Source organism: Chelmon rostratus, chromosome 11, assembly GCF_017976325.1.
Source record: "Chelmon rostratus isolate fCheRos1 chromosome 11, fCheRos1.pri, whole genome shotgun sequence".
NCBI lineage: Eukaryota > Metazoa > Chordata > Actinopteri > Chaetodontiformes > Chaetodontidae > Chelmon > Chelmon rostratus.
In genome coordinates, this window is record NC_055668.1 from 4,333,300 (window position 1) to 4,467,736 (window position 134,437).

Below are 134,437 nucleotides of genomic sequence, written 5' to 3' on the forward strand. Positions count from 1 at the left end.
GCCGGGTTCAGGTGCTAAGCTAAGCTACGCTAACCACAACCCAACTCCAGCTCTGTATTTAATGCACATGAAATTGGCATTTTTCTCAAATCACTTTCAGACAGAAGGCAAGTAAGTACATTTCCCCAGATAGTGAAAATATTTGTACTTGCAACAACTGTTGACACCTCTCACTTTGACCAAATGAAAATGTTGGAAGGGAATTTTTTGCTTCAGTTGCTCATTGTTTTTATCATCTGCCAAAAGTTTTGGGCTTGTTTGTTGTGGAAGAACAGCAGCTTCGTAACATCTTCATGGTGGCTCGTAACTGTGAAATGCCAGCGGCCGACACAAGCAGCTAGATTTCCCAGCTCTGCTCCTCTTCGTTTAAATGGATCACATTAATGTCTCAGAGTCGACGCGGTAATGATTCAAACGCTACGTAATTCTCCGTTATCATCACCCTGAACTGGTGATGTGCGATGACCTGGAACGACCTTTGCCTCATTCCCTGTGTGCGTGAAATAAGCGATCAGGTTTGGAAACGGCCCACGTGAAGAAACAAGTAACATCTCTCCTGACAGGCTGCCATCAGTAATGCAGTCTGTGGGCTGACAACAAAGAAAACTGGCCTCACGAGTAAACACACCTGCCAGCGGAGGAGTAAAAAGGAAGGACTGGAGTAGATACAAGCAGCACATCAGACGGGCCGCCGTGTCACCGCTCAGATGAGACAGTGTATGTTAATGATGCGTCGCCCTGATCGCTGACGTTCAGGGAGGACAGTGTTGGTGTATGATGTAAACGCAAGAAAGTAAAAACAGGATTCAATCCAGGACTCAACAGCCTTTATTTCAAATGACCCTCTTGTAAAACCTGGAACAGAAAAAAGGAGCAAACAAATTTGCGAAAAGATAAAACAGTAATTTTACAGTTTTGAGAGTCATTGGACAGAGATGGACACAGAAAACTTCATGTAGATTTTTTTTTATGCACGGAAACCACTTTTTTTTTTTCTCTGTACTAGGCACCAGAAAATGTAAACACATTGGAAATAAACCTGGAGGACATTAGATTTATTGAATATGTTTATGTGTGTGTGTAGAGAGAGTGCTTCAGTTATTGCATGGCAGAGGGACCCTGTGTGTACAGACATGAATCTCTGCATCAGCACCCGGCAGTGTGTTGTAACTGTGTGTGTGTTCGGTGTGTGTGTCCATATCTATGCTCATTTCTACCCCTGCTCCTCCGGTCTTACTCCCAAAAAACGAGGACTGGACAGTGGCGACGGGACCCATCCAGCACTTTCATACAGGTCCCCTTTTTGCTAGCACTGTCCAATCCAGTTCCACTTCCTGCCAGTCTAGCCCTCTGATTGGTCATCCAGGTTTATTTGCTTCAGACTAACTGTGCTTCTCTTGTACTGCACACATCAAAACACCACAATAAAGATGGCGGGTGACAGAACATACGGTTATAGTATCATATATGAAGGGAGCAACATTTGGGGCGTTCCAGTTTTAAAAAAGAAACCTGCAGCTGGAAGTGGATCGACGGTTCACTCATCTCTGCTGCTCCCTGACAACGATCTGCGAGACAAACTACAACACAGCGAGGGATACAGTACCTTTCTGCTATTTAAAGTGCAGCACAGACAGACCGCTGTGATACCAGTAGTGCTCTCATTTGCCTCGGGGAACACTGGGGAAAAGGACAATTTCACCAACATGGAATGTGTTAACTGGGTCGGAGCCCAGTTTCCAGTGAACCCAGCTGGTTTAAAAACACCACAGCACAGCTACCAAAGACGCCCAGGGGACGCCCAGCAGTTACTGGGACTTAAAGGGAATCCTTGACATTTGGAGTTTTGGGTTGTCTTTAACCAGAGAGCCATGTGAGAAACAAGGCTGGACCGCTCTGTTCATCTGCTGATAGAGGCATCGACGCAGACGCTGATGTCCCAGCCAGTGTAGACTCAGGAGCAGAGGAATGTCTATTTACGACTAGGGCTGGACAACAATGACAGCATGACAGCTAGCAGGCTTCTTTAGTGTCTTGAGTTGTGTCAGTCCTTCAAACTGTGACATGAATACTGCACTCTTCAGGACTGTTGGGACTAGCTAGCTCTAGTCATCTAGTTTCCAATCCAGCAATCCCATCTAGAAGAGGACTCTACACTCTGATCTGTGCGTTTGGTTAATGTTTGATGATGAGGAGCTGTCCGTGCTGCTAGAGATGAAGCTACAGGAGTGAAGAGTGTGTGATTATCACTTTGTTTAGTCTGCACCGGAACTGATCACTGCGCTGAATTCACTTGACATTTGAAATGATCAGCGCCACTCTCCTGCCTGTGAGCTAAAGTCAGGAGGTGATTAGCTTAGCTTATTTGGAAAATCTGGTCCAACAGTCCTTACTTGTATGGGCTAACCTGTGTATACTGTTTTTAAAATGCATGCTCCGCAGGTGGTGCAGTTATTTTCTTTTGAGTTTTGCTCAACTGTTTTGTGCATGTGGGCCTTAAAATACAGTCACGTTTTAGTCACTTTGCATTTGAGAAAAGTCATGAAATTAAAAGATTTTACTTTTCGACTGTATTGCTCAGCCCTACTTAAGTCTGAACTGAAGCGAATCGGGAGGCGATCAAAGAGTGATGTCCCCTTTAAGAAAGCAAAGATTTTGAAAATTATTATTATTTCCAATCATCTTGCAGTCCCTCGTGTGTGTGCTGCGACCCCAGTCCGAGGTTAGGAACCGCGGGTGTACAAGAGGGAGAAAATCCACGGGGTTGGAATGATTTCTTACTCAGAATGCTTCAGTATTCTTTGTGGGAAAATGGTCAAATTACAACAATGAATCAGTGCAAAGTAACATCGACTGTATAAGCAGCTTCAAAGTAATTCTAAACTGGAGAAACTGAACTCCAGATCATTTCCCTCCACAGAGTGTCACATGATGACTAAACACAGTCAACCTCTCTTCTATGGCTCTGAAAGAGTGGAGGGTTTACGTCTTATTCACATAAATACAGTACTGTTCAGACGATTATCTGCTACGAGGCTCTGCTCACCCTACGGGGTGGGGGTAGGATATACACTGCAGAGGGAGGGGTGAGGACAGGGTAGCATAGACCAACCACAAGATAGCCATATCTACTGCAGGTATTGAAAGACTATTGACTAACTATCCATTTTGGTAAGGATATAACATCACTAGAACAGACACTCGGAGTTATTGGTCCAGCAGCGTTCCTGTTTGTCGTTTCTGCTGTTTTTGTCTCTTTCTTCAGACAACAACTAAAGGAAATCAAAAAGGAAGCGGGAAGATGACTAGAGACTGAAAATGACCACTGCCAGTCTTTCTTTTTTTTTTCCACTCCATCCAGTGAGATGTCATCATGTTTTTTTAAAGGAACCATGATGAAGGTGTGTGGGGTGTGGGAGGGGCGTTAAGGCCCCCCCGCTGTGCGTTCTTTATTCAGAGCTGTGAGGTGACGGGCGAGTCAGGGGCAAATTTGACCATTTTGTTGCCATGTGACCATTTCCCCCCACTCATCCACCGGACCCCCTGCTCATCACTTCCACAGCTGAGTGCTGAGGGTCTGGCCGGAAGCTGCCGGTGGAGCCGTGGGCCAACCGGCTGCGGGGGCCCCTGATTGGTTGAAAGTGGCCGGTGTGGGCCCTCCGCCACTCATGGCCATGCCTGACATCTGCTGGGTCATCTGAACGAGAAAGGAAAATAAGGGGGGGGGGGGGGGGGGGGCGGAGAGAGAGGAGGGAAGTCAGTGGTAAAAATAGACAGCCATTCCCTCATTCTGTAAGCGGGGACCGCTCTCCAACCTTTAGCCCCACTCCCAGGCCTCCATCTCTCTCTTTTTACCTTCAACTCTACTCTTAAAGGCTTTCGACTCCCCCTGCTGTCTCCCCCTCCCACCACGCCTCACATCCCTGTTCACTTCCCAACTCTTCACCCCCTGCCCCCCATCTACCTTTTCAGTTCCCCTGCTCGTCCTCCACCTTCCATCCCATCTTATCTTTTATTAATGTGCTTTGGTGTGGTGCTACTAGCTTATCTGGTCATCTGAGAGCTGTGTGTGTGTGTGTGTGTGTGTGTGTCCATTCTCTCAGCTGATGGAGGCCCACAGTGTCATCACTGTGACATCACCGCCGACCCATTTCACAACACATAATGAGAAGGTGGCCAGGGTGTCGCTACGGGGTCTAAATCTAAACCTACGACTAGTCCTGGAAAACAAGAAAACGAAGCGGAGGGGGGGGGGATCTCTCTTAGAACTGCCCTTCCTGAGGTTTCACCCAATTCTGGCTCACTGGGAGTTTTTCCTTGTCTTCAGAGAGAGCTTGGGCTGGTAGGAAACCACTGTTGATGAGGGCCCGTCCTCGCCAGGACGTTGACCCTGCTACAAAACACTGCTGCTACAAACAAGTTAAATAAATCAGGCAAAATAAACAAACTCTGTTACTTTCTCTGCATTTTAGCCAATAGTAACAAGTTGCATGTTGAAACAGTTGTGCTAAATTTTAACGTGCCAAGCATAAACGATCCACAGCTCAGGGTCTGTGTCGTGGGAAAACTCTGGTTCAGGTTTGTCTTTCAGGACGGAATAAACAGGAGACGACAGAAGATGTTGCACAGGCAGAACATGAGACTTGACAAACGATGATGAAGGTCGAGGGGAAACTTCATAATAAAATTCTGATGTCGGATCTAAGAGTGCAGGTACTAGAGGTCTGGTGCGGATCTGAGATCAGCGGGCTCTGGATCTCTTCATCTGCTGCTCATGTGAACCGAAGCTCCTCGCACACGACCCGCTCTACCCACATCGAAGGTGTGGATTTCCATTTCAAACTGATTTGTTTGGCTGCTGAGCCACCAGGTGTCACGTCACCTCTCTGGATGAAGGAGGTCTGTGATGATTCTCAGATTCTGGATTTTAATCACACACTCAGTTTGTTTTTTATTCGGCACCAGATGGTTGAAAATGTGGATTGTTTGAAAATCTCATTGCAGCCGCAAATACTGAGCATCTGAAGAGAAAACTGCGGGTGTGTGTGTGTGTGTGTGTGGTGTGTGGTCATGTAGAGATTGCATGACTTCCCCCTGCACAATACACACACACACCTCATCATGCCCCTCCCACTTTGACCATTCAAAGGCAGTGACGTGTGTGTGTGTGTGTTTCAGTGGTGATTTATGATATCAACCACACACTCACATGCTGTATGATAAGGACTGGGTATAAGTAAGAGGTGTGTGTATTCTCACATGAAGAGAAGAGATGTGTGCATGGTTTAGGATCTGACTTCAGTCCTGCCTTGTCATTGGCTGCACACTACTTAAATATCCAGTTAGCTTTAACTTAACTCAGCGGATGTTTTTATTAACAGTGTCACGGTTGCACTTGGGCTTGATAATTAACGTCTTGTTTAATTAAATCCCTAATTGGCAGTACTGCTTCACTTTAAGCCCTCTGAGATTTTGCGCTACATAAATAAAACCTGCCTTCACTGGACTTTGGAAGCTTACTCTGTAAGTATTAGTGAGTTTGGTTCATTAACTGGGACGAATTGAAAGTTGAAAGTTAAAAGACCCATTTTCCACCTGGTCTTGACGTGTGATCTGCGTATCCATATTTTATCTGAAAAAGGAAAAATGATGATGATGCAGATGGAAATACAAGCACAACACATTGCAATCAGAACGTGTGTGTGAGCAGTGGACTCCAACACGAACACAAACAACAGTTTGGTTATTTCACATGAGGTTTCTGTATTTGTATTTGTCTGAGCTCTTCTCACTGCCTTGAAATGATCCAGGTCCCTGCTGGAACAGGTGATGTCACATGCTTCCATACACCAATCAGAATTTAGCAACATTTCATGTCTGCTTATGCTGCAGAGCCACAGCTTTTGACTGTTAATAACACCTTAATGATGTTTTTCTTCCAAAACGTTAACATGATTGTGTCCTGATTTTTTGTTATTGAGAACAACATAAGTATCAAAAACCATCTAAACTGTTTGTCAGCTAACTTTGCTTCTTCCTGTACGGACGTTCCTCAGTAAACACGATACAAATACAACAGAAACAGATCTCACACAGCAGCTCTTGTCCTGGAGATGCCACACTTTGCATATTGTGATTCAGTCAGTGTGTAGGTAGAATCAATAATTAGACCTATGATCACATCAAAACCCAAATACTGATACAGGCCTTATTGCTTATACCAGTTCATAAACAGAACACGGGCAGAGCAGATTGACCTGCTGACAGAGCTGTTGTAAGCAGAACACAGCTTGTTTGCTGTGTAAATCCACTCGGCAAGTACTGTCTGTTACTGCATCTGCTTGTTGCTGCCGAGAGTCCGACAAGGAGGAACTGCTGTGGAGACGATAGAGCTCTTTGTTTCAGATCAATCAAGCACATCACATCTGTCATATCAGAGCTGGGAAACACGGAGTAGGGCAGATTGGATTGTAACTAGAGGACCAGTATCGGCTGCATAATGTATATTGGTCCAATCCTGCTGACAATAGTCAAATGTTTTAACAGCCGCTATAAAACACAATTAGGAATAATGATTCACTTAATGACATGTTGAATGAAAATGACAGAAAAGAACTGGCTTTATTTTATCATACTATATACATATTCTACATTTCACTCCACCAAATTATGTGCCACTCCCAGCTGGTTGTATGTTTTTAGATGACTTTGTCACCACTCCACCTCCATCAAAGAATCCCACCAAATGTGGCTGAATTCATCACGTTCTCTGGGATAATTTCATGGTACCAGGCTGGAATTAGGGACACAGGGACAAGAAAATGACTTGCTAGACTTTGAGAAAAAATCCATCATACTACAGTATTTTACAATAACCTTGGCTATAAAAATGATTGAACAGTTGATTAAAGCTGCTCTTTGGGGCTTTTAGAGAGGCTGAGGGGTGATGTCATTACTGCACAGGGCTTTGAGAGCAGAACGTTCTGTAAAACCATATATTAACTTTTAGAACCAGGATAATAAAATCCTTCACAGGTGCTGTGTCACAGGATTTATGACATTCTTATTTAAGTGACTAGAAATAAATATGTAAGGATGCTTCTTAAAGGATTCATGTGCAGAGAAACTGGAGTGAATCCCGTTCAAATGCTTTAATCACCATAAAATGAGTTAAGCACCAACGTTCTGAGTGAGTTTTAGATGGAACATATATTTGTGTCGGTCCTGAGTGTTACCTGGCTCATATTCCACTGTCCTTGCTGCTGTCCTTGCTGCATACTGTACACGTTCTGCCCTTGGTTGACCGGCATGGCGCCCTGCTGCTGCTGCATGCCCATGTAGCCGCCGTTGGACAGGGCCACGCCGGACATCATGGCCCCCCCGCCCATCATGGTGGTGGGTGGGACGGCGCCGCCCATCCCTGGGGAGAAACCCTGCGGAGCGAACTGCATCTGAGGCTGGCCCATGTACATCCCTGCTGTGGCGAAGAACAACACACACACACACACACACACACACACACACACACACACACGCACACACACACGCACACACACGCACGCACGCACACACACACACGCACACACACACACACACACACAGAGTTAGATTTATGTAACTGTGCTCTACAGACTTCATGTTAATTTTCCTACTACTGAGCACATTTTCAACTAAACATAAGAGAGAACAGAGCTGTGTTGAAGTAAATAAACAGTTTTCCTCACAAACTGCAATGAATCCAGTTTTGCTTTGATTTACTAAAAGACATGTGGAAAGTAAATGTTGCTTTAAAAACAAGAAATCTTATGGATGTCAAACCTCCACGTAACCCAGCTACAATGTTCAAAACACTTTAAAACCCTTTGTATGACCACTACAGCCACTGTTTTGTTCTTGTAATTTATGAAGAATTTCATTTTATCACAATCCAGTTCTGATACTATGTACTCATGGGAAGATTTGTTCTGCAGCAGCCATTCAATGTATCTACGTAGCAGTTATCATTGTTCATGGTGGAGTCGGCCATTCCTGCCAGATTCAAATTTGGGGATTCATAGGAAACAATGCAGCATGTACTGTAGCGCAAAGTGAATGTTCACAGTTCATAATAGTTCATAAAAGTCTGTTTGCTCTTCACTTTCCGATCAAACAGAACATTCTGTATTGCTCTCTCACATTAAACGCATCCAACTGGCACAACACGGGGTGGATTTTACTGTGCAGCAGCCACGCGTGAAGTGAAATGTGAAGCTGAAAGCACGAGACGAAGCAGACTAGAGGTTTACATGGCAGTGCCAATTTCAACACATCAAAAAGCAAAAACACTTTTATCACCGCGTCTAAAGTTGAATCTGAAGCTGCAAAGTATAATACATCCACAAAAAAAATAGCAACCATCAGTCCAGTTGCCCATCAACGCTGCATGAGCCCACTGTGGGAATGTGGTAAGTGGCAAAATAAAACATGAATTGAGCAGTATTCTCACTGAGTGGAAAGCTTTAGTGACTGCATGTACGAAGTGTTCCAGACTTAAACCTGACACTGAAAGGTATGTTTTAGCACAAATCCTTTCATGTCTCAAAGTATTCGAATCCTCTACTGGTATGGATTCAAAGTGGAAATCAATAAAGGATCAATGGAGGATCAGTGAAGGATCCAGTGATTCAAGGTCTGATGGTTACATACTGTGACTTCAGTGTATTCTGACACTTTGATCGTTTTGTTATTAGCTGCACTTGGAGCCACATCCAGCCTGGTACATTATAGAGAGGCAGCCATGGTCTCGCTCTCTCTATCGCTCTCTCTTTCACACACACACACACACACACACACAGGAGGGAAGTCAGTGATTTGAGGCATTAGCCTGGCGAGGTTCTCGTGGCTTTGATCTTCATCATCATTTATTTGGATTCAGCGAGGACAATAAGGCTGCAGAAAGCCCCTCATCCAGATTTCCATTCCTAATCCTCTATACATCAGCCTAATCATGCAGCACGATAATCAACATGCACATGGGCCTGCTGCACAAATCTGCTGCCTCCTATCCTCCGTCATTCAGAAAAAGTGTATCGCTAATGCTTTCCCACACGCTCCAAACATGCTCAGGTTGACGTACGTGTGTGCGTGAACATCTGCCTACACGCATGCATACACACACACATTATCACTCTTGGCACTTCAGTCTTTACACATAATAACTGTGAGATGAGTGTGAATCTGCAGACACTTCTCTATTTTTACTGCAGCAGTGGGACTCCAGTAAATGCAGCGTGGAGTGGACCTGTCTGCTTTTCAGCACACTGACCTTTCATCTGCCTTCACTCTCCTCCATTTTTATGATGCATCTTTCCTCTGATGTGCAGTAGGTGTGAAAGTGTGTAGGTTTGTGTCTCTGTTTGTGTACAAACACCTACTTACTGTGTGCTCTGGTGCTTATATTGCTGTATGTTTTTTCTCGCTTATGAGACACTATATGTGTAGAGTGCTTGTTTACGTTCTACATGCACAACACATTTCAGCAGTTTGACCGGGCAGTCCATGGCTTCAAATAAATGGTAGCTGTGGAGCAACAGCTATCATGTATTTGCCCATGAGCAAGACTTCTAACAGCAACATACAATCTTTTCACATGGCAATGACAAAAAATAGGATGTTTTAGCTGTATCAACCCACATCTGGCTCCCACCCTGGGGGTGAGCACACCCCAGGAGTCACATGGTAAATGTGAGGGTCATAAGATGATTTCAGAGATGGGGAAAAAAGAAAACCTACTGCTTATCTGCTATACAAAACTTCCTCATTTTTCTTTGGTTTTTCATAAAAAGCGTAGACTATCCAGGTTAATCATAATCATACAGTTAATCACAATGTCTTAATACCAAGACTCTCTAAAGTTAACTTCTTATGTAGATTACTGGCATGGATGTCTTCATATTCTTCTAATAAGATGCAATGTGCTAAAGTTTGTCACGCACTATCCGCTAACATTAAGTGTACAATAGGTGTTCCACAGGGGTCAGTTTTAGGTCCCCTATTATTCAGCCTATGTATTAATGATCTCCCTCAGCGGTGTCACGATGTAGTACCGCAAATGTACGCAGATGACACTACTAACTGTGCTGGAAAGGATCACACATTAGTTTGATCAATTGTGTCTAAGTCGAAAGGTAAACCAGACAAAAGGTTTGTTTTTCCTCCATTTATGGTACAACCTCCTATATTATTCTCATCAAAGGTGAAAGGTGTGACAACCAATGATTTGAAATATCTCAGTGTGTTACTGGATCCAAATGGAAACTCTACATGTTTAAAAAAATCTGGTTTATAAATTCAGAATTTACTTTTTAATTATAAAAATGTGTTTACATTACCATACCATTTCTCTGCACTGCAATTGGGCAGCTTTCTGTGTAACAGCCACTAATCAATGGAACACCCTGCCTGTCCATGTGAGGAGCTGCAGCTCTATTGGCACTTTCAAAGCCAACTTAAAAAGTCTGTTAAAAGCTGCTCAGCTCTGCACTCACTTATTTTGATATTCTATCTTATGGTCTTCGTGGCTTGCTTTTATTAGACAAGCAAACATTTGTGATGTGTGTTTGCGTGTATTATTGTATCGACTGTCCTGCGTTCCTGTTTTAACTTTGTGTGTTTTCACTCTGCACTGTTTGTCATTGTGCTGTTTCTTTGCTCCGACTAAGGGACTACAGAAGCTATAATCTGGCATGGTGCATCAACAGCAATAAGACAGAACTTCTTCTAATTGGCACAAAATCCACATTAAACAAAGTCTGTAACTTCTCTATTCCCATCGATAACTCGTCCATCTCCCCCTCCCCTCAGGTAAAGAGTCTGGGTGTCGTCCTCCACAGCACCCTCTCCTTCACCTCCCATATTAACCATGTCACCCGTTCCGCCTACTTCCACTTACGTAATATTAACCTACTCTGTCCGTCCCTCACTCCCCGCTCTACTGCCATTCTTGTTCATAGCCTTTAGACTATTACAACTCTCTTCTGTTTGGCCTCCCACACCAAACCCTTCATAAATTACAACTGGTTCAAAATTCAGCCGCCCGTATCATCACATGCACCTCCTCCATCCACCACATCACACCCATTCTACAACAGCTCCACTGGCTCCCCATCATCCATCCATCCATCTCCCTGTCCCCCTGCTCGCCTTGTTACCATGGGGAGCAGAGAATTCAGCCGTTCTGCTCCCCAGCTCCGGAACTCTCTCCCACCTGACCTTCATAATACTGACTCACCCTCACATTTTAAATCCAAACTCAAAACTCTGTTCAGAGTAGCGTACTCTGTCTGACCACCAACATGGTCCAATTTTCTCTCTTTATTTTTAAACCTTATTAAATTGTATTTTATTGCTTTTCTTATTTGTTTCTTAAACTCTGTGTTTGTTTTTATGATGTAAGGTGACCTTGAGTGTCCAGAAAGGCGCCTATAAATAAAATGCATTATTATCATTATTATTATTAACTGGTGACATTTACGTTTGAGCTGTACACCGTCACTTATAAATGAATTAAATAAGTAAACTGTGTGTCTGCTGTGTGGTGCTGGGCAGTGATGTATAGTAGGTTTATCGTGCTTTTTTTTGCTGAAAACAGCTACCTGCTGCTGGAAACAAGTTCAATGGGAGCGGTGAGACTGAACCACAACAGTAAAGCTGCCAGTCATTAAACTGAAAGAATGATCTGAAAGATGCCAAAATGCACTGTAAAGTGGGATGGTAACTCTTTGACGGTTGATTAGTGCAGCTCAAACATTTGTCACACATTTAGTCTGAACAAACCTCAACACTGGGTTCATGCATGTATGTTTGCTGTGTGTTGGCTTTTGCATGATATTAGGCTAATTTGATTTGATGATAGATCATTGGTGTGAACATCAGCATGCTCACTAAGGCCCTCAATATAAGGCCAGTGGCCGTAATAGGTAAATTACAGCAGCAACTGTTGCATTGTGGATGCAGTAAAGGCAAAACTAAGAGAAGATCAACCTTGTTGTGGCCACTTGGAGTAGAAAAGAAATATATATAACGCTAGATAGATAAGATGCTACTGGGTGATTGGTTGGGGTTTGCTTCACATTAGGTTGACCAGTTGAGATGCCAGACAGCAGAGGTATAAAAGGTTATTTTTGTAACAATGTACCCATAAGTCTTTGCATGCTAGGGTTATTTCCTGCAGCTGATGAGAATCTGGTTCAACTAGAATGTATATTAACTGCTGTGAAATAGTTTGGTGTGAACACATTTTAGCTCATCAGTTTGCATAAATACAGTATGTACAGTAGATGTTGGATGAGATGATCAAGCTTTACTGACTCAATATGGATGAGAGAGGGTTAATACAATGCTGTGTGTGTGTGTGTGTGTGTGTGTGTGTGTGTGTGTGTGTGTGTGTGCTACCTTGTCCTGGAGCAGGCTGTTGCTGGCTCTGCGGCTGACTGCCCACTGAGCTGCTGGCATACAGAGACAGGATGGAGTCTTTAGATAAAAGCTTCTTCTGCTCCGCCTTCGTGGTGGTAGTGGTAGAGGTAGAGGAGGAGGCAGAGGAGGAGGTGGAGGGGTCTGCCTGTGGAGGTGCTGTACTGGAAGCAGACTGTCAGGGACACAGAGGGGGGAGGGGATTAAGAGAAATGTCATGAAATATGTATAGTTTATGTACCTACTCTTGGCCACCTCAAACATGCATATAGTGCATGTGGAGAGCGGGATGTACCAAAGGCAGAGCTGGGTACATTTCTATGCTGGTGCCGATAAGATGCATTAGTTTAGGCACTTCAGAGTAATGTTCATTTCTAACTCACTAAGGCTGACATGACACCTGTTCTGAACATGAAAGAGTCTTTATGAATGTGATGCGTGAAGCGTCAGTTATGTCATTTTTAATGCTGACACTGTCTGAGATGTCTTGTTATAATAACTTGACATTAACCATTAGCATAACCTGTCATGAACATCCACCTGATTATCAAACGTATGTGTTAACATCACATTAAACCGTCATGTGGTTGGTTTGACAAGAGACTGTCATCAATCACTTCCTTTACTTCAGCTACAGTGGTTCAATTTGGCCACTTTGACGGCAGGGAAGACATTAACTTTACTGCATTTTTTACTAACAAAAGCATCACAACATCTCAAAAATGTTGCTTAAACACAAGCTGTACAAGAACTTTGACCTAATGAAACAGTTTAAAGTCGGCTATCCCACCAAAGAACAAGCAAACATGAGGACAGTTCTGACCAGATACTCAATGCTAACTTAAAGCCATCCTAGACCTCTCCTTACAGGACGTCATGTTGTTTAACATTTCAATCTTGAAGGTTTTCTCTAGGACTGCTCAGTAAGAGTTTCACAAACATTCAATCACTAAATTTGACTGTTTTTTTGATTAAATTGGTCTTGCAGTTGTGCAGGTAACAAAAATGCTTGCACACAGAACGTATATTCACCGATACATACTGCATATATCAGGGTGGGAAAAGATGAAACAAGACAGGCAAGCAGGAGAGAGGCCAAAGGAAGACACAAGATAAAAATAAAGTGGGGAACAGCAAGAGCTGAATAAAGGACAGGAAAGGAGAGAAAAGATCGGAGGAGACAACAGCGTAGAAGTATTGTCACTGCAAGTGAGACAGATGACATTAATTAGGCCGCTGCAAAGACAGGTAGACATGAACTGTTTCAGACAGGACACACACACAGACACACACACACAGACACACACACACGCACGCACCTTTTCATTTTTTAAAACCTTTCAGGCACACACCCATTATATTTAATGGATGGAGCTGACAAAAAAGTAACACCTGCTAAAGAGCTCTATACAGGTGTCTGTGTGTGTGTGTGTGTGTGCGAGTGTGTGAGTGAGTGAGAGAGAGCTAAGGAGGGAGAGAGAGAGAGAGAGAGAGAGAGAGAGAGAGAGAGAGAGGGAGAGAATGGAGAGAACTAGGGGGAGGCTATAGTCAGCTGGACTTCATGAATAAGATAAGGCGGGACAGTGTGATAAACAGTGCAACACACACACACACACACACACACACACACACACACACACACACAGGAGGCTCTGGTGAACAAACACTTGTCATGAGAACACTTCATCCACAAACAGACACACACATTATTCATTCTCTCAGTCACACACAAACACAAACTTAATACTTGAGTGTGCATGCCCAAGCCCAGCACACACACACACACACACGCACACACGCACACCAAGAGCTTTGTGAGTGTGTTGTGTTCGGCTGCTTAGCAGGCAGTGCTGCTCCCCTCTGTCTCTCTCTGCTGACTTCCTCTGACTGGAGGAGGGAGGATGGAGGGGGGGGCAAAGAAAGAGACAGCGGCTGGAGGATGGAGGGAGGAGAAAAAGAGGATGGAAGAATGTAAAGCAAAAGGAGGGCTAAAGGAAATAGAGGAAACAAGTCAAGGAAAAGCAAGAAGATGGGAGAAAAGAGGTAAAGGAAAAGGGTAAGGAGGTGGCAAGGATGCCAAAGGAAGTGGAGAAGAGGAAGGCAGGGAGGAGAGAACAAAAGAGAGCGAGAAGTGAGGACAGGAGCAGATGAAGGAATAAACAGAGCTAAAGAGAAGATGGATAGCTAATGATGCCAAAGTACACACACACACACACACACACACACACACACACACACACACACACACACACACACACACACACACGGTCCATTTTCTCTCTCTTTCTCTCGAGTGAAGCCAGTGAAGGTGAGTCAGGTGTTGACAGAGGCAGCATGGAGCTTCCTTCCTATTAATAGCTACAGCACATTAGCGTGATACCTGCTCCTGAGTAGAGGAGGGAATAGAAGGTGAGAACAGGCAGCAAACTGCCCTCACCTGATCCGTCTGATGACAGCGAGCCATACAACATGACTCAATCACGAAGCTAAACCTATTTGCTAAGCTTGCTCGCAAAGTTGAAAACACACTTAACCGACTTCAAATCCCCCAAACTGCAGTAATCGCAGGCCATTCAGCTTCCTTCTGCGAGACATATTTGTAGAATGGACAGCGTGACTCAGGCAGAGTCTCCCGGCTCTGAGCTTATGTGATAAGAACGTCATCCAGAATGATAAAGGGAGGGAATGGAACAGCAACATGTGGAATGGTAACCAATGAAAACTGCTGTTAATTACTGTCATAATCAACAATGTAAGAAGACATGATCTCTAACCTTTCACTGTGGAGTTGTAGATGTATGGCTCTGTTAACCCTCAGAGGCGTATTGTCCGACCCCCCCACTGAGCTTTAGTGTCGTTCAGTTCATTGTTTTGGCTGCAGGTTCAGTCACCTCACTCATTAGTGTTGAAGCTGAAACTGAGTCGACCCTTTTCACAGCAGACACAACTCTAAATGTAACGAGTAACACTGTAAATTGCTGTACTGCGCTGCATTAATTGCTGGAGTTAAGCCTTCGTCGATGCCATTAGTTCGAGCAGCTCTTTCTCCTGCTATGACAAGTCAAAATATCTGTTGTGCAAAAGGTCAGTGAATCGGATTTATTCGGGGAGAATAAAGAAACAGCAGTGTACTCATGCTAGCAAGGTGTTTTTGGCTTCCAAAGGGGGCATGAGGGGGCATGTGTAGGACTCACTGGGACGGGGTATTTCCAGAGACAACCAGTACACGATTACATTCCTTTGGCACACACAACCAAAGCTAATGACAGTGTGTTGTTCAAGGACACATGCATCAAACCAGCAACCCTAATAGGCCAGCCTGCCCTGCCTGAGCCTGAGCCTAACCAGTTTAAGAACCAGAGCTAATTTGGTGGTAAAATAGGCCTCATTCCCCTGTCTGTGACTGCCAGACACTCCAGGAGCATTAGCTCCATTTGCACTGAATGAAGAGTGAAGCCATCCAGCAGATTTCTTGCCAAAACTAAACTGGTGGCGCACGACGTAAAATGAAATGACAGGTCAGTCTAACCTCACTTCTGAAGGAAAAGAAATTTTAAGCAGACTATGTCACATATACATCTGTCTTTTTTTTTGTCTTTCTCAGTCACACTGAGACAGACAAAGACACACACACACACACACACACAATCCACATAGTGGGTGATGTGTTGCGAGGCTCCTAGCAGCACATTGTGTAATAGAAAGCCTCTTCAACAAGGCTCCATTCTTCTCAGCCAATGTTGGTGTTGATGGGTGCAGCCAGAGCTCTGAATTACCACTCTGACAGCCTTTTCCTCACTGTCGCTATTCATAGACCTCTGCACACGCACACGGGCGCACACACACACACACACACACACACACTAGACTATCTTTCTCCCTACGGTTTTCCATCACTGCTTGAAAAACTCATACACTCCCCTCTGATAGACCATCTGTGGCTTTAAAACCACACTAGGCCCGGTATGTGTGCTGAAGGATGTGTGCTAATTTACTGAAAACAAAGGCAAAGCTCGCTTTGGAAATCTGAATTCGAGGGAGAGAGTGCCAGGAAGGACAGGACGGAAAAGAGGAATGAAAGAAAATGAAATAAGGAGGAAATCAATTGTTCATCAGTTTATTACCTCATCCCTCTTTACCATCCTCTGCTTTTTCTTCTGCGTAACAAACTTAAGTGAACTCTCTTTCATCCCCCCTCATATCTTCTTCAGCAATCAATTCTCCCTCTATCCCTTCACTCCTTTCTCCTGTCCTCCTTCCTTCTTACGCTCTCTCATTCCCTTCTTTCATCCTCTTCTCTTCCCTTTCCCCGTCATTTCTTTTTCCCTTTTCCCCCCTCTCTCTTTAATCCTGCTTAGTCCGCAAACACAAACACTTGCACAAAAGCTTCTAGTTAAAAACAATGGTGTATTTTTTCACGCAACATGTAAATTTCACAGAAATACAAGTCGCCATTCGTGGCAGAAAGTTTGGCTGCGCTGAAAGCCATGCTGGCTAGAACACCTTGTCCTTCATTAAACCTCTAAATATTCCTGCAAGATAAGAATAATACTCCTGCTCAGAACTTTAAAGCTACTCATCAATATCTGTCTGGCTAACAATGGATTCAATGACTGTGTTGAACGTGAAAGCAGCCCCTCAGTTCTACTCAGCATCAGAACTTCTTGTCCCATCTTCAGCAGTGATGTTTTAACAGTTGGTTTGCTTAATGATTAGACATGCTTTGTTTGTAGTGGTCTGAAAATCGGCTCTGTATGTTGGATGTAGACAGCTTCCCTTCCTCTCCTGGTCCTGTAATGGTGTGCTGACACCATGTCTGATGGTCTCACTCTGATGAAAATGAAACCTGCAGTTGTTGCACTGTCCGCACAGGAAGTCTGAATTCAGCTGCAATTTGGCACTGGGATGGTTTTTCAGCACTTGAGAACAATTTGGTCGTCACCTGCTTCTTTAAGGCAACATCATTCTGAACAACCGAGAGAAAGAAGCTCTAGTAGTGGGACAGTTATGGCTACAGGATCTTACTGATCCTGAGTACTAGTTATTGTGACCAAAAACTACTGAAACATGAATGTGACCTTGATTCCACAACATTTACTTTGGCCATGGCTCTAATTCACCTCAGAATATTACTCATACAGTTAGAATAAACAAATGAAAACAAATGACAGACACACAAAATATTCACACCGCAACCAGAGACAGAGAGAGAGAGAGAGAGAGAGACCTAGAGACAGAGACTGAGGGGGGGGGGCAGAGAGACAGGGAAAACATTTATTTGTCTTTTTGTTCACTGTGTAAATTCATTATTCATGACATTAACACAAACAGACTAATTGTCAGGTGTTGCAGTTACATGTCCAAAGTGTAATAGTACCTCTGCTAGAGAGCAGAGCACCCCCTCATAAAAGGGAGAGAAAGAGAGAGAGAGACAGAGAGAGACAGAGAGAGAGAGATTAGCAGCTCCAGCAGAGTGGAGCAGGTGGAGGTGGAGATGGTGTTGTTATGTTAATACTGAGGTTAATGCGGCCAGACACACGTAAACAGCGGAAATTTGTTCAAGGAAAATTTGGACATTAAGTATTTGCTGACCTCCTGTCAGTACAGGACTAAACTGTAACAACGATGTAAATGAAAAAAAATTCAGTAGTCTTCTCAAAGCGTTGGCTCTTTTCCTTTTCAAACTGAACATTTATCTGCAAGTGCAAATTCTCGCTGCCTCCACGCTTCTTTGTCATTGGATGATTTTTTTTCCTGCTTGGTGCACATCCACAGTGATTAGCTTGGCTTGCTCTGTTAACATACTGTTAAATTAAACAGCCGAGCTTATGGTAAACATCTCCTCCCTCTAAAAGATCATTTCTGATTTCTTATGACTCATAAACAGACACAAACTCATTCTGTGAACATTTAACATAATTGAGCATTCATTTTAGCTCCATGTAAATAAAACACATAATGCTCGTCTGCCTTAAAGAACGCAGTTTACACGTTTTTATAACTGCTGATCTTCCAAATCAGAGTTTTACTGAGTGAAACATAAAGGCCTCTGTAATATATAAAAGTCTATTTTGTCAGGTATTACACATACTGCATGACACACTGCTACTATCTATGGTTAGAAGAAGTACAGTATGTCAGTCACACAGTCTCACCATAAATGACACAGTTCAAGGTAAGTGTACTTTTCATTTGAATTTTCACAACCAGGAGAAATATCCTTCAGCAAAATCCTTTACAGTGTCATGAAACTCTGTGAGAAAATTAGGATATTGGAATAAAACTAAAACTGACTTCCACTGAATAAACCCTGATTAAAACAAAACACAACAAAAAGACTGAAGTGTGACTGCAATTTTCAGCAGGCGACAGGCTAAAACTGAACTTTGCTTTACCTCTATGCATTTGCATTACAGTACTCAGATACTATGTCCTTTACTAACAGCCTAATTACTTTTGTTTTTCTCACACCAACCTTTAGCTATATACGAGCCCAATTCACATTTATTTTCATTACCACAATCGGCCTTGTGGCTCTTGTAAATCCCATTTGCATGCTCATGCCAGCCTGTTCTCGCCAGAAACAACCGTGCAGGTCATCTTTGCTAGTAGGTAATTACAACCCATACTTATGTTTGATGTTAGGCTGCAATGTCTAGTGGCTGCAGTAATTCTGACAGGAGCAAAGGAGGAAATCAGGTGACGTAGTATAAACAGCAAGAAAGTCTGCAGATGGAGGAAGGTGGAGTGGATGGATGGGTCAAACAAACACAGGACTTTCACCACTGCGTCTCATGAATGCGCTGTTCATGTCCTGTGTGAAATCGAAAGTCGACTGCAAACTGTTTCACGACATTAACCACAGCGAAGGGCCGGTGCCCCTGTTGCTGCCACTCTCCATCAGTCATACATGTCGTTTTGGGAATCAATGGCAATCGACCTATTTAGTCATTTAGATATAAGGACGTGTTGGTTTAGAGAGAAATTCCCCATAAAACTGACAGCTGCAAACAGCGTGACCTCAACCTCTGCAAACATGTCTCCTCTTATTATTTGAACAATCCTCCCTTAAAGTGGAGACAGACAACTTCTCAAGCCGCCTAGCGTTTCCAAGTGGTGTTACTGTAGGTGGCCCTGTTGCAAAGACAAGCAGAGCACAGCAACTACTATTAAGATCAACACCACCACTGAAGGAGTAATAACACAGTTTTACTATTGCTTTGCACAAACAAGCAACTACAGCAGGGGCTGGCACGGGTGTGGAGGAGGGAGTAGAAGAAAACATGAGGAGTTCATTCATTCATTCAGTCTATAATGGAGACATGAAAGCAGATAGAAATGGTGCCAGCCTGACAATCACCAGTCAGCCTTCATTTTCAGATCGTACCTGGTGGCAGACGAAATTGCACAGTGAAAGCGAGGCTCATAGTGAACCAATCTAAACGCTGATGGTGTCATTATTCTATAGCCATTACATGGTGCAATCAACATTTTCTCCATAATGACAAGCGAAAGCAAAAAACTTTAAATGCGTATGCAATGAAGAGCCAGACGCACCTCGCAGACACAAACGACACGAAACCTCTGACTCTGGCCTGCGGTGCCAGTTTGATAAATGCAGCATGTGTGTTTGGGGCAGAATGCATCTCATCATAACAGCCTTCGTAAATCTGGCCCAGGATCTGTTATTGATTACCCACAAACTGGGTGACCTGGCTGAACCCAGCGGCTTTAGGAAAAAAAAAAAAAAAATCAGAAATAGGACTGGCGTTATGATTCAAGCCAGTGCCTCTGGCGTGTCTGCACCATCGCACTCTTCCTCTTAGGGCTGGTGGGACTTCATGCTCCGCATCTTGTGTGTCCCTGCCCCTTACCCTCCACCTTCCTTTATTTGTTCATTCCTCTCCTAACCTGCCCTCCGCCCATGCATCCCTCTTTCCATCCATCTATTTTTCCCCCAACTTCTTCTTCTGCACTTTGTCTCATCTGTCAATCTTTCTCCCTCCTTCCAGCCTTTTTTCCCTCCCCGCCACGTAATGTTAATCGTTATTGTATTCTCAGTGCCTTTTTTAAACATTCTTTTAAGTTTTCTTAGTAAAAGCAATTTAATAACTACATTAATAACATTCTCCTCATTCAGCGTCGGGTGAATGAGAGACAGAGGACAGAGCAAAAACCTGTGTGTGTGTGTGTGTGTGAGAGAGTGAAAGAGAGAGAGTGAAGGGGAAAAGCTGGGGATAACACAAATCCTCCCCCTCCTACAAGGCTGTAATCGTATTTTTGTAATTGACGTATTCGCAGATAGGCGAGCGCTCCCCGATGCCAGTTAATAGCTGCACGAATCAGCATGCTGCCAGCTTCCTCTTTCTTCACACACCCAGCTAATCACAGCTGTAAAGCAATATCCGCCTGCTGAATCCCAAATTCAGCCCTCTGTATGCGTGTGTGTGTAAGGTTAGGAGGATGTGTACTGACTGTCAAAACTGTGTGCTTGCGTGTGTGCCGCTTGTATGTATAGGAGAGGGATGTTATCTGAAAACGGAAAGGTTGACGGCGCACTGGCGGCATGAAGTTTTGTGAGTGACTGACGAAGGAATCAGGAGACACAGCAATGGGTTTCTTCCTCTGGGAAGCAGAAACATGCACAGGCCATTAGTTTGTCAGACTTGATTACAGACAAACAAATATAAGGAGGCAATCACAGGCTAACCTTCACGCCGAGGCAGAGGCAATTATAATCCACATACTGTGAGGTAAGTGCCTTTGCTTTATATGCTGCAGGAAACGGCAGTGGAAGTCTCTACGTTCCACTGGATGTGACTCAGGCAAAGGCAAGCAACATCCCTCCTGTTGAGTTTGAAGGCAACATGTAAGAGATGTCTTTGGACCTTGTTGGTGTATTAATACACAGAGAATAAAAAAGTCCTGGCTGTGAGAGCTGCAGTAAACTCCATATTTTGAATAGAGGACTGTGGCGGCAGCAGAATGTCCTGCTTGACATTCAAATAACAGAGTCTCCAAGACAGACAGCGTCGCCACGGGCGGAGGCCCATGTGAGAGCGGCCTGTCTGACATCAAACAGCGACTGTGGCGCAATCACTCGAAGTGTAACAGTCGAAGGCCTTAACAGGCTGCAGTGACAGCCATTCTTTAACTAATGACTACAACCCTACAAAGGACTGTTCATGCATCACATGAGCATGTTATCATTATTTAATCGGACAAACAGTGGTGGAGAGCAACAAAGTACTGCAAATGCTATTTTTTATGTATATTCCAGTACAATACAAAGGGAATACACACACACACACGCACACACACACACACACACACACACACACACATATATATATACATACATACGACAGTGCAAGGACATTCTACTGTTGTAGTTGCTCCAGATGACTTGTGATATAGGTGTGGTGTGTGTGTAGGTGAGGCTGGGGGTTGGGTTTTGTGTGTGCTCTCTCTGACAGTATCGGTGTGGCTTGCGGGTTGGAGGAGGAGCTGGCTGCACACACCTGTGCCTGATCTTCATCAGGAGCTTACATAAGGCGGGCCCGCCTGTGTTCTCGCTGCCAGATTGTCACCGCTTTGTGGTAGATCGTATGCTAGTGCCTCAGAGAATTTTCGATTGCGATTTCCCATACTTACCTGTGTTTTCTATGTTCAGGATCCAGCTCGTTACCCTCAAGCCACCCAGCACCTGTACCAGTCAGCCCGAGCCACCGCTGTGCCACACGGCCTACTTCCCTCGCCGCCTGCTTGCTTGCCTCCCCAGTCTTCCCTGTGTCTGGAGACACCACCTCTACCTACGCTTCCCCCCTCACCGCTGCCTCAATAAACTTTCGCCTAGTCACCTTTCCAACGTCTGTTTGTTTGCATTTGGGTCCAGCTCCCTAGCCACATCACAATAGGTGATATGTGGTTGATAGTTTAGTCCTTTAGACCAGGAGTTTCCAACTGACGTGAATGCATTGGTACTTTCACTGTTTTCACTACCCTCCTCCAGCCCTGCTTTGAATAATGGTGCACTTACAGTAATAAGAACTTGGAAACAGCGTAGACATTTTTTCCTCAACAGCCTGCTGTGCAGCACTGTACTGGAGGAAAACCATTTGCATCGCTGAGCCCCTGAAATTATAGTTCAAAGACCAGCAGGCGTTACGCAGCTCATGGTGGGTGTGAAATTCCCTTCCTGTCTCTTTCTCCACTGCTGGGAAAAGGTGGAGTCAGAAATCAAACGTCCACTGACTTTTCCATCACAATTTTTACACAGTCCTGCTTTTGCTTTTTACTGATCCTAAACCTATATAACCTGAACTGCAACTGAAGGACTAACGTGTAAAAGGCGTGAAAATCTGACTTTTCAACTGATTATATTTCATAGTGGATAGGCTATAGGCATGATTCTAATTGTTTTCATGCTATTGTTGTCTCAGTTGTTGTATGCTTGTACATTCCCGTAAAATCTACTCCAAAAAAGCCTATTCAATAATTATTTGATTCACTTTTTTTACTGGTCTTTAAAGAAAGCATTAATCCTTTGTGTACCTCTTGTTGTTGTGCACCAGCGTGGTCTTGGTTCCATTTGAATTCGTGCACACTTAGGCATAAGTCCAAGTTCATAAATGATACTCAGAAATGCTTGTACAGTATGTCTGAAGTGTGCATATATTTGCACATACGTAAGATTGATTAATGAGGCCCCAGCTAAGACCAGATATAAGACAGAGAGTAAAGGACATAAAGGGAAGGAGACAAGGAGTGTAAAAGAGAGGATCAAGAGGACATGTGAAGGACGAGGAGGAGAAAAAGAGAAGCAGCCCTATGTTAGCAGCTTCAACGGAAAATATCCTTCTGACAGAATGAATGGTGAGTGACAGTGCAATGGAAGAAAATGAAGGACAGGGGAGAGGGAAGACATACAGAGGGAATAATTGAGCATAAAAGCGGTAAGAAACAGAAATGGTCTAAGGTGTAGGCAGAGATAACAAATCACAAATCAAAAACTGGTAATTGTGGTACAACCCAGATTCCAAAAAATGTTGTGTTAAACATAAACAAAACAGAATGGGATAATTTGCTGATGATTTTTGACATATACTGAATTGAAATAACAATATATTTAATGGTCCACCTCATCAGCTTCACTGATTTTTGTAAATATCTGCTTATTCTGAATTTGATGCAGCAACACATTTCAAACAAGTTGGGACAGGAGCAACTAAAGACTGGGAAAGTTGTGGAACGCTCCAAAAATACCTGTTTGGAACATTCCACAGGTAAACAGGTTGATTGGTAACAGGTGATAGTATCTGGATTGGGCATGAAAGGAGCATCCTGGAAAGGCTCAGTCGTTCACAAGCAAGGATGGAGTGAGGGTCACCACGTGAACACATGATTGGATAAAGGATGTTACTACATGGGCTCAGGAACATTCACATTTGCAAATGATTGCATTTGGTTTTATTTACGTCTTACACGGTGTGCCAACTCTTTTTCCATCATGGTTGTAATCACCATATGGCATGAATGCTGCATAACCCTAGAGAAAATGAATGGAAGATCTCTGACATTCATGACTGGCCGAAGGAGGGACTGAATGTGCAGTGTTGCCTCGCATGCTTCATAGAGAAGAAAAAGAGGAGAGGATGAGAATCAGGGATTAATGGATATATGGAGATGAGCAGACACAGAGCTGCAGTAGATGTCGGTGAGGAGGTGAGCACGGAGGGGAGATTAGAAGGTAAGTGGGAGGCCAACAGTGGCAGAGGGGGAGCTTGCAGTTACAGCGGCCCATAATTGTTCTTCATGCCTGGGTCCCCAGCGAGCCACTACCTGGTCTGGTCCCAGGAGGCTCAGAAATGTGTGTGTGCGCGTGTGTGTGCGTGTGTGTGTGTGTGTGTGTGTGTGTGTATGTGTGTGTAACAGAGTGAGATTTACAATTAGAAATTCAGGAATAGGTCAAAGAATACATTTTCAACCCAGGAATGGGTCAGTGTGAATTTAAGATAAGGTAATACTCTTTACGGCAGCAAAGAGGTTAGTGTAACAGTAAGAAGCATAAGTTAAAAAAATAAAACAAAAAACATATGATAAATAAGTGAACGATATAATACTGTGCATGAAAACAGTGGTTGAGTTCACATGATTGCAGATAGTGAATGAGTGTGAATTGTCAGACTGTGTGTGTGGTCTACTGGGAGCAGTGCTGACTGGAAAGTCTGACAGCAGCAGGAAGGAAGCACCTGCAGAATCTCTCCTTCACACACCGCAGGTGAAGCAGCCTGTCACTGAAGGAGCCGCCACCTGTTAGTTATCTGAATGTGTATTTATACCACGACTACAAGTGCGCAACTGTGCGTATGCATCTTCTGAGTGTGTGTACGAGTTTACATGTGTGGCCCCATGAATGTGTGTCCTCAGGGAGGCCACAACGGCATTCCAAAGTCAATGCTCACATGATCTGGAATGGAGGTTGTATTTATTAAAAACAGCTGTCCCCTTCTGGGAATAAAAAACTTCTGGTGAGTGACATCTGACAATGTAGTTAGCTAAAAATAAATTAGTAAGATATGTTTCATATTAGGCCTAATTATTATAGATTATATTAGGCTAAAGCAACAGTAATTATTTGGTTTACACGGTCTACCTAATCAAGGAAAGTCACATAATGAATCAGACATCCTGTACTGAAAGGCTGAGGATGAGAATACACAGACTGTCACACCCATAAATACTGCTGACAGCTCTGCACACTAGCTTCTGCACTAACGTTAGCTTCCCAGGGAGATAAGACAAGCTGCTTTACAGCACAGGGCTTTGTGTCAGAGCTACAGTATGAAAATAATTAGCTTGAAGGACCAGTGCGGAAGATTTAGGGGGCTCTATTGGCAGGATATGTCAGAAATGTAATAGAGAAGTCAGAGTTATGTTTTCATTTATGTATAATCACCTGAAAATAAGAATGGCTGTGCTTTCATTCCCTCAGAATGAGCTCTTTATATGTACAGAGGGAGTCCCACACGTTGTACCACCGTGTTTCTACAGCAGCCCAGAGTAGACAAACCAAACACTGGCTCTGCAGAGCACCTTTTTTGTTTTTCATGCGTTTCAATGCCGCTGTAGGCTCTCCTTCTCGGTTCTAAAGGGAGGGGGGAGGCGAGGGTTATTCAGTTGGTTGCAGTCTGCAGCCTTGGCACTAGTTGCCACCAAATCCTACGCACTGGTCCTTTAAAAACACCTGTTCTTAACACAGTAGCTCAAAGATTCTGAGCAGTGTTCACTGTCCGCCACTAGCCATTTACAAGCCCTTTCTGATAAGTTAAAGCTGAGTCACTTGTCTGGAAATGATGCAAGGGGACCAGCTTGATAGTTTACGCAGAGAAAAAAATCACCAGCGTTTCATTCTCACACCCACTCTCCTCCATTTGTCCTCCTTTTTCAATTAAAAAAAAAAACTTTCTCTTCATCTCTCCTTGTTTGACTTATTCATTCTCAATCCTCCCTCCTCTCATCTCGCTGTCATTCTGCAGGGCTGTGACAAAAAGCATGACAGTATTTTGTGCGAGTAATCTTTCCCCATGTTTCCCATCACAGCTTGCTGTGTTATTTGGTCAGCTGCGTTCGGTTTAAACAACACGTAGACAGCAGGTAGCAAAAAGAGCTGCTCTCTTCATTGTAGCAGTCCATCATTATTCCTCTGTCTGTCAGTCAAACACTCTCTCTATGAAGGACAGTGGTCAAATTAATTCAATAACGGGAAGCCAGTGACAGCTTGCTTTGATATGATCCTCAGAGAGTGTGTGCCAGCACGTATGAGGGAGATGGCGTGTTTGCGAATATGCCTGTGTGTGTTTTTATCATGGGATTCTCCACAGACTGCCTGTGTTGCTGTCTGCCTGTGGTGATAAGCAGATGATGAAAGCCTGAGACTCTGTGTGTGTGTGTGTGTGTGTTACCTGAGCCTGCTGTGTGTTGTTGGATGAGGGGAGAGGGTTGGAGACCATTGGCCCAAAGATGTCCAGTTCATCGCCAATTGGTGCAGCACTGCCTGAGCCCTTCCCACCACCCTCTGGAGCATCTGAGAGAGAGAGAAAGAGGGAGGGAGAGAGGGGGAGAGAGGGAGAGAGAGTATACATGACTGAATCAAAGCCATGCAAACAAGTCAGATGAACTGATAAAGCTACAAATACTGTATATTTTCGACACCTAATACCTAATATAATACCTGATGTACCTTTTTGTAATTGGCAGCTGATCAGTCATGTGATCTTAAAGTTTACAATGAAACACTGTAGATTCTGTCAGTACACAGTATGAGATGTGTACACTTTACATGAAGTCTATGTATATTCAGATATGCTTCGGCAACACCGTGCAGTGTGTGACTCATGACCATTATCAGATTCAACGATGATCACCAAATAATAAAAACCTCATGGTACAGATTTGTCTCTGCACTGACAATTAAGAATATATGTCTGAAAACTCTGAAACTGTGTTTTATGATTCCTGTTGGAAATCACATGATCAAAAGTGGTTATCCCAAGATGTATTTAACCACGTTTAGGACACTTTCATTGCATTACATGTCTTATATGAAAAAAATAAACATAAGGCTTCAAATGACGCAGCCGTCATGATTTAAAAAGAGCAAGAATTAATGAACAGACATAAAGACAGGTTAATAAGGACAGAAAAAACATTAAAACTGAAGGCACTGACACCAACAGGCATTATTCAATAGGACAAGGGTATTTCTAAGATTTATGCATTCACACACTTTTCAAAAATACCCCACACAACTCACTTTACAATTATCATGCTTGTTAATTGGAACGTCCTCAGCAGTAGTACTCTCCTTCAGCAGTCAGCTTTGCCCTGAAAATGACTGTGTTCATGCTTCTCCTTTTGCACTTGGAAAAATAAATACTTACTAAGTAATTGTGCATAATTGCAAACACATTTGACATTGTGGTTAGGGTTGAATTAACACGAGTCTAAAACTGCACGTCCAGTCTTCAAATACAAAAAGAAGAGTTTCAGAAATATGAAGCAGGAAACGGACATTACTTTCCACGATATGGATATTGCTTTTCCAGATGGTTCAAAAGTCATTCATTGATTTTTTTGTGGGGTACAATAAATACACCTTTTTCTCAGTAGCAGAAAGGGCAGGTGTAAGTAATACCATGATGATGGCTGCATTCCATTTAGGTGTGGCAGTTCCAGGGTCCTGGTATTTCACGTGTTGGCTCTCTGGGATGGCCTACTGGTGCATGTATATGGAACAGAGCCATCATTATTGTTAGTGGTTCAACCAGTGCGTTTCCTGCTCTGACAAGCCCAGACAGCTGCTGTGAAAGGCTCTATTGTGCCATGCTGGCTCACTGACATGGTTTATTAAGACACAAAAATGGAACAAAGCCAGAATTGATGTAATTAGTAACAACTGTGCTTTTGTTTCTTTGCTGTGACAAGTCAAAATGTCTGCTGTGAAAAAAGCAGATGCTAAAAGATCCAAAAAGCATATTGGATTGCTCAAATGAATGGCTGGGAACCAGTGATGTAGTGTAGGTGAACCAAACTTAACCCACAATATGCCACTGCTTGATGATCATTTACTGTACTGTATTTTTTAAACTCAGCTTAATTTTTGACTAAGCAACTGTGTCAAACTGTTGCTCACTTTAGTCCAAGTCTACCTTATGATGTCCACCACCTGTGAGCCATTATCTGCTCTCTTAACAGGACTGAGATGAAAAGACAATGAAAAGAACATCAATCTCATGTCTGTGTGTGAGGTACAAACTTACTAAAAGTAAGCCCTGAAAAATTAAAGTGTGAAATACACAAAAAGAAAGCCTGTTTGAATTTTGGACAGAGCCATGCTAGCTGTTTCCCCCTGCTTCTAGTCTTTATGCTAAGCTACGCTAACCACTACCTGACTCCAGCTCTATAGTGAACGCAGAGACATCAGATCGATCGACATAAAAGCAAAGAAGCCATTCAGAGCACTGAACTGTAGCAGTTACCCAAATGCTGACCCTCCTGTTACTTAACAGCAGAGAGATTTATTTGATGGTTACTTCCAAATTTAGTCAAATCAAGCTCAAAAACACATTAGCTCAATGAAAACATGACTGATATTTAAGCTAACTAAAGTATCATTAAGGAAGAATTGCATCTAGAGAGAGACCCCAAAGCTGAAGAAAACACTCCCAGACCACAGTCGCATGAGAGAGAGGGGATAGTGATGGAGAGGCAGAAAGGGGGAGTGGAGGGAGTGTGTGAAAGGCGAGAGTGAACTGTGTGTGTGTGTGTGTAAGAGCGTGTGAGCAGCGGAGGTCATTTATATAACCACAGTGATGAAACATCCATAATTTAGCCCTTTACAGTGTGAACAAGACGGAGCTCCTTTAGCCAGACAGCCGAGTACAAGGAAAACCATTTACTGTGAGAAAGGCCTCTTATTAAAACTCACAGCTCAAACTCGAGAATTACTTTGATGGTCACGTCTTCCAGCCTAATATTTAAACTGCTGGTTATTGCCCGAAATCCATCTTGTGACGCCTGCGTGTCGTTTATGAGCTTGGCTCTTATTTTGGTAGTTAAATCATCTTGCAAATTGCTGCAAAAAGTGCCTGAAGAATAAAGCCTATTATGGCTACGATTAGTGCTTTAGGAGCTGGCAAGAGTGACAGGTGTTAGTCGCATTGTTACACACTGAAACAGAACAGAGAAAAATAGCATTTCATGTCCATCAATTACCCTCCTATCACTCTAATCCCCCCCCCCCACTCTTACCAAAAACTCATTCAGCTATTGCCATGGAAATGAGCCGCTGCTGGGAGAAAAGGGCCCATCATCACCATCATCACTGCCATGTCGGGCAATGCGCCCACCATCTTTTATCATGGGATGGAGCTGCTTCTTGAGAGCACTCTCGACTTCACCATGGAAACAGACCAATAGTTCAGGCTGGGGGTGCGTTTTATAATCACCCTGAACCCCTTTGCCCTGAGTACATTCTCTCTCTCTCTCTCTCTCTCACACACACACACACACACACACACACACACACATACACACATACACACACACACACAGAGCTTCCCAGTATCTTCAATGAATACAGCGACCTCATTCAGCAGTAGGGGGATGTCACATTAAGGACTTGGCCACCACCACGAGGACTAAAATGTCTGACTTGATTAAGTCCTGCACTGAATCTAATGCAATGTTCTGATTAGATTCCTCACAAACACATGTGATGATTATGCTCTCCCAGTGGTCAAAATGCTTTTCCATCCCGTCAATAATAAAACTCACTGGGTCTCTAAAGCACTGGTGCAGCTGTAAACCCAGTAGCATGTTAATTTAACATACTTTTCACAACTAGGGCACAAAACGAAGCTTGCTTGACTCTGGGAGCGAGTGACTCCAGAAGAGGAAGATGAGCCCCTTTGGTGATCGTGGTCATTAGCTGCCGGTAGACAGAGTGATTATTGTGAGGGAAGTGTAGAAAATGGGCACAAAATGACCGGCTACTGGTACAGTGTGCTCGTCTACAGGTGATAAAGGAAGCAGTGCAGTGTCCCTGAATGTGCAGACACATCTAACGGCGAACGGACAGTGTAACAGTTTATGTTGTGATGCTGGTGTTTTGATGAAACACATTATTAATGGACTTTTGATGGAAGCCTATGCTGCAGAAAAAAAAAAACAGCCTGCAGTTCCCCAGTTTTGAGAACTGAACAATTATGTAACCAGAGTGAGTTCCATGCAGACACCAGCCAACAGACAGAAATGCAGGACATTTGCTTCATTTACATAGTTTAAGTTTGTCGACACAAAGCTGAGTAACGGCAAAACCTTTTGGCAGTAGTCGCTTTACAATCAGGGCTGCACAAAATGAGGAACTGCTCCAGTGGCCCGGACCACAACTGAGCCCAAAATCACAGGATCACTACATATCAACTGTCAATATCTAGTATTAAAAACTTTCTATTAGTTCATGCTGTCTTCAAATTGCATGCTTATACCTTAATAAAGTTGTAATAAATAAAATAAAGTTGTGTTTCTTCAAATTACGATATATAACCATGCTCTGCTGGTTCTGGGTCTGCTGAGCCTCAGCCTCAGTCTCCACCTGCTCTCCTCTCACCTGCACTGTGTTCTAATACAGACAAACTCTGTTGGTAGACAACTGAATTCATATCAAACTGGGACTTGACTGCGGTTCATAAAGACTATCGGAGAGCAATGTTTCCACGAGGGGGCCTGTTTTGCTTGTATTGTGCCCATACACAAGGATGGATATGGAACAAAGACAGGAAGAAGACTGAAATAGATTAGCTAGCTAGAATAGATCGATGTAAAGTTAAGTGAATCGAAGCAAAAACTGAGCAAGAATTTCGCTCCATCCCTGGCATTACCACAACAATAAAAACAGTTTTTCTCCCAATTAAGAATATTGACAACAGTAACCTTAAGCATTTACACAAACTCTGTTCCTAGAATGTCTCTCTGTGACAGCATTAATCCTAATGGGACACAAAGGCTCTCCAGCAAAACCTGAAATAAATATAAACAACAAGTTTTAATATCGTTGCAGTCAAAAAGAGGCCCTCTTTAATGACATTAAAAGCATAAAAAGTCTCTGGCAAACCAAGGAGAAGAACCGAGGATGGAAAGAGATTTGTGTAAAAATGCTTATCTGAACGGTCGCACAATATTGCTTATACTTTCAGTGCAGCACGGCCTGCTAAACTGATTTAAACTGACACACAGACACACACACACACACACACACACACACACTAGCGCGCACGCACACACGCACACACGCACACAGACGCTAAGGCAGAAAGTGGCTCTACGACAGCTGCAGAGTAAAGTAACTGGAGACAAGGAGGGACGGATGGAGTAGCAGGGGGATGCGCTGAAGGCATACTGCCACGTATTTGACTTATTGATTATGTGTGAAATCTCATCCACTCGACATGGCTGCAAGGTTTGTAGCATTGGTTATTTATAGCAGGGCGTCCACTCTCACTCTTCCATGCTGTGGTCGGGAATGTTTGATCAATGCTGTATCTTCTGGCTCTTTCTTCTGTCAGCGCAGCTTAGCCTCAGCTAAATCTAATACAAGACAGTGCTGTTTAGGGAAAGGCGGGACGATTGCGTGTTACACATTTATGGTGAGAACCCTGAACCAGTCGTGACTTTTTCTGCTGTGTTTATAATGTTCCGGTCAACGGGCATGGAGCACAATCTCCAGGCGGCTAACGGGCCAAGACGCATAGTGTGCTCTCAAAATGTCACAGGTTTGAATCCAGCTTGTGACCTTTGTTGAATGTCATATCCTCGGTGCATTCAATCTTTCCAGCTATTCTGCTGTTGTGCTCTTCATTTAGGCAATTAAAATGCATGCACAGAGGAGGTAAGAGCATGTGATCAGTTCAGCCTCACCAAACTCCATGGATTGATAACAATCATAGAGGTGGCAGTCGGCTGTCCTGCCCCAACAGGTGCAACAAAACTAAAAGGAGCGATGCACAAATGTCAATCAGCCACAGTTGTTTAACACACCAGCCTGATGGTGCGTATTTGAAGTCCAGGATATGCTTGAAATAAACTTGTTTGAAGTAAATACTTGAAAGCGGGGCAAAACGCCTGCAGGGCAAGAAGTGATCATCGCACAAATGTGGATAGCAGCACACACATTCGGACAGTCTCTCCTCATAGGCATTGATGGTGTAGCACTCGTTTTTCCACGCAACAAGTCATGGATGCAGCTGCGTCAAGAATAAATCAACATGCTTATTAGATTGTTGGTTTTAGAAAACTGTCGGATGCAGCCCCTCAAACGTCGGAAAGGCTCGGGGGTTTCATTCGCCATTCGACAAAGCGACGAGATCACCGTCTGACGCATACTGATGCCTTTGCTTGCGTGCTGGGGTGAAAAGTAGCAGCACCAGAAACTCAAAAAAACACAGTGTTGTGATAAGAAATGGCATTTCACTGCTCGACTGGCTAGCAGGCTAAAAACAGCTTTCAGCAGCGTCAAATTATACAGCTTCTCATCTAACACTCGAGTGTCATTACCCTCCGTCCTGCCACGCAGGCAGCAACCCTCCCTCTCGACTGCATGTGTCATTTTATAGTGCAGGTATTTATCCTGAATACGAGGTCAATCCCACACCCTCTCTCAAATTGGATGGACATCACAGAACATTACGATTTCAGCGGTCAAAGGTAAAATGGACTGAACTTTGAGAAAGCCGAAGGAGAGATTACGTCTCGCTCTGTCCTTCACTGAAATGAATGGCGAGCAAAATTTGGTTTTACTTCTTATTTCTCTCATGTCTTTTTCCTCTTATGCTCTAAATTGTAAAAGCCACAACAATGCATTGAAGATAATTGTTTCCATAAACCAACTTTTAGCTCCTGACATTTCTTTCTTCAGTATCTGATTTATTGATGTTTTAATAAGACATTTCAACTATTTTGTTCCAATTAAATTAAGGACTAAACCAGCGCAAAATGATCCTGTAAAACTTTACTGGAATTCAGTTCAGAATTTCCACTTAATCACAGCATAATTTTTCAAAAGGCAATAAGTCTATTATCAACCCAAGTCAGTGGTACAGGACGTAAAATATAATGCTCTAGCAAAGTGTTTCAGTACAAAATTAACTGTTACTCTCCGGTTTCTTCAAAGAACAGAATTCCTTACTTCCCCTTTTTGGAAAACACATGAAACATAACAACACAGTCCAGTACATGACTGCTGGGTGGATATAGTATGCACACAGTGTCAGACATGGTGGTCAGTGATGTCTTAACAGCCTGACAGCACAATAAGGTCTCTGAATGCATTAAACCTTTCTCCTTATACTGCCACACATTACTGAACCTGCAATTTTTACAATACCAATCTAAAAATGTTACATCATCCGGCATAATTGGCTTACTTTACATATCTGACACATTAGGCAGACATGTGAATACAGCTTGACGAGCTATTGTATTGTCCAATAGGTATTACACTGTAGGTTGGTAGAAGGCTGGTCATGTCTTACCCAGGCCCAGCAGGTCCACAGCCGGCTCTGTGCTGTCCTTGGGGCTGGCTCTGCACTCCGACTGCTGAGAAAGACAAATAGACAGGTTAAAAAAAGGCATGTAAGCTATGTGTTCTCAGTTGTACATTATTATACACACTGTAATCATGTGCAATGATTTGACCTGTCTATTTAAGTTTTGATACAGAAGCCCAATACTGACCTTCACTAAAAAAGAGTATATTAGATAGTCAATGTCACCCACTGGCCATATGATGAAGGTTCCTGCATTAGCATAGCTACAGACTATAAACCCATTTCCTCTGCAGATTTCATTCATCATGATTACATTTTATAAATGACTGCATTTTGCATGCCCTGCAATTTTGGGTATATCATGCCTGAAGTCTGGGGTCACTCTGCTTCTTCTAAAGAAAGAAAAGGAAACAAAATCTATTATATTGGATTTATAATAGAGAGTTTTCTTGTTCAAAGGGGCCCTGTTGAGTTTTTGATCACTAGTGACACTCTGCAGTATCGTTTTGGATCTTGCGCATCATGCACAAATCCACACAGGTAATATAACATGCGTGCTGATAGTTTCAAGCTGACAGTTGGTGGCGGATATGCACCAAGAAGCTTAACAATACACAAGCAAAAGGAAGGGGGAACTGAGGACTTCTAGCTGATATTGTTTCTGTCGGAGCACCATTAATTAATACTTTTTTTGGGGCCACTTGGGGTCTGAGAAACAGCTGTAAGAACATTGACAATTATCACCTTCTAAAGTTGATACAGTAAACATATGAGGAAACAGTCACAGACAGATATGAAGCAACATAGGCATTCTTTGGAGTAATGTCTTTCCCCCTCGATGAATCTAAGTCCAACATTCATACTCCTTTAAACTCTGTTTTGTTCTCCACCGACTCCTGAGTAAAATATCTGACTCTTTAGCTGCTAAATTCTGAATTGAGAGTTCACCGGCTAGCTGCTAGCTCGGTCTGCCTGCTGTGGGCGGGTAGCATACGGCAAGTTTATCACAGACTTTTATTTCAACAGCAGCGTGCTGCTAGAAGAGAGGTTGATGAGCACTGTCGACATGAACCAAAGCAGTAAAGCTGTGGGCTGCAAAACCAAAACGATGAGCTAAAAGAAGCTAAAAGGCTCAGCAGACCTGGGGGAAGATAATCTAAAGGTAAAATAATGTACAGAGTACTCCTTCTAACTGCTTTCTTAGAGTAAATCAATTAACAGACCAACAAAAAAATCAGTCAGCAGCAATACTAATAATTAACTAATCGTTTAAGCCATATATCAAGAAAAAATGGCAATTATTTGCTGGGCAATTCTTGTCAATGGTATGCTGCCTTGGCAATGCTGTTTCTCAAAAAACTCAATCATGCTGATTGAGTTTTTAAATTGAAAGCTAATTTGTGAAGTAGAAATGGGAAAAAGAAGAGTGGGGAGGAAGAGGAGGGAGAAAAAAGAAGCGTAACACAGATTGAGTGAAGGTGAAAGAAGGAGACGCTAAAAGTCAAGGGGTAGGAGAATGAGGTACGATAATGAGGAAGGGAGGATGGGGCAAGATAGAGTTAGAGTGGCACAGGAGGGAAAAACGGCGAGGGAGAAAGAATATAAAAGGCTAACACGTGGCCATGAGAGATCTACAACGCTGGTAACAAACCCAATTTCCCCCCAACAAAAGATCGATGGACCACATTAAATTCAATGTCGTTCCAATCCAAGGCAATGAAAACAATTACCGTGTCCACGCCTAATCAAGAATGCATTGGCTGCGAATTGATGTGTGTTGGGACTGCAGAAAAGCTTGAACAGCGGCGGTGTGAATCGTAGCAGGAAGGTCGTTAGTGTACAGCAGCAAGAGGTCGGTTTGTGCTGTGCGTTCATATTGACCAACAGTGACGTGCAGCTGTACAGGAGCCTGAGGTTACAGGTATCACCAGCAAAACATTTACAAGCTGTTTAGGGTTAGGGGGGAAACTGGCGACAAATTGTGGCTTTCAACACCATCCCCTAACAAAAAGTTCACTTTGCATATCTAATCCTTTTCATTGATTGATTGATCATTTATAGAAAACTGTTAAAGTAAAATTTGCCAAAAAAATGTTTATGATTTGAGGCAACACTCGAAGGATCAGAGAATTCTGTTGGTTTGCTAATGCACGACATGAGATCTTAGTAAAGTCAATGATACAAAGAATATTCTGAATTTGAATATATAATAGTAGTGTAAAAAAAACAGACATTTGATTGTGAAAATTAGTATTTATTTGAGGAAGAAAAGGCAGCACTACTACTGCGGCTCCTCTCTCATGGGCTGAATTTCTGTTATCTGTTAATAACCTTTTTGTCTTTTTTTTTAACCAGGAAAATCTGGTAAAGTCAGACAAACGTAAATCTCCCTGATCATAATGTCCGTTGAGAATAATTCCTCAGTTCGATGTAACTCTCTAAACACCGATTTCGCTGCTCTGATGTTCGCTCTCTCTCTCGCTGCTCTACCGATTCAGTGAATTAAAGGTTTACTTTGACCAAACCAGAGAAGGTGGCGATTGCTGGACCAGTGAAAAAACGAACCAATGACTTTTATTTTGACAGCACTAATGAACACAGCTGGATGTTACGAGTCATCTGATGAACCAGCAGCTGATCAATGCAGCAAGAATGGTGCAGCTTATACCGGTCAGCTAATGCCAGTGTGATGCCAGTTCTCTGTTTGACCTAACGCGATGCTCCACTTCAGCATTTGTTCATTTAAAAGGCAACATCACAGGTTGTTAAACCTACAAATTCTTTGGTGCTGCATTTCAGATCAGTGGATCTCTTGGAATATTTTTTATTTTACGTAATGAAAGGCTACAGATAGCTGTGGCACTAAAACTTGACACCGCGGCTGAATGAATGGAACTGAGGAAACAGTAAATATTACAATAAAGTGAGAAACACAGTATCAGATCATCAAGTCTGGCAGATACCCATTGTGCTTTATCAGACCAGTATTGGCACCTTAACCCTAACCCAAAGATCTAAAAATCATAATAGCACAACATTTGTACTATCAATAGAAGCACAATGCTCAAGCAAAAACATATACCAGTCATTATCAGCCGAACTCATATTGATCAAAAGACAAAACAAAATTCTCCTGAGAAAAGCCCTCACCTCCATTAAGAGTACTTGCAGCAAAAGAACAACAAGAAGAACGTTTTATGGCATGCCTGTCCATTTGATTTCAGACATCTCAGACCATGCAGTGTTACAAAAATGAGATTACATAGCCCTTCAATGCTACAACCCACACAGCTGCTGTGAGACAGAGAAGAAAGAAATATGAACATTCGAAATGTCACTCTGCATAAAAAGCTTAAATTCCCCGCTGTGTGTTCACAAGGATTTGTATAGACATGCTGCCAATATTCTTCTCGGAACGCTGGCGGACAAGTTGGGTTTTCCCGTAGTTATCCGGGATGACACCGAGTGATGCAGCTGACAGACGGCTAGCGAGGGGGGGGGGGGGGCAAAGTCTGCTGTAGGTTTGTCCCTGATGCACTCAGTGGCTTCGGCTGAAGCCAAGACAAGACGGGCGAGGTGCTGCTGAGTTCCTGCTGTCTTCTTTTACCACACGTGGTCCACAGCAGTCATTCCATTAGTATGATGAGTTAAACATTCATTACAGTTGCTGCTACTCTGACATCGCGTTCAGCCACTGTCAATGAAACTCAACACTTTCTGCCAATGTTCACATTAAAAGCCGCCAGTAAAAGGAGCGATTTTTGATTTGAGCCGCTGGAAGGCTTTTCATGTGAAACATTTCTGCGGGAAATGTTGAGTTTACTGACAGCGGCTTAGCATCGAACAAAAAGACGGTGAATAAAAAAATAAGCTCCAGCCAAGGTCTGCTTTGACGGAAACAGGTCACAGCACTGAAGGGGAAGAGGTCGCATATTCGCTCACACTCATCTGCTGATGAAATCCGTGAGATGTGGCAGGAGCTCGGAAAACCACAATAGGTGGACTTTTAGCTGAGATGATTTTGTCACACTACTCTTGTTTGCTGATTAATTTCAATCACTTCTGCTTCACTTTTTTTTTGTTCAGTGTTAAGCTACTGTCACGCGCATAGAGACGAACCGAGGGGGCTGCGGCTCAGTGGTTAGAGTGGGTGTCCAAGTGCTGAAGTGCCCTTGAGCAAGACACTGGACCACGTGTGGCTCACGATGCGCAGGCTTGAGCCTTGTGTGTGTGTGTGTGTGGGTGTGTCTGTTAAGGTAGAGCAGCACTTCACAAATGCCGTCCATTTAGCATTTACATAACCTGCACACACGTTTTACATTAAAAACCTCCCAGCTGCTCAAAGTGCACGATTCCAAGGTTAAGGATGAACTTCTATATTCAAAGTGAGAGCTGTACTTCTGTTAAAAAGGGAAACTAAGCAATAGAGTGGTGAGTATGACCTGACTAAACTGTTGCACTGATGCTGTGGAAATGTACATTACACTGAATTTACCATGTGTAGCATTGTTTGAGACTGAGTGGCTACATGAATACCCTCTTCTATTTACAGGGGTTGTTAGCGACAGTGAGGTATTATTGAGCCCCATAGATCTTTTTTCAATCATACAAGATTATGAGGATGCTTTCCAACATTTCAAGATGAAGTAATATCACAACCAGCATGGAAAGAAATGTCAAGGGACTCACGAGGCAAAGAATTAATCAAGATAGGGAATCGAGCTGCCAGATATGATAATACTGTGTATAAATATTCATTAGATACATGAAACTGGACCTAAGATCCCTAAGGTACCTGTGGCATACTAATTACATCAAAGAACGAGATAATGTCATTATAAGAAGTGCTTGATGAGACGATAAGCAGCAGTTTGAAAGCAGGCAGCAGCTTGTGTATCTGCCATTTATGCCTCTGCATGCAGCTACATTAAGTGGACAGCAGAGACTGACATCTCGAAAAGAAAACAGCAGAATGAACAGGCACACAGAGGAATGACATTTAGGTTTTTGTAGATCTCTACCGCCTTCAACACCTGCCCAACATGTCAAACAATGTGGAAGGAGGGAAAAAAACAGGAGCTGCTGTCAAGGCAGTTGAATGACAATGCGATAATGAGCAAAAAACGTGGTTTTCACTGTGAAATTTAAAGGGCAGAGAGGAACTACCCTGACCTCAGCCCGGAACTAAGGATGACTTTCAGTGGATATCTTCCATGACTATGGCATAAAAAAGAAACAGTCCTTAAAAGGTCTGTTAGTTGAATCATTACAAACACAGTGCTTCCATTTTGAAATAGATAGTGAAGCATACACAAATATACTGACAGGGATTTAGGCTTCCACAGGTCTGCACTTTGTTGATCCAATCTGGGCTTTGACAACTAGGACAACAAGAAGCTATTCAGCTGTGTTTTAAAACCAAACCACTTCTGTCAGCCACTGACTTAGAGAAAGATTTTTATGCTTCCATTTCATCTCTTCATTATTGTAACTCCCCACATTTAGCACTTAGTACAAGCAAAACAAATCTACTGGAGCCTGCAATTGATGATCCAAAACGAATCTGCAATGCTTTTTCACTCTAAGAGAGTACATCACCCTTTGCTTTTATTGACTTTCAATTGATTCAACAATTTCACTTAAAGGTCTACATATCACTTATAACACATGACATGGATTGCTCCAGACTAAACCTGCTAAACCTTCAAGGATACACATCTAGGTCATCAGGAGAAGGCACTTCTCACGATACCTAAGTCTAGATTTACTTACGGGTGAGCATTTGCTGCTGAGTGAAATGAATTACTGTTTCCATCTGCACCACTAATGCTGTATATTCTTTTAAACATAAGATGAAAAACACTTTTAACAGAGTTACGTGATTTAATATCTCCTGGATTGTATTGTACTATTCTATTTATTCTACTCTGTGTGGTTTTACTTTTTACTGTATAATTAAACAAACATAAAATATAAGTCTCACATATTCTTTGTTTTAGTGCTTTGCATATCTCTACATACATACATTATGTTAAAAGTTCAAGCAAGTGCACTACTTGAATGTGACAATTACTGTACTTCAAATTATACACACACACACACACACACAAAAAAAACAAAAAAACAATACGTAGTGGGGTATCAAAGTGGCCCAGTGGTCTAGAGGAACCCATACATGATGCAATAAGGATCTTGCAGATTCTTTGCAAGTGCCAGGTGGGTCTAATGAAGTACTGGTCGTAAACTGCAAAATATACATTTTGAGACATGTGGAACGCCTGCTGAATCATAGAATTACCATGTCGCTAAAAACAAAAACATGCAAGTAGAGAGATGATCCACCTGCAGTATCCATTTGCCCCTCTCCTACTGGGCAGTGTATTCTGCATCAGTCCATGCTATATACTAATTGGTTTGTTTGTATGATTGTTTGGTGGCAGCAGTCACATTGTGAGAATTTAATCTTCAATTTCGACACAGAATTTTTGCATTGGCTGTCTTTTGTGGCAAAAGCTGTAAATCAGCCCTCAGTGGACCGGTCGCACTGTACGATCTAGGAAACCAGATTTAACCACATTTCTCCCAAAGCTGTCAATTCTCATTTAAAACAGCCAAAACTTTCACAGTGTAGGGACCTTCAGATGTGTACTGTCTTATATCCCCACTGTAACATTTCATGTATACCATCAGCTAAAGGCAAAATGCCTCAAATACTCTTAAAACAACTTCAACAGTGACTGAGGCACAAAACACCAGCTATCAACTTCAGTCCAAAAATATTTGTATTGGCTTTCCAAAACCAATATAATTCGAACTCTGGGGAGCACTGCATCGCCGACTACCACTGCACAAATGATGAAACCTGGCACCCACAAAACTTAAACACACACACATACACAAAAACACACCTGCAGCACCGTCCATCTCAGAGAGGCTGGCAACCCACTGAGACTGTGCTCAACAGCCTTATACAACACAACAATCCAATGTCCTCCTTCACACATTCGAGAGGCAGATGAAACAAACGACTTATCCTCTGAAGAGAAGCAGAGTGAGGTGATGGAACAAACAAAGCAAAAAACACTAAAAGTGAGAGAGGAAATACAAATAGTGTGGAAGGAGACAAGTGGGAGATGAGGGCTGCAAATTGGCTAGAAGTGAGAGAGAAATACAGAGGACAAATACAAGGGGAACAGGAAACAGAGGACGAATAGGAGAATGAGGAAGAATAAACAAGAGGATGATTTAGCAGGACAAGACAGACAGCAGCAGACAGGGCAGCTAACAAGCAAGTGTGCAAGAGCAGCAAAGGTTGCACACCAGTGCAACGAGCACTACTGCAACAGCAGCGTTAGTCAAACCGGAAAATTTGAATGCATCTGAAGAGAGGACCAGGCCTTTATTCGGGATGAATGGTATCCTCGAGATGTTACACATCCACAGTGATCAGTTTGCTGCAAAAAGTGTTCATGCATTAAGCTACTGCTGATCATTATCACTTTCTGCATGCGCTTTAAAATGAATGCATTCTAATGTCAAGGCAATAGTAGATCTTTATTGTGAAACCATAGTGTCATTGACGGTTAGCTGACATTACCAGCACTAGACTCATGGCTGTCCCCACCATTGAGTTCATCAAGCTCTAGACATCCGTTTTTGTTTTTTTTTTTGTTTTTTCTTGAGGAGTATATAACAAAAGTCATGAAATAATTGCCAAAAAATAACTTTTCTTTGGTGCAGCAAAGATATTGTACAAACACAGCGACTCGCTGACATTGCTTATGTGTGACTGGGTGGTAAAGTGGATGATCTTGTCACGAAGTGTGATAAAGATAACTGGAGAATTTTACTAGTGGACTGCTGGCAGTTCAATGGCATTCATCCATCCATCATAGCTCCTGCATGGTTGTGCTAACGTTAACCAGTGGCCAGTCAATTTCACTTGAGTTAATTAGGGAGTTAGTTAGCCAATTAATGTTAATATAATGCTAATATTATGCTAATATTATAACACTAATGTATTTCCATCCATCCAATGGTAGACTGATACGGACTGACTGATAAATATCAATTTACCCTGTGTTGACTTTCTTGGCTCTGCCAATCACAGCTCAACTTTGGGAGGAGAAGAGGTACGGGACAAGATGAGGAAAGTGAGAGAAAAATGCAAAAGAGACGTTGACGGAGAGGGGGGAGGAAGAGCAGGTACTAGCAACTGGGAAGAATAGGATTAGCATTGCGTCCCCGTGCTGTTCAAAAAAACAAAAACTGACCTGATCAAACTAAAACAATGTAATTACCACAGAGATATACATCCTTCCTTGTTCCTAGGTAATTACAGTGGAACCTATAGACTCCATCCAACAAAAACAAAAAACAACGTAATTATGGTGGTATGATCATTGTATGACACACATTTTTCTTCAATATGTACTGCATAACACATTTCTATAAGATTTCACTCACACACAAAGATAAAATATGGAAGGTGTATATAATTTTACTGTATTATTTTTAATACAAACCAACAGGAGAGACAAGCGAGGAGTCGCAGAGAGCGGGACAGGCACTGACTACAGAGGGTGAGAAAAAACACAGAGTAGAGGATGGAGAGAGAAACGAACATGAAACACTGAAGGTAGAGAGACAAGAGGACATGAGTGAGAGGGAACATGTTATGGAAAGCAGAGAGAGAGAAGGAGGGCGAGAAAAAAACAGTTACAGCAGGAAAAGAAAGAGAGAGAGAGAAAATGCACATATTTAGATCAGGGCACGCCCCTGAACCCCCATAATAAGCTCAGTTTTTGAACCTTGGTATTTCTAAAACCCTGCATATGGCCCTGATTAGCCTTAACATAGCCAAACCTGTCTTGGTGTTTTCTATAGTTTTATATAAAAGTTTTACGTATTTTTTGCACTTTTTATCAGGTTGTTTAACAATATTGCATGGGCAGTCAAGCCAAGGACCAAAGTTATGTTTGTTTTGCAGGTTATATAAGATAGATGAAGAGCTGCAGAAGCAGAACTGAAGCTGAATGATCCTTTACTTGTCATGTGGACTGGACGGAGAGCACAGCATCAGATATGACTCCAATAATCCTGCAGCACAAACAGTGTACCTGACATGTACTATAAAGTCACAAAAACTGTGTGCGACAATATGCACAAGCCGAAAAAGAAGCTATGTGTTACAGTTAAGCATTAGGTCACATGCATAAAAATGATTCAGTGAGGTGCCACTACACAGATTTTAAACATAGTTGTTTGTCTGCTGTTGTTGCTGTTATTGCGCCTCCTGTTATGATTGTATCGTTAAATGGCGTGCATCAATCTATAACAGCAAAATCTAAGCTTTCAAACAGTGTATAGTATGAGTATAAACGTGAATGTAGCATTTGTGTCAATAGACGGGAAGACAAAAAAACTACGTGAAATATTCCAATGGCCCATGGGAGGGCCATTGGAATGTTATATATATTTACATATACATATTATGGGGCTGCTGAAGGGCTTCTAATATGTAATATCTGTGCGGGAAGCGTTCCATTGACAGTGGTTTGACATTAAAAAAAATAGTAGCAAAGTAGAAGTGATTAGATATTATTTGACAAAATAACTTTAACTAAGAATGATTTTGGAAAGCTCAGAAAAGCTAGTGGGATTTGAGTATTGAGGTCACACTATACTTAGTGTGCTAATTAATCAATCAATCATCACTTTTGCCCTGCCCTGTTTTCATCCTGTGTTTAGCTACATCCTGCGCAGATGTTTCACATCAAAAGTTTTCTGGCTGCTCCAAGTGCATAATTATAAATTAACGTCCATGCTCAAATGAGAAAAGTATTACTATTAAACACAGAAACTAATGGTAACAAAATGGTGAGTATGCCAGGATTCTAGTAGTGCAGTGTTACCAGTAGCAGCAGTAGCAGCAGCACTGTAGTACATTAGTAGTTATAGAGGCACTGCAGAGAGTGGATTGTCTTCTTGTGGCTGACAGCTGCCTTATTAACACTACCACAGAGAATAATAAAACTGCCACTGGCTAGATGAGGAGAGGAGAAAGAGAGAGAAGGAGAACCAGAGTTCACAGCGGAGAAAGGGGAGGATACGGAGGTCACTTTGGGGGAAGAGGAGAGGAAAAAAGGAATGCATGAAGACAGAGGAGAGCAGTGGCCATTAAAGGTGAGGATGTAGACCTAGGCAGATGCAAAGATAAAAAGGAATGTAAGCAGGGAAGGTGGAGAGGAAGAGCAGGTGGACAATGATGAGGAGGACAACCAAAAAAGACAAGGGAAGACAAATGACAGGAGGAGAGGATGACAAAGGGAAGAACTGGCATGATGACTCATGATGAAGACAGAAATGGAAGATGAGAAACAAAGGATGAACTGAGGAGATGACAAGAGTAGAAAGATGAGGAGACATAGCGAGGAGAGGAGGACAAAGTGGGCAGGAGGCCAGATATGCGTGTGTGTGGCCTGTTTATGTGCTTGAAGAGTATGTGTCTGTGTGTGTGTGTGTGTTTGTTTGTGTATGTGCATGGAGTGAGAAGTGTGTTGAAAATGCATTATCAATACAGACTGAGATATCCATATCATAAAGTCGGCAGCACCCAAGCTCTACCCAAAAGCACAGAACAAAGTCTGTGTGTGTGTGCGTGCGTGCGTGCGTGCGTGCGTGCGTGCGTGCGTGCGTGCGTGCGTGGCACCGCAGTAAGTCAGAGGCTGTTAAGTGTGCCGGGCTGCTGCAGTTCTGCACCATTCAACACGATCTGTCACTCAGCCGGTGGCACTGACACAGACACACACACACACACACACGCACACACGCACACACGCTCACGCACACACGCACACACGCACACACACACACACACACACACACACACACACAATCTAAAAGGTTTTGTCACAGAGAGGAGATCCCAAGCTGCCACACGCAAGCATCTCTTCCACCCAGTTACATTCATCTGACGGTCATGGAGAGAACCTATTGCATTTAAACACACACACACACACACACAGAGAGAGAGATAGAGAGCGAGAGGGAGCGAGCGAGAGAGAAACATCAAGACATAAACACAAGCAGGTAAAAAGATACATACCCATACAAATATAGAGGTGACAATAAACACAAATTCAAGTATTGCGATCATACATGCACAAACATCCACAACACAAACTCTCACGCATCGGTACCAAACTCACACACTCTACAAATATTTGCATCCACAGAGAAAAAACAACACACACACACACACACTTGGGTGTTTGGGGAAGGTCACGGTGTGGTCTGATGGCTGATGCGTGACGGTGCTGTTCAGGAAAAGAATACCAAATCAAATCAAAACACTGGCAACTATCACACACACACACACACACACACACTAACAGACCAATTTAAACAGGGTATTTTAAGGTGTTTTTTCGGAAGTGAAATTTCATTTGTCACTAAACAGGAGAGCTTTCAGAGCATCGAGAATCTTGTTAGGCTGTGTTTTGGAGAAAGTGTCAGCCAGCTTCAGGTTAGAATTTGTTTGCCGGATTTGGGGAACACACACAAATACATAACAGCTGGTTCGATTCAGGGAACACACACACACACAATGCCCAACTTGTCTTGAGGAACACGAACTGGATTGGATGTACGTGCACACTCGGGCACGGACTGTCACACACATGGATTTAGGGAGCACACACAGTTGGATTTAGGAAAGGCGTGCGCAACAAGCTGGATTAGCACGCTGGTGCTAACACAAAACACTGAGCTAGCGATCTACAGGGGACACAAAGCATATTCATTCAGCTTTTAGTGTTTTAAACCTTTAGAGATCAAAGGTATATCAATGTTTGTGTGTTTGTGAGGGTTCTTTGTAGTTCAGTCATGCAGTATTTTTTTGTTATCTCTCCCCACAAAGATTCTGATGTCCCTTTCCAACAGTGAAGAAGCAGGATTGGATGAGATGTTGTCAGTGTGAAACCCACCTCCACCACTTTGCATAAAGTAATTGGATTTATGGTGTTTTACATATGTTGTCCTGAATCAACTGTGCCTTCAACAACAAACACAAAAGTGTGTGCGTGTGTGTGTCCATTTGAAGACTGTGGCAGTACTGATATATTTAGGTATATTTTGCATAACTCTCTATGCTTATCACCTGCATATTTTGGCCAGTGAATGAACTGTTTCAAACTATGTGTTGCTAATAGCTGCCATTAGCTTGTTAGCTGTGCAGCTAGTGGTGCTATCAGCCGACTGAGACCAGACCTGGCCAGGCCGGGAGCTCAGAGCACCAGGGAAGCGTTGATGTCTACACAGCGGGAGGCAGAACCAGGCTCAGCAGCCTCCGAGCTAACGCGTAACGGGGCCAGACACAGCCTCCAAAGCTGATGGACGCAAGGGATTACAGTACCAAGGTGATTTACAGCAGCTCTGACCAGGACGTTGACTGATGATGAAGGCGTGGAGCGACAGCAGCGTGTAGAGCCAAAGAATTAGGGGTTTATTTCGACCAAACCAGCGTTGGTGATTGTTGTAACAGTGGAAAGACGAACCAACACAGGTTTGGAAAGTGTGATTTTGTTTTTTGTCAAGCTCTAATTAAGTGTGTTTTCCAATGAATTACACAAGGCAATTAATCTTCTCTCAGTTCAATTAAAGAAACTTGAATTCAGAACATGTACAGTCATATTTTTCTGTTTAACACAGAAATTTGGTATATTTTTCTTGAGTTCATTTTGTTTATTTATTAGACAAAAAAACTAAGAGGGCTTGTGGTACATAGTAAACTGGCCGCTTAGCTGAAACTAAAGGGTGAAAAAAAAAAAAAAGTTGTAGTAGTTCTCGTTTTCGAACAGAACGAACAGCTCTCATCAGAGACGTGGACAGAATTAACACCGGTTATCAGCCACACTTAAGTACGTCAGGCAGGTCTGACTGGTCAGGGAGGGTCTTGCTGTCCCGCTGCTGTGGGATTCAGGTGTGTGTGCTGATACGTCCACACAGAAATTGATCCGAGGGCACTCATTATCTGCCCTCACCATGTGCTGAGTCATAATCTTTAAAAGACAAAAATGTGTTTTTGAGCAGACAGAGTGAACTTCGAGGAGCAGGAAATGTGACGCGTACTGGTGCTCTTTGGATCAGATCTATTTGTTCTTAAGTATATTTGGATTGAGTCTGCCTGTCTATGTGTCCATTCAGATCTGGTCCAAACCAAACTTTTGGATCCCTAAAGACCTCTACTGTACAGCGATTTAGCCAAAGTCAAATTAGACTCCCCTGCTTCTACTAATCAATCATTTGATTGATGGCTTACTATAGTCGATAGTACCTAAGCAATGCAATTTGCAATTTAAGGTCATAATATTATCTGATCAAAACATTGCAATGCATTAAAATCAGGTTAATGTTAAGGCATCACCCTTTCTATGAGAAACATTAACTTGACAATCTGCATCATATCTTGCATCCATACTCTATGTTAGCCATCATTTTAGTGATGATAACATATAATGATTTTAAACACCATTTTTGGCTCTAATGGTGGTGTAACTCCAAGCTTTCTATTTAAGTCTTTTTTTTGAGCAAATGCTCTGAATAAACCAGGTCTGAAAACTCTGCAGTTACCAGTCAGCAGCCACTTTTCTCAGATGTCCTGAATAGCATTTCAAAACTGACAGCGTCTTTGTCTGGCTTTGTTTGACTCTTTGTCTTCTTGTCTCCTTTTACACCCTTCTTGAAAATACGGGTAATCTGCCCTGTTGCTTTATGGCTCAATGTTCACAATAACAACACAACACATGTGAAGTGATGATGGTTGAATTTGTTGAAGACATCAGCCTGGTTCCAGACCTCTGAATCACCGCCCACATGTCTGATGTTTTCAGTGACTCATGCAGGTCCCGGGTTTTGCTTTTTGATAAACACAATGTCAAATGTCAGGGTGAATAATGAAGAAAGAGAGAGAGAGAGAGAAGGAAAATGAAGGCCATTCAGAGCGATTATCAGGCTACTGAAATATAGAGTAATAACAATAATATTGATGCTCACAGTAAAACAGTTGCATGATGCACCTACAATATGAGACAAAGCTTCTCAACTAGTCATTTGTTCTCGGCCATTGTTCCTGATTCGCTCAAAATAGGTTATGGATCATTCCCTTCACACACATCAGCAGGGCCTTGACACAAATCTATGGTTGACAATAAATCTGTTGTATAATTCACGAAGCCCTGAGCTCTGTAAATGCCAGCTAGCTGAGTGGACATGGCCTACTCTGTTCGGGGTGGTAAGCTGGGATGTAACGTCTCAGTGCCGTAAAGGCTCTGCTGCATCACAGTGGGGGGGGGGGGGGGGTGGGTGTTTTTGTTTAAAGCGTGGGAGGAGCATGTTGGTGTGTGTACTTGTGCATGTGTGCATTTAAATTTGGGAGGTCGGATGTGTGGGTTTATGATTGCACCTGTCTTGTGCGTGTGTGCTTCTTGGGAAACATGCTTGATTCTCTTCCACCAGCAGTGCAAATCCAGCTTATTGATTAGCTTCCTTGTGGCTAAGATATCGATCCTTTCACTGCTAAACCTCAGAGAGCAGTGTTTCTATGTGTGTGCGTGTGTGTGTGTGTGTGTGTGTGTGTGCGTCACGTTATTAGTCACAGAATGCTGCTCCTTTGGCTGCCCTTCACACCATCCACTAAAACTAACTCCAATCGACCACAGATATGCTTTAGCTCCTGCAACTGCTGCTCTGTGTGTGTGTGTGTGTGTGAATGCGTGTGTGTGTCACATCCAATCATGGGAACCTTTGAGAGCCTAACTCAGTCCAGATGTACAGAGCACCTAGTGATAACACACTCCCCAAATCCCTGCACTGAATGAACAAAAAATACACAAAACGCATCTACACACACACACACACACACACACACACACACACTCACACACACTCACACACACACACGCACACACAAAGGCAAGCGCCAGTGTTTTCCATGAAGGAAAGCAGCCTCTTGTTCTCTTTGATAATTTATTCATGGGCTGAAAGAAAAAGACAACATACGCCAGCAGTCCAATGGGACGACAGTGATTTAGTGTTTGTAGAGAGAGCGATAGACACACGGAGAGCTAGAAAGAGAGAGGAGGAGAGAGACGGCGGGAGGGACAAATGAAGGAGAGACGGAGATGAATGGAGGTGAGGAGAGGCTGAAAACAGCTATGGAGATAATGGAGTCACGTCCTGCCTAAAAAGCACAGTGTTTTTGTAGCACGAGTGGAAAGTACACGCTGTCCTTTTACTTCGCTTTCTGATACGCACTTGTCCATCTCTTCATACTTGCTAATCTTAAAACCTGCCATGTGGAAGGCATTATCTGACGAAAGTCCTTTGCCACCAACAGTCGTTAACTGCTTTTTAAATTTTAGGAAGAAAATGTGAACAATAAGTTGGAAACGGTAGTCTGGTCTATATACAGGGTTTCATTAATTTGGAAGAATGGATAAAAGACCAGCCTGCTAAACTAGAGACCCCCCTGCTGTGTCACTTCATGCATCTTGGGTGGATCTGATGGACCCAATATCAGCCAAAGTGTCAATGTCCCATTTCCCATGTCCCAAAAGTACTCATTCTCATTCTACGGTCAAGTTAGCAGTAATAAATATGCCACGCCAGTTAGACTTTCAAAATAAAGCTTGCTGAGAAACATTTCAGGTCAAGGTCTCAGTTTGGTTATGGTTTAGGAACTGCTTGGTTTTGGTTAAAATACGTCTGTAAATCACGAAAGTTAAGAAACTCACGGAAGCTAAGTTACGCTACCTATGTGACATAAACTACATACGCCACATGCGTGACATAAGTAATGTTGAGTAGGTGACACATGAAACATGAACAGTTGTCTCCTAGGTGGAAGTCCTGTGTTTGGCAGATCAACCCCAACCTCCTCCCTATGTGGATGTAGTCGCTCTTTATATGAAGATAACTGACTTCCCCCTGCTGGTACTGTTCCTTCATACATACATGCATTTTTCACTTTTCAGTGACAGATGTGGACTGAACTGATTTCTAACACGATTTTGAAAAGGTGTGAATTCATCTATATCTCCGAGATGCATGCAAATAATCTTTACTCCTGCCATAGTGTTACTATGTTAGGAAGCAGTCTGTGGAAGCATTGACTCACTGACTGGATGTTTTAATACCTCCATGGTGTGTCTGCTCTCTTCTTGTGATAACAGCAGCTACAATTACACTAAAATGAGACTGAAATTAGCTGTTGCTCTCTGTCTCATTAAAGCAACAAGGAAAAACAACTCCAATAATTTCCACATGCAAGATTAGATACAAGGAGCACTGAGCTGATGTAATGCCGTAGTGTTTATCTGATCCCTGATCAGTTAAACCACTGAATAATCCGCATGGGTGAGGGAGCTGCATGAGCTAGAGCCCGTGAAGAAGATAAAACTTTTGTCTCGCTCGGACTTTATGAATACAATTCATTCATGTGTCTGTGTTTGTTTATGGGTAGCAGTTAGCTGGAGGAGGCTGACAATATAAGTCGTCCAAACTAAAGAACAAGAACAACAAAAATGTTGACGTTGAAGAGGTCTCTGTCTTCCAGAGACCACTGCAAAAAATGATTCATGTGATGGTTAAGGTTTAGATCTAGGCACAAAAAGTATTTAGTGATGGTTAGTGACAGACTGTGCTGATGATTCAAAGAAACATGTAGGCAAGCATCCATCAAAACCTCCACCCAAAGATGTTTTGCAGCACTCCAACAAGGTCACACTAATAAAAGGGTAATTTTTGCCATCTGATTATTTTGTTGGACCAGTCAATTAATTTTGACAGACGTGCGATTCGTGATGAAACATGTCTACTAGTGATGCATGGGTCAGGGTTTTTTACTACCCACACCATGTGACCCGTTCTGAGAGCAAATCCGCACCGCCCAACTTGTAAAAATCTGCATTAATCAAACACTCAAACTGCCAACTTTATGCATTATAGTAACACAGCTGTCATGACTGAGTGCCACGGCGCTCTCCGAGGTGCTGATCCTGCTGCTGGCAGCAGTGAGGGAGCTGTCCGGAGTGCTCTTTCTCCACCCCCCCGCCACAGCAGAGGGGGAAATCTAGGCGAAATAAACAAAGTGTCCAAACACACACTCAATCACAACTCACAATACTGTCTTTCTCAGCCTAGTGTTTGGCTGCACTGTGAGACAAAGAGCAGATTCCACAGCTGCAGGATTGAACTTTTGAGCACACGACTGCACTCACTGGATGTGCTGGAATGAACAGCTCCACTCTAGCTGACATGGAGAGGAGAGGGTACGTGCAGCGGTGACAAGGACATCCTCCTGGCACTCGTCGCAAGTCAGACTGCAGATGACGCTCTATTTCTTGTGGTATATCCTGTGTTTGTGTGTGTGTGTGTTTGAGAGAGAGAGAGAGTGATAGAGGGGAAGATAAAGCAGAAAGTGGACTATTGCACTCTGTTTCTGTAGGTAATGACTTCCTCAGAACGCTGCTTTGTCATTTATTGACCGGCCTGCCTGAACCTGTGATATTTTCTAGTCAGTTCGACCTGCGGGGCACCCCGTGGCTCCAACTCGCGCATCACTAACGTCTACAAGCCCAACCTTTGCCCTTACCGCCACCTACACGTAATCCTAATCCTTAATCTTAACGTTTAACCACAAGAAAGTGAGGTGCAGCCGAATGAGGATTTCCTCGGCTTTCTATCTCTGTGAGGACACAAGTACAAAACACACACACACACACACACACATTCAGATGCCAGCTTCTGATCTGTTCTGCTGTGGTCTAATTAGTGCTTACAGACCTTGGACAGTAAGTGTGGAGAAGGAGACAAAGTAGAGCTGAGTAACACCAAACGAGCTCCGTAAAAATGTTTCATTTGAATACACAGAGAAAAAACTACTTAATATTCTCGGTTGTCCGTCAGGCTAAATGCCTGTGCATGACTGTCTGCTTTCGTATCAACACCTGTTATCAGTTCATCCATATTACCTATAGGTTTACCTGAGGTATCCCTCTATATATTTCATTTCAAAATCAGACTATCACCTCTAGTATGGAGATTTCACGACTGTTGATGGGGAATATGTTATTACCATTTAATTTAAGACGTCTGAGCAGAAAAGCCAATGCACCTAGTTAATTTTTCATTTAAATGCCCAACATATCCCACAGTTCCTCCTGTCAGTTAATAGGTACATCACCCTGCCTGCCCTTGAGCTGAAAACACAAAAAGAATTTATTTAGTAAGTGAGAAAAGAATTTGAGTGGATTTTGAAGGTCGAAATACTGAAGAGGCTTTCCTGACAAGCAAAAACAGCAGGGCATGAACGAGGGCACATGTGGGAATAATGAGTATTGGCACAAAACATGACTAACCTGGTACAAAACCGTAAGTGTCAGCCATCAAAAAGATACTCTCACATCTATCATCACTCTCCAGTGAACAGAAGACTATCACACATCAGTCAGAGGCCATATGTTTAATGGCACTCAGCATCTTCTGCAATGCCACAAACGCTGACGATATTACATTGGACATGCTTGCATGCTGCAACTGAGAAACTGCTACAAGATGTAAAATGTATAAGCACCACTACGACTCAGCACTTTCACAACCCATGGATGAGCTACGAAGCAAAGCTCATCAGTCTTCATTCAACGCCTCATCGTGGGCCATGAGCTTTTTACTTGGCGACCAAAGTAACTGTGGACACCAAGTAAAAAGCTCAAGTAAACTGTTTCACTACATGCATCTGAAAAGGTCACAACATGGTCATACTCAATGTATCTGCCAAACATTCACCACAGTGTTTTTCATTTGATGTCCCTACGATACCTGCTCATACCAGCTACAGCATGATTTACCGTTCTTATTGGTTGTGTTTAGGCAAAGGAAAGCACTTGGTTAAGGGTAGCAAAAGATCGAGGTCTTGGTAAAACGCTGAAAACGTCAATGAAGACTTGAAGCATGAGACAGGGTATGTTTGCTTTTTCAGTATTTGACCGAAACTAGAAGCTTTCCCAAACCTTAACCAGAGGTTAGCCTGAACCGTCCCACACAAGGGAGGCAGGCTGCTGGCCCTGCGTCAACGTCCTGCACTTTGTACACCCATTATCGCCCACGACTTCAGTGCCGTACAAGAACGTAACACTTCCTAGACTGGAAGGAAGTGACTGTAATCCCGGCAGCCACTGCGTTTCCTTCCTAGTGTTTCTGGCAAAAGCATTTAGAAACATATCGGGGTGATGGCACAGAGGGTGTCGGAATTAGACTACTTTATTTTTTTGTCTTTGACGATGGTCGCTGTGTCAGATCTAACGATCACAGCGCCATAAACTCCTGCCGTGTCTTGGTTGGGTGACTGGCAAGACTACACGTATGACTCCGACGAATCACAGCACGTCTTATTTCACGTTCACGCACCAGTTCAGATGCTAGCGGGGAGGCGGCTGAAGCAACTGTCAGTCAAACTGACAGAAGCGTTGTGTGCGAGCGCACATATAGTAATTTCATTTCCATAGTTATTTATTCTACAAGGAGCAGGCTCACTGCGTTGGCTGCATCAAACAGGCTTCTTTAACGTTTGATCAGGAACTCCTGCAGTTATGACCGGGGATAATGTTATGACAGCACAGTCAGCTACTCGCCTGGATGATGAAGTGCTTCCGCTATTTCTCGCCAACATTTGTCTTCTTTTGACACGTCATGGTTCTCCCTCGAGGAAACGTCAAATAGGCAGTGGTACTGTTGCCACAGCTCAGCGAACTTTTCCTCTCTTTCGCTGTCCCACCTGACAGCAGCAACCTCAGCATTCCTCCTCCTCCTTCTCACCATGGTTACCTGACTGCGCTCTGAAGAGAGCACCTGATTGGTAAATGCTCAGGAACACGTCGTGGGAGATGTCACAGTAGTGTCAAGACAGAAAAAGTTGCGTATAGATGCATGATTATCGTTCACGATCGGCCACGTCGCTGGTAATTGGTCATCTCAAAATCGGGCTAGATTCGTGTAGTCTGATCCAGGCATTAGTTATGTGACGTCTGTAGCACATATTAAAAAATGATAGCAGACAGAAGATGCATTGTGAAGCTACAGTACACAGGACAATCCTGCAGAAGCCTGCATATCGTTAGTGCCATTGTCTTCGCATTCTTGTTTTCTGCAAAACCTGGCAAACATGGCAATTATGGTATGGTTATGGTTCGGGAAAGGTTAAGTTGTGGCATACAAACTATGGTTAAGGTATGGATAGGGGTTGTTGGGCAAATGGCTAATAAAAAGGCAATCGTTAACTGCAGGTCTATGACAGGATGCATACTTGGGCCTCCTGCATGGATCAACCATCCACACCTTTCCTTTCTGGACACACTACTTCCTGCACTGACACTGACCACTGGCACTGGACACAAACCGTAGCATGCACATTTGTTTCAAGATTTCTCTGATCGAAAGACACATCTACTACATTTAAACCCCATTATGGCCAAGAATAAATCACATGCATGTGACACAGGCAATAGACTCATGTGAACAGCCAGCTTTTTAAGATTCATGAACAAGTGAAGCTCCTGTTTGGGTACTGATATGCTGAGGTAAGGTAAAGCTTGCAAGTTTCAATCATTATAACACTGGACTGATGTACCGTTAAGGGACAATGCTGTCTAACATCTGTCTGAACATCTGTGTTATGGTACACTAGGGAAAAAATATACACTTACGTAAGCTTGATTAAAGAAGTAAAAAAAAGACAGCACCTTATAAAATCAACATGTTTCAGCAAATATAGCCTTCCTAAGAGCAATGTGCCATGCAGTTCTGAAATTTGCTGATCAATGTAGCTGTCACATGGCCTCAATAGCAACACTTCCTGTGATGAATGTTTTAGATTCAGTAAATCCAAGAGGTCAGCATCCAAAACAGCATCTAGGTTTTGTTTACTTCATTCAGTTTATCTCATCAATGCTGAAGCCAGCTGTATGGACATCATGAGGTATGCAAATTGAATTCTTAGTGAATAACGCCATGATTCACTGTAAAGTGAACGGTACTTTTGCATGAGTGAAGGGATTTAATGTTAAGCAAACTCAGATTAAGAGGCAGATCTTTATGTTTTCAGAGTGGAAGCATTTAGCTGTTACTCTAATCCAGAGCAAAAACATCCATGAATGTGTGAACAGTGAAGGGTTCAGGATCAGGTTCATGAATTTCTCGAGAGACATGGCAGGGAATGAACACATGCAGACTGACCCTGTGACCTTTTGGCAACACAACTGTCTTACTTTCCTCTAAGCAACCCTTTCACCTGAAGTCCAGGTCTCTAATGTTGCCTCCATCAGCACTAATAGTGAGTTTGACTGACATGATTTTAACATCAGTACTCCAATCACAACACCTCTGCGATTTATTCCTGACCTCAAATGACACACAATCGTACACACCCAAATTTTACAACTTGAAAATGCAAACACAAGCTGCGCCGAAGCTGAAATTAAAATGTAATCAAAACAGAAATGGTTGGGCAATCAAAACCCAAATAACCCCCTACCAATACTGATGCAAAAAACTGCAGGGGAATAATGAATCCTTCAATCATTTTCTGAATTAAAAGTCTTAGAGGCAGAGCCTACTGAGTCTGACAGCAACAGCAGCAACAAGCATTTTTAAATGATTTCATGAGGCAAATCATTCATTCATCATTTGTTTCCTTTTGTGACTTCTCTGACTCAAGTCTCTTATGGTCTCGGTACATTTTGTTGTCACTGTTATTCAACAATTATCTAGCTTCCCATTTCCCATCATTTTTATTATTGATTAATCAGCAGATTATTCTCTCCATTAACTGATAAATCGTTTTGTCGATAAAGTGTAAGAACAGAAAGTCTTCAAACGTGCTGTTTGTCTGACTGACCAAAACATGACATCTGACACTTAAAATAATCTCTTGGTTCAAACCAAGAAAATCAAATTAACTCTCATATATGATGAACGAACAGCAGCAAATCCTCCCCAAATATCCAGTGATTTGATAAATGGTTAATCAATAAACAAAATAGTTACCAATTAATTTCCTGTTGATCAGATAAATACTTAAGTGACAAATCATTTCAGGTCTAAAAATGATCCAGTGTAGTCTAATATAATCTAATCCACAATGAGGAAATGAAGGGGGAAAAGAGTGGGGTGGAGGAGTGGAGGTGGAAGGCAAAACATATCGATAACTGATTAAGCTCAGAGCAACACTTCAGGCTGAAGTGAACTGTGGCTAAATGGGAAACGTGTAGCGTCCTGTTTGGCTCTGGAGAAGCTTTGTCATGCTTGAAAAAGTAAACCAGATGATGACGTCAGCGTTATCTCAGATTGGAAATGTGATATCACAGCCGACGAGGCTTGATAGACAATAATATAATCAGTAAATTAAGATACTGTAGATGATTATCAATACTGTCTGTGTGCAGGAATCCCCAAACCTGAACTGAATCTAATCATCAGTTTTTGAGACAAACACAATGAATGCATCCGTATCTTTAATCATCATAATCTCAGCTTTCCACTGGACTGTTGAATGCTTACCCATCCCCCCTCCCTCATCTGTTAAATCAGTTCAGCAGCATTCAGTTTTCTACACTCAGTTTTTGTTTGAGTTTTAATAAAAGACGAAACAAAGGAAAGCCAAAGTGCTGCTTGTCTAAACCTCTCCGTAGAAGAAAGGAAATGAAGTGAAAGGAGATGAAATATTTCTGCTGATTAAAACTTGTGAGATGTAGTGTGTGTGTGTGTGTGTGTGCGTGTCCTCTACAGATATGTACAGTGCATTGTTTGCATGGAAAGATAAAAGCGCTGCAGTTGCATGGCAGGGTTATGTCATGACGGTACAGAATGTCTTCGTTTGAGAGAGAGAGGGAACAGGCAGGCACACAAGAGACTGATGGGTGAAAGCAGGAGGAGAGAGAGTGACACGCGGAGAAAGTGAGCGAGAGACGAGGGGAGAGAGAGAGAGAAGAAAGAGAGAAAGACAGAGAAACATGGCTGTCAGCATGTTTCCTGCTATACTGGAGATTAAACAGCTTTCAGCTCGTCAGCATACACTAACAAGTCTCTCTCTCTCCAATATACGCACACGCACACACACACACAAACACACACACACGCATGCACGCTCACACACACTCTCAAACACATGTACACACACCAGAAATGTCCTCAAATATCTCCTTGACACTGGGGCTCATTGACAGCAGGAGCTCAGCTGATAAGGAGGAAGAAAAGGATATGAGAGATCTCTGCCAGCACACACACACACACACACACACACACACACACATAGATCAGTGTGTAACATATCTGCGGGTCAACTGGGAGGCTGCAACCTCCTGATTTCTGATTGAAGGGAAAGTCTTTCTTCCTCTTCCTCTCGCTCACACAGGAACTGGCAGAGAAGCCTGTGTGTGTGTGTGTTCGCTGCTCTGACACTGAATGGTCACTACAGTCCCCAGATAACACACTCAACAAACACATACATGCAGCTCTTTTGCTTTCACTGTCATTTTTATGAGGTGAAGTAAACGATCTAAGACTTTTTCTACACACACAAAAGGTTTCTTTCTCTCACATTTTGAGCACAGATTTGCTAAAATCTGTGTTATTCAGCACGTCTCTATTGCCAAGATAATCCATCCATCTAACAGCTGTGGCATATCAAGATTCTGATTGAACAGCATGATTGTTGCACAGTAGGACTGCAGCAGTATACCAGTTTCGTGGCATACTGTGGTATTAAAATTGACGGTTATCACAGCATGCACATTTGTTTATCTGTGGTATTGAAATGCACCATATTAGTGTTATAAAGAAATATATATTTCAAGATTATATTGAGCTTCATGTCAGTCAGGACAATTTTTGTGAAATATGATAACACTAAACAAATATAATATTGCATAGTTCGACCAAAAAAAACCTGCTGTCACCTCACAGCAGAAAGATCAAAGTGTTCAGGTAGCGTTTTCTCCTTTTCAAATGTGACAAACGTCAGTCGGGGGAAAAAAACTTGATTGGTATATCCGTATGTGTGACAGTAAATCCAATGTGATGCATTAAAAACCTTACTTTACAGCCTTGTTATTTGTGCAATCCTCCATCGAAGGTGGAAGGCAAGATTAGTACAAAAATAAGTCAGGACAGAAATGCTTCAATAGAAGACAAATGTAAGCATGTATTTTAACAGGTAATGAAAGGCTGCAGAGCAGATGGAGGTGGAGTATGCAATGTTAATGGCACAGAGTACATTTCTCTCTCTGTGGGTACAGTTGCCCATAGTACTCATTCCATTTCCCTGTAGAGGGAACACACACACGCACGCAGGCACGCAGGCACGCACACACAAACACAGCAGTATCCACATCACTGAGACGTACATTATTTCCTCACCGCTTCGCAGGCCATGGAAACACTAACCATGACCCAGAAACACACACACTCACTCCTTCAGAGCTGCCCCCTCTCTTTCACAAATGCAAGCACACACACTATAGATATGCATGAACACATACCAAAGCCTTTGCATGCATAACCAATACACTCAGTTAAACGGGGCCAATACACAGCGACTCTCTCCCACACACACACACACACACACACACACACACACACACACACACACACACACACACACACACACACACACACACACACACACACACACACAGTCTCACTGACCTCTGTTCCAGACGTCAGTAATTGCAGCTCATTCTAACGTCAGACTGGGCTACAAATACATTATAGACGAAACAGTTAAATATAGCAGTCATTTTGTCTTTCACTCATCTTTCCATCAATTTGCAGCTTTTATTTTGGATGACAATGTTACGAAAGTCATCTTTCACGACGTTTGGGCATCTTTCTCTGGTGCAGTGAGTGTTAACAGCCTATCTACATTTTAAAAGAGCTAAATTTAGCTAAATCTGCCAGCAGCAAGGGCTTCACTTATTGCACCGAGTGACATAACACATTTTTTTCATTTTTTTGAAAGACAAGAAGAGGAGTGAGCTATTACAGATAGCTCATGTTGGAAATGGCTAACTTGTTTGATGCAGCTGAGATTCAAGGTTCAAGTAACAGCATCCAGCATATTTACATATGTAGACACACGCACGCACGCACACATGCACACACACACAGCCTTTGTTGCTTTTTTTGTACATTTTTCCTGCAAAGGGCTTCTAGTTCTGTCAGACTCTTCATTAGTCCACAGTACAAAATGCATCAGGCCTGTTTCGATGTTCCTTTGCAAACTTCTGACACTGAATTTTATGGTGAAGATGGAGGAAAGGTCTTCTGATGACTCTTCCATGAAGGTCATATTTGTGCAGGTGTAGAACAGTGCACCACCACTCCAGAGTCCGCTTAATCTTCCTGAAGGTCTTTTGCAGTTAACCGGGGAGTTGATTTGCCTTTCTAGTAATCCTACAAGCAGCTCTCTCAACATTTCTAAAACTGTGAATTTTGCATCAGCTTTTCCTAACTAGCCATAGCCCTAACGAGCGCACCACGTCTGAGACCTTGGTAAAAGTTGTCTTGTTGAGGTCAACTCCCTTGGAGCATCCAAACTTTTGTATGGTGCTCCTTTCATTTTTTTCATTCAAACAAACACAATACACTAATCTTGCTTAAAGTGTTGAAGAGAATGTTTCACCTTCACCTTTGTGCCTTTTGGAGATCACTTAATCTTCTGCTCGCTTAAAGACACCCTCCAAGAAAAATCAGGTTTTTAACCTTGTAATGTGTCCATGTGAGTGAAATAAGCAGTCAGTGCAATAGCAGAGCATTTCTGCCTTGGAACTACAGTGGACCAATGTCAGGGTTTTAGGCGTAACACATCAAGGCCAGGTGTAGATACGAATCAGTATTTTGCAAGCTAAGTTTCACTTTTTTCAAAATGATGGCAGAGGTGTGTTCTTTGGCTGCAAAATTGGTGAGCCTCATGTATTACTGAAGGATCTGAAAGTCTGAGAGCCAAACTGTAGCCTGAGCACTGTTTTGCCACACAACTTCTACCTTCCTTCCATTTATCCTGGGGACACAGCGAGTACCAGGTTGGCACGTTTGTTTTTCTTGTGGTTTATCCATTGACTGTGCGTCACACACACCCACACACCCACAGTCCTTAAAAATATGGTTCACATGTTTACGCTCCTGTGCATAAATGAGAAATGATCCATACTGATGCATGGAGCAAAACTAAAGCATCTGTGAACAACATGAATGTTTATGAGGAGTTTCCCTGGAGGATTCCGTTGCTGCACCACAGAGGTGGAGCGCCTGCACAGACTCTCGCCCTCTCTGTTGTCACACATCATGCATTCATAACACCACACTGACACACACAAAGAAAGCAGCACATGTCCTCATTCTGGCCCTCATGATGCTTAAACAGCGCTGTACATAAAGCATGATCAATGTCACGGGCTGCGTTCTCGTTCTTTTTCTTATTTATTTCTCCTACTGTTATTGTAGGTCGCATACATAAAGGCCAGTTTTCATGACAACACTAATTGAAGCCAAGACCCTCTTTATATTTGGTCGAGTAGTGATGTACACGTCAGTTTGTGATCAGTAGACAAAGGCAGTTGGGACTAAGCTACAGTTTCTTTGGTTAATATCAGTTTAACCAAAACAAACTACATGTAATCTTTTCCCCATGAACACCATTTGTACCTTTGTGTTGTTGTGTCGCTCCACTTTATCAGCATCCTTCTCTTTCTTCTTCTCCTCTTTTTTCTTCTCACGCTCCTTCTGTGAAGACAAAAGAAAGGATGGAGTAAGGCAGTGGCAGACAGTCACAGCATCTACTAAAAAACCACATACACACACTGAGGTTAGGCCAGTATGGCTTATACTGATAACAGTATGATGCATATTCATATGCAATTAATCTGAATACAATGTCTAGTAATTAATACTGCATTTATGTATTTAGTCTCAGCAGTATCGGTGGAGTAAATCAATTCTGCAACATATATAACAGATGTGTTTCTGTCCATAATTGTACCATAATTAGCATAACATACTGCTCAAGCATGCAGAAATAAGGCACTCTCCTCCATTAAATCATCACTTGACAGCCATTATTAAATATTCTGTAGGAGGAAACATGAGGCCTAATGGTAAAGATTTCGCTGCACCTCATGGCAGGTGGAAAACAATTATCATATCTTTCCTTAATGTGATTTTAATGCACTCACAATGCAGTTTTAATGTGCAGACATTATTAGCGTATATACGGAGACTTGATGTACTGTTTTCAGGTTAATGGCTCTCTCTCGCTTTGTTTTATGCAAATGAGCCAGCGCTGATGCCAGCCACCAACAGGCTTTAGCTAATGACTGTCAGGATGCCAAAGAGAAAAGCTTTAGCTTAGCGGGTGAAGCCTACAATCTAGCCATTATGGTAAAAACAACAGTCTGTCTCTTTCTCTGTCTCGATGCTCAACGCAATTACTTTACTGGCTGTTTATGTATTTACAGTTATTTATGCTGAGATGGTTATTTGTCTTGAGAACATAACGAACAATACAGCACTATCATCAATATTTACAATGATGCAAATCAGAATGAAAATCAAGTGCATTTACCATTATTCTAGAGTCACTATCATTTCTGCTCTTCTGTGAGCATGCATTAGTCAGTGGTTTTTGACTTCAGACTAATGGAATGAAATATTAAACAAACACAGTGCATTATAAAAACTATCACACACAGAAAGCCTGGGTCGATGTCAATGCTTGCCGTGGGGAAAAAAAAAATTTGCTTAAATTTGAATTGCTGAAGATTTTTTTACAAACTTCATAGAATAGGAATGGAAACAACATTGGCTGCTGTTTACATAAGAACAATATGTTAATGATATATAATATATAATAATGATATTCTTGGTTGTTAAACTACATTACAGTACATAGGCTATATTTTGGCTGCATTTTTGTTGATATATCCATCAGCGAGTTTGAGTTTATTATCTTTGAGCCTCGGGCACCAAGTCTCTGACTCTATTAACTATGAGCTAATGAGGCTAGCATTGGCCAATTTGCTCCAGAAGCATTAGCAGGCTATTATACTCCCATCTGATCCTCACTCATAAAACACAGCAAATTACAGCTGGAATCCTCCTCCACATATCATGCTGGCTGTGTTTCCAACTTTATTAAATCAGTTCATGTCCGCATGGGCAGCGTGACTCAACGGAGCACTGACTCTATGCACGGGAGCAAAGGATTATGAAAAATAAAACTACAGTTGTGCCACAGTCTGCCCGTCAGTGATGATACCAAACGATGATGTTTATTTGCTGCTCACTGTAGAGTGAACTATCAAGTGCCTACTAGTGAACAGAGAATCAGTGAGCAAATGGCAACAAATTTAACAAGCATCTCCTCCTGCTGCTGTTAGCTTATCTAAAAGGGAACACAGTGTGTATGTAAATACAGCAGAGGATAGAGTTAACCGCGGCACATTTATAATTTGACCTTGTTTGACCCAGATAGCAACAGGAGAAGCACACAAAACACGAGCGGATAATCCAAAAACACAAAAACAACTCAAAAGCATTACAGGATTAAAGTGTGGCAAGCAAAAAAAAAAACAAAAAAAACAAGGGAGTGCAATTTTATTTAGGTTGTATTGAGGATGGTGTTGTGTTTTGATAGAAGTTACTACGGCGATCAGTCTCAATTCTTTTAGCAAACAGTAATGTACAAAACATTCAGGTGGTACGTTTCTCATCATCAGCCAGCACTGACGGCCATTTCTGCCAGTTAACATGAACATTACTGTCGGCTTTAGATAACTACAGTATATCCGTGAGAGCTAAAACTTTCACTAGTTCATTTTCGCTCTGCAGGCTGATCTGTGCACAGCCAAAGATTGCTTGTGAGGGAGAAGAAACACCACTCCTCAACTGTGAGTGGACTTTTTGTAGTTCAACATGACCAACAGAGTGTCGGGTCCCCTCTGGAGAACTCATCTAGCTGATAGTGCCTGTGTGGCATCGTTGAGTTTATTAATATTTTAAGCTTATCAGCGCTTCAATTATTTAAAGGAAGGAGCTCATGACAAATAAGGCTTGTAAAAGTCAGTAGGCTACACCTGTTAATTCAGTTTGTGACAATACATTCAATCATTTATGCTGCTCGGCTCATTTTCATGTTGTAGCAGGTTGTGAACATTAATCAAGCTGACAGTTAAAACTGCAGTGTTTCCTCCTTCTCATCCAACAGAAGCTGATTACAGATTCAGAGCTTTAGTCATGTATAACTTCAGTGACTCGCATGTGTTAAAAGCTAAATCAAATTAGATGGAATAAGGGATCTTCAGATTATATTAGGGTTGAAGACACAAGAAAAAAATTACCTCTATGCTTTTGCAACATAACAAAGAAAGCATTCGTGTTGCACTGTGTAAGACTGAATGTTTAGTAAGATTAAGTGGAAGTAATTTCAAACATTGACATTACATTACATCTGAATAAAGTCTTCAAACGAGGAGTATCGCTCTGGCCCAGTGACTGGCAGGGACCTCCAATGCTGTCAAAGAAAAGTCTGCCATAGCTTTATACGGTTAAATAATCTATGAAGCTAAAATTAAAGACTGACAGGCACCAACCCAAATTATCTTGGCTAATTTAGACTGTAAATTCATAATAATTTATATAGTAAATCAGCCAATATGAGTATCAGAGGGAAAAAATCTTGACTGACTAACGGAGTGTTCTGACCTTTCACTTGCCCCAACAAAAAAAAAAAAAAAACAGTGACAACACCACGACATAACAACAAGACAACAAGGCAACACCACACCACACCACCCCAGCCCAGAACACAGGGAAGACCTGCACCTCCTGTCTGCTCCTGTCAGCCTGCGAGGAGGGTGAGGTGGAGGGAGGAACGGCCTCAGATGACTTCTGCTGCAAGACAGAGAATTTCAGATGGTTAGGAGGGCTAGACAGAGAGACAGAGACACGGGAGGAATAAGAGGAGAAAGAATGAAGATGGACAGCGAGGAGGAGGAGAACAGAGGAAGAGGACAGAGCATCAGAGGGGAGGAAGGAGAAGCAGAGGGAGAGCAGAGTTAATTAGAGGGAATGAAGGAGGATTTCTCGGCTACAGCAGGGCGCCCTTCGCCTCAGTAGATGCTGCGAGCCAAGGTTACATTCAGGCCCACGGCAGCACTGAACGGTGTCAGAATAGGCTCTCAGACCCGCAAACACTCACACACACAGTTACAGTGCAGGGATGACCTCTATTAACCTGCCGCTGACCTGCGAGACAGGCTAAGAGCGGGCTTGAATTGAATTTGACCAGCGGTCGACCAGCAACAGTGGCTGTTTGTTTTCACCAGCCGTTTTTTATTGTGTGCGGGGAGTAGGAAATGGTGATCATGCAGGGTGACAGCAACCGTGTCTTCCTCCGCCCATACAGGAAGAAGGCTGGAGAAAAAAAATCAGAAAGGTAAAAAAACACAAAAAAACAAACCACACATACTTAAATTGTGGGGAGAACAGCTAAATAATGATGTGAAACTCTCTCCGTTGAGATAACTACCTGTAGGTTCATCTCTACAACCACCTTCCTTCACATTATCACATTTTTTTCACACTATCATTCGATACAGTGTTGTAAAAATACTGATTATCGACGCTTTAAAGTTTAAAAAAAAAGTTTTCGTGCATTTTAAAGCTGCATTCATTGATGTATTTTTCTGTTTGACACCTGGAGGCTGCACAGCGAGCTGTAAAGAAAACACTCACATCAGCCTACAAAGTTATTCTGAGTGATTATAAGTTAGCGAACAGTTGCCTGTTTACACATCCCGCGAGCTTCAGCATTAGCACTTAAGCTTAGCTTAAAGAAGAAGGAACAGCTAGCCTTGCTCTTTAAGGCCAATATTCACTCACTTTTTAGCTTGTTCTGATCTCCAGCAGCTCCTGAGAATAATACGGCTCTTTGCCTGCGATATGCTCCGTTGCTAACATTGTTTGTTTTGTTGAGGGGAGCTGGTGTACAGCAGCTTTATCACAGCACCTTCACTGTAAAAGCTTTGATAAAGCCCTCGCTGTCAATGGGGGTGGAAGACAAAAGCAAAGATAAAAAAGGGCTAAAAAACTTCATAAAGCTGCAGAATTCAGCGATAAAACGGCACTGCGGGCGATTCTGTTCACATAATTTGATCAATTACTAGGAAAGAAAAATCATTACTGCAGCTTTAAAAGTTTGTGAAGTGCACAGACGTTCCTTGCATCAGATGTAAGGCAGCAAAGCTCAATATGCATTCCTCCAGTGACAGAGATTATCACAGCGCCAGATGGACAGAAAAACAAAACGGAAGGAGACAGGGGGGAGAAACTGAGAGGAGAAAGTCAAGAAAAGATTATTCCCAATACTACATTTGCATGCATATTACTACTTTCATGTTCCGGAGCCTCAAGAGAATTCAAACAAAGTAAGGATTTGTTGGGTTTTTTTTAAGATGGTGAAAAGCCGGGCTTTGGCATGCACACAAAATCTATCATGAAAGCAAGCCATTACCAAGAAAAGAACACACACTGTCTTCAATAATTACTGCCATTTTCAATCCGGCTTCAAAATCAATACCAATCCAATGTGACAACACCACAGACGCTCTTACATCTCCGCTGCTTGTAATAAGACATGTCAGTTAACAGATTGAACCAAACACTTCTGATGCTACCTTGGCCTTGTCTTTAGCGCTTCCTTGTTTATTCTTCGCCATCTGGCAGTTTGCTGCCTTTCTGCATGCACCGCAGCTTCAGCTACCTCCCTCAAGATTTGTGCCTTGTCTCCACTTACTGCCTCTCCACACAACAGCTGAACAGATTGATTAGACCAAAAACAAACAGCATAAGCAATCAGGCCACTAAAAAACTGAAAACCGTTTTAGAATATTATTTTCATATTACACACACACACACACACACACACGCACACACACGCACACACACGCACACACACATTTAACATATTTTTATGCAGACTATTATTAGAGTGTTAATTGTATGGACATACAGTACATTTTAGGGTTGTTAATTAATTAGTTAATCAATTAACACTGTAAATTACACTGTGAAAGTGGGCAATGCTCAATATAAACCTCGCCTTAATATACAGTTCCAGCATGTCACCTGAAAAGTTAACTCCCTAGGTGAATGCCTATGAACGTGGTGGACAGTGAGGGATTTCATAAGCTTCTCAACTAGATGGAACCAGGCGATCGCATCCCCTCAAGAGGTAAAATGACTAGCCACTTTGAGAGGCGCTACATTCAAAAAGAAAGACGAGCTTAATGCAGAGTTGCTTTCCGCCCGACAATTTAGCGATAATGACTGACTGCAGCACTGCAAACTGCAGAGAGTTACATCACAGGCACATGCCGCTGCATCAACAAAGACTGCGCTGCTGCTGACCAAAGCCAAGCCGGTCACACAGACAGCAGACAACCCAGCAGACGCCCATTATGTATCTTAACACTTCTTCACAATTAATCGACTATTGATTGTGTTCGACAGCCGGAGGAAAATGCATGAAATGTGCAACCTTTTTACATTTAAAAATACTGAGCCATGTTACGCCATGCCGTGCTACAGTGGAGTTTATTACAGTATGAAGGAAAGTGCTCCAAAAATAACTCCACGGTCTGAATCACACTTTCAAGCCGAAAGAAAAATCCATTCACTGGTGGAAAATGGAAAATTCAACTATGCAGGCTAATGATTCTTACCAAAAACCTGCAGTCCCAGTTCCATCAATTACAAAGCTACAGAACTTTGGCAAATTGCTTCACTTTGTTGAGAAGAGGCTTTTTTTGATGTTGATATACTTCAAAATGGACACAGATGCAGACAGCAGGGCGGAAAGTGATTTTGGTTCCTTTAGTATACCCACATGGCAACGCTGACACAGAATGTATCTTTGATCTTAAAGGAAAACTGCAGTTTAGTCACTTATCAAAATATTTTCGGACTCCTCAGAGACATCGTTACAAATAGTGCCTAAAGGTTATGAGCGAGCTGAGAGTTTTGCTGATAAGCTATCGTTTTTATTTCGAGGTAAAACTGAAAAAGGTGGGCTGTTGGCTGTGGTGGAGAAAAGGAAGTGAAACTGCAATTACAAGCCAAACAGGTTGGCAGGTTACTTTTCTCATCCAAACAGGTTTGCCAAACTTGTGGGTTTATTTCAAACCTGTCAGATTGTATAAACCCCCGTACTTGTTGTCTCATTTAACTCATTTTTAGCCACATCGCTGCAGTTCCAGATGTCAGAATTTACTTTGATCAGTAAAATGTAATCATACCTGATAGACCAGAAGACCACAGATACACAAACAAAACCCAGGACTCCTCAGAGAGTGTAAGGACACTTCTTTGTAAAATAAAGTATAAGAATGAAAGAGCTCGTCTCCGATAGCTCAGATAGCTCCATGAATGGTTCAAGTTATTTACTATGTGAGTTGAGGCTTGAAGGTTATTTTACTTTTTTAGTTATTTTTTTGGAAATCCCTGATGACATAACTCACCACTTGAGCCACCATGTCTCAAATCATACCAGCGAACATCTGAACAATGAATTTAATTCTTCATGGAGACCCGATCTACTGTAAGTGTGGTTCATCTGCATCGTAGCTAAAATGCTGTGGTCCTTACCTGATTATCACACTGAATTTTGGTTTCACTTCACTATTCATTAGAGATGTTGCAATCACTAACAAACAGGTTGGGGGCGTTGATTCAGGGGTCTGGAACGAGGCTACAGAGTTCTAGCAGAAGAGTGTGTGGGGTCGTTGCGCACAAGCTGCTGCATTTGTTTTTGTCAGAGGCTTAAATGCGGTTCAGGAAATGCAGATCTGTAATGAGACTGCACGAGAGCCCCATGTTGGACCAATGATAAAGCCCTGCTTCGTATCTAACTGTTAAAAAGCTGCCATAGAAAAATAAATCCACAGAAAGAGGTGACATCATTAACAACAACCCACCTCCTTTCCTTCCTCACTGCCCCCCCCCCCCCCCCACTTTGCTCTCTAAACCACCTCAGGGTGGAAACTAACACTGAATGTGTCTTTCTGAGGGCAGAACAGAAGAATGTTTTCTCCATTTTTCATCTTTCTCCATTTCCATCCTACTCCCTCCCTCCTCAGCTGTTAAGGCATCAAACGACTGCTTGCTCTTGTTGCCTGTGGTGGTGAAAGGAGCGCAGCAGAGATGTGAATTCAGAGCATTTTCCATCCCCTACTTATTCTGTTGATGTCTTTCAGGTTTTTTTTTTCCTCTCAAAACTTACTCCCCTTCCGACTTTGATGCTGCCGGAGATGTCGACACAGCACTAAACAGGCGCAGATGGGCTGATGATGAAGATAAAGAGGAAAGAGACTGGAGGGTAAGAGGGAGGAGTGAAAGGAATACAGAGGAGGGGGGGCAGAATGATAAAGCGTGGATAGATAACAAGAGGAGTGGTGTGGGCTGGGTGAAAGAGGATGAACAGAGGTTGAATAGATATTAGGACTTGGAGATAGCAGTGCCTGGCTATCTGCTGTGGCGACTCCTGATAGTGAGACAGAAAGATGGTTAACATCTTAACTGAAACTTGTCCGCTGGGTAAACCTGTTACAGCTTCATTTGTGCTGCGACAGAGGACACTCGCTGAAGGAAAGTGGAACAGTTACACAGAGACTAATAAAACAAGAATTATGGGAGGCTGAGGGATGAGGAGGGTTTTTAGATGTGTTAAGCTGCAATATAACTCCACAGTGTTCTGAAAGAATACTGAGTCATGGTCAGCTGAATGACCTTGAGCTACGTTTTGTGGCGTGGTTGTGGTGGGTGCCATAAATCTCACATGCATCCATTATAGAGAACTTTGTACATCAAGCAGCTCTGTGAGGCTGTGCTGAGGCACAACAGTGTTATACACTAAATACTACTGTTAACAAGCTGACATGCTGACAAGTTTGGCGAGCAAAATGTTTACCATGTTCATTATTTTAGCTTAGCATATTAGCATGCTGGTGTTTGCTAATTAGCATTGAGACAAAAAGCATCTGAGGCTGATGGGAATGTCATTAGTTTTGCAGATATTTGGTCATGTATCAAAGTAGCGGACAAATTAAAAATTTGACCTGACGGTGGCGCTAAATGAAGAGTCAGGTGGTTACATTTTATCCCAAGGGGGACATGAACAGGTGTGCCACATTTCAAGGTAATCCCATCCAATAGCTGTCGAGCATTTAACTCAAAGGATCACTAAAGTTAATATCATCTGCAAAAAATGTGTGCCAATTCATCCAGTAGATGTTATAGATAGTTCATACTTGATACTGTTCTGAGGTCAGGAAATCACTGAGGTCAGTAGGATTTATCCTCTGAATTTTTTTTTACAAATTGTTAGTATTTTAGAAAGTATTTTTAGTTTTAGTTTTCTAATAGTTATTGAGATATTTCAGTCTGCATCAAAGCAGTGGACTGACTGGCCGACCAAAACTTCCATTGATAGTCAGTAAGTCACGAAATAAGAGTTAAAATATATCAAAATATATCAGTTAAAGAAACTTTCAGAGGTTTTTGTCCCGCTAGTGACCTAATTGCTATATCTTATCTTAAGTCAGTTAGCTAGATTGGCAGCTATGGCTGGGCAGTGCTAGCATGTTACCAGCTGGTTAGCATGTTACCATCGTCAGCCACGTGTAGTCTCCACGTCATCAGGCCTTCGCCTGGTGTGACCAGGCATGAATGCTGAAACTCCTAACAGTAGTGTTATTAAAAATGAAAGTATTTATTTTGTCAAATTCAAAGCTGTGCTGCTCCATTTATCCCAATTTCACCATTAACTTCAGTGCCGTTAAAATTGGCTGAGAAAGCTGCTCTCCTGTTGGAGAGTGACCTCAGCCAAACTCTGCCTGTAGCTCCTCTGCCGTTCACTGACATCAGACTGCAACATGTCAGTGGGAGGCAGAAGTTAAGTAGGCTGCCACCGCTGGCTGCAGGAACACGCAGAACATCGCCGGCTACTGTGGACGCAGCAGACAGGACGTCCCCGTGACTAACACAGGCAAATAAGGTTGAAAATCAGCAAAGTCTTGCTGCGGGGTGACTGGGCTGCTCTCTTGTGACATTTTTAGGCCAATCACTGGGCTCATCACAGAGGGTTTGCAAGATGAACTCTGATGTCTTGTTGATTCCAGCAACATTGAAATAATGTGTGGTCCATATACTGACACACACACACACACACTTACAAATTCATTCATGGCAGAACAATGAGCTCATGCTGCATTGGCAATGGAAATGGAGTGGATGCACTCATATACTCCACTGTGAACAAAGTAGTGCAAGCTGTCCATTACAAAAGAACACTGTTCTCTTGGTCACACAAACACAAAACCAAATCAGAATCCAACACTTCAAAGACTTAGAGTTTACAGTCCATCTCTGCTTTTTGAATGTCATTTGGTTTAAAGATACAAACAAATTTTTCTGCAGAACTGTTTCAGAATTGAAACGCTAAAATGTCCAAACACAGGATCTTTCTCACGGGAAATCATCATGTAAAGCTTTTCCATAACAGTGCCGATAAAACATCTGAGTTTGAGTATGAGTACCAAAATCCTTTTTCAAAATCAAACTGGCGAGTATAAACAGGTCCAACAAAATTGGAATTTGTTCATGAAAAATTTAATTGACAAGCAATAATACACACCCTTGCTCAGTTCAATGCACTGCAAGGTTTTACTGTTACCACCTTACATGAGCTGGTATGGACAGTAGCTGCGTTAGTAGTGGCTAGCGTTAGCATTTTTGCAGTGCTAACTGCTCTGCAGTTCATCTCAGAACATTTTAGCATCTTTTAGCTTGTTGCTCTGGTTCAGTTTGGTTCAGTTTCACTGCTGTCGTTAACCTTTATTCCACCAGCAGCAGTTTTCAGCTACAAAGCTTTGATTAACTCGCTGTTCATTTCCTGCTCAGCACCAAACAACAGGCAGCAGAGTTAGCAACCAGCTAGTGAACGTAGCAGAGCATTTAGCATCTAAAGAGCCAGACGTTTTTCTCAAGATTTGGTGGAGACTAAAAACAGAGGTAAAAACCCAGGTGTGAATGACAATACTTTGTATGTGCTCCATGTGTAAATGACATGTCAGATGTACTGCCACCTTTATAAGGTGATAATACGTCATTATCTTTTGTTTACAGCTTGTTGTTCTGCCCCAGGTGGCCAAAAAAAGCACAGACTCGGGAATCTTAACATGACACGCAGTGCATGAAAATCACTGTGCTGTGGATTGTAAACTGTGGCCTGGCAGGGGCCATCATCTGGCATTTATCCATATTCAATGGTCAACTGGCTGAAAGTGCTTGTTACTGAGCCCGACACCAAAACCCACAATGACAGCAAATGTGGTGAAACGTGTGGAATGTAGTTAAGATGTCTCATTAGCATCAAGTCTGGACAAAAAAAAATTTCTTGGACAACCAGAACAGGATGCTTATGCTACATATTGGATGCATTTAATCCAACAGCATCCACCAGATTACAGGATTAACTCTGATCATATCCTGTTTTCAACTAACTGCCAACATCATCCAAACATACTGCAAAGCAAATGCAGTACAGTATGATGATGTAACGACAGAAAACAGGCGCGCTGTTTCTTTTCTGCAAGTGCTCAACAAACCAAGTCAAACCAACAAATTCCTCACTCTCATTTCAACACACACACAAACACACACACAAACACACACACGCACACACACATAAACTACAGCTCAGGGTTACTGCTGCCCGCCCTCTCCTCTTCTTTCTCCATCTGCACGAAACTGCTTAAAGTGATAATGAGTTGTTTTTAATAATTAATTTGCATATAAAAGCTTAGCCGTCTGTGTGGGTGGCAGAAACAGATCCTAGATCACAGTCTGGCTGCTGGCAGCGCTTCAGAGAAAGCCAGAGAAAACAGAGCGAGGCAGGAGGCGAGAGGAAAAAAAGAAAAAGACAAACTGAGAAACAGAACGAGAAGAAGAAGAGAATGGGGGAAGCAAAAAGAGAGAGACAAGGAGAGGAAGGAACAGAGAGATGAAATAAAGATGTGCAAGAGGAAGACTGCTGCGAACAAGACATTTTGCATTAATGTAACACATTTGGTGTTTATGTTTGAGAGTGCTTTCATTTCCCTTTTTCCCACATTTTTTGAAATGCTGTTTAGTTTTTTGTGGTTGTGTGTACCTTCCTCTCAGTTTTTTTGAATAGAGTATGTGCCTGTAAGGATAGAAATGCCCCTTCCTTACATTGCACTGTTCACCTCAGTCAAAATCGCAATTTGAAAGAGAATAGCAGCTATTATCAGCGAACACACCACACCTTTTGAATGCAGTAATTATATTTGAAAGTCATGTCAATAGCTTCCTAAATGTACGCTAATTCGTCAGCTAATCTCTTAAATGTTACCCGTCACAGAAAAGTTAACTTCCAACTTGTCTTTTCTGTGACTGGTTTGAAAATAAGAACCTTAGGAGGACATCAACAGCAGACATTTTGACTCGTGATGGTAGCACAGGCGTTACTAATTCCATTAATGATGACTCCATTCTATTCAAGTGTCCCAGTAAGCCATGCCAGTCTGACAGTGAGCCAGCATGAACAATACAGGTCCCTGAAACTGAAGCAGCTAAAGGGACTTCAGCCATCATTCATGTTCTTATTAAACACCAGTGCTTTTTCTACTCTAACATGTCAAAATGTCCATCATGGAAGAGACCTACAACAAGCAACAGCAAGTAACTGTTTGGTTTTTTTCATGTAAGATACCATTGATCTGTAGGTAGACATCCAAGTGTAAGTCCAAACATACGTAGCTTTATTTAAACACGAGTAACTAACTCACATCTAACCTGCTTTTACTAAATTAAACATCCTGGCAGAAAATGTAAAAAGACGAGCGAGACCAATGATAGAGAAGAATTGTCTTGGGTGATTTTAGGATGATTCACACCAGAAGTGCACTGCTCATATCAGACTCGATTCCAATGATGACCAAATGAAATCGCTATGAGTTGCACAAGCTGTGAAGATTTGTGAAGAGAAGAAACACTGAAACACATTATTGAAGAGGGACGTGAAATCATTTATGCTGAAATGACATTAATGGCAAAGCTAATGTTAGTATATTGCCACCTGTTGTTAGTGATGCTCCATTGTGAAAGTATTGTTATTTGGAATATACAAGGGCAGAACACTGATTTTTATGAAGTATTGCAACAGTCGACTGACTGTAGCAGAAATGTGTTAATGTCTTGCCTTCTGCATTATTTTTAATGATAAGTGTTATTTGACAGACAAACAAAGCATTTCACACACACCTACGTCACACATGACTGGACACAACCGTTATTTTCTAAATACAACAGTAACTTATCTACTGATCATCCCTAGTAGCGTCTTTATATCCCATATTATCCAAACACCAGATAAAATTTGTCAATGTCATTAATATTATTGCTGAAAAATTACATCATTCTTCAGCTTTACCTTGTATACAGTACAGCCAGGACCACTGAGTTAAACTGCTAGGGAGTGTTAATACTGGATCACAGATGGTTATAGGTGAACGCACATGCACGCACGCACGCATGCATGCACACGCGCACACACACACGCTGCCTTGCATAACTCGCAGCATAGGAGCAACCCACTCACTGATACACTCAAAAAACACACACCTCACACAGTTAATCTCTCCGGAAACAAGACAAGGAGCTGTGGACCCACCCGCCCACATACACACCTACACAATCCCATCCTTTCTCTCCCATCATCCACAAAAAAGAAGGTTCAGTCTTGACAATGACTCACACAAACACATACACAGACATCTCTACTTACTGATAAAGACCTGTAGCAGAAGATAACAGTGTTTTTGAAAGGTTATTCTCTTGCTGTGTGCACCAACTCTTGGTATCAGATCCAATGAGACTGTGTTGTTTGGGCTGAAATCAGGGTTGAAAGGGATTTCACTGACTTTAGACACATTTAAGCATAGAAAACATCACCAGCGTGATAGAGAAAGTGCAGATAAGGTTAGCGACTGTAAAAATATGAACTTTACAGGCTTGATGACTGATACTGCAAGCCAACCATGATGCCTTGGCACGGGCAGGTCAGTGCTGGAACTCATTCAAATGTCTTATATAAGGGAAAAAATGCCAAATATGATAAGTAGCACAATTTAACTTTAACACAACAGCAGCCAAAACCATGCACGCAATCTTTGACATAGTTTCTGGCCTTTTAGCATTCACTTTCAGTTTCTCGCCAAAAGGCAAAAGATGGGAAATCATTCATCTTTGATCATTAATATGAAGTCTACTAAACTAAAAGCCTGCATGTGCAGGTTTTGCTAAGCACTTGGTAGCCTTTCAACAAAAAAAGAAAACGTAAGTAAGCTAAAGGGACAGAAAAGCTGTCAGTTTGCATTTAACTTGGTTTCTGTCCTAAGCAGATACTGGCATCAAACAGCCTTACATCAAGCATATGCAACAAACAGCAACTGATGGACACATGCATGAAACGGCCTCCAACCATGGCAGCTCTGTGCACGGCGCTGACACTGACATGGACGGACAGGCCAAAAATCAAAATGTGAAAAAAACAAGACATTGACATTGGTACTCACTGGAGCTGTAGCCAGTGCCTCCTTGTCGTAGTACTTTTTCCTCTCGTACTTGTCCCGGATGAACACTTCCACTGCTCTGAAGGTAAGAATTAAGGATTGAAATACAACACAAAAATATCCAAACATCCATTAAACACACATGCAGTACTTACGGTAAAATTACTAACATACTGTAATTCTCAGGGATACTGGAAGAGAATTTTGCTCCCAACCTTTGCTTTCCCGATTATAGTGTGAGGCAACTCAAACATTAGAAAAAGAAGTGATTAGGAGGTTGCCAATTTCGGTTTCTGGATGAGCCTTAACCTTAACTGTGGCAGCAGAAGATGAGGAACAGGTCATATGTATCTTTAGGCGCATACAGTATAATAACATAATGTCCCAAGTTCGATTCCAGCTACCTCAACATCAAACAAAGGCAAATGGCCAACAAAATGTACAATTGTGAAAAATGTGCAAAACCTAATTAGAAGTTATTATTATTATTTATATATGGATTATGAATCAAATTGCATGATGTTCTTTCTACAAGGCTTCTCCAAAAATGTCATGATCAGTGGAAACTCTGACGAAAGAAGGTCCAGACATGGATTGTATCTCCTTGCCTCAGGGCATCAATGGCATTACTAATATTCAGTCAGAGTAATGGATCAGCAAACTTTGGCGGGTGAATCAGTGAAAATTCGCATTCAGCCTCACACCCACAAACTCCAACCGACACACTCCCAAACACACGCCACCACTACGCCCAGGCACTACATCGACGCTAATCCCAACTCTCTTATCTCCCTATTTCAGCAGAGATGCTTCTGTCACGTCGAGTAATAGGCTTCAAAAGATTGAAAAATGATGACCCCCCACGCGAGTCGAGCTACGAGATGGGCTGGAAGAGGCAGACTGCTAGAGCTGCTTCTCTAACACAGTGCTTATTTATTACTGTCAACTAGAAACATCAGACCAGATAGGGTGCACTACAAAGAGGGACGTGGATTTAAGTGTGCCAAATGGCACGGTGGTTATGTACACACAGCCACAAAAGTAAGACAGGATGCACCAGTGAGGCACCTTCAAAACACACCAAACACAACTCAGTAAACGATGTCAGTGCTTCAAGCTCTGAAGAGATGGATATTATACAGCTGAACTGATGTCTTATTTATTACACTAGACATTACAGCCTGCTGTTGGACAGAAAAATAAACCAGTCTTGGTCTTGGTATCACATAGATACAGTTATACTGCATTAATACTGAATGCTGAGGCAGCTTGTTACACTGGAGATAAGAACATTTCCAGAATTTGACCAAAAGCTGCACGAGTAGAAGAAGCAGGGCCAATGCCACAGCTGAACTGCAGCGTATTCTTTTCAATAAACTTCACACACTTTTATGGATGTCAGCAATTAAAAGGGCCATGGTTGCCAAGATACTAAATACGCAGTTAAGAAGGATTTGTGTGACTAAACATTTCCTAAAGGTTAACTGCAGACATTCTTTAAAAGACAACATTTGTTAGAGAATTTGGAGCAGGTGTCAGGCTTCTCATGAGGTCACTTATTGAACGGAATAGGGTTGTGAAGGGTGAGGAAGCACTGGTTCTTTAATCTCACTGAACATAGAAACACAGGACTTTACCTGCAACAATCCTATAGGTTTATGTTGTTTCCAACAGTTTGAATTCAAACTTTGTCTTAGAGAAATCATGTTTTCCTGTAATTTTGGCATGTTGGACAGATCGAAATACCACAACACCCATGAGCCTCAGCCACCGTTGCCTTGGAGAAAAGGAAGCAGGGGCATCTGAAATAGCCACCGTACAGAATCAGTTGGGTTTATTGTGGACAAGCTGGTCATCACCAGTCCTGACACAAGCAAAACTATTCTCGTCACTAATGCCTTGTCATGGTGAAATGAGGATCCACGTTTGCCACAGTTTTATGTCAAAACAGGTGGTCCTGTTGCCTGTTCCAAGTTGGCCAACCAAGGTGTCACTAGTTAAGATGGTTAAAGTGGAATGGAATTACGTTGTGTTGGTACTGTATTGGTCTGGCTTCTTTGAACTGAGGTGAAACAGGTTGGTGAAATCAGCCAAATGAAGGACTGATTAAATTAGTTATGTATAGAATGGACCATTGCTCCCGCCATTCAATATAACAGTGATCATAGGCAATGTCACTGTAGAACATCATTTGTTGTGGTGGATTTATTAATAGTGAATTCCTTTAATATAAAATGAGAAACTGGTTCTCCAGCACATCAAAACACAACAACCCATCCCTCACCAGTCTGCTCAGGACCAACAAGTGAGGCCATCTCTAGTGCCCGCCACTAAGTCTTCACACATCATGAAAAATGCTGTTCGCTGATTTCAGCTCATTAATGCAATCTCCTCCCTGAAACTGACTGGAAAAGCTACTCTGGGCTTGATCACCACACTCTGCAACTGGATACCGGACTTCCTTACAAACAGGCCACAGACAGTTCAGAATGGAGGATTTCTCCCAATTGTCCCCACCCCCCCGGTTCACACCGTACACCAATCTCTGAAAAATTGTCTCAGAATTAAATCACCAGTCTTGCAGCATGTTGGACAGTGAACAACCTCCTGTTCAATGTCAACAAAACTTAGAGTTGATTGTTGATTTTAGAGAAAATGAGACAAAGTCAGACACCCCTGTCTACAGTAGTTTGTTGTCCATGAGCCTGTCATCAGTGGATGATTAAAACCACCCAACATCACTGGTACCTGACTACCAAGCCATTGACGCCAGTGAGGTGAGGTGCCTGTGCAGAAACACCCCAGCCACAGGCAGTTCAAGCAACAGAGAAGCATCCACTGCCGTCTGACTACAGAACAGCATCCTCCTCAAGGCTGTGAGACTTCACAGCTCATCCTCCACACTCCACCCTACACATCTTTTGTGTGTGCAGCATAAAGGGACAGCAGCTTGCATTTTGTGGTGCTCAAATCGTCACTGTAGCTATAGTACGTTAAAGGCTTTCCTGCAGCTGATGTGCACCACCTAAAAAAATGTAGCTGCATGTTGGGGGCCTCGGCAGCTGCTGAGACACCAGAGGAAGGTAATAAGAAGCTTGGGCTGCTTGTGTTTTCTTCAACACGTTTTTGATGCCAGAGAAGACTGTTGATCGTGAAGACAACATAAAGTAAGATGAAGATTAAGTTATCTCGTTTTTCGTAACACACGTCCAGCTCAGATGTCTCCACTGCAAAGCTTCTCACCAGAACACCACCATTTCTGTCAGAGTGAACGAAAGAAACGCGAGGACTGCTCAGCAGTACTCTCCTAAATCACTAATGAGAAGAGACAAAATAGAAGGTACCTGACAGTAGCCCTGTCCTATAAGCATGAACACACACACACAAATATGGTGGGGGGCTCAGACTTCATTTTGTCATTAACATACATAAACACAGTAAATAGCAGGGCCAAAGTGATGTGTGAGTATGAGCACAGAGCACACATAGAAAACGCTCACACACGTTCAGGCGGTAGCTCCTCTAATCCTGGGTCTGTTATCTGCTGTTTTCAGCCAGCGGCGCTGCTGTCAGAACGACTAATGGACTTCAAAAGAGTGAAGAATGATGACCACCCGCACAAATGGGCCTGCCAGATACAAGATAGGGTATTAGAGCAGCATTTCAAACAGGGAGATTATTTATTTCAGTGTGCTGGTGGAAAAATGAACATATGCCGCTGTGTTTAACACACAGCTGTCTTGTCTTGTATCGTGGAAAAGGGCAAACTGGGAAGTGCAGCTACATCGCTGCACACACAGACACCGCTAGAGGTGTCCCGTTTAAATGTGTGGAGCGACGCTGACGTAGCGAGCCTGTCACTTCTTATTTGATACTGGAAATGATTGGGGATGTGCAGTCGAAGGTGAAACTTAATGATGACAATGAGTCAGATTCGATACTGTTATTTCTCTGTCTTGACACAGAAAAAGGCTCATTGCAGGAGTGATTTCAAGTGGGGTTAAACTGATCAGTATGCTGACATACTACACACCAAGTCTTTCATAATAGTGTTATGCACCACTAATGTTACAGAGCCACCACACTGATCACAGCTCACAACAGCTACCCTTGATCTTCAGTATTTTTTAATAAATGTGTCATTTAGAGGAACAAATCTAATTGTTATTGTTCTGTTGCAAGAATTCCTAAAGTTTTTTCCCATTTTAGATAGATATACTTTATTTATCCCAAGCTGGAAAATTGCAAATTTAGAGAGAGATCAGGGTAGCATATTTTACTTTTGTACTTGCTACAAGCAAAATTTTCAAAAGTGCCCTTTAATCTCATGCATGTCCTGTAAACTGCACAGAACTATCATTTGTTTTATGAGCAACAGCATTACTTTGTATTTGTTTTACCTATGCTGTGACTACATTTCTTCTAAATATTAATGGTCCAAAAAAAGTGATTTTTCAAGCTTTTACAAGTGGCTCATTAACATGGCTGATGAGCCATTGCTTCTCTAACAGGGGGTTTTTATGCCAATGCACGTGACATAAGAAGTTTTATATGAATGTGAAATGCCTACCAGTGGTTTTACTTGTTCTCTACATATGACGGGTGAAAAACCTGAATGAGTGGAGAACCTTTGCAGAAAGAATGCATTCATACGGGTGTACTGCATGACAAGAGCAACTTAACACCAGCAAACCACATTCACTGGTTTAACATCACCTTGCTGTGGTGACGTAGAAGTGTACTCCAGGGTGTGTCAGTACACTGCAACACCACTGGCGGGTGCAGGTGCTCTGTAATATATATTAAAATGCTGAGCATTGATCTTGACCACTCTGGATAAAGATCACAAAAGAAAACAATCAAAGTGACTTCGTCATATAATGAAACACTTCTGTTCTGACGGGAGTGGGATCTTCCACAATGACAACACCCATCAACAAAGCACGAGGAGTCATTGATCATCCCTCCAGTCGAGGCGGCGGTGAAGCTGCTGGTGACAAATGAAAGGACACAGATTAAAGGAAAATTATCTCTGTTGGTTTTTCCTTTCATTTGTCGGCCATCTGTATTTGGGTCACAACTACAGCGACATAAAGATATTCTGATGCAAATGTAAAAATAATTATAATAATAACTGTATTTATATACAGTTGCACCATTAATAACACAGTTCACAAAGTGCTTTGACAGACAAAGCAAAAGAAGGATACTTAGAAGGCAATATAACAACAGAGCGGCAGTCAGGCCAAACAGAAGTGAGTTAAAAGAAGAGGACAAAAGATGCAGAAATGCTAGACGCAAACAAACAAACAATAAAAGGACCACATAAAAGCAAATGAATGCAAATAAAATGAAAAAAAGCAGTAAAAGCTACAGAAACAGTCTATAAAAATGGGTTTTAGGAGGTGATTTAAAAGAAGTCACTGACTTCTGGGGCCAGACCTGGACATGCTTTAAAAGTGATCAGTAAAATCTCAAAATCACTTCTAAACCAAACAGGGAGCCAATGAGAGAGAGATAGAGAGAGAGAGGGGGGGGGGGGGGTGATGCTGCATTCTGAGCTCTTTTGGTTTATGCCAGACAGGAGGGAGTAACAGGAGTCAAGTCTAGAGAATTAAGCGCGTGAATGACGTTTTCAAGGTGAGTGTGAGAGCGGTTTAATTCTGGAGATGGTTCATCTTTGAAAGAAGCAGGACTGGGCAACTTTTTTTTTATCTGTGGTTCAAAGCTAAGATCTGAATCAAATAGCACTCCCAATTTTTTGGCAGCAGCCTTCATTAGCAGACCGGGACAAAGGCCACTCTCAGTGACACTGATGGGCTTTGGGAGACTGAATAATATGAGTTCTGATTTTGACTGATTGAGAGAAAGAATATTTTGTGCCAACCAATGGTTGACATCACGGAGACAAAGTAAAACAGCAGCTAGGCTTTTTGGTTCACTAGGTCTCAGGGGAGGGTGTATCTGTGTGGCAATGAAAAGATCTGTTGTGGATGGATGGCCAGGTGGAAGCATACCGAAAACTGGACCTAAAATTGCACCTTGCAGTAGACCACAGGTAATGTGAGTTGGAGAAGAGGAGTAATTACAAATGGTGATGGAGCAGGTTCTCTCTAAAAGGAAAAAAACAAACAAAAAAAAAGGCTGCAGGCTACATTTTCTCTGTAAGAAATGCAGTGGGAATAACATCAAGGCTGCAGGCGGTTGATTTCTTATGCATTCAGATAAAAAGGTCAGTGATACATAAAACTCAGCCTGGGGGGGAGGGGTCATTTGTTGCCCTATATCCTTCACTCGATTTATTAAAAAAATGTAAAACCTTTCACGTGTCTCTCATGAGGCATCAGTAAAATGACTGTGGGAGACAGTGATGACAGAGTCTATTTCTTTGAATAGAATTGTGGAGTTGGAGTAATTAAATTTAATTTGTTGAATTAAATTAGTCTTTAACTGCCTTTTGATCATTCTTTATTGCATCTTTCCCCATAAAATAAAATATCCCATTTGTTTTGTCGTTCTTCATTGCATAATTCCTTGTAAAATAAATATAAACCATTCTTTCCCCCCATTTCCATTGCCTTCTCCTAGTCTCTCTTTAATTCTTGGGTGGACCTGTTTAGCCTGGGCTGCGCTGTTCCATCTGACTCCTTAACCTTGTAGGGGACAACACAGTCCAGGACAGTCTAGCAGATGTGATTAAAAAGGAAAACCAGCTCCTCTGTGTTAAAATGTGGATTAATGGCAGTTAAATAAGCAGCAGTTAAAAAAAAAACCTCAGACATAGAGTTAAAAGCCCAGCAGCGAAGGTGTACTGTGATTAATAGGTAGTTGGGATAAAACCCCACTGAATAAAACTGATTTCTGGTCACAGATATTCTTTATTTGTTCAGAACAAGTCCGAGGGTGTGACCCTTGAATGTGTGGATTCTTCTATTGAGTGAGGTTAAAGGATTCCAAAGTATCCACACAATCCGGACAAAGTCTGAGCCATGTATGTTAAAATCACCTACAATAAGAATTGTGTCGTACTGTGATATAAAGTGGGATAATAACTGAGCAAACTTCTGGATAGAAGCACTGTTTAGCCTGGGCAGTGGATCTTTTTACCAGAGTTTACCATAAAACCATGATGTCCAAATGTATCAAAATACAGTACTATGTAAGGTGGCAGTGCATTTACAATCTTTTCTGTAAATAACAGCAACCCCCCTCCCCAGCCTGACAGCCAGGGTTGATGGAGGTGTGTAAAATTAGGCTCAATAAGACTATAGTCTCTGTGATAACAAAAAAGCCTGAATTAATAAAAGTAATAAAATCATGACCTAAAAAATATTAGTTATCTACTGATCTGATATTTAAAGGACCAAAATCTACTGGATTACAATTAAGGGCAGAGGGTAAAGAGGATGAAGAGGGACTTGAATGGATGAGCAGCAGAGGGGTGTGACCCTGAGCTGCTGTGGGGTGATGATCAGAAAAGAAGGTACTGCACCTGAGTGGAGTGCAGACGTAGGGGATGGTGGTGGTCACTGACTGTTTCCTAACTTGCTGCGGTGTCATTCTGTCAGGGCAGAGTCCGTGTTCTCAGACAGCAGCTGGGGTCCCCCCCCCCTGTTTGGATGGAGGCTATCTGGGCCTCGCTCAGTACAGGTCGAGGCTGTTGATTTAGGGGATCCCAGCGGTGCAGTAGTCCCTCAGCCAGGTGGAAAGGGCAAAGAGTGTGGACCACTTTCCTCGACTGTGGGTGGGGTTGTGGCCTGTGATGATGATGTTGTTACCAGTGTGAGTTGAGTAGTGACTGAACAACCTCGGACTGCCCAGATTTCACTGGTGGATGACTATGGTGCTGATGATGGAGTACTTGGTTAGGATGGTGTGCTTAATATCCAGGATGTGGGCACCAGGGAAGCAGAACGCCTTACTGGGGCCAGATCAGGGGTGGAGGCAAAAGTACAGGGGACATGTAGGGAGCAGACGTTATAGCAGGAGGGTCCTGAACTGGAAAAGGTATTAGCTAATGATTGAGTGGAGAGGTCTGACCCAGGAGAACCAGCTGAAACAGTGCTGGTATAGCTGACCTGCATTCGTCCTTGCTCCCTTAAAAAAGGCATCTTGCTCAATTAGCAGCTTGATTTGTGCTTTAAGTTCAACGGGGAGATAAAATTGCCTATCAACCATTAGTCTCTCTGCATCCAGTGTTCTACACACACAAGAGGCAGCGACAGCAAGAGTTGAGTGGAGAGGGAGTTACCGTACGAGCAGAGAAGAAGAGCTGCGACGGGATGTACAAGCACGGAGTGCATGGTGGAGGCCAGAAACAAGGCAGTGGCTTGAAGTGTTGTGGAGCAGTTTGAACAATTTTCTTTAATATCTGGTGTATAGCAGGCAATTCACATTTGGATGTGAGTGAATGTATAATTAGTTGCATGATATGTGTGTCTATACATTTCCATAGCCACAAGCGCTGTGACAGTGGTGGTGCTGTTTCAGTTGTACCTTTTCTCCCATGAAACCATTGCTCCCAAGCGCTACATAACAAATGCTTTCTGTATGAGGCTTAAGCAACGAGATGTGGCAGCTACCCAACAAGATTACCATTACCTGTGATCATGGAGCCATCGTATTTCTACGATTGCTTATGTTTTCTCCACAAACAGTTGTAGTCTGTATGGTGACATCAGGAGTTTGTATGCAAATATAGGGCAACAAAGGGAACTAGATTTGAATGGAAATAAAGGGTGACAAACATGGTGATACAGGAACTTATGCTGCAAATCCACAGCTGACTGTATGGTGACGGGGGTTTTCTACAAATGCTCAGTGACAGGCTGTTTTAATGCACATGTAGTGTGAAAACAGCAGTTTGTAGGCAAGTGTTTGATGAGAGGGAGTTTTAACAGCAAAGTAGGGTGACGTGTTTGCATTGTGACAAACTGAGTTTTTATGCAAATGACTTCAAATAAACGCTGGGACCAATGAATGGACAGTCAGAGAAGCAACACACAGAGAGCAGGCAGGAGGAGGATACTGGTCTGTCTGTGGCCGTCTGAAGCTCTCTGGTAGGTGGGCTTCGTACAGCTGCCTGGCCCTGTTGTTGCCCATGTCCACCATACTCTGCGAGAAGAGGACAGAAAGAGAGAAGGGACAAAGGAATGAGGCGTTGCGAGCAAGGCAAGTGGTAAAATACCTTTAAGAAAGTGTCAAACACACACAGCAAGTTCTTTCATTCATCACATTGGCATTCAGCTCAATTTGCTCACCGACTCCTTCCCATGCACGCTCACACACACACACACACACACACACACAGCGTGAAAGACACACTGGCCGCTTGTGTCACGGCTAAATTAAGAGGAGGGTGATAAATGGGGTGATGATAGGAGAAGTGGAGGAGATGGAGTCAGAATAATCAGCCATCCAGAATTAATTAGTCATTGAAAACAGTGATTAACATTCAGAGTGAGACCCTTTCTACTCGCAGTCAGCTGATGGAGAGGCACTGCCTTGAAGACGCACACACACACACGCACACACCAAACAATTGGATATATTAGCAACTGGATGATTAAATAAATTACTGGCATGCTCAGGTGAGTTTCACAGACACACTCACACACCAGTTCTCCTCGTTTATTGTGTGTAATTGAATCAATGTGACATTCTAGTTACCAACAAAACACACCTATACACAGACTAATTACAGTTCTCTATATTCCCTAAGCATGGGTGTGTGTTTCCACACATGTTGCTGAGCTAGCCCACTGTACAAACAGAATTACCCTATTGATTTCTTTATTGTATTTCCATTTGGGATGACGACTGTATATGTTAGGATTGTGCCACTTGCTGATATGAGTTGTGTGTTAGACGGGTGAATTTGGGTGAATTTGGCCCCATTTGTGTGCGAATACCTGGATCTGCTCAGGTGTCCACTGGTCCAGATTGACAGATTTGACTCTGGAGATGTGGACACCGAGGTTCCGGTGGATGCCGGCACAGCGGATACACATGAACACCCCGAGGTTCCATGATGCCCATCGAGGACCTGAAAAAGGAAAGAAAGAGGAACAGAAAGAAAATGAGAAAGACAGACACCTTTGCTGTAAAGCTGCACTGGTTAAAATGTTAATGTCGAGCTCCTGCTGTGTTATCAGTTGAACTGACTCAGCAGCACTGCTGCAGAGAGGAGTATTCCGTCCTTACCGTTTGAGACAATGTCGTTCTCTCTTTCAGTTCCCTTTCAATGAAAGTCAAAATATTCTTTCTGAGCCTCATCACCTCAACACAGTCGGTTAAAAAATTCAAACGTAACTCTCACTTCCACTTGATGCCACAAAGTGTGGAGTTGCCAAGTGCAGTTTCAAATAACAAGTTTGGCACAAATACAGTAAGGACCCCATAGTCAGCATGAGTGCCACAGCTGCAAAGATAAACAAGAGAGTCCCATCCACAGAAAGTCAAGCTCAGAAGTCACAGTTTGGACAAACTGTATGACTGACAAGGGATTTGTGGAAAGTGCAGTCGCATGCAGGTGCAGTACACTATCAGAGTTGAGCAGAAACTCAGGAAAGTAATATGAAAAGATAAAATCCAAACAGCACAAACATTCAAAGCCTTCACTTAACTTTGGTGAAACTGTCTCACTTGAAAAACTGACACACAGAAAATGTGCACACTTCAACTTTAGGCTATCCTGAAACATTTGAAGACATTCTTATCAAAATTGCTGAGGGAGTAATATCCCAAATCCCTCCAATGTATGTTAATGGGATTTTACAAAAGAGCAAAGTGTGGTCTGTATTATTCATAGATATCATCTGATTACAGTTCCTGTGGTCTCAGAAATATTCTATTCTATAAAAGTGCAAACATGTATTATCAGTTAGTCATTTTGAAGCAAGAGAAAATGTGCAGACATATCGTTTTTTAAATTAAATGTACAAGTCGTGTCTAAAGAATAGCTGCATTTAATTAACTCCAATCAGTTTACGGTTGTTTCCATTTCGGTTTTTAAGGCAGAAGAATTATAAATTTCATGTACTTTTCATTGCATGCATTCTCAATTACTTTCATTTACTGATTAACAGCTTTAATGAAATGTTACTATGATTAAAAACCTATTTCTAAATATGAAAGATACTATAAAACCTGTTCTTTTAGCTCAATGAAAGCTGCTTTGAGTTTAATAGACTGGTTCTCAAAGGCTTTCATTTGCTCAAGGGTTAGAGAATTTTATTCAGAAAGCCTCATGCTCAAAAACCAGAATTAAAACAAGAAAACTGTCACATTTTCCATGACTTGTGCCATTACGACAGCGTGAGCTACAGATCTAAACCTATTCTTTCTGAGTGGAGTACAAATTTTCATGACACAGGATCGAAACCTACTCAATTTGGATTTTGCATCTTTGCTTGCTCGACAGAGATCGCTGCAAAAATAACCAACACAGGGTTACATAAAAGCCATGGCAGAGAACAAGAACAGAGCCATGTGCATGCTGCATAGAACCAGCAGATGTGAAGAACCTCCAGGCAGACACAGACAAGACTTTGATTCTTGTTGACCCAAAAGCTAACACAGGAGCAAAAATTATAAGGAACGGACTATACGGTGATTTTATCTGCTCTGACGAAAGCTGCAAACGTTAGCATGTCCTTGATCCTTTCAAAAGGCAACAATTCAAAAGGAAAAAATAAAACAAGATCAGATCGAGAACACTTAGAGCTATTTTTATCTAGTACCATTAAACCACCCCACATCCAGTTATTCAGGGTTCATTAAGGAAAAGTGGAACCTGGTGGGGAGCATTCAACAAGAAGGACATTGTCATCAGCAGATACCTAAGTTTCTGTTAGCAAGAGAAAGTCACTATTGTAGGAAGAAAAGAGATCATTGAATACCAAAGATTTGTTAGCTGATGAGCCGACATTGAACAAAGCAAAGTTAACGTGCTGTAATTGACGAATAAAGGAGAGGTTACCCATGTTAACAGAGCGATGAGTTAGATGAGTGTGTGGCCTGATGTTGAGAAATGCTTGGATTCCAGATACAGGGACAGGATTAGGAAGTCTGTGAGGGGATAGTCAGTCAGTTGATACTCATGTGTGAGGTAAGTCAGGTTTCCAGGAGGCTCGTACTCCTCCTACTGGGGTGAAGGTTAACAATTCTGAAAATCTCTCCTTCTCCAAAAGGAATCAAAATGGCAATTCAACCAGTGGCAAAGCAAAAAAAACTGTTTACCCAGGCTTCAACTGTTTCTGCAAGTAGCTCAAAGTTCTGCTGAATGTTTAAAGATTGTCTAAGCTTATACTATACCTCTGTGCCTATACACATAAACAACACAAGCACAACAGTGTGGGATGACTAGTCTAGAAAAGGAGTGATGCTTTTAACAATATCTTTGTCTATCTACTGTCTTGAAAACAGTTGGCAATTCTTCTCTTCCATTCCAAAAAACTGATTATTGAATCCCCAATGAAGAGGAACTCAGGGTCTCTGCAGTTGCTGTTGTACATGGAGAGATTAGGAGGTAAAAAGGGGAACTCCATCAGGCAGAGTGACCAACATGGCCGTGTCCAGAGGTTGTGCAACATATTGCTGCAGGAGGCACCACTCAGCAGCAGTGGAGACCGCCTCACGGGACCGCTTCCTCTTGGGGGATGATGCCAGGGAGCTCTCGAGGGAGAGGGACCCGGCTTCCTGGCCCCTTGAGAAGCTGTCCAGGGGCAGACCCAGGGAGAAGGTAATCTACATCATGTCCACCAGAGGGACAGCAGAGCAAAGGAGTTTGACAGTGGGAGGAACCCCCAGAGAGACTCCACCTGACAACAGTAGCCCAGCAGGCCTCACTGACAGTACATCCATTTTCACCTGACAAAAGGACCAAGGGAGCACCTGGAATGATGCCAGGCTCTGCTGCAGCCAGCCGGGAGCCGAGTTGAGCTTGCAGCTGCAGGAGTTCATTGATCAGACATTCAATGTCTCCTGAGACTCTGCAAGCCATAAACAGAATCAAAGAGCTTGCAGGTTATGGCACAAACTGAGGCAAAACGGATAAAAATCGTCACATTGCAGTAAACAAATGCAGATCAGTGAAGTAAGACTAGACAGTCCAGAAAAGCACTATTCTGCAGTAAAAAAACAATGCAGTTTATTTATTCTCCATCTTCTACTTGGATCAACATGTGAGGAGGGATGCTGACTTTTTTCCTGGGACATGCAGCTTTAAGGGGCAATTATACTCTTCCTGATAGCTCTACAGTTAGACTTTTAAAAACATCCATAAAAATGTTGTAATCCAACCATCTTGTAATTTAATCACTCGTTTCATAGTCATAACACCATTTGTGACTCAAGCGATCGATTTTCATCAACACAGAACGTGGTGACGGTAGGAGGCCCGGGGGAAGTATCCCTGAGAAGAGATCAGTGTCTTAGATGAAACGGTGCTTAGTGTCCTCAAAATGCTTCACAAAGAGATGGTCCAAAGCGAGGAAGATATCTGTGCCACAGTTGAGGCTTGAATTGTAATTAGGGCTAACCCGAAAAATGAAATCATGAAGAGTGACACAAAGACAGCAATGGTGGCAAACAAAGCTGCGATGCTAGAGCATGGCAAACCAAGCAGGCTCACCTGACAGCAGAAACTGCTGGACTGCTGGACAAATGTGAAGACCTGGAGGGGTGATCATGTAGGAACAACATCCACATTAATAGGAGTCTCAGAGGGAAAGGAGATCTCCGGATCTCTGTGACCCAGGGGCTTTGCTGCTCAGCTACTCACCAACTTGCTACCCCTGGAACAGAAGCCTCTAATCAACTATTGTCACCGCTCCCCCCTACTGCGTCCCACCAAAAGGGAGCCAAGTCGCCCACTTGCCCCGAGGCGCCACTACAATCACGAGGTGGAGGACATCCTACAAAAAGCTACTGATCTGAAAAATCTACACCAGCTTCCTATGCACTGCCTATCCATTAATAGCGTAGACCTATTTCCGGGGTTCTAATGTGTCGAGCGTTGAAATGATTTATACCAGTTCTCTAAAAGGTAAACTGCCCTTACATTATATGTTTACTTGTTTTCTAGACTCATACACTTGAGCTGCAAAGTTATTAGCGCTGTAATAGCGAACTGCAGTTAGGAGGTTTGGACCTCCTTTGTTTTTTGTTGTTGTTTGTTGGGTGTGTTTTTTCTTTTTTTCCTTTACTTTTCCTTTTGTTTTTTCTTTATCTCTCTTTTTGCTTGTCTCTCCTTTTCCCTATTCTCTCTTTTGTCCTTTGGTAATTGCTTATGCTGCTGTACACTTCAGTTCAGACAGTTTAGATGACTGATAAAGCTGTGAGTCCAGATGAGGCCAATTCTACAGTTTCTAAAGCCACAAACAGCCCTTTCAAGAGGTCAAAAGTCTTTTCCCGTCTGAAAAAGCTAAAAGCATATGTGTTTTGTTTTTTTTTAACAAGAGCCCCACTTGCGCATTAGAGACCACCACAGGCTGCAGAACCCATACTTTGGTCAGGTTTTCCATTCTAAATCCATTCATTCATTCATTCTACAGGCAGAGGTATCACAATTTTAATTGGTAGGAAATACATTTTTCTACCTTGAATGTTACTTCTAACAATAATGTGAGACATATAATTATTATTGATAACCTCTGGCACACTCCTGTTATCCTTGAGAATCTGTACGCTCACAGTTCTAAAATATTGCATTTTCCATCAGTTTACTAAGAATCCCTGTCTTAACACCCACCTTCTGATATTTGGAGGGGACTTAAATTGTGTTATTGAACCATTTTTAGACTGCTTTACTACCAACATGATGTCTCCATTCGCTATGGCAAAGCTGTTTTCAGAACTCAGGCTTCTGAATGGTTGGGCTGATGCCTGGAGAGATCAGCATCCCCAGTGCCATCAGTATTCATTCTTTTCACATGTACACCATTCCTTTCCTCACAGTGCCTATCTCTTCATCGATCGTACGTTACCGCCTTAGGCCCTAGCCCTAAACATGCTCCTATCTGCACAACCTCCAACACCTCCATGTTGGAAATTCTATTCTCCTCTGCTGTCTGATGCAAACTTTTGCAACACAATCTCAGTGCCTATTGATGATTTTCTTATATTCAACAAGACAAGCTCCACTTCCCACTCACTCCCATGGGAGTCACTTAAAGCCTATCTCAAAGGGCAAATTATTTCTTGTTCTTCTTATCTTAACAACACCCTTAAGACCAAACTGGATGAGCTTTCTGAGGCTATACTTGAGTTGGGCCATCAGTATGCTTTAACTCCATCTCCAGCACTATATATACGCAGCAACTCAACCTGCAATCTCATTTCAATCTCCTGTCTGCTCGGGATGCAGAGCCTTTACTTCTGCGCTCATGGGGCACATTCATGCGTTCTATGAACACGGCGACAGGGCAAGTCAGCTGCTGGCGCACCAATTAAAACGCTGTGATCAATTAACCAAGCTGTCACTACAATCATCTGGGAAGGAGTGGTACCCAGGGTCAGTATATCCTTACTTCAGAGATGTAGATTAAGTGGAGGATTTACACTACCTAACTAACACAGTAGTGGGCAGTGAATATTCATAAATTGCTGTTCTGGCTGCATGCTCCAGATGCCTCATGGTACCAACTCGTGGCCAGTCTCATATTTACACTGCTCTACTTTGCTCGTCTCTCTTATCAAGCCCCTCTCACGTAAACCAGTAATCCAATAGTTCTCTCTTTACTGAAGATTTGGTTCTAATTTCTCAGCCACTTTAAATATTTCTCTGCTTCTCTTCAGGGTTCAGGTGATAGAATTCACCTATTTTCCCAGTCACTACTAGATAATCATCCTCTCTCTGGAAAAGAGAAGGTATAATAACATTACAAAAACTATTTGTGAATGGTATTTTCACTAGTCTCCTCTCCCTGGCCTCTGAATTCTCCTTACCTCCATCTCATCTTTTCTGCTACTTTCAGATTAGGCATTATGTGTCCTCCCCTTTCCCTAACTTTCCTGCTCTACCCCCCAAACAACCCTAATACGATCTCATAAGTTTACTGCCCTGACAGAGGGCAACCATTTCCTATAGCTATTCATCTACTGTGTCAACAAATGCATATTCTAAGAAGACGATATAAATTGCATGAAAACTGAGGAATGGTGGGATGAGGTGACATGGTGCAAACTACTTATCTCTTGTACTCACACATTTCAGTTTTGCATATCTTACATTTCTTCAGCTCCAGGCTATCCAAAATATATATGAATGCAAATGACAAATGTGACAGATGTCATTCCCCCCGTGACCTCAGCCATATGTTTGTTCACTGCCCTAAGTTGCAAACCTCTTAGCATTCAGTGTTTAATCTTCAGTCTTTCTGGGCTGGGGATGATTGGAGCTGTTGTTGTTTGTAATGCCCTGAAACTACAGCAAAATTTGAATAAAAATATATCTAAAATAACACATAAATAAACAACCCTAGCTTTGCCAAACCTCCATGGGGATGAATATGAGATGGCACGGAAATGACAGTCAAATCATTTTAATGGGCTGGAGGCTACAGCCCCTCAGCTCCATAGTTTGCTCTAGGCGTGTCCAGAGCACGGAGCTTACTATCTGTCAATTTGACGATTGAAAGCGACTTTGAACGCAGCAAGTGGAAAGGATCAACTTTTATGGATCCAGGCTACATAATGGTCGTGCAGCGGAAATGCACGCAGTGTAGTGGGCTTGCCGGTTTCGGGTAAGAGCATCAGTGTGTTAATGCAGTGGCACTAATGCGCTAGACGGCCTAAAGGAGCATTAAGGCAGGGATGACTGAGTGTTAAGCCTAAATCAAGCAGCTCAGCCATTGTAAGCTGGACTCTTTCTGTATGGATTGGACTTCACGTTGGTGTGCTCTTAGATGACCTCTTTCAACACATTCACCAAAACAAATGCAGACAGCAGTCTTAGCTGAGCTCTCATCTACACCACTGACATACAGAGTGTATGCACACATGCCCTCATGTTACACTTATACACATGTAGCGGCTGGAAATCCATTTTTGGTACACTGCAAATCATCCAGACACTGAAATTTTCTTAACAGTAGGTTTTCATAATGGTCTCTCATTCTCCACTGGCTTCTGAGTATTTCTATTACTGTGAGAAAATCAATTGAGCAGTTCAGCAGGGTCTGACTGTATTTAGAAAAGTGAATCGCTCACACAAATTATACTCTAAATATAAATTGCACTATTGTAGAAAGACTTAAGCTTTCATCTGTGTCTTGCATGCTAAACTGTGCAGCGCTATTTCGACAGTGTGGCGGAGATTGTCTGCATCACACCAGCAGTTACATTTCTTTCTAGGATGCTAGGCAGTGTGCACTGATGCTCTCTGATGATGGTGTCAGAGGAAGGCGATTCAGGTTTCCTTTATTCCTTAATAACTGACATTGTTTGCATGGAAACTCTGCCACTCAGCCACTCTTCAACTGTTAGTTAACATGACTTACAGTATCATATCAGGGTCCACTTTCACTTGAGGTTTGTACAAACATGGTGCTGTAGAATCCTACCTGTGCACCACAACTAATGCTTTTAAGAGCTAAGTAGTTTTTTTTACTTTAATTCAGACATAAATACATCGGCCTATAGTAGCTCATTGCAGATATATCTGTATCAATGCATATATTATAGCTGACAAATGACACGAAACTGAAATACAAAAATGTGAAAGACATGTTTTGAAACACAGATGTGTGTTCTACAGTTTGTCTAGTAGAGAGTAGTAGTTTATGTTTTCAAGTGTTAAAAGTCTTGGACGTTACTTGGCCAAAAATTGTTTTAAAAAATGTACAGGAACCAGTTCAAAAAAGTTTATTCATGTTATGGATTCTGTAGATCATCACATTTGTTAAACTGTGAAATATAAATATCGGTATCGGCCTCAATAACTCTATTGTTAAAACTATAATCTGGAACAATCCGTGAAAAATATATCAGTTTATTAGCTAAAAAACTGTCATCTATTCTATATATTGCTCTGGTCTGTATCTGTTAATCCACTGTTTACTGCATGGTCTGTTTGAATGCTATCCTACTCTGAATCAGCTGTTTCTGTCTGTTGACGTATTCTAATACAGTAAGCATAGTTTTCAGTCTCCAGCACTAATTTGTGGTCAACAGGTGTAAATGATCTTTCCCCCAAGCTTCAAATAACTTTCCCTGAGTCTCCGAATATGCCACTGATGCAAATGATTACTCTGTACTGACCAGTTCATGGATAAGCAGCTGCATTGCATCTGAAGCACTAATATCTGTTCATCTGTGTCTCATGTGGACAATTCAGATTCAGTGCCAGTTTTATAATGCTATTCCTCTTTACGCTTGCTCTGCATTGATGCTATGCTAATGCTATTCCTCTTTACGCTTGCTCTGCATTGAAGTTTGGACAAAAATAGACAGCTGAATTGAGTTCTCTCTGCAGACATAAGTCCTGCAGTCCCTACACACACACACACACACAGAATAGGAACACACCAATGCTAATTTGTAGACTGCTGACCTGATTAGACACAAATGAGCTCTTCTCATACACACACTCACATGCACGCGCACATGCACAACCACACAGGCGCACTCACATCCACACACTTTCATGCAGGTAAATTCGAGCACATCCTGCAGAGTGCCATTAAGAGGGGCACGTGCATGAGCATGCCTGCACCAAAAGATGCACATGCTAGAATACAAGCACACTGAGGCGGAAACACACAGCCACTAGCTGACAAATAGATGCCCATGACGATGACATCACAGGCACGCACACTTTAATAAATAAGCACACAAATACAAACACACATTTTTACCTACAAGCACACAAACAGAACCACACTGAGGCAAACAGAGTCATCCCAGCTGAGAGATGCGCAGACACACACACACACCCTGGAGCCTCAATGAGTGACAGTGAGGGGGGGGCGGCCAGGGTGACCAGCCGAGCATGAAATTAAAGCCCCAATTGTCAACCTGAGGACAGGATGACGACTGACAGGTGTGTGTGAGTGAGTGTAAATGTGTGTGACGGTGGCAGCAAACTGGGCACGGCCGCCACAGGTATCAGGTGAGGCGTTGTGCTCTTCCATGGAGATGCAACCCCTTTAATCCAGCAGAACACATGCTGGCGGGCGTTCAGACGCTGTGTGAAAACGCTGTGAAGTAGCAAATAAGTAAAAAAATAAAAATAAAAATAAGGAACGTCTGAATTTACTGATGGGATTCCTGTGAGCTTATTCGATCGATATTTGCGAGCGAGGACAAAAGTGTGAGACAAAGCGGAACGCTTCTTTCTTCAGGGACAGAGTAAACATACAAAGTTTTGAGGCTCAAAGAAACAGAGTTTGTGGACTTAAGCTATGTGTAACTTGACTCACACAAATCCTGCAGGACTAATAATACTGTGGCCTTTATGTGTTCTGAACCCCGACACTCAGAAATGCATTCTGGCTGCTGTCACAGCCACATTTCTAACTTTCTATCCGAATCGTCTTTTTCATCATTTGCAGTCTAATTGCTCTTTAGCTTTTATAGCCTTTTATTTGGTCTTAATGTCCTCTTGTAAAACACACTCAGAGCTCCGCATATAATATTTAAAAGCTCTTTAAATTATGTTTGGCTGCATAAAACCAACTGAATTCTTCTCATTTTTACCTCTAGGAATAAGAGAGAGCAGCTCAGGTTATTGCATACAGTAATGGCTGAACGGTGCCACAGGCAAGAAAATAAATCATTCCTGTGCTGAAATTCGGCGGTATTCTCCTTTACGAGGTTTAACACTCTCCATTTCCTAATTAATAAAATGCCTTCATAGTAAATCTTCATGAGGCTGCCAAAATCTTCAGCCCAGGCCGGAGGAGAGTGCAGAAACAGAGTGAGGAGCAGGACACTTAGGGAAAAATAAAAAAGCACTGTGCTGCTCCCTGCTGGTCCATTACTGTGATTCAGTGTCAGCAGTAAAGAGGAGGAGTGGACAGACTGCTTCTACAAGGAGAAATGTTTTCCTCTCGGAGCAGCATTTCCTCTCTATTATTACAAGAGGAGAGCCTAATAAAAACTCATCATCTGGTCTTATTGTCTGTTCTTAAACAAATGGAGGAACATTATGGTGCAGACAGTCTATAAATCATGACAGATGGATACTACATAAAACCATTATCAGAGGTAATAAAGACTGAAACAGCCAGAGGGATACACACGGGGAGTGAACCCAGATAATAGAATTGAAAATTTTAGTCTGCGATCTGGCATGTGGTTTGTTTCATTGTGTTTTCTATAAGAAAGAGATTAATTATACTCGAGCATCAGCAAACCTCCCGGCCACAAGATTTAGGATCTTTTTAATTCATGCAACAGACGGCAAAAATAATAGATGACTGGACAAAGTGAGGATAGGCTTCCATCTGCTGGTGATAGAGGGCAGTGGATGCAGCCAGAGGAAGCTAACGCTCAACACCAGTGTTCTTGATACGACGCTCATCGGGGGCTGAATTTCATTTCACTGACAGAACACTAATTGTTAACAGTTCTTATAATGGATGCATTTTTAATCCAAAAGGATTTAATCGACCCTCATTGATATAAACACGGTGAATAAAATGTTAGAACTGCCAGTACAGCCTAATGCAATTCAACAGCACCATAAACTACACGCTCCAAAGTGATTAGATATTTGGATCAAGACCAGGGTTGGAAATTAACACCCACCACTGGCCAAATTCAAGAGAATTTGTGAAGTGACAGGTGAATTTGATTAACTTTCCTGCCTGGTGGCAAGCATTCAAAGAGGGCATTTAACAAACGATTGAGTGGTTCCATAAAAAAAGTCAACTCAGTCGTCAGGCATGTGGTCGGACCGCCATCGGTGGTCGGTTAACAACCAATCACCTTCACTGCTTCAACTTTACCAGTTCAACGTAGTGTTACTGACCCAGAAGTCCCCTTTAAGGGCGGTGGCCTAGTGGATAACCTCTGTGGGTGTGACGTAGCTCATCAAGGTGTTCTGGGAGTAGATCTGCCTCGTGTGTGGGAGTGGAGAGTTCATTCTACAGGTGGTGAGTGATGATGGTCAGTGTGAGAGTGTCCTGATAAGCGCAGGGTTACAGTATAACACTGTTACAAGGCGGTGAACTGTGTTCACTGCTGCAGAACAAATACAGCTCCCCTTTGTGAACGCTGTCTGAATGTCTTACTGTCGCTAAAGCTACATTTGAGCCAGGCCAGGCCAGGCTAAAGTAATCTAAAGAATTCCCAATTATGGTTCAGGATCAAACGCTGGAAAAGGTAACAGTAGAGAGCCTGGAGGTGCCAGCAGCAGAAAGGAGGGATAAAATAAGCAAGGTCTGGGTTTCTGTGAACTGACCAATCACAGCCGTGGATGGAGCTACAGCAAACAGTGGAAGTAATGTACTACTTTCAGCTAGGTGTGCCTAATAAACTGGCAACTGAGTTCAGGGGGAGATAGCACGGAAGAAACCCAAAAGATCAAACACTGCTTGTTTCATCTCATCAATACTGTTAAAAGCTGTTCAACCTGAACAGACGGTAAAATACCGTCCACACGTGATGAACAGACGCCATGTCCAGAGTTTCATCAAACCTGCTGGACTCTCTCTAGCACTCATCAGTAGTTGTGATGTGATGCAGAGCAGCACAACAAAAACTTGTTTTGTTAAAAAAAATAACCTAAATATTGATGGAAACTCATGAGGTGACTATAGTGTGTTAAACATTTCAAAGTGGCTTTGGATGAATCGGTTCTAAGTATATTGTTGTACTGAAGCATCATGGCCATTAGCTGCTGAAGCACATGTCTTTCTTGTGGTCTGTAATCAGTATGATTTATGGCCAGCATTAGCTGACACTCAAGCAACAACAACGCATCAGTTCTTGGAAGTCTCCTTCATTTATACTGATGTAAATCTGCCCTTGTCATTAAACTAAGAATGCTTTCACCACAGAAATAAACCAAGCTTGCATTATATTTCTCACATTTGCATGAAACTTGCTTAACAGTTGGAAATAAACACAATTTATGTGAAGTATACTACAGCCACTACACCCTCTATATGTAGGTTGAGTTGCAGCTCCTCACTGATGGCTGTCTCCCTCTCCGGACACTGCAAGGCTAACCTGTCCTTCACACCTTTAAAACGTGTAGAATTCCAGGTGTGTATGCAAGCTTCTGGGTCCAAATTAGCGTGAGTGTATGCGGGCCTGTGCCAGTATTTTATGTGTGTGACAGCAGGGAGGTACCAAGGACAGGTCGTCAAAGTGCTGAGAGCCCCGCGGGCGCTCGCCAAGATCTGCTGTGCCAGCACAGAGGAGAGCATGTGCCAGCTCAGAGCACCCCCATCCACAAATCATAACACTGACACACTGCCAGCCTGTGTGTGTGTGTGTGTGTGTGTGTGTGTGTGTGGAGCGTTTGAGTCACATTGTTGAAAGGACTGTATTAAAACCAAAGGCGAAAATTATAGTCTGGACTCTAAGTAGTGGATGGACTGAGATGTTAAAGAGGACAGGAAAATGGAATTGAAATCAATAAGCGCTTGCACACACACACACACGCACACGCACACACACACAAATGCACGTGCATGCACACGCAGACACACACACACACAGAAAATGTAGAGCAGCATGAGTCGACAGGAGACCGGCGCGAGGGTGGAATTACAGCTGAGAGGCTAAGGTGAGTCACCACGCTGCAGTGGTCATGGCGGGGCTGCCACACCCAGCCACACTGACTGCAGCAGGCAGTATGGAGGACACACAGTGTTTGGCCAAACCAAACTCTAAAACCAACTGATCATTCAAAGCAGAGCTCCGGAATCGGAGCGCTCAATCAGCCGTGGAGAGACTGCTTGTTTTAAAAATCAATAAAAGCTAATACACTGTCTCTGTTGTGTCTGGACTGCACCGCGTCCACCGGAGAGAAAATTTCACCAGCTGACAAATCTCAACTCCAAATCGACGTGCAGAAGTTCAGTTCTGAAAAAGCCGTCTGTCTTCATCCCTGTACGACGCAGTGACACGATGGGAAATGTTTTCAGGGATAATGGATCTAACAAATGACAAAAAGATGGTATCCCACATTAGCTGTGGCTGTCCATTAAAAAACCCTTAATGTTGTAGCCTGAACGCCAAAACACACAAATGATCAATACAGAATAATGAAGGAACACTTGTGCATCATGACAAATGGATCTTGGAGGAGCTGGAATGTAAAAGAAGTGTTAAAATGCTGAAAGATGGAATGTGAGATTATCATGCATTCATACTAGGGCCTCATGAATTTTCATTATTGATTCACCGTCTGATCATTTCTTATGTTATCTTTCATCCTAAAACACAGAGAGAAAGATGCTTAACACATCTTCTGAAAGCCCAGGGTGACATCTTCAAATGTCTTCTTTTGTTTGACCGACAGTCTAAAACCCAAAGCTTTTCAATTACATTTCACAAGAGGAAAAAACTAATTCTCACTAATGAGAAGCTGGAACTACAGTATTTGTCCTGGTTCCTTGAGAAATGAAACAGTAATGTGGTGTGCTGCTACATAAGCTACAGAATCAAATGACTGGTTGATAAAACAGTTTCTTTTAGAAAACTCGGCTCCAAAATACACCTAGATCCTCTGTACACACATTTACTAGCATTTAAAGAGATATTTTTAGCATTACTTCATATGTGGTGATCTACAGAAAACAGCTACCTGCAGTATTTGTCCACTGTGTGGCTGTCACTTTTTCCAAACTTCAACTTTGAACAAATGCAAACTGATACTGAATTTATCTGAATCAATGTTATGTGTGAGGCTGAGCTACAGTGAGCTGTGACGGTCACAAGCATGTGAGGCCGGTGATGTAAATCTCTGGTAAGAGTGTCTCAGCCCTCAGCATAGTCTTACATTTTCCTGGTGGAGTCTATGCACTATGTGAGCAGGCAGTCAGAGAAAGCTGCTCACTCGCTTCTGGCGCCTCCGCTGCCTCACCTGGGTGGCGAGCAGGTGAGTCCTAACTTTTGTTGTGGTTGTAGAGTACGGCAGCTGGATATGTTTGTTGATCATTTTACCATCTGGCAAAAGACTTCCGCCCACTGTGGACACTTTTGTTGGGATTATCTGTTGAGCACTGCCCTGCTCGCTTTGTCCTCCTCCTCTTCTCTTATAGACTGTACTTTTTGAATTTGACCAGATCATTACAGTTCCAATCTTTGAGTTTGTCCCTCGTTCAAATGAAAGTAGTAATTAATTGCTTGATTATCAATGTTTTTCTATTGCTTTTGGTGTTACTTAACACTAATTGGGAAGGATTAAATAAAAATACATAGAAAAGGGCTGAACCTTCACAACAGACGTATCTGTTCCCCAGAGTTTGCTTTTGAGACTTTCTTCTTTAGTAGACTTTCAAATACGAGTTAGTGTGAACGGTCTCTGCTGGCGTTAACTGGCTGCTGTAATCGGATTTATCAGTTTGCACTTGAACCTCAAACTGACTTGGTGGTTGTCACCAATGGTGTGAAAACATTAAAAACCAGATTGTTTTTTTCCCCACAATCACTTGCTGAAGTCTTTAAGTCATAAAAGACACTATAGATTTTGGACCTACGGGGCTTTTTCACAACATATATGCTGTTTGGATAAAAATAGCTGTGACATAGCCAGCGTGACTCATAGGGCATGGCTGAATGCTGCTGCTGCTGCTTTATGACTAACATAAGTAAACATGCCTCCGGCTGCCAGGCGCAGTGTCACTGACTGATGCACAAACCACAAATCAGCAGATCAGACTTTCATGCAGTTCAGCTAAAAAAAAAAACAACACAATTTACTTTATCAGCTGCTATAAATCATTTCTCATGGTAATAAGAATAACCAGTTGCAACAACTGGGAACAACAGGGAAAAACATGTACGCCCTCCTGTTAGCGAGATGAGCATTTGAGTGCAGTCACACACGAGTGGGAAACACATCTTGGACTCAGTAGGAGCTTCCTAAAGACAGTTCTGGCTCTAATGCCGGATGTGTGGCTGCTTTGTTCAACCAATGCTTACGCCTATCTTTTGATATTATTAAGTGTCTTCATTGGAAGGCAACGTTCAGATTTGCTTGTTGTCAGACAAGATATGGACACGCTGGCACTAAACAACTCACATGCTAAAGAAATTACTTGCTGTCTCTGGAGGTTTCAGCCACATTTCATGGCTTTCCTCAGTAGATGCGGTCGCTCAGGTGTCATGGAGATGGTGAAGTTGTTTTCATGTGACCTACGTATGGACTGTCACATGATAACAGGTGGTCGTATAAACCATCTCCGGGATAACTGAGGAATACCATGAGATGTTGTAGAAAGCTTTGGAGCCAACAAGTAAGCCACACTTTGCGGTGAGAATCTTAAAAACGAGCAAATGCAATCGACCCAAAAGGACTGAGCTAGACACCTGAAAGATCTGTAAAAAGCTAATACATGAGCTTTGAGCTGATGCTTCAATTATGACAGCTTTTATAGAATCTCTATTTACTATAAACTTAATGCATTTGTATCACAAAAAAAAACTACTATGCCTACTATGCCCCATTCCCCTGGCACACTTAAGATCTGTGAGTAAAAGGACTTTCCAGTTGTAAAGATGATTATTTTAAGCTGCTGATATTGTTATTAAGCATGAAATGTAATCATAAGAATAAAATTGGTTAAGACTTGAGAATAATCAAGGAATCGTTTTTAAAGCTTTGTTTAAACTGAGCTGAATGGAAAAGAGCAAGTCATGATAAGTGTAATCATTCCCTGGGACTGAGGAACACCAAATGAGAAAGTCACATAGACCAGGAACCGAGGCCTGCGCGGGATCATGCCAAAGGCCGATGCCCGGTGGAAATAGCCAAATGAGAACATATACACCTTAAGTGGCACACACCGCATGATGAGCAAAAAGGATGAGAAAGAGGAGGGATTCAGAGAAGAAAGGTAGAAAATAACCAACGAAGGAGGGAACATAGTTCTTCTTCCTTTGTCTCTCAACCTCAAGACAACCCTGTCCGCCTGGATGTATGCCCCCTCGCCACCACCTTAAATCATTCTCAGTTAATTATAATCTATTTGGGTAAGACTGTGTAGGCTTGAGGGTTCGGACCTTAGGACGGAGAGCTGGTCCAGTGACTCCTGTTTTCCAGTGGTAACAAGGGATCGGGATCTACAACAAAGGCCTAGGATCATGAAATGCTATTTAGATTGGCATCGAGGATGAGAACCGGAAGATGGAGCAGCAGCAGGCAGATCACGATGAAAACTGATTCACCGGCTGAGGGAGGTCTGCTACTACAGATTACAACTGTCAGATGGGAGCATAGGCGCGGCGATGACGTAAAAGGCATTTAATCTCAGTCATAGGTAGCCCCGATATGAGCCGTTCACACTCCACTCCAAAGTCCAGGAATTTCATGCTTCCACACTTGTCGGCACGTTTTAACTCTAGGTTAAATCGTTTAGGGAACAGTCACGATCCTGTGAGAATTTTGTTTAATCTATTATGCGAAACATTTTTAAATTAATATGTTCGAGGCTCACACCACTGGAAATTCAACAATAAAGGCATGCAAATGTTCACATCTTATTGCAATGCACTTCTGTTTTACATTTTGGGTGTAAACCGAATTGAGGACTGGTTCTTAAATATTTATGGAACCTCCTTAATCTAACTGTAATTTAGAGTCTGGCCAAGGTACTACTAAACTTACAGATTTCTGAATGGAGTTTCGGGGGGGTTCGCTCTAAGGGAGGACATCGCGAGTCGGAGGCAAGGTGCTGTGACAGATCTACAGAAACTGATGCTGACGCATTTCTCTACGCAGGACATTCAGCGAGCAAACAACAGCTCTAATTTAATGTTGCCTACACAGGGCACGCACGTTTTCCGCTCATAAATAAACCAGTCAAGGACATGACATCGATACCGTCGGGCAAAACCTGCGCCAAGTTACCCGTTGCCATGCAAAACAAAGCCGGAATTACAGGGGATCACATTTCAAAATAAAAGCGCCCAGCATGACTTTGGAGCGCAAACTATTGTAAGAGCACAAAAATGTATACAAGCTGACAAAGAAAGAGAGTACAACTGTGAAAGGATAAAATATTCAAGCCTTTCTATAGTGAGAATGAAAAACCTACAATGTCAAAAGAAATTAAAGAAAACCCAAAGCCTTCCCTGCTCGATGATAAATGTGAAATCCCATCACTGCTCAGCTGTATGCTATTTGAGTGCAAGTATAACTAAAGAAACAAACAACATAAAGAGCAAGAATAAATTCAAAGTGGCAACTACATTATTAACTCATCTGAGCTTACATTAACTTTATGACAAAATAATTCAGATAATATGAAAAAAACAATCAATGTGGCGGATTTCTTGTGTTAATTATACTCTTTTTCTTTTTCTTATTATTGTTAGCATTATTATTACTACTATCATAAACATGACTTGTTTTTTCAAAAAGAGCTCCATGAGAATTTTATTTTGAAAGTGACAAACGGAAGTTGTATATCTTTTGTGTTTAGGCAAACGAAGCTCAATATTAAACATTTTGGCTTAATTCTGACTGGACGAGCAATAACTCTTTATGCGTTGTACAGTATAAAAATGTGTCATGAAAAGAGATATTTTAATCGCGATGGCATGCTTTGGTAACAAGCAATTAACGTTAGGCTAAGAGGGATGGAAGCATAGCAACACATTAAGTGACTCCCATTAGAATACCGTTACAATACATTGCTAGCTTTAGCAAGCCGTTAGCTGCCAACTTTCAACATCATTTCATCTTTTCAAACACATTTCTGACATGGGGTTTACAGAGAAGGCTTACCTTTTGCCTCACAGTCAGCACAATACTTGTTGTCGTCTTCTCTCAGCAGTTTGGACAGAATGGCCTGATGCTGCTCATTCAATTTCTGGGCTTTTTCTCTCTCCGACCGCGTTGTCATCTCGACAAAGTTTGGAATTTAGTCCTGCTTCTATCGAGCCGATAAAAACCACGCAGTGCTCAGCTTCTATTAAAAAGGGTGGGACATCCCCTTGTAGCCGCACTGTACCGCCTGTGTTGAGCTAGCTTGCAACCTGCTAACAAGGTAATATGGATCCAAGGCAGCATCATCCCTGCTGCCTTCACGACTGTCGGAATTTTTACTGCAGCACATGAGTATCATGTTAGAGCCAGCTGGATTGGCCGTGTGTTTGGGCGCTCAGGGAATTTGTCTCCCGTACATACACATACCCAGTGTATGCACATGTAAATATACAGGAAGATACACATACAGAAGACATTCAGCTAAAGCAAGGACAGCAAGCTAACAAAGATAAGCAGATCTAAACATACAGCCATTATGTGCAGCCAAGGTAGGTTAACACTTTAAGTTGCATCTTATGTATAAAATGTGCCAAATGTACAAATCAAGTTTATTATTTGCAATATTTGCACCTGCTGGCCGGTAGTCAGCCACTTCTACAAGTCCACTCTGTTATCCTGTGTGTTGCTGATTATAATGAGTTACGCAACAGTACTGTAAGGCTCTGCTGATCAATGAGCTTAATAATGTTTTATACATTTTGTCTGTAATTGTTAGGAGTTGGAAGGGAAAAATGAGAAATTAGAGGACACAGTGGAATTTCTGTTATTGTGTTTAACTCTCCTTCAATAAAATATATCAAAACAAAACAACCAAAAAAAATAAATAAAAAATACAATGAGGCAGGAAACATGTTCTGGAGATCACAGATCAAAATGTCCTTCCTGTAAAGAGAGATCTGATAGGTCACCTACAGTGGTAACTGCAGCATTCACTCTGCATTTTAAAGCAGTAAACACACATGCTTATGGTGACTTTTCCTGTGAAAAGCCTCTAAGTGTCGCTTTGATGTGCACTGGAAATATGTTGTACAGACTCTTCGTTGTCACACATTATTTGGACATTAGAATACTGACAGAAGCACACAAACTGCAAGCAAGCAGAATCTCTAACTCCCAAACTACATGTTCCTTTGTGCTCATTGTGATTGTTACTGGACAGTCTACTAAATCAGGAGACTGTGTTGACATACATGGAAGATGATATTTTGAGTGTGTGCATTACAGCTGGTTAACCTTCCCTCTCTTGACAGTCTGCCATAAAGCAACAACCGTGGCTCACCCTGCTGCTCCTCCACAGCAGGCAAGACCCTGAACGACCACACACACTCCGTCCACCTTCACTGTTAAGTTGTAGACATAGTGCAGTCGACAGCAAGTTTAGTAGCATTGCTGTGAGAGAATGATATCAATGCTGGAACGGTCACAGCTGCACAGAACACACACACACACACACACACACACACACACACACATATCTATTCTGAGCTTCTTTCTGCTGTTCCAGTTCAAAACTCCAAAAGGAAAATGACATGTTTTAAGTCCTGTAGCTCAGAAGCATTTGTTTGAAAGGATAAATAAACAACGTTCCAACAAAGCTGCCTGCCACAGAGTGTCAGATGTTGGGTGAATTAAACTGAATTGCAAGTTCATTAGATCAGTAAACAAAAAATGTGACTGGATGTGAAACAGGTTTGTTCAGAAGCTTTGAATTCACAAAAGTCATTTTATCAGAAATCTAAAATCTCCAGTTGACAGGTGGTTGTCATTACACCAAAGTCCAAGTTTATTTTTAATCAGGTTTGGACTCTCATTAATGCATTACTAACTACTCTTACCTGCTACCTCTGTGAGCCTCTGCAGAAACAGTCACACATTCTATGGTGATCTACCTGTATATCAGGTACTCTGCAAATGTCACTGCAGCCCATTCAATCACTTATTGCAACTAAAAGAGAAAGGAAACTGACACCTGGTGGACAGATGTCATCATTACACCTTGACTCATTAGCTGGTGTGTGTGTGTACCACTGGTATGCTCTGGTAAATGCAAACAACCAGCTGTTGAGCTTCTGTTTATAACTTCAAACACTCTTTCTGTTATCTAACATGTCTGTGTCTCTCTGTAGGAATGGTGAGGGGTTGTATGGAGTAACAGCTGGTGGTTTTGCTCCTTCTGACTCTTCACTGAACACCTCCATGTCAAAGTAAGTGAGCTCTGTCCAGTTTGAACCAAAATGTACTTTTCTTTGCTGTGATTGGCTCATGATCTATGGCAGCAAAAGACCATAAATGAGCCGGACTTATAATCAAATCACAACATGCTACCAGTTAATTAAGAGCTGCTCGTGTAATATTACACGAGTCTTCACTTATTGCATGTGCATTCAATCAGGAATATTACTTTGTCACTTAAAGTTCCTCTCCTGGCATTGATTTAATCCCGGAAAAAATTACCTCTGCTCATCAAAATTACATATTCAGAAGTTTTTAAAGGTGCAGAGTCGCTGCTACCTGTGCCTTTATTCACTGTTGTGTCTCATGTTTTGTATTGTTGTTCTTGTATTATTCTCCTTACTTTACTGTTTTTCCTAAAATACCACTTTCCTCACAGTTTTGCACCATGATGACGTGTGCCCCCCCCCTTTTTTTTTTTGTCTTTTTCTGTATTCCTGTAAAAAAGAAAGCATAAAAACCAGCAGACGGAGAGCGAGCATACATAAAGAAACCGGCGAATGTCTTGCTCAGTATGTTTGAGACGCGAAACTTTAGTTTGTTCTTTAATAAGCAGTGTTTGAGAAAACAATAATAATAGTATATAATAATAATTAAAGTAAATAATAATAATTCTGCGCTTGCTGTCATTTTTTTTTTTTTTTTACTAATCTCAAGTTATTGTTGTGCTTTTCATATCTTTTATTCTCACAGTATACACATTATGCTCGTGTCTGTGTGTGCACACTAGCCGGCCTGTAGTTGTGTTTTGGCGTGCATGTCAACAGTGAGTTGTCCTCTATCCACAGTGAAAGCTGCTGCTGAAGGTGGAGCAGGTCAGGTATTACCATCACCAGGCCCAGCAGAACCCCCAGTGGTCAACCAGAGATATATCTATTTATATACGCCCTGCTCACATGCAACTCTTACATGTTTACGTCACAACCCCAGAGCTGTCAGAACACAGTCGGTGCGGGAGTCCTGCCAGCGGACATCAGATGGTAGGTGTTTGAGCTGAAGGTAAGACTATATGTGGATCACTGCCAGTTTTAATGTGAAATGTTTTGAAAACTAGATGACATGTGGGGTCATGTTTGCTGAGGTTAGATGTTTCTCTTTCTCAGGAAACATATTTGCTCAATTATTTTCAAAGGATGCTCAAAGAGTAACTTAAGACCCTGTGAAGGTCTTGTTTTGGCTGACCTTCAGTTGCTGCCATCAGTGATGTTGGCTGTGGTCGGAGGTTAAACAGGCAGGAGACGTTCAGTCATGACGGTCAACATAAGCACTGCCTCTCAACCTGAGTTACTCTTTGAACTCTTTAGTTCGTTAAACATTAACATTAGTACAGGTCGCTTTTTGCCTTCATTGGATAGCTATAAAGATCACTGAGACTTTCAACATCGAAATCATGGTCATCACAGGTGATCAAAAAATTGTACATTCAATTCAATATGAACCAACACACAAAACAACCTCCTTTTAAATGATCAAATTAAATTAATTTTTGTTCAATATTGGTATCAGAAATATGACCCGTGCAGGTTTAAGGTGAAGCGTTTTCTACAGTCTGACAGGACTGAGCAGTGTGTGTGTGTTTGTATGTATTGCAGCGTCTTCAGCTGAAGAGGTGGAGGCTTGTCACACACACACTGCAGCGGTGACATCTGTCTCCTCCTCCTCTGCATGCCCATTTTAATACAAATCATACGACTGACTAATACATACACTCATTACCCTGCAAACCTTTTTGCATTGTTTTTCAGATATTTATGTTTTTATTCATCAATTTCAATATATATAGTTGTTTTTACTCATAAAGCATTTATAGAGTAAACCAGTTTCTGATGTTTTAGAGTGAACCAAAGCTGATGTTGTCTGTATCATTTTAGTGAAGTTTGGTAACAATTAGCATCTTTCAACTGTTTATTTTTAATAATAATGTACAGCCTCTGTCCTGGACTGCCCTCTGGACACCACTGAGGATGCAGGTGAGAGGAGGATGTTAGCCAAGCTGACATTAATCACTGACATCCCCTCCCACCTCCTGCATGACACAGTGGGGGCCCTCACCAGCTCCTTTAGCAACAGACTGCTGCATCCACCCTGTAAGAAGGTACACTACCACAGGTCCATCACGCCAACAGCTGTCAGGCTACTCAGGCACCGTATAATGTAGCACTCTATTCACACACAAACTGTTTTTTGCCCCACTGTTGTTATACCTGCAATACCTTGCCCAATATTACATTCTTTTATTTTCTTTAAGTACTACACCTTCGCACCTATATTTTTATTGTACTGCGACACATATATATGTATCTACTGTGCAATAGAGAAAATACTGTACTTAACTTATCCAAACCATCCACGTGCAATTGTGCAAATCAATGAGCAATTCTCAAATTTCCTTGTGCAATTTTTCAATATTTTTTCAACATTTTCCATTGGCCATATATTTTTTATAGTCTTTTGTATAACCTGTACATATTATGACATATAGTCAATGTCTTGTTTTGTATTTTTTTATTCTCTATTGCCTTTGCTATTGCTATTTCTATTGGTGCTGACTGGAACACCTAAATTTCCCCAGCTGGGGATTAATAAAGTTTATCTTATCTTATCTTATCTTATCTTATCTTATCTTACATTTAGCTAAAGTGTAAAGAAGACATTTAAACTCAAATTTGCTATTTAATAATGTTGAATAAACTGACTATTACTGAATTGCACCCAGTCATTTATTCACATAGATCAGTGCTGCCTAGCCTTTTTTACTCATGATCTGTTGTCACAGGATGCAAGTTTTGAGTTCAGTTCTTCTGAACTCGCTGAACATATGGATTTAGTATAATCAGGCCTGCTCAAAATTTCAAATGTTTTATGAAAGACAGAAACAGTACCTTCTGAGGGAGCTGTCGGCCTTCTGTATTTATATATTGTGATAAAAATGCAAGAACTGCAACCTTGCTGCTGCTAATATGAAAGCATGATTGTCTAGTTTGTTTTGTTTCTCTACTGGCTGAGGACGTTTTGTGTGTACTTACACACAATTAAAAAAAATTACAATCTTTTATAGACTGTTCTTTCATCACTACGACGATGAGGATGACTAATAAAAGTAGTAACAGTGTAGCATGTTCCATTGGTAAGTGCGAGTTGCCAGATGAGGGAAGGTGTTGCAAAGCACAGGCAGAAACTGAGACATTTTGTCAGGCCAGAAACATCAACACAAGGCCAAACAATCACTGAGTCATACTGTCAGTACAGACGAACAGCTGTACCAGCCCACACTGCTGTGGAATGGTCAGAATAAAATAATTAGGCCTTGAAATAGCATCAAATATTCCTGTGTAATGGGCCTGGCTCTACAAAAGCCTGTAGAGGGCAGTTTGCAAGAACTCCAGTAGCCTTTTCATTTGGATTGCATGAAAAATTTACTGTATCACCTTTAATGTTGACAGACAGCAGGACCAACAGCAAGGAGACAGCTGCACAGTGTTAGACTTAGACATGGCACAGGCAAGGCAGTGACTATTCCTGAACAAAAAAACACAGCAAAAATCAAAGTACGTTTCTAACAGCAGGTTATCACAAACGCTGGCAGAGGAATTCTTAAAAAACTGTATCGTAACAATAAAAAATTTGACACTGAGGGTGTTAAAATGAGAAAGTACAAATCATACAAAAAGTTAAAACAATTACAAATAAATTAATATCAAATATACTATAGCACATGTAGCACATTGTATGTAATTACATGTGTTTGTACCGGATATACTGAACAAAATCTAGTCATAAAACTTTAGGCTTTAGGTTAACAGAGCGCTTGTTATCTTAGAAAAGTCATCTGTTAAAACTCAAATGTAAAACATTTTCAAACATGTTAGTTCACTTCCTCTTTAAAGCAGACAGTTTCAACTGACACACCATGAGCCAAAACTAAAGCAGCAGCACCACGCCAGAATGAGCACCTGAGACATCAGGTGACACAGCATGCACTAAGCTTAAGTTCACAGCTCATGTTCACACAGCGTTCCTCCTTCTCTGAGTGGTCTTCACTTTAAAATACAGGCAACAAAACTCTGGAGGAGTCTGATCACCGGATGTTCCCTATGAATGTCACATGATAGGTCAAATAAATATTCCAAATTTATTGTTCAACAAAGTCAGCTGAAGACTCACAAGTGTTTCAGACAAACTCAAAAAAGGCTCAGCCGAGCTCTGACATGCGATCGCCCTCAGGTTAGTGCTTTCACATTAATGTCTGTCACCACTAGAGGACAGCAGAGGCAAGTCCTGCATCCTGAACCCAAACCTTATCTCACCATCAGAAATTTGGCACTTTCCTTCACACTACATGGACATCAGCGATGGAACGGGCAAGTTTACAGTTTTAATTCCTAGATTAGGGAAAAACACCAGGCAGTAGCTACACTTTAGAAAATCCCAATGAGCCGTGATGATGGCAAGGACCAATGTTCCCTTTCAAATGATCTAGAACCACAGTTAATAATTCATCACACAGGCTGAATAAAAGTATGCTGTCGTCAGTCATTGAGAGAACTTCTGCTGTAAAATTTAGCTAATAAGAGAGGTAGAGGTTTTGGTGGAGAGTCAGGGACTGTGACACAGTAGCTTGGGATGCTTCTCATGTCTTAAAAATAAATTACAAATATCAAGAAGCATCTCACAACCTCCTGAAGGTTAATGTGATGAGGAAAGCCTCTAAAACACCACAGAGGAAAAAAAAACACTCTAAAATCAAAGGATGGATTCACAAAATAATGACACAGATTATGATGTGAACTCATCCTGTGGTTTGGTCCAGTATTTGTGTCAAAACATGCGATGAGGCTTTGATTTTTCGAGTAAAGTCCTTGTGGATTTTCTGGAGTTTCGTAATCCTAAACTACGGAGTTTACTGACAATCACAAGTTGAACGTGCGTTCTTTAATAAATGGGAGACTGGAGTGTTTTCATGAAGCCAAACAAACAAGAGTGTTGACAGTACTTGCAAACGAATGCTCAATCAAATGTAATTGTGTCCTTTAACTACATCTTTAACAGGATCTCATAAGATCCTCCAGATGCCTTCAAAGTGGAGGTCTTCAGCTTTTGGGCAACAATAGCATCTGTGTAGCTCCTCATTTGCTATCTCAAGAGGACTGATATAAAACCGCTGATGCATTAATGCAACTTGAGAGCTGGTGAGCTGAGACAGTGTTCAGCGTATAGCCATTACTAGAAGAGCAGGATCCAGGCTGTTCCGCTGTCATTCCAAAATTAGAGGAACATGCTTGGAAAATGCTGATATCAGCTGGGAAAACATTATGTATCTTATCACTGTTTATGTGATCTTTTTCCATGGTGTTAGAGCTTTCCAGAACCATGGTTATGTAAATAACCCCAATGTTCTGTTTACTCAGGGATAAGTAGGATTAGTCTGTGGGTATAAGACGTATCAAAGGGTTTTCTTACATGAGACCATAATGGCAAGGCATGCACATGAACACACTAACTCAAATGGTTCAACGTCCAAAACTTCAGGTTCAACGAGGCTTGTCCAAAAAATAGGCCAAATACTTAACCTCTCATTGAAGGGTTAATGTTTGAAACTGTCTGCCGAGGGTCAGCAAACAGAATGGGTACATCTCGTCAACATCTCCCTGAATTATGACAAACAGCAATTTTAAACCTGGGACTTTTTCAATCTGATGTAGCTTTAGAAGACACAATTTGCTGTTTCACAGCAAATGAGCTGAACAAATGAAACGCAAGCTGAGCTGAGGCCACTGAATGCGCAATTAAGTCATAACGACGCTGTCAAGCATTTGTTAGGTGCTGGACTTACACGCATTGACAGCATTTGGCAAGTTGTTAGCGTTCTACAGTTAATGTTGGTCGTTGTATTTGCTATCTGCAGACAAAAACATAAATGCACACGACGATGTGCTAACGTAACCGTGACAGCCATGAGCATCTCATACAGCACATGATACAAAAAACAACTACGACATGTATGGGAATGTTGAGGGACATTTCACACAAAGTGTTTCCATCACTGTTTATCACAAAACACTTTAATCAACTGAGTGAGCCCGATAATTGTGAGATTTTGGGCCAACTGATCCAAATTCTAAAGCACTAGGTGCACGGGAGACTGTCACTGCTCTAGACAGACTGTTACAATGACGCTTTCCTCACAAGTCAAACCACCAGCGACCTTGTTCTTGAATGGACACTGAGTCAGAAGGGTGCTTCAGCAGCACCGTCAGAAGTGTCAAAAGGTCAGGGGGCAAGACCGAAAAGTCTCGCTGAGTTCACAGGACAGACTCGATGGCTTCTGGCGTGGCCCCCAAGGCTTTGCTTTGGTGCGTGACGAGCGGTGAGGTCTCCTCCTCCGCCTGGACGTTGGCCACCGCCTCCACCCGGACTTCCGCCAGCTCCCCCTCTTGCTGCTGCTGCTGCTCCTGCTGCTTCTTCATCTCCTGCTGGTTGATGTGGTGGAGGATGCCAGCACCGAGAGCGTCGCCCTCCACGTTCACCACCGTGGTGGTACGATCCCTGTATGCAGCGTGGACATGAGAGACAGACGGTCAGCCTGCTTTTAGCAAACATGGCAAATTAGATTACATGGCTTAAGTTAGTCCTGACCTTATGAGTTGTCATACTTCAGCTGCTATCATCGCCTGAGTAAACAACCACTATCAGGGATCATCTTTCTTTGTATACTTAAATAGTCTCTTATTTTTAAGTTACATATACAGTGTTTCCTCATTAAGAAGGCTAAAAGAATGGACTGAAAAGAGCACACCATACGTCTTATCAGCCCCTACCAGCAGAACACATGGATGATAGAACTCCCTCTGCACAAGGCCGAGTGTCTTATCTTCATGGCTCAGATGCTTTTGTTCCACAACATGAGAACAAAAACGCACTCTGGAGTGACTTGTGAAGACGTCTGCACTGCCTCAGGCTGGTCCAATTAAGCTCTTTCAGGTGTAAAGCATTCATGTATTTGAACTTGTTCATGTTTAACCCGCTGCTGCGTGTGCCTGCTCTGAAAACACAGAGCAATGTTGCTCGGGTCGATGAGGTTCACATGGTTTTTACTCACACGATCCAGTCCACCGCCAGCATGAGGGACAGGTCGTTGGTCGGCAGGCCGATCGCCTCCAGGATGATGGCGATGGTTATGATGCCACCAGCTGGGATGCCTGCTGCACCTACACTTGAGGCTGTGGCTGTCACCCTAGAAATAACGAGGAATAATCACTTGAATGATGGACTACTACCTGAAACAGAGAGAACGGAAAGTCGACCTCTCGGCTTTGCTGGTAATTGTGAGAACAAATCTATGGATGGATCATTTTCATGTGTGTTTTCATCTCTGAAAGCTGAGCGACAGCGAGAAAATGTTTTATCATCCCCTGCACTCACAGGATGGTGAAGATCTGTCCGGCGTTCAGCTCCGAGTTGTTGAGCTGAGCGATGAAGACAGCGGCGATGCACTGGAATATGGCGGCCCCATCCATGTTAACAGTGGCCCCGATAGGAAGGATGAAGCGGCTGATGCGTTTGTCCACACCATTGTTCTCCTCAACACATTTTATCATAGAGGGAAGAGTTGCTGAACTGGTGAGAAAAAGCGAACAATTCAGTCATTTCATCTCTATCAGCCCTGCAGATGAAACTAAACACCAAACATTTGTCTCACATTCAAGCTTCTCAACTTTTATCCCAAAGTCAACACAAGCCACAAGAATGTTCATAATGGCTTTGCTGGATTCAGTTTAGGAATTGAAATTACAGGGTGCAGGCCCTGTAAATGCAAAACATGATTCAGAATGTTTACTAAACAGGTCACACATGTTTGTGTGGTATGAAAAGTCAGTTTTGCTGCTTGTAGTAATAGTTGTACTGTTCACATTCTCAAGAATGTATGCGAGAACATGTCTATGATAAATATACATGTCTTTACTTCGATAAGGGTGATATCCTACACTACTACACTGTATTAACTTGTACTTTGCACAAAATCAATAGTGTTGGCACAAACATCGTAGTGATTATTCTGGTATTCTCATTAGACTTATCAGTTTCTCTGGTAAAGTTTCTCTTGATGGTGGTGGTACGGCAGTGATAATGGGGGCCGCTGGAAATATGCCTGTTTTTGAGTTATCTTGTAGGCACAGTTGACAGTTAGCCTGCGTGTAGTACAAGAGAAAAGTGCATGCAGATAAATGGGTTTGCCCTCTGCATAGCATGGATATGCTCAGTAAGTGTCGTAGCAACCTGCCAGATTTTGAACTTTCAAAAATTAACTTTTCCAGCCAGAGGAAAGGTCTGGGTGTCAAGAGTGAATCCTCAGGTAAAGCTAAAAAGGGTGAAACTTTTTCTCTGTGTCTTACTACAAAAGTGCATTGCTATTCCTCCTTATTTAATTGAGATGAAACCCCTCTGGTTTCTGTCACTGAAATGCAAACTCCTTTTCCCATTTGAGCCAACAGTTCATGTGGGACCCTGTGATGTGACAGTATACCTGGAGCAGGTGGCGAAAGCGGTGGTGAAAGGCGTGATGAGGCCTGACAGGAAACTGAAGGGGTTCTTGCGTGTGAAGCCAAAGTAGATGAGGGGCAGGACGATACCTCCATGGATAATGTGGCCCAAGATTGAAGCAAAGATGTATTTTCCCAGACTGGTGACCAGAAGAACCACGTCCTCCATTTCCACAATCTTACTGCCCACCAGGAACATGATGCCAAAAGGGATATACCTGAGAGATACAAGAGGTAAGAATTAGCAGGAAAGCAAAGGCAGGAGCAAAAAAGTTGAATGTGGGATGATGACAGCAACAAATGGTTAGCACAGATCTTGAATATATTGGGTATTATCACAAACTACCACCTAATGAAGGCAAATATATCACCACCAATGCCACTTTAAACTCCCACATGCATGCAACTCCACTCACCACATGATCCAGGACACCAGCACCATGGTGGCCTCGTTGAAGGCATTGAAGAAACGAATGAGTTCCTCCCCCTCATCTCCCAGCTTCCTCAGTGCCACGCCAAATACCATGGCAAATAGCACCAGACCCAGGATGTTCATGCCATCTGTTTCTGTACCAACAGGCACCTAAAACACACAGATCCAGCCCATAAATCCCAAAAAGCTATTCCTTTTTTTCAGCAATGAAGAAAATAACATACAATTGTAGACTAACACATTCTTGTGTGAGGTCCTTGAACAAAACACACACAGAGCGTTGATATCACGTCATGCATCAAGGTGCCTATCAACAAAATGTAAGAAGACGCGGACTGCCGTACTTTCAAAAAGAAATGGACAATTGTTTTTTGTTGAAGTAAAGGATAAGCTAGTGTGCCTAAGTTAGTTTGTTGGGACGAGCTTGCAGTGATGAAAAAGGCTAATCTTGAGCATCATTACTGCTACAAATCTGCGCTTGGATATGGCTTAGTTTGGGTGTCCAACAAGCAGCTTTCACAGACCACATTCTGACAGAGACAGTGTTATGCACGCAAGTTTCGCGGTTAGTGAGGTAGTAGCTAAGAAGCTGAAGCCTCATTCAGAAGGAGAATTTGAGAAGGAGAGCCTTGTTGCTGCTGTGGAGCTGCTACAGCCAGACAACGTAAAGTTGTTCCGTTCGTCTGGAATAATTGAAGAGAAAACCTGTCATGGAAACTAAGTGACAGCAAGTGTCTGTGTGATTTGGCCTTCATGGCGGACATTACCAAGTCGCTCTCAGAGCTGAACCTCAAGCTCCAGTAGCTTCTCAGCTCTCTGCTTTTCGAGAAACACTGCATTTTACTGCTCTGCAAGAACAAAATCTGCTAGGACATCTAAAAATGTTGGTGAGTGTGAAAACTCCTTCAGGCCTTTGTTGAGAGGTTTCAGAACATGAAAATTAACCAAAAGGAACTGAACGTATTTTAAATTGTTTAATGTTGAACCAGCTGATGTTCCTGTCAACCTACAACATGAAATCACTGGGCTGCTACTGCAAGCGCCTCTTTTCAAAACTGGATTGACTGACTGACCCAAACCTGGAAAGCCAGCTGTGAGTGCGAGGGGCCAAGGCCACCCTGATACAATTGCTGCAATTGTCTCGAGGGATACTGAATGTCTGCACGAAGTTTCACGTCGATCAAAATATTTCGGACCAAAGTGGTGGCACAACAGGACTAATGTAATGACCCACGATCCACACCACTAGCATGGCTAAAAATGTATGTTGATCAAACTTTCAACAGGTTTAAATAATACTGGTATTCTATTCTTTTTTCACACAATTGCGTTCAGGGATGTTCAGTGATGGCCAGATACCGTAAGCTCATTTGTAGCCTTTCATTATGAAGATGGAAGCTTGTCAAACAATGGTGTTGCTTTTTTCCGCAGTTGTTTGTACGACACCTCTTGCTACAGAGCGTGCGTGCGTGGGTGCATAGGTCTGGAGGCAGTTGAAGGATTCAGTGAACTGGATGATGGATAACGAATAAGGACAGGGACAAATCCTGAGCTCAATCCCTTTCCATTGTCCTGAGCTCTCCCACAGCTCTACCAGCTTCATCCCCTGGCACTGGGGGGACTGTCCACCATGACCCACGACAGACAAATACCATGGACTAATGCCAAGATCAGATCCCCCAACTGTTCCCTTACACTGGGTCATCGGGGGCAAGCCATGGCCTCTATTGAGGAGTAGTAGGATTTAAAAGATTATTACTGTGTTCAAATTTAGTAAATCAGATAATAGAGAAACATTTGACTTATTTAAAAACCTGTAAGTCATTAACGTTATTATTAGGTTATCATAAAACTGGTACAGCATTTTCTGCATTCTTAAAAGGTTCTTCAGTACCCATTGTGTTGAACCATTTGAGCACTGCACAGCAGAGAACCTTTGAAAATGGTTCTTTGTAGTGGCTAACAGGGTGGTGCTTTGGTAGAAGCCTGAACAGCTTTTTGTCCTACCATGTCAAAGGATTTTGTTCAAGAGTCTTTATATCGTCATCCATCTCTGCTTCTGATCTCCTGTCTCTCCTTATAACAAACTAAAGAACTCATCATACACTCATCTATGATCCAGCATCCACAATACAGGCCCAGTATTAATCTATAAATCTGGAACCAGGCCTGCGCCAGGTTGTGTTTGTTCCCTGTTTAGACCAACACATTATTATTATTCTCTATATACCTGGTGGGTTAAGCTGACCTGTCCACTGGCCAACACTCTTGACTGACTGAATGAATCTTGAAATCACATTACTAACACAGAAACCATTTTCACCACCACTTCATGCACTTGTTTTAAAGTTGTACTAGGCAAGCTTTGAATGAAAAATAAAGCAGACTTCTGTGGGTGAACTACAGACCGGTGTCAATTCCTGTTAAACCACATGTCAAACCATGACTGTATTTTCTGCAAATAAAAGCATGTGCTAGTACAGTTCCTGGTGTGAAATCTAACCTTTTAAAAGCAAAGTTCATAGCTGTTTTCTGTTAAATCACTGCCCAGAGAAAGCTCGGCTCATCCGCGATTTCTGAAGCATCATCTAGCACACCAGGGATTCAAAAGGTCTCAGTATGCTTCAAACGGACTTTGTTGCCTGGACATGTCTGACTTCAGAAAGTGTATACCTGTTCCGAATGGCCACATTCAAAGGCAATGTAAAACGTTTATACCATAAAAAAGGACATAGAGAGGATAATGAAATACACTTTTGGAGAGTCCTTCCCCATTGGCATTCATGATGTTGCACAGAATTAGTTTTGAGAAGAAACCCAAAAGCAGAGAGTTGTGGAGGGAGCTGTTGTATATGCTGTTCAATGATTCAACAGCACTTTGTTTGAAGCATACTGACACCTTAAGGGATACCTGATTCTCCTTCCAGTGATGTGAATCCAGAGAAAATGAAAAAGCAACACAGAAACTTAAAACACAAGATAATCTAAACCTCTATGTCAATGATACCACAAAAAATGTTGGATGTTCAAGTCATTAAAGCTGGTACCTGCATTTCATGAAACACAGTACAGGTCTTTTCTATCTCAATGAGTCCTTGTGTTTCCCTGAGCACTGTGTCCTTGCTAAGTTGTGCTGGAGGAATGCATCCTGGTAGTTGCATATGATTTGTTGCCTGGATACAAGGGCAATTAAACAATAAACCTGCCAGGACAAAGATCCACATTTGATATGGCTAAATGGCTAAGCTGGGTGGACCCTCAGTGCATTATCTGAACTGTAGAATGTATTTTTGCAGTGAACATGGATGATGGATTTTGTCCCCCATTTATTATGTAGTGTGACTATGGAAAGTGTGGAAAGGGGGAATGATTCCTCTTCCAACCTCTGCTGTATGACTTGTGAGTATTGTGTTAAAGCAGACTTGAAAAAACTTAAACTATCCTTTAACTTGTGTTAATCTTGAAATGCTTTTTGTGATAAACACTGAATAAAGAAAACTGTACTTGATTAAGATGACCTCTGCAGGCCACATAAGATCTCATCTGCTGGTATTTGCGTGTTTGGTATTCTGCCTCCTTTTTCTCTTCAGTGCTCTCCCTTTATTGGTTCAAAATGCATTTTAATGATCTATTGATCTTTTTAAAATCAGACTGTACTGTCATGAAATCTTGAGAATTCTTTAAATGAACACATATTGTAGGTTAACAGTAACTAACTAATGTTATTCTACCAAAGTGTTTACTACTCAAGTGTTGGTGGCAGCAGTGGACTTGAGTCCCTAAGACATGTTTTAATGTTTAAATGAAAAGCAATTACTCTTTGACCTGACACAGTTACAGCCTTATTTATAATGGTTGTCTGACAAGACAGCATGACCCTGTTTTAGCAGCAGGCATGATCATGTTCACTCTTTCCAAAACTGCAGCGTTTCCTAATCAACCTTAAACCCATTCTCCCTAAACCAAGCCGTCCATTAGTCCATTAGTCACTCACATTGTGCTTATTCAGTAAGATTGCACCCACAGGTGACTCTTGAAGAAGCACACACAGCCTTATTTCCATTAGTTTTGATGACATTACATAGACACATTAGTTTCCTGGACACTTGCCCTAACCTAACCTTGACCTGAACTGAACCTTACCCCAACTTTAACCCAAGACTTGGCAAGTCCCCACACTGTGACCATGTAAACAGATTTATGTCCCCACAGCATGAGCAATACACTTCCACACATAGACACAAACCACTCAGAGCAAACATGTCCTCCAGGGATCAATATTAACCTCCCTTTTAAAGTTTGACAGAGATAACTGTTTGACTCATGTAGACGCAGATGACAACACATTTCAGAGCAGCGTTTAGTATTTTAAACATGTACCGTACGTGTGTGTGAATGTGATTGCGTGTGTGTGCGTTGGGATGCTTCCAGTTTTTACCTTTTGATAGAGGGTGGTCCCATTGGTGTCGTTTCCGACAGCAACCATCTTGTAGTCAGTGGCATACTGCAACATAAAACAAAGGAAAACTTTCGTCTGGCATTTTGAATGATGTTGTTAAGTCATATATTTTTATTTCGTACATTCATGAGCTGAAATGTGCAGCTACTGTCAAGAGGCAAATACTTCTGTTTGAAATATTCCAGTTATCTGTTAGTGCCAGTCAACAAATATTGTGATTTTTGAAAGATGAGAAGTTCTTATCTCCTTTCTGAGAGTCCAGAGTACACTGAGCAACAAAAACAGGGATATTGTGACGTATAAATATGTCATTAGTAGTACCACCCTGATTCCAGAAAAGCTGGGATGCTGTGTGTGACAAATAAAAACAGAATGCAATCGTTTGCGAACAATGTGAGTTGACTACATGGGGTCAGGAACACTTAGTACACACAATATCCTTTATACGAGCGTGTGTTCACAGAGTGGTGAACCTCGGTCCATCCTTGCTTGTAAACGACTGAGCCTTTCCAGGATGCTCCTTTCATACCCAGCCATGATACTATCACCTGTTACCAATCAACCTGTTTACCTGTAGAATGGTAAACCTGCAGTGCAGAGCTGTTGCACTCAAGGGAAGGATAAAAGTTTTCATGACTGAGAAAATTTTGTCTTTTTGTGTCTCCACGTGAGACTTATGTTATGATTTTGTGTTTGGGCGCTGAATATTTGGACTCAAAATTGTAAGCAGTGGCTTGTTTTTATTTTATTGTGCTAATCAAAATTGACATGTGATAAGCCTTTCTGGCTTTTGGCCTTTATTGCATATTCTGTTATTATTATATTGTTTTGTAAATGTCCTACTAAATCTGTCAAATTAATGAGTAAACTCTTTTCAAATACTGTTATAAACTTGCAGATGCATAGTAGCTTTTGTGAGTGTCTTTTGAACTTCTGTGAAGCTGGGTGAAAATGGGCTGGAAATGATGGAAGTAATCTGAAAACCACACTACTTAAGAACAGCATTGCTCTTCTAAGGAATGCAGCATGCGTATGAAGTTGGGGGCCAGTTTGACACTGTCCGCTAAAGTTCAGACGGTCTTTAGGCATTAAAGGAGACAACCAGCACTAATACAATGCTGTCTCTCTCTGTGTTTCTTTAAACGGCCCTATAGGATAAAGGTTCCCAACCTCTTGGCAGATCTATGGACTTTAAATTAGGCTAGAGGTTCTTGGAACTGCAACAACCTTGCAAAAGACATACCTAAAAAGACAGCCTTCCCAATCATCTAAATCTTACGCTTCATTTGTTTAAATGTCTGTTTAAGCCTCTGGCCGCTTGTCATTTTGTGTAAATCTCCCCTCTCCTCTGCTTTCTTGGTTTAATCCACAGTTGGACCCAGTCCACATGGGCTCTACCACAGTATAGGCTGGGTGGGGGATGAATATTGAACTCTATGACCTGGCTACACTTTGAAACTCAGTGTACTCTTGAAGTTTATAATTTACTGGCCTGGTTTTGGGCAAGTTTAAGGTACGTTATAGACAGTTAGTTGGAGTATGACTGCATGTGATGCACGCATCCTTTCCTTTTGGTGTGTGCGCGTTACCATTTTGTATCCCTGCATCCCCAAATATTGAACTTTCCTGGTTCTTATTTCAGCTTTAACAGACACGATCATAATTCTTGGAAGTGCAGCGTGTCGCGTTCAAGAGCAGCGAGGCGAGGTGGGTTGCTAGGGTGGCCGGAATGGAATGGTTTCGCCATGGTAACGGCTGGTAAGCAACAGGGGAAAAAGGCGTTCGGGTGAGCAGCGGTCTCTATTCTGAGCATCTCCTCATTAAGAGGCATTGTGAGGCCCTAAGCGCCACAGCCAGGATTTACCGCCACGGTAAATGAACATGGAGTGGCATCCGCGTGGTTGGTGAAATAAATTCTAATGAACAATCCACGCAAGACACAGGTGGTCAGGAAAGACAGACAGAGAGGGGAGATACAAAGGGGGACTGGTGAAGTGAGGTGCTGGCACTCACAGAACGGAAAGCCGCTGCCACCAAGTTCGCTGGGAATAAATTCCTGAGAAAGGAAGAGAAAAACAAGTTAGGTCCAGGGAAAGTACCTTATTTCTGTTTTTCTGTTTGATTTCATATAATCGGCAAAAAAAAATCGGGTCATAAGTAAGCCTGTGGTTGGTTATCAAAAAAAGCAATCAAACAACAACTGAACACTGGCCACAGAAAGTCTTTTAAAACCGTGTGGTTAATGCATCTGAATGATAAATTGTTCACAGGATTGGTTTGTCATCACACACTGCCTGCAGTTTGGCTCTTTTCCCAGGGTCTTCTATTAAGTCCACTGTTCCCTAAATTCCCTGACAGAGCAGTTGTTCTGGCACTGATCAACTGTCTGGTTCATCTTTTATTAAAACAAATCACCAAGGTCTTTACTAGGATTAGATATTCCTGGAGATTTCACTGTATTCATTTCCACTTCATCTTTCCTTTATTTGAGATATGTCTTATCTTCTATCTTATCTTTTTATCCATAAAAATAACATGACAGTTTAGTCGTGTGTGTTCCTGCCGTCAATCAGTCAGTCCGCCTGTATGTTCTCAAACATAAAATGGCTCATTTCATGGGTCATTTTGGAAGGCAACGTCAAGCGAATTTGCCATTTGGGTATTAACACTTAACACCTTATTAACACCTAAATTATTTGCCATTTAGCCTTGGAACGAAGATGTCCCTTTTAGCTTTTTTGAGGTTATACTCGCCACTGACTATTACTCTACATGGTAATTTATTCAGAGTGAAGCCAACTATCACTTACTCTATATTGTACTCAAGAGTTTGTGTGGAGGAGCCAATGTTCTACACAAAGGATCTTGAATCAGAAAACCAGAATGTCATAACACGAAACATAAGAGGAGACAGTGTTTAGTTTCAGCATTGAGTGGAGTTCAGGTCATCCTGCCAGGTTGCATGTACCCTCGAACACCTCCATCAATCAGATACTGTGCCGCAATTCCACACTATGGTGTATCAACTGAACACCACATGGCAGTTGTCATAGTGCACTGTTTTTGCAATCAGTATACAGCAATATAGACTCACTTTACTGTTTTGAACAACAGCAGGTGGCCTGCTATCGCTCAGTCTGGACCAAAGTGGTGGACCGACCAAGAGACAGATTAACACTGCATCACTGGAGCCGTGCCGCTAGCATGGCTAATACTCATTTGAAATGTTTTAATTTTGTTAAAATATTTATCTCATGTCATTTGCAAAATATCAGCAGATGTCAGTGCAGATTGTGCATACAGACATCAGCCAAAAGCTAATGATTAGGGACACGGGGCACGCTCCGAGTCACTGGCTCCTACAGCTATGAAATAGCTGCAGGAGCCAGTGACTCGGGGGGGGGCCCGCGCGTTTCTTCTTCTTCTTCTTATTAGGGACACGGGGCAACGTCCCGAGTCACTTATTACTATCCCGCGCGTTTCTTCTTCTTCTTCTTCTTCTTCTTCTTCTTATTTTTCATCCTCCTCCAAGTTTTCGTCCCTTAACTCGCCCCGCAGCTTTGAGAAAACCCTCGCAAATTATATATCAAAACGTGCGTATTGTTCGGGATCGGTGTGCTATTACTTTTCTCAAATTTATCGCAGTTTTTCGCGTCGTAAGACGCGAAAAACTGCAATAAATTTCCCATAAGAAATGAATGGGACGGGTGAAAAAAACAACGATTGGTCCTATAGTTTTTGATCAGTCACTGTTCAATGACAGTGATCGTTTGGAGGGAAATTTTGAGATTATAATGGGTGTGTATTGCGCGGAATGTTCGTGCTAGAGTGCGTGCTAGAGTGGCACAGAGTCTAAAAACGATCTGAAAATCTTCTCTTTTTCTCGTCGCTACGGCCACAAATTACACTCTACACGCATAATTTTGGGATCAGTTTGTAGACAAACTTGTCCTCTTTCGTGTGATGTCCTCGAAAAAGCCGAGAGACTTACTGAATTTAAATAGTGAGACTTTTTGTGCAGCCAGCTCCCTCCTGCTCTCCCATTAAGTCCCATGTTAAAATTCAGAGCTGTTTTGTGAGCAAAGCAGAAATGCCTCCTGTCTTTAGATCGCCATAAAACGAAAAGTTGTTGTCTCAGGAATAAAACGAGGAGATGGTCGGACTCAGGAAGGTCTCGGGAGTCCGATGATCTATAGTACACTCTGATACGAAGTACGGTTCTCTCACCAGAGGATTTAGTTCAGGAGGTTCGCCGAACCCAAATCTCACTGCATACAATACAAACTCCTGTTCTCTGAGTCGCAGAGTCTTTTTAAGTCGACCATTTTGTCATTTTTCTAAAGAATATCTGGACATAAAACACACGTACATCTGGCCCAGACTTGTCCGCATCTCACAGTGTAATCGGTTTTTTGATAGCAGCTACGGTTTTGACACAATCGCAAGTTGTTCGGAAGAAACCGACAGCGAAAAAGCCGCTTTTCAAGGGAAGAGTTTAACAGGTGCAACTGTCATTTACACACACACCGGTCAATAACCCACGCACACACATCTGCAGGACAACCAGCCTGAGAGCGATTATCTTAACGAGCTCAGTCAAAACAAGGGCATTGTTTGAAAACAATCTCCGTCCAACAAACAGTTAAACTCAGCTTCAGAAAGCAGTTTCGCAAAAAGGTTGAGACAGTAGTCACACAAACACACACACAAAAAGGGCTAACCAACAGCTAAAAAGTGATTAAAAACAGCACGTCAAAACTGAACAGGAACAGGTAAACAGTGGGAGAGGTGCAGAGGTAATTATCAGCAGGTGGGGCAGAAGTTACACAGGCACACACGCACGCACACACACACACACACACACACATTCAGACACACATATACCATACATATCTCCATGTAGGAGCAGATTGGGCTGCTTGTGTAGTTCAAGCAGACACACACACACAAACAGACGAAGACACACACATACGCAGTCACACACAATGACAGATACATAAACACACACACACAGACAAATGCATAATGAAAACCCCATCCCCCCGCCCCCTTGTTAACGCCGTTAGCTCTATTAGCTCTGTTAGCACAGTTAGCTCTGTTAGTGTTAGCGCTGTTAGCTCTATTCGCACCGTTAGCTGTTAGCTCCGTTAGTGTTAGCTCCGTTAGCATTAGCTCCATTCATGTTTATTGATTCCGTTCATTAATTCATGTTAACAGAGACATGAAGCAGAGGAGAAAGCCACAGAAACACAGCTGGGACCAGTTCATTAATCAGGGACTGACTACCTCTGATACCTGCTCTTTCCTCAAATTTCAGCCTTTTTCAATTGTCCGCTGCTTCGCCATAGTTTCTCCTAGAGACTTCATTCAAACTTTAAAACGTAGATAATTTTGTCGGCTCGAACACACCCCGTGTCCCTTTCAAAATTTCCCAGAGGGAATTTTCTAGTTATTTTTCATCCTCCTCCAAATTTTCGTCCCTTAACTCGTCCCGCAGCTTTGAGAAAACCCTGGCAAATTATATATCAAAACGTGCGTATTGTTTGGGATCGGTGTGCTATTACTTTCCTCAAATTTACGACGCGAAAAACTGCGATAAATTTCCCATAAGAAATGAATGGGGGAGTTCCTCAAATTTCAGCCTTTTTCAATTGTCCACTGCTTCGCCATACTTTCTCCTAGAGACTTCATTCAAACTTTAAAACGTAGATAATTTTGTCGGCTCCAAATGACCCTCGGCACATTTTGATATCTCTTACGGTTTTCGAACTATGACCATCGAAGGCCGAAGTAAGACGCGAACAACTGCGAAGACTTTCCCATAAGAAATGAATGGGGAAATTTCCTCAAATTTCAGCCTTTTTCAATTGTCCGCAGCTCGGCCATACTTTGTCCTACAGACTTCATTCAAAGTTTAAAACGTAGATAAATTTGTCAGCTCAAAATTAATACCAGCACATTTTTTGATATCTCTTACGGTTTTCGAGCTATGACCATCCGAAGACCATCAAGTTTCTCACAAAAATGCTCAGAATTTCTCCCCCTAGAGTGGGTAATTTCAAAAGTTAGAGTGAGACAGCCAGTGAGAAATCGCCTGAAATGTGTTTCTAAAATTGCCGTAAAATCCAAACGGTGAATAGGAGACACATAATTTTGGGATCTTTTGTAGACAAACTTGTCCTCTTTCGTGTGATGCCCTCGAAAAAGCCGAGAGACTTACTCAATTTAAATAGTGAGGCTTTTTGTGCAGCCATCTCCCTCCTGCTCTCCCATTAAGTCCCATGTTAAAATTCAGAGCTGTTTTGTGAGCAAAGCAGAAATGCCTCCTGTCTTTAGATCGCCATAAAACGAAAAGTTGTTGTCTCAGGAATAAAACGAGGAGATGGTCGGACTCAGGAAGGTCTCGGGAGTCCGATGATCTATAGTACACTCTGATACGAGGTACGGTTCTCTCACCAGAGGATTTAGTTCAGGAGGTTCGCCGAACCCAAATCTCACTGCATACAATACAAACTCCTGTTCTCTGAGTCGCAGAGTCTTTTTAAGTCGACCATTTTGTCATTTTTCTAAAGAATATCTGGACATAAAACACACGTACATCTGGCCCAGACTTGTCCGCATCTCACAGTGTAATCGGTTTTTTGATAGCAGCTACGCTTTTGTCACAATCGCAAGTTGTTCGGAAGAAACCGACAGCGAAAAAGCCGCTTTTCAAGGGAAGAGTTTAACAGGTGCAACTGTCATTTACACACACACACCGGTCAATAACCCACGCACACACATCTGCAGGACAACCAGCCTGAGAGTGATTATCTTAACGAGCTCAGTCAAAACAAGGGCATTGTTTGAAAACAATCTCCGTCCAACAAGCAGTTAAACTCAGCTTCAGAAAGCGCTTTGCCAAAGAGGTTGAGACAGTAGTCACACAAATGCAAACACAAAAAGGGCTAACCAACAGCTAAAAAGTGATTAAAAACAGCACGTCAAAACTGAACAGGAACAGGTAAACAGTGGGAGAGGTGCAGAGGTAATTATCAGCAGGTGGGGCAGAAGTTACACAGGCACACACGCACGCACACACACACACACACACACACACATCCAGACACACATATACCATACACATCTCCATGTAGGAGCAGGTTGGGCTGCTTGTGTAGTTCAAGCAGACACACACACACAAACAGACGAAGACACACACATACGCAGTCACACACAACGACAGATACATAAACACACACACACAGACAAATGCATAATGAAAACCCCATCCCCCCGCCCCCTTGTTAACGCCGTTAGCTCTATTAGCTCTGTTAGCACAGTTAGCTCTGTTAGTGTTAGCGCCGTTAGCTCTATTCGCACCGTTAGCTGTTAGCTCCGTTAGTGTTAGCTCTGTTAGCTCCGTTAGCATTAGCTCCATTCATGTTTGTTGATTCAGTTCATTAATTCATGTTAACAGAGACATGAAGCAGAGGAGAAAGCCACAGAAACACAGCTGGGACCAGTTCATTAATCAGGGACTGACTACCTCTGATACCTGCTCTTTCCTCAAATTTCAGCCTTTTTCAATTGTCCGCTGCTTCGCCATAGTTTCTCCTAGAGACTTCATTCAAACTTTAAAACGTAGATAATTTTGTCGGCTCGAACACAACCCGTGTCCCTTTCAAAATTTCCCAGAGGGAATTTTCTAGTTAATATATGCAGCACAACCCAAAAACAGTTCACATCAACAGTGTTTTCACACAAACAGAACTTCATAAGCAAGAGACTGAATCAAAGGGAAGTAAGGTCATGCTGTCTGTAATATCATTTGTAAAACTGAAATCCTAGAATAAAAATGTTTGGGACTTCAAACATCTTGAAGTTTAAGAGTTCAAGCTTCCTCCTGTCACATGACGGAGGCGAGGAGCTGGATTAACCCTGGGAAACCAGAGCTGAGAGCCGGCATGCTTTTCCCACGGAGCCTCCTCTGAAGACTGATTTCTAAAGCTCTGTTACATAACAACTTTCTTTCCTAAAAAAAATCTAAGCCAAACATCATGCATGACCCTAATCCAAGGGTCTGCCAGAGTTTTACTTTTCTTCTAATTCACTGCAGGACAGTGCCAACATTTGCCAGTGTCAAACAGCCATGACTCCTGATCTGCAGGCCGGTGGTTATTTCCAGCGTTCAGGCCACCCTACTGTGAGGGGGAGGGAGCTGATGCCCTGACTGTGACATATCTGAGGACACACTGAGACACAACCTCTGTGAATGAAAATCAGCTACTTTAAAGACACCCCAAACTGTCGGCTTCAGTCCAAAAATCATCATCGTAAAGAATAAGAATAAGAGAGAACAAAATGTCTCCATCAGGACTGGCTTTCAAATCCTGCACTGGTCTGATCCCCCCTGAAATGTTTGGATCAACTGGTCACCAGTACGAATGGAAAGTCTGACTCCACAGTGTAAGACTGGGAAATAAAAGCAGATTGTCCACCTGCTATGATAAGGAAGGAGTGCTGACAGCAGCTAGCGTTCAGTTTGTACCACACAGTGCTGCTGAGGTTTATCCCTCCACCTCTTTCCCTTCTTCAGAATCCACTCCGCTCTTTCAACAGCTGTCAGCCTTCCCTCACACTGTGGGAACTTATTATTAGGACACCTCCTGTATAGCTCGCTGAAGGCCAGCCTGCATGCTGATATCTGTAGGCTGAGGCTTCCCATAGCTGGTATTTTTTTTAGCTTTAAATCAATCACAAAGATGTGTTGTGCTTCAAGAGAACTGGAAACAAGCCATAATATGTTAGCCTGCCTTCAGGGATTCACTGACGTGCAAACTGAAACGCATAGTGCTTGGTGTACACCTTTTTTGGGCATAAAACCTGGTTGTGTAATGTGTAAGTAACAATGGTATCAACAGGATGCCACTGATGAGGCTTTCACCCCACTTACCCTGTTCCCAAAACCGAACAGCTGAACACAGCCACGATTCTAACCACTGGCAACCAAATGAGGTTAAAATCCACATACTGTGCTGGCCACTCAATCAGTCCACAAGATGACATCCCCCTGCAAACATCTGCTGTGCAGTTCCCCTTTTCCTTCTCTATTCAAGGGACAAAGCGAGAAGAAAAGCATGACTAAGTGGCACTTCAGCATTGCCTTGCACTGCATGCTGGGAGAAGAATTCAGACCCTTCACTTGAGTCAAAGCAGTAATGCAGCAATGCTTCTCTGCTATAAGCAAAAGAGCTACATTCAAACTCCTATATGCAGAAGTGAGTACTGAAAGTAGAAGTTACTAATGCATTTACGAGTATGCAGCATTTTACTGTTATAGCTGGTCGAGGTGGAGCTAAGATGAGCTCGTCATAGGTTTTGTATGTAAAAGCTTAATGTGCAAAGGAACTTGTAACTGCGGCTGTCAAATACAGCCTGTATTGTTGTGGAGTAGAAGTACAGGTAGAATAAGATGGAAGCACTCAAGTAAAGTACACGGTACCTCAAAACAGTTACTTTCCACCAGCGCCTGAGGTGCAGGCGGGGGAGAGATTCTGAGTGGCAGCGTTTCCAATAGAGCAAAACCAGCTCAGCCGGTAGCAGTTTGTGGGAAGGAGTCTGCAATGATTGCATGATCAGTCATGAAACAAACGGAACAAAGATCTATGTTGCAACAGAGGTGTGTGAATGGCATCCAGTGCTGTGAAGAACAAGGGTTAACTTCCTCCACGTGCATTATTGTCTGACATTTGAATTGCAAATCAAGGTTTTAGAAGTTAGCCCACTCCACACACTCATGGTGGCCTTTTTAAGCAAGTAACGGGGGGGCACTCTCCATCAGTATAATCCTACACACACTCATGCACTCTGAAGAACTAGACCATGCTGTCAGTGATCCAGACCCCGACAAACTGACCTGCTATCAGTGAGCAAACATCACCATTAGCTGGTGTTTCCAGATGACCTGACCTGCTCCACAACTGCATTAAGTCTGTGACAGTCAAAGGTTAACTGTTTAAATACATGTGTACCACCACATGCTTGTTACACCAGTCAGTGTGTGCGCGCGCACGCGTGTGGGATGGCTCCACTAACCAGTGTTCCCAGTGCGCCCGAGGCACGCTGTGCCAGTTTACCTCAGAACTACTACAATACCACAGCAGTCTGCTTTATGTTCAGCACCGGCCTACACAGCGGTGTTTAATGTTTCAGGTTGTTAAAACATGACTGAAGTGTGACAGCAGGCTACCTGGCCAGATCTAAAAACGAGTCAGTGGTCTCCTTGTCGCTGCTGATGCTCTCCAGTCCCAAGTTGTTGGTGTTCAGGGCTCCTGCGCCCACGCCGGGTTTGATGATGAAGGCCAGGGCCACCCCGATCCCCGAGGCGATCAGCGTGGTCACCAGAAAGTAGGCGACCGCGATGCCCCCCAGCTTACCCAGGGAGCGGGTGTCCAGGCTGGCTGCGCCGGAAACGAGGCTGCAGACGACCAGGGGCAGGATGATCATTTTCAGCATCCGGAGGAGCATCTCTCCGGGGAAGGCGAAGTAGGTCATCTGCGCCTTGGTCAAGCTCATGTTGCGGACCATCATGCCGAGCCCGACGCCCACCAGCACCCCGGACACCGTCATGATCACCAGCAGGTTCTTTCTCAGAAACTCCACCAGCTTCTCCCTGCAGTTCTTCCGCGCGCTTTTCTCCAGCATCCGGTCGGTGGAGGTCGAGCTGGGCATGGCGTGCCCGTTTATCTCGCTCTTTTTCTCCATTTTTGCCACTAAAGGGAAGCGAGGGAAGCTGAGTCCAGGTCCAGGCGGCGTGACCGAGCTGCACGCACACGTTCGGCGCACGCACTGTGCTGCGCGGAGGCTGGTCCGGTCTGAAGGCTGAGCGCAGAGCGCAGGGAGAGCCAATAGAGAGCGAGCGACGACACAAAGAGCCAGTGGAACATGCGCACACAAGCCGCTACTTTTATACCAAGAGCAAATGATGCAAGAGCAGGGGAGATTGCCAGGGTCTGGCAATGTGGCACACTTCCATGTCCTGAATATTAACATGAGATGGTTCAAACTCCAGAGGAAGAGAGCTTCCTCCAGTGTTTTTTATCCACAGGATATCTTGCAACTACAGTTCTCAACACAGAAGAGCCATTTTATAGAACTTCTTTTTAGTGAAAGATGTGTCTGGTCTGTTGTTTTCTTTGTCCCTACGTGCACCAAGGGTTCAGTCTGAATCTACTAATAACATTCATCATTTCACATTCATCCGCTGGCCAGATCATCCAACGCATGGGCCGTGTGTCTTTTTCAGCAGCAAGGGAGCATACTCAGATGAGGCGAGATGCTTTCACTGACCTGCCAGCTGTATTTTAATGCAGCTCGGCAGCTGCAGTCATTTCAGCACTGGTCTTCACGGCTGATGATAAAAGGATGAATTCATAGATCAGTGCACTTTATCATTTTACAAGCGCAAAGCCATGCGAGGTGAGACCAGGCCCCCAGACATGTCCCCTATCAGGTCCGCAGACTGAGAATCATAGATGGAGAGCAGAGGGCTGTCAGCACCATGGCCAGCGCTCTGTGTCTTCTAGGGGGCGCTGTTGCTCGCTGTTTCTGACCCTTTTTTTTTTTTAAATATGGCAGTTCACTTAAATGGGACAGCCGCACCGACAGACAGATGGATAGTTTCACGAAATGATGGTTACTGGTGAACACACACACACACCTTCCTGAAGAAAGGACTAATATATTGGTCATAATGGCCACTGAATTTATACACGTTTACTCATGCGTGTTCTCGTTGCACCTCTGGTGTTTGACCACGAGATGGCACTATAATAAAGCGATTGTACAAGTATTTTCACAGCAGACAAGAGAAAGCTCGAGTTGTTCTGGTGACTTGTACTGCTGGAAAGGGTTTAATATCGGCAGTTCTAACATTGTGATTAACTCTTTTAAAGCACATTGTATTGCCTCTTTTTTATATGAAATGTGTGTATAAATGTTTATTATTGTTGTTGTTGTTGATGGTGGTGGTGCTGGTTTGACCGGTATGGGTTTTTCAGTGGTCGATGCCAATGCTGATATTTTCCGAGTTGGCGGCCGATGACGAACATATAATACCGATATCATGTTGGTTTTTTATTTTTTTTTGCATCTGCCAAAATAAAATAATACTAATAATAATACTTATGAATGAAAAATAATAATAATAACAGTGCCTCCTTGTTTCTGAGAGACAAAAAAAAGAGTAAATTCACATAACTAAAAAAAATAAATGTTAGGGCACACAGTAGCACCCAGCAGCATCTCTTTGTTCTTGGTCCCACTGAACATTCAACTGTGAAGTGTTACTCACTTTAACAGAAAAATATTGGGAAAAAAAATGTGGGTTGTCTGACATATCTGCAGACATTTCTTGTTTAATGGCTCTCTGTGCTGGATGTTGGCCAATTAATTGGTACACTACTGATTATTACTGTTTTGTTGTTGACACATGTTAGACCAGAGCTTATTTAAATTTAAATGGATTGTAATCGTTTTGTTCCATGTATGAACTGAGCATCATGATTACATAATAATAATAATATCTAAAATGCATTAGTATGGAGGCCCAAAACCGATAAAAGTACCAGATGAGTCAGGGGTTACCGACTTTACACATCAGTCTGTTTCCTGGTCTCGGTAGTAAACCAGCTGTATGAAGCCTTCAGTGACTGCAGAGGGAGCTGTGTGAAGTCTGATGAGTGTCTTCTGTGTCTGCTGGAGCTGAAGACCAGTAGTTTGAAGATGAATAAAATCTGGACGTGTGGAGTTAGCAGACCTCTGTAGCTCGCTCCTCATCTCCGCCTGAAGCTGGCGGTTTGAGACATTAGCCAAACTGTCAACAATTGTTGCATTATAGGTAGTGCAGGCTACAGGTAGGCTTTCGTTATTGGACCAACACTATAATATACTGATTGTAATAAGGTACATTTTGACTGTCTGATAATTTTCTATATTATCCCACATTCTATGATGGTCACGTAATTATTTAAGAATATAAAAACAGCTGGAATGTAAAGTATTTTGGGGGAAGTGACAGTCTGTAAAATCAGCTGATTGCCATGTTTTAAGTATCCATCCTGCCCTAAAAGTCATGCTGATACCGCTGAGGAGCAGCGTCTAGTTGACAGACAGAGAGAGGCAGCCCTCTGTTACTGACTGTCATCGGTGTTGTCCTCAGTGACCTAAGCCCTGCTGTTGCTAAGTTGGGCTAAACTTTCCCTCCCTCCACCAATAGAGACAGATTGTACCCCTTCCCCTCACAGCTGTGTGGCGTGTATGCTGGAAATAACCATCGGCCCGCAGATCGGGAGTCATGGCTGTTTAACAGTGGCAAATGTTGGCACTGTGCCACAGCAGACTAGAAGGAAAAAAAACAGAAACAGAGCAAGACGCCAGCTGAGCTTTATAATGCAGACTATTGAGCTGTTACCCAGAGACAAACAATATTCAGTGCAAAGTAGAGACAGTCGGTATGTACCAACCAACCAAATCAAATCTGATCCAATCAGTGTGATCCATGTCTGATACACAGGATTGGATGCAGAACTTCAAAATCCTGGTTTTCTACAGGAAACCTGGACTTGGACTGGCTAGCAATCTTGATCAGCTTTTACCAGTGCATGTATTTTAGGTTACTATAATCTAGTTTCCAGGATGAACTCTGGACAAGACTGACTATGCAGAACAAAACTAACTAAAGCCTATAAAAAGCTTTATATTTTCCTTCAATTAGCTTGCTAGCTTTTAGCTTCAATTAGCTGGGTTACACAAATTAAAAATGTTTAGTTTCATTTTAGTTTAGTTTGTTTGACATTATGAAAAGGAGACGTTAAGTCAGACACATAGCAATGATGTCCAAAAAGAAGAGATAAAGAGATAGAAGTAGGGCATCTGGAGTGTTAGCTAGCTAACTTTTGAAATTGCTAGCTTGCCAGCTAAATGCTTTAGCTACTGTTTGTACAAGAGCTTGTACCATGATGCTACGACAGTGCACTACTCACACAGTACATAGTATAGTACATAGTGATAGTTAGCTGCAGCTACGTAGCTAGCTGGAAAGACTAGATCTCACTGTTTAGCTACCAGTGTTTTCAGTTAGCTTGCATGCAAGCTAGGTAGCTACACAGCCCTTTTGATTGCTCCTCTGATGGAAAACAACAACAATAACAAGCTCACTGACACCTTGACATCTTACATCAGCTTTTGTGAGGACAAGCGTGTGCTAAAACTTTCTGCACAGAGAACAACAGAAGTGGGGGCAGGAGCCTGTACAAAAAGGCCAGAAACACACCAACAAAGGAGATCAGAGAAGCAAAGGCGTGCTACACCGAAAAGTTCAAAGGCAGGTTTTCAGCTAATGACCCTGCATCAGCGAAGAGAGGCCTGAAGGACATCACCAGCTACAAGAAACCATCCCCCCGAATGTGTTTTACTGCAGGTTTCATAATGCCTCATACACACCCCTCATCCGCTCTAACATCAAACAACCATCTGCACCCCCTGCTGACCCCCCTCACCCCTCCCCACTGACACCCCACAGCATTCAGGATCTGTAAAGAGGATGTGTTTCAGCTCTTACAGAGACAGAAGATCAGGAGAGCACCAAGCTCCCCCATCTTCATGCAGATCTTCCACAAATCGCTGGAGCTGTGTGAAGTTCCCTCCTGTTTCAAACGCTCCACAATCATCCAGATCCCTAAGAAACCTCCTATCACAGGATGAATTGACTCCAGGCCTGACACTCTGGCGTCTGTGGTTATGAAATCCTTTGAGAGACAGGTGTTGACCCACCTGAAAGACATCATGCGACCACTGCTAGACCCCCAGTTTGTCTACCAGGCAAACAGGTCAGTGGTGGATGCAGAGACATATGCAAGAACCTCTGTTGGACTTTACCTTGGTGCTCAACACACCATCCCAGAGGTTCTCCACTCCACTTTCATCCAGCTCACTGTACCAGCCACCCGTCAGTGCATCACAAACTTTCTGACATTCAGGTGAGGAGTCTGCAACCTGTAGCTGAACATGCTCAAAACCGTGGAGATAACAGGGGACTTCAGGAGAAGCCCCTACATTGTCCCACATCACCCCTCAACAACGCAGTAGCTCTTGTGGAAACATTTTGGGATCCACTATCTACCAGGATCTAAAGTGGGCATCTAACAGAAAGCGTACTTCCTACACGAGCTCTGGTTGTTTAGCCTAATCCAGTTCAACACTGCCATCACCCAGGCTGTTTCGTGTTCATCCACCATCGTGCTGTTTGGAGCGGCCACGGCACAGAGCAGGAACTGACTGTAACAGACAGTCAGAAAAAAAATCACTGGTGCCAGCCTGCACTTCATTTAGGACGTATACACCTCCAGTGTGAGGAAACAGGCAGGAAGCACCACTAAAAACCGATCACAACCGACTCCTACTGCTAGGTCTGCCAAAACAACCAGACTCAACAAGTTTCTTCTCACAGGCCGTCACTGTGGTGAAGGGTTAAATCAATCATACAGTGTCAAAAACCCTTTCTCCCCTAAACATCCACCTACTTCCACAATAGATCATATTTGTATTGTATTTGTATTTGTACATATTTGTTCATATCATCATGCACTGTAATTGTCAATATAAATCTACAGCATGCTGTGTATAATGTATAAAGACACATATTAAAGTATATACGGTACAGGGCTCATGGAAATGGTGTTTCATTTCATTAGACGATTTCATGTGTTTCTTATGCAAATCAGTTTGCTCTGAGAATTTTCACATAGTTTTGCGCCATTTTTTAGCTTCAGGGGAATCAAACAGCAAATTAAGGCCAACAATCAGACATTCAGGAAGGGAGTTATGTTTTGTGTGTTTGGTGGTGAGTGTACATGAGTGCAGCTTGTGTGTGGAGGCAGGGCCATGGATAAATGAGGTCATGCTGCTGCTGGCGCATGTTGCTGGACTGTGGGGGCTTTGGTCAGCTGAAGCAAGTAATCTGTAGAATTTAACGTATGCAGGCTTATTGCACTTCAATTATTTATTTATTTTGCCTCAATATCTTTAAATAAAAAAAAAAGAAGACAAAATGAACAAGCATATGGGGAACTGGAACAAAGTATGAAAAATACAATGATTCTATGTGGAAAAGGCTTTCAAATGGCTGTTAGAGCTTCATGTAGGGAAATGCATTTCCAGAATATATAATGTAACAGTTTTCTGAATAAATCTAATAGTCTGATTTTTCTTTCCTTTTACTGTCTGGTTCAGTTTCCTCAGAGGATTGTTGTGCATTCGGGGACGTGGAATCATGCCCCTAGGAATATCCAGGCTTTTTGAAAGGTCTGTGCTCCGACAGCTAAAAGTTTTGGTTTTGTTGTAGGGATTTCCAGAGTTGTCCCACAAATGCTAATAAAAAATATGGGCTTTACATTCATGCCACACATCTAAATAGATGAAGCTTTTCTTACTACAGGAAGTTGGGTAATATGTGTTTTTTGGTGAA

The 134,437-nt window shown here is 42.4% G+C and overlaps 2 protein-coding genes across 2 annotated transcripts; both read right to left on the reverse strand.

Moving 5' to 3' along the window:
* Positions 1 to 3,550: 3,550 nt before the first annotated feature.
* Positions 3,551 to 102,342, reverse strand: smap1 (small ArfGAP 1). Its single transcript, XM_041947995.1, has 11 exons — positions 102,225 to 102,342; positions 84,229 to 84,362; positions 83,346 to 83,431; positions 74,321 to 74,396; positions 63,483 to 63,557; positions 60,315 to 60,392; positions 33,543 to 33,606; positions 26,415 to 26,536; positions 12,433 to 12,625; positions 7,236 to 7,477; positions 3,551 to 3,697 (listed from the first exon to the last, which is right to left on the reverse strand). Exons 1-11 carry the CDS (start codon positions 102,340 to 102,342, stop codon positions 3,551 to 3,553), a joined length of 1,335 nt encoding a protein of 444 aa, XP_041803929.1.
* A 5,634-nt stretch (positions 102,343 to 107,976) lies between these two features.
* slc1a4 (solute carrier family 1 member 4) lies at positions 107,977 to 133,038 on the reverse strand. Its single transcript, XM_041948046.1, has 10 exons — positions 132,850 to 133,038; positions 129,372 to 129,433; positions 128,162 to 128,875; positions 119,944 to 119,986; positions 117,910 to 117,975; positions 113,455 to 113,621; positions 113,023 to 113,256; positions 111,921 to 112,115; positions 111,598 to 111,732; positions 107,977 to 111,044 (listed from the first exon to the last, which is right to left on the reverse strand). Exons 1-10 carry the CDS (start codon positions 133,036 to 133,038, stop codon positions 110,801 to 110,803), a joined length of 2,049 nt encoding a protein of 682 aa, XP_041803980.1. The 3' UTR covers positions 107,977 to 110,800.
* Between the last annotated feature and the right edge of the window lie 1,399 nt (positions 133,039 to 134,437).

Coding starts and splice junctions, on each gene's coding strand:
- smap1 (XM_041947995.1), bottom strand. CDS start 102,342: ATGACAACGCGGTCGGAGAGAGAAAAAGCCCAGAAATTGAATGAGCAG. Junction 63,558..74,320: donor AGGCACTGGCTACAGCTCCA/GTGAGTACCAAT, acceptor TCTGTCTTGCAG/CAGAAGTCATCTGAGGCCGT. Junction 26,537..33,542: donor TGTGGACCTGCTGGGCCTGG/GTAAGACATGAC, acceptor TCTCTCTCTCAG/ATGCTCCAGAGGGTGGTGGG.
- slc1a4 (XM_041948046.1), bottom strand. CDS start 133,038: ATGTGGGACAATGTAGGGGCTTCTCCTGAAGTCCCCTGTTATCTCCAC. Junction 128,876..129,371: donor CCTCGCATGGCTTTGCGCTT/GTAAAATGATAA, acceptor TTGGTATAAAAG/TAGCGGCTTGTGTGCGCATG. Junction 119,987..128,161: donor TCGTTTTTAGATCTGGCCAG/GTAGCCTGCTGT, acceptor TTCCTTTCTCAG/GAATTTATTCCCAGCGAACT.